Source organism: Bos grunniens, chromosome 27 (assembly GCF_055505025.1).
Source record: "Bos grunniens cultivar Pamir isolate PY7600 chromosome 27, Bosgru_T2T1.0, whole genome shotgun sequence".
NCBI lineage: Eukaryota > Metazoa > Chordata > Mammalia > Artiodactyla > Bovidae > Bos > Bos grunniens.
In genome coordinates this window covers 2,751,382-2,895,560 of record NC_141191.1, presented here as the reverse complement: position 1 = coordinate 2,895,560, position 144,179 = coordinate 2,751,382, and the positions used below count along the sequence as shown (strand labels likewise).

Below are 144,179 nucleotides of genomic sequence, written 5' to 3'. Positions count from 1 at the left end.
CCACGTCCTTATTCCCCAAAGCCGTTTCATGGAGAAGAAATCCGGAAGTTCACCGGGGCCTCTGGAGTTCACAGACGGCAGCTGAGAATTACAAGCGTTGAGGAGAGAGTTTGCAAGAGGGCTGAGGACCGAAGTCGGAAGCCTCACGGAGGACCCTCCACAGCACACGGCCTGGGGCGGGGGGCGGAGCGGGGCCGGGCCTCAGGACCACTGGGTGAGAAGAAGAGCCTCAGCATCAGGGGCACAGGCAGGTCCTCAGGAAGAACAGAAAGCAGGGTTCACTGTCTCCCCCGGCGTGAGGGGCGGCAGAGAGGCAGCGCCACCGCAGTTTCACACCCACCACAGTGGAGCTGATTCTACATCCTGCAGGTGACGGCTGTACCTTTGAAAAGTATAATTTTTAATTTTGATGAATTCAAGGACTATATCTGTTAACGTGCAGCTGCCAAAACGCATCAACGTGATAAAACGTAAAAAACTGGTGCTCAGTAAACTTTGGGAAAGGCTAACATTTTGCAAGTTGTGCTCCTCAATGTTGCTGAAAGTCAGTGCTGACATTTTACGTTTTATTGCAAAGTATACTTAAACCTTTTCTCAAGGACAGAAAATGTCTGCCTCTTTCTCTCTCCACATGGATTTACAAAGGAGAACATAATGTGGCTTCTGGGAAGAGTATGTTCGTATGGGATAGAGCAGGAAGGTATTAGTATTAAGTCAACATTTCAAGTACATCTTGTGGAAAAAGCATGAAAGATGGGTTCTGCGCCATGCTGCTTTAAATGGATGGGTCTGAAGTACTCATTCCTAAGTACGTATCAGATTATAACCACCCCTGATAGCTCAGATGGTTAAGAATCTGCCTGCAATGTGGGAGACCTGAGTTCAATCCCTGGGTCGGGAAGATCCCCTGGAGAAGGGAATGGCAACTCACTTCTGTATTCATGCCTAGAAAGTTCCATAGACAGAGGAGCCTGGTGGGCTGCAGTCCATAGGGTCACAAAGAGTCAGACACGACTGAATGACTAACATTACATTCAGTTCAGTTCAGTTCTGTCACTCAGTCGTGTCCGACTCTTTACAACCCATGAATTGCAGCATGCCAGGCTTCCCTGTCCATCACCAACTCCCGGAGTTCACTCAGATTCATGTCCATTGAGTCAGTGATGCCATCCAGCCATCTCATCCCCTGTCGTCCCCTTCTCCTCCTGCCCCCAATCCCTCCCAGCATCAGAATCTTTTCCAATGAGTCAACTCTTCACATGAGGTGGCCAAAGTACTGGAGTTTCAGCTTTAGCATCATTCCTTCCAAAGAAATCCCAGGGCTGATCTCCTTCAGAATGGACTGGCTGGATCTCCTTGCAGTCCAAGGGACTCTCAAGAGTCTTCTCCAACACCACAGTTCAAAAGCATCAATTCTTTGGTGCTCAGCTTTCTTCACAGTCCAACTCTCACATCCATACATGACCACAGGAAAAACCATAGCCTTGACTAGACGAACCTTTGTTGGCAAAATAATGTCTCTGCTTTTTAATATGCTATCTAGGTTGGTCATAACTTTCCTTCCAAGCAGTAAGCGTCTTTTAATTTCTTGGCTGCAGTCACCATCTGCAGTGATTTTGGAGCCCAAAAAAATAAAGTGTGACACTGTTTCCACTGTCTCCCCATCTATTTCCCATGAAGTGATGGGACCAGATGCCATGATCTTCGTTTTCTGAATGTTGAGCTTTAAGCCAACTTTTTCACTCTCCACTTTCACTTTCATCAAGAGGCATTACATTCACAGTATGTATGTGTATATATATATATATATATATATATAAAACCCACACAGAACTCATACATACATTCAGGTTGATTATTTGCTTCTTCAAAGAAAAAGAAACAATAAAACTGAAAGAATTAATCAGCAAGGAAACTAGATTGTGAATAGTAATATTACTGTTTCTCATTGTGTTATAATAAACAAAGCTTCAAGTTTTACAGAGGTATGCAGATGGAAAGAAAATTCCTGAACCAGAAATAATTTAATGTATCACACAAGAATTATTAAAAAGCATAAGCTAGATCATCTTATAAATTTTTTAAAGTAGACTATGCTTACATAAGTTATAAAGATTTTTCCATGAAAAAGACAAAATCAAACGTGTTCTCTATTGTGGATGTGCTTATTATTGTGGATGTGCTTGTAAGAACTTTCATTGGAAAGAAAAAGCAGTATAGTCAAAAAGTTAAAGAAAAAGGCAAAAGGAAGAATTTTACATAGACTGACACCAGGTAAGAAGAAAAGGAAGATAGATGATATAGAGATATTGAATAAAGCTCACCAAGAAAAGGAGAGGGAAACATGAAAATTGTATTGTCTTGAAAAATAAACATTAAAACAAGCAGAAAAAGATGGTGACAAATAGCAGCTGTGTGTGGGAAACAAGACTGAAGCAAGGTTGGATTTGAAATGTCAGGGAAGAAATAAGTGAAATGCTTAGGATAGAACAGTACAATAAACACCTAAAAAGGGAAATTATTTACTTCTGACATCACAGTGGAAAAAGAAATAAAAAGAAAATGAAGTAGTGTCTGAGAGATCGTCTCCCAAATAACACTCTGTCAGGTGCCCTGGGATTTCCCTGCCCTGTTTTAGCAGAGCCTTAATGCTGTAAAAGGGCAAAAGGGGAAAAGGTGAAATGTCCAGAGAAAGAAAACAAAAAATAATTTCACTAAAGGAAGGCAGGAGAGGTTGTGGTTGGGTGCCATCAGCAAGATGGAGGAAAAGGGTTTCCAGTGCATGTCCCTTTTCAGAATCATCCATCCACACTTGAAATACCTCCTGGGAGCCAAGGGGTCCATCCAGGTGAAGGATCACAGCCCCCGGGGAGCACAGACATGAGAGCAGGTTCCTGAAGAGCCCAGAAAGGCAGGCCCATCACCTGTGTCAGCTGCATCCCCCGGTGGGCCCCACTGGAGGGTGATGCCTGCCTGTGGACAGGAGGGTGAAGCCCCCCGCCCCGGGCCCAGGTCACCCCCAAGAACTCTGCTGCTGGGCTGGCCCCTGCAACCCCTGCCTCCAAGGCCCCCCAGCACTCACAGGCCCTGCAAAGGCCAGGCCACGTCCTCCTCATGGGCCCCAGCCCCACAGTGACTCAGGCACAAGCCCTCCCCAGCACCAGGCTGCTACCAGGGACCAGACAAGGACTGGCGGGGTGGGGAGAAGCTGATCAAAAGGCACGAAGCTGCATTATGTGGGCAGAGTAAGTCTGCAGTTCGTAACACTGCATCCGCTGCTGGAGACGCGCTAGGTTTCAGGACGCCCGCCACAGAGATGGTGACTGTATTAACCATTCCACTGTTAATGTGTGCATCAGACCACCATGCTGGACACCTTCAGTATACCTGTCTACTTAAAAATAATATATAACAAAATTAAAAATTTTTTAATTTAAAAGGAATTTTTTGAAAAACCTAGAAATCATGGCATTACTTAACATTGACTTAGAAGTGGTATAGAAAGGACTCTCCCTACCAAAGAAAAAACAAATGGACAAGAATGATAAAATTCAAAATTAACTTCTTTAAAAGATAAAAAATTATCAAATTAAAATGAGGTGTGTTAAAGAAATTTGCTAAAACCTGATGTGAATCATCCAACATTTGAACTTAAGCAGCTTTTTGAATGCATCAACTTAAGGAAATACAAGGAGTTTTTCCTCTATTTCCAGTTACTGTTATCTTTATTTCACCGGTGAGGGAACAGTGCCTCTAAAAGACTCGCTCTTGTGCGGGCTTGTGCTGCCCCACAGCCAGTCCATGGTGAAGCTTACCTGGGGGTCCTGAGTGTTGGACCCTAAGTCAGTGCTTGTTGCAATAATGCAGGTGCCTTTGCAGTCTCACTGCTGATTTTCCATTTCAGCCCTTTATTTCTTCTCTTAGCATAAGTGTCATTAGCTAAAACTCTTACTGCAAACTTTAAAATGACTTTGTTCTAGGTGGTTGATGGAGCCATTAACATATCTTTCTTGTAACTCTTAGAAAACTACATTTTAAAAAGGAAATACAGTCACGAATGCTGAAAGATAGATCGGTAGAGGTATCTCTATTGAATAAAAAGAGCTGCATGGATTTCTAGAAATTCAAGGTGAATTTCATCCCAGTGATGGATGAAAGATAAACTGTGTTGTAGTCAGCTTCAGGCTACTACAACAAAGTACTATAGACTGAGTGCCTTATAAACAGGCATTTATTTCTCACAGTGCTGGAGGCTGGAAGTCCAAGGGCAAAGTGCCAGCAGATTGGGTATCTGGAGTGGGTCCCCTTCCTGGTTCGAGGTGGCATCTTCTTACGGAGTCCTCACATTACAGAAGGGGCGAGGGAGCTTTCTGGGGTCTCTTATAAGAGCTAATACTATTCTTGAAGGCTCCTTAAGCATGACCTCATCACCTCCCAAAGACTGTCACATTTGAATTAATTCAGGACTTGACATGAATTTGAACAGGAGACCTGGGTTCTATTCCTGGATTGGGAAGATCCCTTGGAGGAGGGAATGGCAACCCACTCCAGTATTCTTGCCTGGAAAATCCGATGGACAGAGGAGCCTGGTGGGCTACAGTCTATGGGGTCACAGAGTTGCACACAACTGAGCAACTAACACAGTTCACAGTTCACACAGTTGAGGGATCACATTCTATGGGTAGCAGCCTACAAAGACACAAGACTCAAAGGAGATGTGCAACAGGGTCGGCCTCTGTGCAGAAGAGGGATTCTGAGTAAGCCCCAGAAGGTACAAAAGGCAAAATGATGATGACTGCTAAGTATCCAGGTGACTACCTGGAGGACAGCGTGTGTCACAGCTGCAGGGACAAGGCATGACTTTATGACGGCCCTTGCCAAATAAAAAATAAATAAATGGAGCCAAAAAATCAAAGAGAGATTTCAAACCATTTCTAGAGAGAACAACTGTGTACTTAAGATCATGATCAGTTCATAAACAGCTCTCTCAACAGCAGGTTGGGACAGGGAAAGAGAATGAAGCAGTGGCTCAGATTTCTGGAAATGATATTCAATCACATTCATCACTTGCTGCACCATGGGTGAAATGAGTTAATTACTCTGCTGGGACCCCCCAGAGCACTCTCCCACAGCCTGATTTGCTAGAAGGTTTTATGTGTCTGAGATGATGTTTTTCACAGCAAAGGTCACAGAATCAATCAACCAAGGAGACAGTGCTTGGGGCCAAGCTCACAGCAAACCTGACTCCAGGATCCAGGTGCTCCCTCCCAGTGGAGTCACATAGGACACAGCTTTCCCAGTGATGGGAAACAACACTGTGAAATGTTAGCAACCAGGGATCTCATGTGAGCACAGCATCCGGGGCTTTTACTGGGGAGTCAGCCATGTAGATGTGCAGCCTCTGTGTGGCTGACACCACTTACTAAAGCTCCAGGGCCCGGGAGGATGGCAGGTATTCACCATCTGTCACATCAACATAAACTGGACAGACTAATACAGTATGGCTCAAGGCCTTGGGTTTACAGAAATATTCTATCAGACAGAATATTCCCAGGAGTTCCGGTCTCGGGGGCTGTTCAAGGTCTGAAGGTGAGGAACTGTCCCATATCTGGGGCTGAAACTGGCTTCTCTAGGGATACACAGGGTTGGCACAGCCCAGACCTGTTGCGTTCACTTTTTCTCACAGAGTGGGTGCAATATATTAATGTGGAGAAAACATCCATGGGAGATTGTTCTAGCTGCAGACAGCAATACAGCAAATGCCAGGCAAGATCCTAGGAGACCAGGAAAGCAATGAGACCTAACTGTAGAGTGCAGATGACTGGAATCAGGAAATACATATACACAGCAAGGAGCGTGGGGATTTAAGAAACGGATCTGAGAGAAAGAAGACTTTGTCATGCATTTGTAACAACTCAAGGAGGCAACAGAGTCTGACACACAAGAAAGAAAACAATGCCTGCAGCCTCCCTACGCCTTGATGGGGAAATGGACATAAATACCAGCCAGGTTAAGGTGAGTATAAGTGAGGAATCTAAGACTGTAAAAGTTGTGATCAAAGGAACGTAATGGAACATTGCATCCGTCTAAACATAAACATAAAGTAAGACAAAACAACTGCAAGATTTATGGCCCTGGTTAAGGCCATGGCTTCCACACTAGAAAAGTTGATTGGTGGCAGTGAATTGAGAATGTTGAATTCCTTGATTCTATAGCAGGTGGTCACGCACAATCTGAAAATGGAAATTTGTAGTCACGAATAAATGCAGCCCACTGCATATTTGTAATAAGCTTGGTGATTTTAAAATACCTTGTAGTAACATGTATCTTAAAGACAATCTTATCTCAATTTCAGTATTTCCTCTATCTCTTTTGATTATTCTTGTAATGAATTCAGTCAAATTGAACTTGACCCTCGAAACATGCTGCATAGTGTTATCCCATATTTATTAAACTATGTGTATTTACCTCTCTTTCTGTGCTTCTGTGTGCTTCTGCCAACATGCCTAGAGAGATTATGATGTTTTATTTCTAAATGGTGAGATCATTGGTAAAGTTTTGCTCTTATCTTTGTATTTCCTTGCACTGCTGAGATATTTTTATAATGCCTGTGTGGATCATTCTCATAGAAATGGAGTGATTAGATTAGAAGGAATTTCCAGATTAGAAGGAATGCTCAAGTCATGAGTGCAGGGGTTGGGGGTGAGGGGAGGTGAGAATCAGTTCAAAACTCTTCCCCTCTGATGGCAGCTGGAGCTCCAGTCCCCCTCTCCTGTTGTGAGGGCTCCTGTGGCCATTAAATATCCCCATTAAATAAATCACCGCTTCGGGAAACGTGACTGTCAGCAGGACTTGCTGTGAATCACAGAATGCTACTGTTGCATATAAGGTTCCATTGTGTCTTTTTATGATAAATGCATCAAAAGTAATTTCATTTGTTGCAGCTCAAACTCAATTTCCTGGGTGAGCTGCAGTGCCCTGTGAGATGTGGGGGTGCCCGCCTCCATTCTGTCCTGCTGATGAAGAACAGAACAGCAACATAACAATTTAAGTGCAACTTTGTCTTTTAATCATATTATGATTGAGCATATAATGAAAAATAACTTATTCCAAGTGGAGTAGCTTTATCAGTTCATGTGCTCACCTCCAGTCTAAAAACAGTATTCCCTGATCAGCAACCTATGTAATGAAAATTGGAGACATCTATGTTTATAATCAGATTACCTCACCAAAGCTCTGAGTTGAAAAGGTTTTATTGGAATATTGTGTATACATGTTGGCTTGCTAGATTTGCATGACTCCTTTTAGTCCCTTTTCTGAAAATAAATACAATCTGTATTTTCACTGTTTATAAACTAGCTTAATTAGTTAATTTTTTCCTATAGCATCTTTAAGGTGATATCATTTTTCTGTTTAATCACTTTATGTATAAAGCCTTGATATAAAATAACCAAACGTGACTTGGCTGAGACTAAATGTATATTAACCTAGAACCAAGCCCTCAATTTTGCTAGTCCCTACTAATGTGATTTCTGATACCAACTGGATTTGTCTGTTCATGTGGCTGCTGTATGCTAATTAAAAGAACAACAGGGCTTTAGGAGAAGAGTCACTCAGGGAAGTGCACCTGCTCTCAGTCATGGTCTGGCCTTATTGGCTCCCCGCTCCTCACTCAGCACAGGTACGGAGCCCCTGGGAGGGGCCCCGGCTACACATAAGCTTAGACTAGACATCTATTCACCTTCTAATTTGGCTTTTGGAAAAGAACAAAAGGGCTTGCCAGCACAATTGTACAGTAGTAATGGTTCTGAGGAACTCTTTTATGAGGAAATAATCTACTCCATTCTTAGGATATTCAAGTTGGCCTCAGACTTATAGTTCATCTACTGGGAGCTGGGTTATTGCCTCATAAAATAGTGGGAAGATTCTATTATCACTTAATTAGAAAGCAGGGCATTTACTGCTCCTTTTTGCTTAGTTTTATTAGATGATTTCTAGGTTTATCTCTCTCAGAAAAAAGTCAGTTCAGTCATAATCAGCTTGCATATCATACGACTAAAAATATGTTTGATTATTTTATGTTACCATGAAATCAGATTTTAAATATGCAGTACAAGAGATGACTAATCATATTAATTCAGACATGTAACACTGGCAATCTCAAGCTTCCAGAGTATAGAAAGAGAAGCACACACTTGTTACTAACACTGGTTACACAACACTCTTCTGTTCCCTTAAAATGTGAGAATTGATGCCTTCTTTGTATGCAAACAGGAACTTGGGGCCAGACAGCAAAGCCCCAGGTGTCCCGGAAGGACCTTTTGTAGCTCAGCTCGGGGCAGGAGCAAGTCCCAGTGCCTCATCGCCCCAGGAACTCACACCCCAGGAGGGTGGACTTCTGCATCCTGTATGGTGGGCTTTGAAGTACAGCCGGCAGAACCCCCAGGCCCTCTTCTGCCATCACAGATTTTTCACATCTGACGGCTGCAATTCGATGAAAGAACAGATCATCCTCTCAACCTTCTACTAGGATTGACTGCCTTCATGGTAGGGATGTACACTACATTCACAGGAGGCCCACTTGCCAGAACTTCTCATATATTGAAATATCTCAGCCACCCAAAGAAGGTAAATACGGTTACAATAAACACCCGTAAAACTTTTTCCAATATCTTGGCAAATGTTATTATTTTACCATATATATTTTTAGATTTAATAATAATAATAAATGTAACAGATATGTCTGGTTTTTCTCTGACAACCTCTTTTTTTTGTTTTCTTCCTACTGCTGAACTCCAGTTATTATTCCCATGAATATTTTTAAATAATTTCCTATACACACAGCCATAGTATATGTATGACTGACTTTAGAATATGCAATAAATGATATATTCATGTAGCTTTCCTCCTCTGGAATAAATGTTTGTGCCTTCCCTCCCTCCAAAATTCATATGTTGAAGCCCAGTACCCTGATAAGGTGGAAACTTTGAGAAGTACTTATGTTGAGATGAGGTATGAGGGTGGGGCTTCCATGGTGGGATCAGCACCCTTGTGAGGAGAGAAGGACAGAGGGCCCTCTCTCCACTGGGGAGGACAGAAGACAGCCACCTGCGGGCCAGAAAGAGGCCCTTCACCAGAAACAGACTGTGCAGGCCCCTCAAGCCTGCCAATCCCCAGAGCCAGGGGGAGGGAGCCCCAGCCTGGGGAGCTCTGTGACGTCGGCCCCAGCTGACTGCAACCCTCAGCAAGCCCAGGTTCCTCCACACACGTGACACTGGGTCTCACACAGTGTATCTTAGACTCTTTTGCTTGAACTGACACACAATGTACTATTATTGACTCGTTATCCTGGTGATAAAAGTATTTGTCTGGTTTTTCACTATTACGGGCTCCGAGTACATCTATCTAAATCCTTTACAGCTTGCATGCATACATTTCTCCAGGGTGCATAGTCCGAGAGGACTGATGTGTCCAGAATGTCTTCAAATAGAGTCGATATTTACCAGTATCCCTCCTGGTTTCTGTCAGCAGGATCTGACTTAATCTAAATGGGTAGATGAGTTCCTTTGGGAAGAAATAGCCTCAGCAAACCTTTTAATTTTTTTGCGATTTGCTGGATGTTGCACTGTATCTCACTACAGTTTGAAGTTGCTATTCCCTGCTTACTAGTCAGGTTGAAGAATTTATCCCTTTGTATACCTAACTAATGGCACCCCACTCCAGTACTCTTGCCTGGAAAATCCCATGGGCAGAGGAGCCTGGTAGGCAGCAATCCATGGGGTTACTAAGAGTCGGACATGACTGAGCAACTTCACTTTCACTTTTCACTTTCATGCATTGGAGAAGGAAATGGCAACCCACTCCAGTGTTCTTGCCTGGAGAATCCCAGGGATGGGGGAGCCTGGTGGGCTGCCGTCTATGGGGTTGCACAAAGTCGGACACGACTGAAGAGACTCAGCAGCAGCATACCTAACTTCCTCTTTCTGAATCTCTTCTTCAATTCCTTTGCCTTTCTTGCATCACATTATTAGCCTTGTTTGTCTGTTCAGTTTCAGATTTGTGTGATTTCTTGTCTAGTCTGGGTCCTAATGTCTAGTCTGGGCCAGTAATGTCAGTGGAAATGATCTTCTTCCACAATGTAGCTTGTATTTTTGCTTTGTTTTATTCCTCAGAAGTTTAAATTTTTAATGGAAATAAATATATTCCTTTTCTTTTTAGATTTTCCATGTAGTGAGGACTTCCTTCTTCCTAAGAGGGACTTCACCCCCACATCTCATGTTCAGACCTCTGTTGGTGTAATTAGCCTTTTGCTTCTCCCCATACCCTTTAAGAATAACCTCAGATTTAGCTAATCTTTCTCTGGTTCTTGTATGATTGGATTCAATCAAAATCAATTTCAGAAGCCTCGGCACCTTTATGAAACTGGTTCTTCCTAGGCATGCGTGATGTGTCTTTATTAGTTCCACATTGATGTCTTCCAATAATTTCTTATAATTTTATTTAAAAAAAACTATGCATTTCACTTTTATGTTATTCATAGACATCGGATTTTTCTTTTGTTGTAATGCTGTCTTTTTACTACTTATCCAGTTACCCAGAAACTGTATCTTTCTGGGCCAACTGTTTTTGAAATCCTGTTTATTTTTTATATTAATTCTGTATTAAGCACATTTACTACACAACTTATTTTTCTAATTTTTGCCTATAGATTTTATCAAGTATGCTGTGTAGAGCATCATTTATTTGTGAAAAAATAGCATTTCCCAGTGCATTCCTCAGAGTGGCCACCAGCTGTCTGGGACCTGGTCCAGATCTAGTTCTAGACTGTGTCCTTAAAGACTTCATGGGAAAGTGGCCCTGCCCTCAAGATGGTCCCCTCAGGGTTGGCTCTCAATTGAGTTCAGGTGCAACAGAAGCACCCCCCTTTTGAGTGCCTCCATGTACCTTGTGAATACTTTTTCTCTAATGAATATGTACTATGTAGCTTAATGAATGGAGAAGGCAATGGCAACCCACTCCAGTGTTCTTGCCTGGAGAATCCTATGGAAAGAGAAGCCTGGTGGGCTGCCGTCTCTGGGGTCGCACAGAGTCGGACACGACTGAAGTGACTTAGCAGTAGCTTAATGAATAGATAGCAGACCTCTGTATACAACAAAGGTCTACACTGTGATAAACTGTTTTTGAAAGCAAGTACAGCAATTTACAATAATTTAAAATGCTTCCACATTTAAGTTTTAGATCTCTGGACAGATATAGATCCCAGTTTACAGTCCATTTACACTTCGGTACTTAGGAGGAAGGCTGTACTTTTAAGGAGTGCAAGCAAACACCCTCTTTTTTGGTGATATACTTTTGAAATACCACCAGTCATTTATTCAAGTTCCTATTGTTTCAGTCCCTACTAGAATGAATTCCTAACAAGAGGATGAATAATATTGTAGGGAAATGAGGAAATTTGGGGTCACACAGCCTCCTGGGGCAGGAAGAAGCTAAGACAAAGACCCGGGGCCTGGGTTTCCAAGGAGAGAAAATAAGGGGTGGAGACCTTGGTCAGTGGCTGAAGGGCAATGCTGCCACTGGTCTGTGGGCCTGGGGATGCACCTGAACCTCCAAAGCATGTCTGAGGGCATTTCAAGTCCAGGAACCTGGAATCCATCTTTTTCCTTCCAAGTACGTCATTGACGCTTATCCTCATGGTCCCACAAGTTGAAGGTGTCAGGTCAGTCAAGCCTTAGCCAAACTGTAGTTTTGTCTTGGAAATTTGTTCTTCATGTTTTTTGCCTTTATGATATTGGCTTTTAGGCAATAGTCAGAAAAGTTGTCAACCTCATGTTTTATTTGTTTACTTGTTTGTCCATTTAAATCACAATACATAGAGATAAAATCCAACCCACACTTTGCATCTGCCCTACGTTCATAAAGTGAGTATCCACGTGGGAGCTATTGTCATCTGATCAAGTGCATTTTGTATTTTTTTAACTTGTGATTAACTATATTTGTCTTAGAAAAATAAAAGGCAGTGAAAGGAAAGGATCCATGAATATTTAGAAACTGAAAGGACCAAGGAACTAGCAGTGCAGTGTTTCGTTTGCTTATTAAAATGGATTCAACATAGGACATTATTTTCCCCAAATGCTAAAGATATATATTTCCACAGAGGTTTAAAGTTCCTAGATCAGCTATAATATAAATTTTTCAACTAAAGCATTAAAAAGAATAAATTTTCCTCTGGCTAGAAATACATTGTTTGGACCTCCTTACACACAAATAGACATGACTTACTTTTCCATATACCATTCTTTTCAGACATCTATTAGTATAAAGTAGTCCAAAATTATCTGTCAGTATAAAATTTAGCCAGTGGTTGTTTTCCAGAAGTTTTATTTTCAGGTTACACCATGGTTTACTAAGCCTTTTTATACATTTGTCTTGGTATTTCTGGATTACTGCATTTATGAAACTTCCTTTTTTTTTTAATGTAATCTTTGCTATAAACAGATGAGGCAGAAATGACTTAACAGTTCAAGCAGAGTGTTTGCTAAGCAGCTAGATGTTAGGCAGTGAGGAATGGTCCCTCTTATCCAGTAACCCCTGGTCCGTGTACAGCATATTCTAAGGCTGTTAGTTCAAAGGTGTTTCTGCATTTGCTGCATCCAATGGAAGAAAGTGCTTATGAAATGTACAAACATTTTTCTGCCAAGTTATGCTAATTTTCTAACTCAGCTAACTGTATTCTTTTATTCCTACATGTATTTGGTACGTTGGTAGCTCTTCTAATAAATAGAAGAGATAATTTACATTAGTGTATTAGCTTTATCTAAAAAGATACTTACAGAATGCTTGCTTTTATTTGAAGCTTTATTACTTCCAAATCAAAACATTTCCCTACATAAGTCTCAGTGCACTTACATTATAATAACATTAACTTCTGACCAGAGCAGAAAAGGGGATTATAAACATGGAGAAACTGGATCTTTCTGGGTCAACGAGGCCCATTGCATTTAAACAGAATCAGCATCTCTCTCTCTCTCTCTCTCTCTCTCTCTCTCTCTCTCTCACACACACACACACACACACACTCTCTTCAATCATGTTGTAATCCCTGGCTTCTCTGAGCACTATTTAGTTTTGAGGTAATTTAGTGTCCTCTTAAAACAGTAATTCTGCTATTGCAAATACGACTTAAACTCAGTTGGACAAATTCACCCCTTTGTTGTTCAGTCACTGAGTTGTGTCCAACTCTTTGCAACCCCATGGACTGCAGCAAGCCAGGCTTCCCTGTTCTTCACTATCTATCCCAGAATTTGCTCAGCTTCATGTCCATTGAGTCAATGATGCCATCTAACTATCTCATCCTCTCCTTCCCTTTTCTCCTTTAGCCATCAATCTTTTCCACCATCTGGGTCTTTTCCAATAAGTCAGCTCTTCCATCAGATATCCAAAGTATTGGAACTTCAGCTTCAGCATCAGTCCTTCCAATGAATAGTCAGGACTGATTTCATTTAGGATTGACTCATTTGATCTCCTTGCAGTCCGAGGGACTCTCAAGAGTCTTCTCCAACACAATTTGAAAGCATCAGTTCTTCTGCACTCAGCCTTCTTTATAGTCCAACTCTCACATCCATACATGACTACTGGAAAAACCATAGCTTTGATTTTATGGACCCTTGTCAGACATGACTGAAGTGACTTAGCAGCAGCAGCAGCGGTCAGTAAAGTGATGTCTTTGCTTTTTAATATACTGTCTAGTTTTGTCATAGTTTTCTTTCCAAGGAGCAAATGTCTTTTAATTTCATGGCTGCCGTCACCATCCACAGTGATTTTGGAGCCCAAGAAAAGAAAATCTATCACTGCTTCCACTTTTTCCCCATCTATTTGCCATGAAGTGATAGGACGGATGCCATAAATCTTAGTTTTTTGAATGTTGAGCTTTAAGCCCACTTTTCACTCTCCTCTTTTACCCTCATCAAGAGACGGTATAGATCCTATTCACCTCTGCCATTAGAGTGGTATCATCTGCATATCTGTGATTGTTGATATTTCTCCTGGCAATCTTGATTCCAGCTTATGATTCATCCACCCCAGCATTTCACATGATGTACTCTGCATAGATGTTAAATTCACCCCTAGTATGCATTGAATAACTTTTGAGACATTGGAAATGTGGTGATGCTGGAGAGGCCACTGGATTTATAAATATTTCTAGTACTGCAATCACCTCCTATCCACGGTTTCAGTTACCTGAGGTCAACCACTGTTAGAAAATGGTAAAAGGAAAATTCCATAGGTAAGCAATTCATAAGTTCCGAATTGTGCACCATTTGAGCATCGTGATGAGATCTTGCTCTGTCTGTCTCATGTCCAGTGCATCCTGCCCGTCAGGCACTTAGCAGCCATCCGAGGGTCAGACAGTCAGACAGACGGCCCTGGTATCAGTGCTTGTGCTCACATGGCCCTTCTTTTACCTCACACTCACCCCAAAATGCAAGAGGAGTGGTGCCAGGAATTTGAATGTTTTCTTACTTATTTAATTTATAAGTTAAATTTGATCACAGGCGATGATCATAGGCAATGTTTGGATGGAAGGAATATTGTGAACTTAGGACCTTTGCTTTCAGGCATCCACCGGGGCTCTTGGATCGAAGACCCTGAGAATAAGAGGGGACAACTCTACACAATCAATGTTGATGCAGATAATGTTACCCTAGGGTCTGGGCAGTGCTGGCAGCAGACAGAGGAAGAGTTGGAAATCTCAGTATTTCCTGCAGCAATTCCCAGAATAAGTTCCTTGTTATAAATAAATGTAGGGAGTTGTGGGCCTCCCCGTTGCCCAGTGGTTATAACTCCTCACTTCCAATAATGAGGGTATGGCTTTGATTCCTGATGGAGGAACTAAGATTTCCCCATGCCATGTGGCCTGGCCAAAAAAAAAAAAAAAAAAAGAAAAAGTGAGAGAAAGAAAAAGAAAGTAGTTTTTCAAATGAGACCCAAAAACCACAAATGATAATCCAAGTCTCGGCCCACTTACTGCCAACTGCCTCCAAAACTTGGCTCTGGGAAGTAGTTTTATTTCTAAATAAAATGAGTTCACATCCTGAGATTACAAATGAAATGCAATCTCTTTTATATCTGCCCATTTATATGTGGAACTTGTTTCTTTGCTTAGATTTTGAGGTCCACAAAATATCTCAATTACAATTCAGGAAAATTTATTATTCCGCAGTAATATATTCAACTGGGGAAAATCAATTTATGCATATGTAAAATCTGAGCCAGTCTTTCTCATAAAGATGTAAGAATTATAACATCTGTGGTATAGACAATTTTTCCAAATAACATTATTAGGTATGCTACAATTGAAGTTGTCAGCATTTTTCTGCCATTGGAGCTGACCGTAATTAACTACATAACTCTTCCTCGCATCTCCTAAATTACCGTTAAGTGTTCTCTCCACGCTATCTCTCTGGAAAACGTTGTGGCTGGAAATCGTGTGAACAAGAGTGTCATTGCTCAGCCTAATTCTACCTGCAGAGGATGTAGGAAATAGAACCCTGGAACCATCAGAACCACAGGCCATCTAGGAGTTCCATTAACCTCGTGCAGTTCTCACAGAATGAAAACCAGACACAATGATTAGTTTCTGAGCACTGCCTCCGTGGCTGACATATGCAGTTGGGTGTAATTTACCCAATGTCATTATACAAAGAAATGTGACTTTTTGTGTGAAGTTATTTGAGGCAGCTTCTCTGTCTTCTGCTTTCACCAGACTCCAAATACCCGGATTATATCCAGTTATATATATATAACTGCAAACATACGAACCGTTTCTTATAACAAGTGTGTCTCTGCTTCTTGGGGAACATGTTGCTCCTCAGAGATGAGGAACTCAAATCCTCGGAGCGAGTGTCCTGGGGCTGCCTCTTGCCAGGAGGAAGGGGGGTCAGGAGAGGAGACATTGTGTTTTCCACATAGACAAGCAACCAGACAGTGGTGGGAACATGAAGGAAGCCTGGCAGAGGAAGAGTTCAGGCCTGACAAAAGCCTTTTCCTGGGGTCTCACTGTCTCCGAAGGTGGGATGACTACAGAATTCTGTGGCGGAGTCTCCGTCCTGTAACTCCAGTTCTTACTCTCCTACCCCAAGCCCCGCCACCCACACCATGTGAAGTGATGCATCTTGGATCTTGGAAATTCATAGCAGTGCACTGAAAAACACCATGCAAACGAATGAGGTCAATAAGGAGAGTAAGGGGCCTTTCTCAAGTATTTATTATTTTTCTTTACTGTTATTACAAAACACCTTACAATTTTTTCTCTTTCCTTCCTTTATATTTTTTCTTTGGCCTTTAAAAAAATTTTTTTTTTAATTTAGAAATAATTGTAGATTCCCAGGAAGTTGCAAAGAAATACACAGGGCTGTGTGCGCTTTCCCCAGTTCCTCTAGTATTAACGTCTTGCGTGACTGTAGGGTAGGACCCAGGGCAGGAGATGAATGTTGGAACAAGCCAGAAGCCTGTGTGGATTCCTCCAGGTATGCAGGCACTCCTGTGGGGGATGTGTCTGGGGTACAGAAAGTGTGAACTGCTGCTGCTAAGTTGCTTCAGTCGTGTCCGACTCTGTGCAACCCCATAAACGGCAGCCCACGAAGCTCCTCCATCCCTGGGATTCTCCAGGCAAGAACACTGGAGTGGGTTGCCATTTCCTTCCCCAAGAAAGTGTGAGAGGGGACACTAAATTATAGATATAAGTTAGTCAGGCTTTCACATACAGTGTGATGTTCAGTTCAGTTCAGTCACTCAGTCGTGTCCGACTCTTTGTGACCCCCTGAGTCACAGCACGCCAGGCCTCCCTGTCCATCACCAACTCCTGGAGTTCACTCAAACTCACGTCCATCGAGTCAGTGATGCCATACAGCCATCTCATCCTCTGTCGTCCCCTTCTCCTCCTGCCCCCAATCCCTCCCAGCATCAGAGTCTTTTCCAATGAGTCAACTCTTCACATGAGGTGGCCAAAGTACTGGAGTTTCAGCTTTAGCATCATTCCTTCCAAAGAAATCCCAGGGCTGATCTCCATTAGGATGGACTGGTTGGATCTCCTTGCAGTCCAAGGGACTGTCAAGAGTCTTCTCCAACACCACAGTTCAAAAGCATCAATTCTTCGGCACTCAGCCTTCTTCACAGTCCAACTCTCACATCCATACATGACCACAGGAAAAACCATAGCCTTGACTAGACGGACATTTGTTGGCAAAGTAATGTCTCTGCTTTTGAATATGCTATCTAGGTTGGTCATAACTTTCCTTCCAAGCACTAAGCGTCTTTTAATTTCTTGGCTGCAGTCACCATCTGCAGTGATTTTGGAGCCCCCAAAAAATAAAGTCTGTCACTATTTCCATTGTTCCCCCATTCTATTTGCCATGAAGTGATGGGACCAGATGCCATGATCTTCATTTTCTGAATGTTGAGCTTTAAGCCAACTTTTTCACTCTCCACTTTCACTATCATCAAGAGGCTTTTGAGTTCCTCTTCACTTTCTGCCATAAGGGTGGTGTCATCTGCATATCTGAGGTTATTGTTAGTTGTAGGTTTTTGTTTTTCTCTTAATCAAATTGAGAAGTCCTCTCTAATTGACTAGGGCATTTTTGTCATGCATGAGTGATGAACTTTGTCAAATACCTTTCTACTTCAAATACTACAATGGTGTGACTTTTTTAGAGGTTGATATGTTGAATTGCATTGATTGATTCTTAAATATGGAAGCAGCCTACATAGGCTGGAATAAATGCCTCACAGTTCAGTCTGATAAAATATAGTTGTGTTTGCTGAGGATTATCACAACCAATGCTATGAGAGCTATTGGTCTGTGGTTGCTTCCTCTCTTTCTGTCTTTCTTCTGTTTTTGTTTTTTTAGTTTTTTGTTTTTGTTTTTAATGGTCTTTATAGTTTTAGGGTAATGCTTGCCTCTTAAGATGAACTGAGACTTATCCATCCATGCCTCTACTATTCTAGAAAAAAATGTTTTAAATTACTGTTACTTCTCCTTGGTTGAGTATTTGGTAATATTTTCTGTGAAATCATCTGAGTTTGAACATTTCTACCAGGTTTTGCCCCTTCCTGGTGAACTGCATACACATCACTACACACTTAGGTGTAGCTTTATATACAAGTGTTGTAGTAAAATGTTGGCATTTGTTTACAGAAAAACAGCCTTAAGAATATCTTTTTTGAGGTAAACACGTATATTGGGGTTTGATCCCACATAATTGATATTTGGGTTTCCCCAGTAGCTCAGCTGGTAAAGAATCTGCCTGCAATGCAGGAGACCCTGGTTCAATTTCTGGGTTGGGAAGTTCCCCTGGAGAAGGGATAGACTACCTACTCCAGCTTTCCTGGGCTTCCCTGGTAGCTCAGATGGTAAAGAATCCACCTGCAATGTGGGAGACCTGGGTTTGATCCCTGGATTGGGAAGATCCCCTAGAGAAGGGAATGGTAACCCACTCCAGCATTCTTGCCTGAAGAATCCCCATGGACAGAGAAGACTGGCGGCTGAAGTCCATGGGGTCACAACGAGTCAGACAGACTGAGCAACTAAGCACAGCACAATTGACATTTACTGAAGGCGTGTGACATTCTAGTAAGATAAAGGAGTGATGCTGGTAATTAAGATATGCCAAAGAGAAGCCCTAAAGAGCTTTTATGTGAAAAGGTGAAAAAAATAAGGAAATATTATTAATTATTAATAAGGAAAGAAAAAAAATGTATACTGAAACTTCCAGGATCTGCAGTGAAAACTTCTTTCAGAAATTTCTGAAATTCTTCCAGAAAGAATTAAGAGACAGAGCCAAAGCAAAAACAACACCCAGTTGTGGATGTGACTGGTGATGGAAGTAAAGTCCAATGCTATGAAGAACAATATTGCATAGGAACCTAGAACGTTAAGTCCATAAATCAAGGTAAATTGGAAGTGGTCGAACAGAAGATGGCAAGAGTAAACATCGACATTTTAGGAATCAGCAAACTAAAATGGACTGGAATGGGTGAATAATTCAGATGACCATTATATCTACTACTGTGGGCAAGAATCCCTTAGAAGAAATGGCGTGGCCATCATAGTAAACAAAAGAGTCCAAAATGCAATACTTGGATGCAATCTCAAAAATCACAGAATGATTTCTGTTTGTTTCCAAGGCAAACCACTCAATATCACAGTAATCCAAGTCTATGCCCCAACCAGTAATTCAGAAGAAGCTGAAGTTGAATGGTTCTATGAAGACCTAAAAGATCTTCTAGAACTAACACCCAAAAAAGATGTCCTTTTCATTATAGGGGACTGGAATGCAGAAGTAGGAAGTCAAGAGATACCTGGAGTAACAGACAAATTTTCCTGGAGTAACAGACAAATTTTCCTTAGAGTGTAAAATGAAGTAACAATTGAACTTCCAGATGTTCAAACTGGATTTAGAAAAGGCAGAGGAACCAGAGATCAAATTGCCAACATTTGCTGGATCATCGAAAAAGCAAGAAAGTTCCAGAAAAACATCTACTTCTGCTTTATTGACTATGCCAAAGCCTTTGACAGTGTGGATCACAACAAATTGTGGAAAATTCTTCAAGAGATGGGAATACCAGACCACTTGACCTGCCTCCTGAGAAGCAACACTTAGAACTGAACATGGAACAACAGACTAGTTCCAAGTTGGGAAAGGAGTAAGTCAAAGCTGTATATTGTCACCCTGCTTATTTAACTTCTATGCAGAGTACATCATGAGAAATGCTGGGCTGGAGGAAGCACAAGCTGGAATCAAGATTTCAAGGAGAAATATCAATAACCTCAGATATGCAGATGACACCACCCTTATAGCAGAAAGCAAAGAAGAACTAAAGAGCCTCTTGATGAAAGTGAAAGAAGAGAGTGAAAAAGTTGGCTTAAAACTCAACATTCAGAAAACTAAGATCATGGCATCTGGTCCCATCACTTCATGGCAAATAGATGGGGAAACAATGGAAACAGTGACAGATTTTATTTTGGGGGGGCTCCAAAATCACTGCAGATGGTGATTGCAGCCATAATATTAAAAGATGCTTGCTCCTTGGAAGAAAAGTTATGATCAACCTAGACCGCATGTTTACAAGCAGAGATATTGCTTTGCCAACAAAGTCTGTCTAATCAAAGCTATGGTTTCTCCAGTGGTCATGTATGGATGTGAGAGTTGGACTATAAAAAAAGCTGAGCACCAAAGAATTCATGTTTTTGAACTGTGGTATTGGAGAAGACTCTTGAAAGTCCCTTAAACTGCAAGGAGATCAAATCAGTCCATTCTACGGAAAATCAGTTCTGAATATTCATTGAAAGGACTGATGCTAAAGCTGAAACTCCAATACTTTTGCCACCTGATGGGAAGAACTGACTCATTTGAAAAGACCCTGATGCTGGGAAAGATTGAAGGCAGGAGGAGAAGGGAACAACAGAGGATGAGATGGTTGGATGGCATCACCAATTTGATGGACATGAGTTTGAGTAAGCTCCGGGAGTTGGTGATGGACAGGGAGGCCTGGTGTGCTGCAGTCCATGGGGTCACAAAGAGTTGAACAAAGAGTTGACTGAGCGACTGAACTGAGCTGAACAGTGAAAACAATTTTTCTGTCCATAGGAAAAAGAAATTCATGCTACTTTTGCTGTCACACCTAAAACTTCAAAAGTCACATCTATAGTACATGATAAGTGTTTAGTTAAGATGGAAAATAAGTTTGTTCAATTAGTTATTTTGAGAGAGGGAGGCCACATTAACATAACTTTCATTACAATATTTTGTTATAATTGTTCTGGTTTATTATTGTTGTTAATCTATTACTGTGACTAACTTTCACATTGGGCTTATCATAGATGTTTGTGTGGAGAACACATATACTAGATTTCAGCCCTACCAGTGGTTTCTGGCATCCTCTAGGGGTCTTGGAACGCATGCCCTGTAGATAAGGGAAAGTGACTGCAATGCCTTTTTGCATTAATGCCAGAGAAGCATGGCATATCAGGTGCCATATCATCTCAGCATAAAGTGCAGTGGAAACCATCATTGTGCCTCCTTGCCAATGTATTTCTCCTTTGAAAACCAAAACTTCCAAATTAACAAAGCCAACGTTGTAACTCTGAAGGTCAGCATGCAATAGATTCTTAGGTTTCAGAGTAGGAGGAGCCACTCTCTCATTCTCACTTCCTCATAACTGGACCTTCATAGTTTGGCTGTGGGGAAAAGTGACCATATGGTTTCCAGTTCGGAGTGTGTGTTAGAGCCCACAGAACTGTGCACCACCTTTCCTGTGTGTTACTGGCCAGCTGTTCCCACAGGTGAATTTTCAGGAGCTCGCCCTCATTCTCTAAAGCCAGCCACTCCTGGGTTATGAATACTGAACAAGATAAATGAATCCCATGATCATCATCCAGCTCCTCTTCTCCAAAGTGAGCTCCAGGCTGGGGAGCATCGTGTGTGTACCATGATGGTGGAAGGGCATTCTACTAATACAAGGGAGCAGCACTGCAAAGGGTAGAACATAGCTATAATGTAAGAAAGCTCTCTATTCCAGTGATGAAAAGGGGTTACCTCTTCACTGAATACCTCCAATGGGATTAACCTGCCACCAGGTGGCTAGGTGATATCCCCAAGCCATGGTGCCACACCCTTGGGCTCTGCTCTTTCTTGTCAGGCACTTGACCATGGCAGTGGTCTGCTTGGTCTTTCTGGGAAGTCTGTGTTGTTTCAGCAGTGTAGACCCCACACCTTCACAGGTATGAGCAGTTTGCACCTGAAGACCATGAGCAAATGCTCTCGTGGCTGGGGAAGCTGAGGGCCAACCTCCGCGGAATGGGCGGGATGAGACCTCTGGTTACATAATGCCTCACTGAAGTGCGTGTCCTTCTTGATTATTTACATGGCACACCATTCCTGCTTTAATACACACCATGTGCCTCTTGGCCATGTTTTTTCACCAGTTCTCCAATTCTGTTTTCCTAAGTTACTGACTGTTTAGCTAAACCACCCAGCATATTCCATGATTCAAACAAGATTCCTATCTCTGGACATGTTTCTGTCTGGGAAAAGGGAAAAACCAGATTTATGGTGACTCAGTCAGTAAAGAATCCGCCTGCAATGCAGAAGACTCCACAATGCAGGATACCCGGGTTCAATCCCTGGGTCAGAAAGATCCCCTGGAATAGGAAATGGCAGCCCACTCCATATTCTTGCCTGGAATTCCATGGATAGAGAGCCTGGTGGACTACAGTTCATAGGGTCACAAAACAGTAGGACACGACTTAGTGACTGCACCACCACCATCTGTGCAATAGGTAGATTTCTGCTCACCACATTGCTTCTTCTTATCAGTGGAATGCTAGTCTTACAGCCTCCGTTTACTTGCTGGTGGCTGCTGTCGAAACAGTGTGAATAATCATTAGTAAAACAAGTCTGAGTATCCCTCCCCCAACTGTTCACAGGGAAGTCCTCATAAATAAGTTCCCATTGAGAAAAACACAGTAAAACAACAGCAATCAGTACCATGGGACTCTAAGCCACCTGTTAATTCAACCTATCTAAAGACTTCAGGAGCTTCCCTGATAGCTCAGCTGGTAAAGAATCCACCTGCAATGCAGGAGAACCTGGTTCGATTCCTGGGTCAGGAAGATCCACTGGAAAAGGGATAGGCTACCCACTCCAGTATTCTTGGGCTTCCCTTGTGGCTCAGCTGGTGAAGAATATTCCCGCAATGTGGGAGACCCAGGTTTGATCCCTGGGTTGGGCAGATCCCCTGGAGAGGGGAATGGCTACCCACTCCAGTATTCTGGCCTGGAGAATTCCATGGACTGTATAGTCCATGGGGTCAAAAAGAGTCAGACATGACTGAGTGATATTCACTTCACTTCAAGACTTCAGGAACTGCTCAAGCATAATTATATATGTAAGCTTATGTAAAGAAAACTGAGCACCAAAGAATTGATGCTTTTGAACTCTGGTGTCGGAAAAGACTCTTGAGAGTCTCTTGGACTGCAAGGAGATCCAACCAGTCCATCCTAAAGGAAATCAGTCCCGTATATTCATTGGAAAGACTGATGCTGAAACTGAAACTCCAATACTTTGGCCACCTGATGCGAAGAGCTAACTCATTTGAAAATATCCTTATGCTGGGAAAGATTAAAGGAGAGAGAAGAAGGGGACAACAGAGGATGAGATGGTTGGTTGGTATTACCGACTCGATGGACATGAGTTTGAGTAAGCTCCTGGAGTTGGTGATGGACAGGGAAGCCTGGCTTGCTGCAGTCCATGGGGTCCCAAAGAGTCAAACACGACTGAGCGACTGAAATGAGCTGAACTGAAGCTAATATATAATACACATGTGTGTACACACACAACATACATATCAGCTGCCTGGGCATCTCTGAGCCCAGTCAAGCTGACACATACATTTAACCATAATACATGGACTGGAAACAATGAGCAGTGCCCTCACAGCATGGATTCAGCGACTTGCTTCGTTATTAGTCACACCTGACTAATTGTTAGTCTGAGAAATGGACATTTTCTTTTTTTATTGTCTTTTTAAATTTTGTGTTTGTGAAGTTTTTTTAATCTCATCCTTGATTTTTAAGTCCATTTAAAAATTTGAATGATGGGCCCACACTTGCCATCAAAATCACCATGCTAGTTTATTTTCAGCATCTGTTTCTCATTCATTTCTAATGTGAATTTTAGTCACAGCATTTCAGTTTTTTAATGGCATTATTTTAACAATATTGGCCATATTGTCATGTATTAGTGTCTCCTCCGTTTTAAAAATGCAGAGAAGTAAACAGAAACTAGACATGTACAGATTTTGTACTCTATTTATCCACCCATCCATTCAACAAATAGCTATCATGTCATGCCCTGCAGATACTAAGATAAATAAAGCGTAATTGCTATACTCAGGCAGCTAAAATATCTACTACAGAGGGAAAAACAATGCTGATGACACTGGTGGTATGAGTTCCTGACCCATGTGTAGAAATAAACAGAAGCCTGATTCTGCACAAACAACAGCTGATTTTATTCCTATTATTATTATTTTATTCCTGTTTATTAATATAGCACAAATTTTTGTGCTATGGAGTAAAAATAGACATTGCTCTCTAAGGGCACCTCTAAATACCACAGAATTGACTGCCTCTTTGAATCCTGTGCCCCAGCCAAGCCTTTTCAATGTCCCATCTACAAGATGTAAACACCCCCAGATTTATGACAACACAGGGTGTCTCGCCATCCTGGTGTTTGTCTGAACTCATGGTTTTGATGCAGTTCAACAGCACTCATGGTAGACTTGTGAGCCCCTATTAGGTCCCAACCACTGTAAGATTCCAGTGACACTAAAGCGCTGTCTACTCTGGATATTTCCATTTGTTTATACGTGAAGCAGTGATAATGCTGCAGGCTGGGAACCGTGGATCAGGAAGAGCAGCGTGAGAGATCCCAGAGCAGGACTCCTGGAATTCAGTCCCAAGTACACTTGGGAAGTTCGTAATGTAACATCATAGGTGATGCTTTTTAAGCGGCCTAGCATATAGCAAGTGCTCAATTAATGCTAACTCACATTTTGTCATGACTTCAGTTAGAATTCTTATAACACATTCATGCCTGACACAAAGGCGTGGCAGCTAATGAATAGTAAATACTTAGTAAAGCAGAACCAGATGACACAAGTGTCATGTCTTCTGTTGTGGCCCACAGGTCCTTAAGGTCCTGTTCTCCTTGCTCAGCTTCTGTTGCCCACACTGGAGATTCTTGTTGGTCCAGACCCAGGCTCACTGATGGCCCTGCTGTCCCTCCCTTCTTTTGCAGAGCCCACCCATTGAGTTTTTTAAAAGTTTTTTGGTTTTTAATATTTTTAGTTCTAAACTTTTTGTTTGGTTCTTGCTCCACCTCTGAGACTTTAGTTTTTCATTTGTTTCCAGTTTGTTTGTAGTCACCCTCTGAAACATTTTGAGGATGGCATAATTAAAGTATGGGATAATTCTAACATTGGTCATCCCACTCTTGACATATTGCCCTTGATTGATCATCCTTTTCATTAGACTTCAGTCTTTCTCTTTCTTATGTGACATGTGACTTTCATGTCAAATCTGGACATGTTTGTGTTGTCTTCAGTCAGTTCAGTCGCTCAGTCATGTCTGACTCTTTACGATCCCATGGACTGCAGCACGCCAGGCCTCCCTGTCCATCACCAACTCCCGGAGTCCACCCAAACTCATCTCCATTGAGTCAGTGATGCCATCCAATCATCTCATTCTCTGTCATTCCCTTCTCCTCCCACGTTCAATCTTTCCCAGAATCAGAGTCTTTTCCAGTGGGTCAGTTCTTCCCATCAGGTGGCCAAAGTATTGAAGTTTCAGCTTTAACATCAGTCCTTCCAATGAATATTCAGGACTGATTTCCTTTAGGATGGACTGGTTGGATCTCCAAACATTCCAAGGAACTCTCAAGAGTCTTTTCCAACACCACAGTTCAAAAGCATCAATTCTTTAGCACTCAGCCTTCTTTATAGACCAACTCTCACATCCATACATGACTACTGGAAAAACCATAGCCTTGACTAGACAGACCTTTGTGTTATGTTATGAGAGTTCAGTCTTATTGGAACCTCTGCTTCAGCTGCCTTTCTCCAACATCATCTAGCTGGAGACTAGGACTGACAAGTGGGACACAGATCTGGGTCCCCAAGCAGCCTCTGTTCACACAGTGGTGTTTGCAGCGGGAGGTCCTCCCTTCTGCAGGTAGCAGGGGGCGCTCTGGCCAGCAGGTGTGCCTCAGAACTGCGCCTTTGTGCCCTGAGGGACCCCACAAGTGTCGGAAGCCTCCAGAGGGTGACTATCTAGAGGGTGACTTGGCCTGTTCTGCTCTGTGTGGCAGCAGGCCCCACTTTTCCTGTGGTGTTGGGCTGGAGTATAGCAGTCATGATCAAAAAACTACCTGTACTGCCCGGCTGCCCTCCCCTATTTCTGAGCCTAGAGAACGCAGCCTTTGATTGGGGTTGCTTTTCTTCATTCCCACTGGTATTTCTTCAACTGTAATTCAGTATTAAATAAGGCAGAAGGTGACCCAGGAAACTCACTACCCCATTATTCCTTGTATCCTCAGCCTCTGACCTACCTAGCAGGGTCTTCTGATATTTGCTTCTTGCTTAAACCCCATGGTTATACTTAGAGGGAGGAGTAGGAAGAGATGTTTCTACTAAACTCTCCTTGAAGTAGAAGTCAAGAGAGAGAAATTTTAAAAGCATGAAAAACTAAATTCAATGCAGTGGCATTGGTGTTTGCATCACCATCCGAGTTTTAAATTGCTGATACAGTTCACATAACTCTGCTGCTGCTGCTAAGTTGCTTCAGTCATATCCGACTCTGTGTGACCCCATAGACGGCAGCCCTCCAGGCTCCCCCATCCCTGGGATTCTCCAGGCAAGAGTACTGGAGTGGGTTGCCATTTCCTTCTCCAATGCATGAAAGTGAAAAGTGATAACTCAACCCAGAATTAATTATCATGTACTTCAGTTCAGTCACTCAGTCATGTCCGACTCTTTGCAACCCCATGAACTGCAGCATGCCAGGCCTTCCTGTCCATCACCAACTCCCGGAGTTCACTCAAACTCACGTCCATTGAGTCGGTGATGCCATCCAGCCATCTCATCCTCTGTCGTCCCCTTCTCCTCCTGCCCCCAATCCCTTCCAGCATCAGAATCTTTTCCAATGAGTCAACTCTTCGCATGAGGTGGCCAAAGTACTGGAGTTTCAGCTTTAGCATCATTCCTTCCAAAGAAATCCCAGGGCTGATCTCCTTCAGAATGGACTGGTTGGATCTCCTTGCAGTCCAAGGGACTGTCAAGAGTCTTCTCCAACACCACAGTTCAAAAGCATCAATTCTTTGGCGCTCAGCTTTCTTCACAGTCCAACTCTCACATCCATACATGACCACAGGAAAAACCATAGCCTTGACTAGACAGACCTTTGTTGGCAAAGTAATGTCTCTGCTTTTGAATATGCTATCTAGGTTGGTCATAACTTTTCTTCCAAGGAGTAAGCGTCTTTTAATTTCATGGCTGCAGTCACCATCTGCAATGATTTTGGAGCCCCAAAAAATAAATTCTGACACTGTTTCCACTGTTTCCCCATCTATTTCCCATGAAGTGGTGGGACCGGATGCCATGATCTTCATTTTCTGAATGTTGAGCTTTAAGCCAACTTTTTCACTCTCCACTTTCACTTTCATCAAGAGGCTTTTGAGTTCCTCTTCACTTTCTGCCATAAGGGTGGTGTCATCTGCATATCTGAGGTTATTGATATTTCTCCCGGCTATCTTGATTCCAGCTTGTGCTTCTTCCAGCCCAGCGTTTTTCATGTACCTAGGGAATGCAAACTCACTTAAATATTAGCTTTGATAAAAGGTAATTAATCAGGCAAATTTAGCAGCACAACAGAATGGATTTATTTCAAATTCAAATGGTGATGATTTAAGGATTATCAGCTATTTGGGATTAGATGAATAATCAGAAACTGAAAATTCCCTCTAACATTCACAATTGTCATTAGTTTTCAAGTCTCACCCTGTTAGATATGATTAAAGGGGAAAATTAAGGTAAAGCTAATGTCCTAGAAAGGTTACTGATTGTAATAAACAAACAAAAATGTTTGCTCTAGAGAGTGAGCCACACTCTGAGGCCAGGGTGGGCCCAGGGTGGGGGCCGTGCCGAGGGCCCTGGTCTGCTGACCAGGCTGGAGATGGCTCTCCCTCAGTCCTGCACTGCAGACACCTGGTGGCAGCTGTGCGGCGTGCCAGGCTGCTAGACAAACACCCACAGAGTCTCAGGAATGAGTAAGAAATCACACTGTCCCCCGCTAGCTGGCCTTCCAAGGAGGCAGGAAGGAGATGGAGCAAAACGCAACCAACCAGCTACTATTTTGGCAAGAAGAAGGGACAGGAAATAGTGTTCACTGGAAAAGTAAAGAGTCCACCCAAATTAGGAGCCATCCATGTTCAAGAATCATTCTAGTGTGAGGTAAAATTTTACACGCCTTTATTTCATTATGATCTGGGTTTTAAGCACATTAGACAGTGGCAGTGTGGAAGCCATATTTTGTGATGGGGGGTCATGTATAAACATCATAATTGTAGTTTCTTCCTGTGCTGTCGCAAGGCTCCCCAGACACCAAGATCTCTAGGTCCTGGATTTGTCTGGCGGCCTTCTGACATTCCAGAGGGCTAAACCCAGGACTGCATGTGGTCACCCTTACTTAACAGATGCATAGCAATGAAATAAAACTTGTGATTTGGCCATCCTCAAAACCATAAATTAAATTAACTTTTCTAATAGCTGTTGTTTACCTTTCAAATTCTGCCAAGAACATGAAAGAGAAAATTAGTGACATTTTATTTTGATAGATACCAATTCTGAAAGAGATGGGAATACCAGACCACCTGATCTGCCTCTTGAGAAATTTGTATGCAGGTCAGGAAGCAACAGTTAGAACTGGACATGGAACAACAGACTGGTTCCAAATAGGAAAAGGAGTTCGTCAAGGCTGTATATTGTCACCCTGCTTATTTAACTTATATGCAGAGTACATCATGAGAAATGCTGGACTGGAAGAAACACAAGCTGGAATCAAGATTGCCAGGAGAAATATCAATAACCTCAGATATGCAGATGACACCACCCTTATGGCAGAAAGTGAAGAGGAACTCAAAAGCCTCTTGATGAAAGTGAAAGTGGAGAGTGAAAAAGTTGGCTTAAAGCTCAACATTCAGAAAATGAAGATCATGGCATCCAGTCCCATCACTTTATGGGAAATAGATGGGGAAACAGAGTCAGACTTTATTTTTTGGGGCTCCAAAATGACTGCAGATGGTGACTGCAGCCATGAAATTAAAAGACGCTTACTCCTTGGAAGGAAAGTTATGACCAACCTAGATAGCATATTCAAAAGCAGAGACATTACTTTGCCAACAAAGGTCTGTCTAGTCAAGGCTATGGTTTTTCCTGTGGTCATGTATGGATGTGAGAGTTGGACTGTGAAGAAGGCTGAGCGCCAAAGAATTGATGCTTTTGAACTGTGGTGTTGGAGAAGACTCTTGACAGTCCCTTGGACTGCAAGGAGATCCGACCAGTCCATTCTGAAGGAGATCAGCCCTGGGATTTCTTTGGAAGGAATGATGCTAAAGCTGAAACTCCAGTACTTTGGCCACCTCATGCGAAGAGTTGACTCATTGGAAAAGATTCTGATGCTGGGAGGGATTGGGGGCAGGAGGAGAAGGGGACGACAGAGGATGAGATGGCTGGATGGCATCACTGACTCAATGGATGTGAGTCTGAGTGAACTCCGGGAGTTGGTGATGGACAGGGAGGCCTGGCGTGCTGTGATTCATGGGGTAGCAAAGAGTCGGACATGACTGAGTGACTGATCTGATCCGATCTGATAGCAGGCATTTTAGTAAAATCGTGTAACTAATTCATAGACTGACAATAAAATGTCCCCGACAAGTGTATTTTGTCTCAAAATATAACAGAACTTGTTCATTTGCAGATGGACAGGCAGACCACCCATCTGTACCCACAGCTTACTGCTTCTTTCCTCTCAAGACCATCAGTCATTCTTTCTCTGCAAGAAGTTTAGTTCAGTTTTATAACCAGAGAGGAATTGAATAATTCTGTTCAAAGCTGTTGTTCAAAAGAGAATAAAACTTGAGGACAGCGCCCCGAACCTGCCCTTCCTGGGACAGCAGGTGGAGAAGCCATACCTGTGACCTGACCCTTGAGTCCCAAAAGCGTGACAGTCACAGAGCTGCAGCCCTCTCCGCACCCGACCTGCCAGGCCCGAGGCTGCTCGGGGGACGAGGGGCCAGCTGCGTTCACACCGCCTTTCACTGGCTGACCTGTAGCCTTGGTCCAGTCACATCACTTTCCGAGGACTCACACACTGTCTCTGTTCCAAGGGAGAAAAGGATGACATCACTCGCAGTGTTCCCTCCAGTATGGAAACTTTATAATTTCATTAGCAATTCTACACCCACATATTGCACTGTCTAAATTGTTCAATGCAAGTAAATAGACCCTCGTGTATTATGAATACTCAGGCTTGTTTATCAAATACTCCAGCTTTCCCAATCATATATGTCCTGGTGTTAAACAGAAGAAGGTAATTTTTCTGATGTAACTGTTTTGGTGATTGACCATCCCCATTTTCAACAAGTTCAGAAGATTTTTTACCCTTGCCTTTTTTATCCTCCCTATGGAGGTAAGACTGTACAGGCCACATTGTAAAGGCAAAAATGTCTGTGTGACACAGGAGAACGGCCTTACAGGAAACAGCACTTGCCTGTGGAAGAACAGTCTCCCTTGTTTCCTCTGTCTTACTGAGCTATGAGGTTGTTTACCGCTGGACCATGGAATTTAGGGAATCAAAGCCGAAGGCCGGGAATGTGCTGTTCAGTGGCACAGGAGTCGCAGTGGGTGCCGAGGGAGGCTTTGCTTGTGGGCCCCTCCGTCATTTCTCCTCTGGTTCCGGGTGCAGAGAGGAAGCTTCCCCCTTAGGTCGTGAAGTTGGGCACAGCAGTCACTACCAAGCCATAATCTCTGCTGGTGGACCCTCTCTTCCTTTGGGCAGCCCAGATGACATGAGGTACCCTTGCTCTCCTCCCTGGTTCACGTGTCGCCTATCATCAGTCATCTCCTGTTCCTACCCTCCTCCCTCTGAATTCCCAAGCTCCACCACCAGCCCCAAGCTCTGCATCACAGCGTTTTGCACTGAGCAGCCGTCCTGACTCTGGGAGAAGGTATTCTTCCTCTAGTGTTGGATACTGCTTTCCAAATCCATGTGAATCCTATAAAAGCACATAAGATACTTCCTTCAACTTCAACTCAATCATCTGACCATAAAGAGTGAAAATCACCATCGACCAATTAGAACTCGAAATAAAATGAATGTGAAGCTAACTGCAGGGCATTTGACACTCAGGTTTTTATTTTCAGAGCATGCAGGAGCAGTGCCTTTGTATCTTTGTATAAAGATACGTGACCATGGAATCAAAGAGGCACACAAAACAAGGTTTCCTATTTCAGTCTGGAGATGAGTCAGCAGAATTCCCTGACAGGCAGAAGCGTTCTGAATAATGAGGAGTGCTTCAGCATCGTGCCGGACATTTCTCTGCTTCCACATTTCAGGACTCTTCTGGACACTTTAGATCCATTCATAGAAATGCAGAGTAGTCTTGCCACTGGATGTCAGTTGGAAATAAACAAAAGGGAAACTTGGCTGGTATGTGAAGTGCAACTGAAATGTTTATAATTTGAAATATAAGTACAAAAGGATGGTGTTCAAACTGATATAGAAACACACATTTTACTAAAGGATTTCTTCAAGTATGCTGGATGTAGGTCTGAGTTGTTTTTTTTGTTTTTTTGTTTTTTTTTTTTCACTGCAAGTTTGAGAATCTTTGCTTTTAAAGTTTCCTATACATCAAAATCAAAATAAAACTTACCCCAGAGTTGAGCGTGAATTAACAAGAAGAGATCTTTGGGGTAACGTGGAAATCTCTCCAGGTGAGAGAGGCAGGTGTGGAAGGTGAAGTTTTATAAAGTGAGGTGATGTATTGATTAACTACATGGGGGAATCCTTACACAATGTACATAGATGTCAGATCACCACGACGCACTTTGTCATCACATTTCAATAAAGTTGAAATAAAGCAGAATCACTGGTTTACAGGTTGATTTACAGTCAGTGTCAGCGCCCCCACTCGTGCCTGCACTTTAGGCACTGTGTGTACCCGTGAACAGTGGGTCCTGAACAGTGCAGATGTTCACACGCCTGGGTCCAGTCAGCCCCACAATCAGAAGCACTGTTAGTACACCACCTGTACATACCTCAGTGCATCACCCCAGGACATATCCTTCTCTGCTGTTGATTTTCATCATCTGTAAAACAAGGAGCATAGTCATCTCACTAGAGAGATCTTCGTTTCTACGAATCTCACCTTTGATAAGAGATACAACCATTCCATGTGTGTGTTACAATTATTACTTAAAAAAAATTCAAATCTCTTTCCTTTACGCTAATTATACCTTCTGTGTTTAATTTACCAGATGACTTTAACACTCCCTTGTTCTGAGTTGTGCAGTGTTTTGAAATCGAATTTTAAAACTTACTTTTGCTTACTTTAATAAATTACTTGTATTGTTAGTTTGGGCTTCCCAGATGGCTCAGTGGTAAAGAACCTGCCTGCCAATGCAGGGGCTGCAGGAGGCCTGGGTTCGATCCCTGGGTCAGGAAGATCCCCTGGAGGAGGAAATGGCAACCCACACCAGTATTCTTGCCTGGAGAATTCCATAGAGAGAGGAGCCTGGTAGGCGGCAGTCCATGGAGTCTCAGAGAGTCAGACACAACTGAGTGAGCACGCATGCACACGTTGTTTATCCAGCGAGTAAGGATGGCAAGAACATCAGAAGTCATAGAATCACCACCGCACTCTCTTGTCTCCTTACCTTGTTCAGGTGGTGAGACTGAGCCCCACAGGTGGAGTGAATTCCCAAATCCACGCCCGGCGTGTACCTGGATGGGGCTTAACCCCAGTTAAACACATCGATGTGGAAACAGAGAGGAGACTGAGAGAAGAGTGGTTGCCTGACTGCAACACCACCGATACCCGACTCTTCCATGTTGCCAAGGTGGTGAGTGGCTTGCACTTTACATTTTGAACTTGAAATGATAGTCTGCTCTCCAATAACTGAAATTCAGGGAAAAGTCAGGAAGGTGCTTTGTTGTACCTGAAGTTGTAATCAGTTTGCTTTGGGGAGATATTTTTTCTTACCACAGAGAGGAAACATTTTGTGAAATAGTTATTTAACCTTGTTGCACATAGCCTGTATTTATTTTTATCAAGCTCAAAACATGAACAAGTTTTAAAGTTTTTCCATTCGTGATATTACAGTTAACAGTCACGGCACTTATTAAATGATTTGTGGTCACCATCTTTTCTCAATCCGGTAACTTTCAGGGTTGTGTGGGAGGGAAATGTCTGTTTCTCTAGCGTTGGAACTTAAGAAACATAGAAAACAGGTTTACAAAAATATGAAACTCTAAAATAGATGAAGAAAGTAAATCTTGTGACCAGATTATGTGTAGACAAACTGTGTCAGGCGTGCACTTTGCTCAGCTGTTTTGCTTTATTGATCATGAAACAGCTTTGCTGTTGAGATCAACTCTTTAGTCCACTTATTTATTTGTTTTGGAAAAACACTAAATCACTTCATATATTCATTGCACACAAAGCTAGGTGTTCTAAGAGAACCATTGTACGGTGGAGCAGATGCAGGCAAAGAAGAACGTTAGCGTTGCCTTAATCAGGGTGGTGGGACAAACTGAGGCTTCATAAATGACAGATCCCATTAGCTCCATGGGAAAGAGCCGATTTTCAGGAGAATGGTGAGCGCACTGCTCATAAGCATTGATGTGCAAAAGGAGCAATGTGTTTGAAGTATGACAGTGGATTTGATAAACTGTGAATGTTGCCCATGAGTTTGAAGGTGGGAATCTGTAAGTGTAAGTCTCAGTCACGGCAGACATCTGAGGGCTGGTGTGTGAGGATGAGGAGTTTGGTCTTCTTCCCCCAGCTTCTGTGGGGTCCATGGGGTGGGTTACCTGTGGCGGTGGCTGGCTGAGCACCGACTCAGGGAGAAGTAAGCGATAATTGAACCCCAGGCTGGGAGTCACAACCATCCTCTTAGAAGCATCTTCAGTACCTGTCTAGTACTTGACTTGTACTCACTAGCTGAACAAAAAAAGGCAACTGTAAAGAGTTAGAAATTCAGGAGTTAGAAACTTCTTATTGCAAAATTCAGACTTAAATTCAAGAAAGTAGGGAAACCACTAGACCATTCAGGTATGACCTAAATCAAATCCCTTACGAATATACAGTGGAAGCGACAAATAGATTCAAGGGATTAGATCTGATAGACAGAGTGCCTGAAAAACTATGGACAGAGGTTCGTGACATTATTCTGGACGCAGTGATCAAGACCATCCCCAAGAAAAAGAAACACAAAAAGGCAAAATGGTTGTTTGAGGAGGCCTTACAAATAGCTGTGAAAAGAAGAGAAGTGAAAGACAAAGGAGAAAAGGAAAGATACACCCATCTGAATGCAGAGTTCCAAAGAATAGCAAGGAGAGATAAGAAAGCCTTCCTCAGCAATCAATGCAAAGAAATAGAGGAAAACAATAGAATGGGAAAGACTAGAGATCTCTTCAAGAAACTTAGAGATACCAAGGGAACATTTCACGCAAAGATGGGCTCAATAAAGGACAGAAATGGTATGGATGTAACAGAAGCAGAAGATATTAAGAAAAGGTGGCAAGAATACACAGAAGAACCCTACAAAAAAGATCTTCATGACCCAGATAATCACGATGGTGTGATCACTCCAAGAGCCAGATATCCTGGAATACAAAGTCAAGTGGGCCTTAGGAAGCATCATGACGAACAAAGCTACTGGAGGTGATGGAATTCCAGTTGAGCTATTTCAAATCCTAAAAGATGATGCTGTGAAAATGCTGCACTCAATATGCCAGCAAATTTGGAAAACTCAGCAGTGGCCACAGGACTGGAAAAGGTCAGTTTTCATTCCGATTCCAAAGAAAGGCAATGCCAGAGAATGTTCAAACTACCACACAATTGTACTCACTTCACTTGTTAGCAAGAAATGTCTCAAATCCTCCAAGCTAGGCTTCAATGGTACATGAACTAAGAAATCCCAGATGTACAAACTGGATTTGGCAAAGGCAGAGGAACCAGAAATAAAACTGCCAACATCAGCTGGACCATAGAAAAAGCAAGAGAATTCCAGAGACACATCTACTGCTTCATTGACTACACCAAAGCCTTTGACTGTGTGGATCATAACAAACTGGTAAATTCTAAAAGAGATGAGAATAAATACCAGACCACCTGACCTGCCTCCTGAGAAATCTGTATGCAGGTCAAGAAGCAACATTTAGAACCGGACATGGAACAACGGGCTGGTTCCAAGTTGATAAAGGAGTACATCAAGGCTGTACATCGTCACCCTGCTTATTTAACTTATATGCAGAGTACACCATGAGAAACACTGGGCTGGAAGAGGTACAAGCTGGAATCAAGATTGCCAGGAGAAATATCAATAACCTCAGGTATGCAGATGACACCACCCTTATGGCAGAAAGTGAAGAGGAACTAAAGAGCCTCTTGAAGGTGAAAGAGAAGAGTGAAAAAGCTGGCTCAAAACTCAACATTCAAAAACCTAGGATCATGGCATCCAGTCCCATCACTTCATGGCAAATAGATGGGGAAACAATGGAAACAGTGTCAGACTATATTTTTGGGGTTCCAAAATAACTGCAGATGGTGACTATAGCCATGAAATTAAAAGATGCTTGCTCCTTGGAATAAAAGCTATGACCAACCTAGATAGCATATGAAAAAGCAGAGACATTATTTTGCCAACAAAGGTCTGTCTAGTCAAAGCTATGGTTTTTCCAGTAGTCATGTGTGGATGTGAGAGTTGGACCATAAAGGAAGCTGAGCGCTGAGGAAGTGATGCTTTTGGACTGTGGTGCTGGAGAAGGCTCTTGAGAGTCCCTTGATAGTTGTTGTTGCTGCTGCTAAGTCATTTCAGTCGTGTCCAACTCTGTGCGACCCCATAGGTGGCAGCCCACCAGGCTCCCCCATCTCTGGGATTCTCCAGGCAAGAACACTGGAGTGGGTTGCCATTTCCTTCTCCAATGCATGAAAGTGAAAAGTGAAAGTGAAGTCACTCAGTCATGTCTGACCCTCAGTGACCCCATGGACTGCAGCCTTCCAGGCTCCTCCATCCATGGGATTTTCCAGGCAAGAGTACTGGAGTGGGGTGCCATTGCCTTCTCCGATAGTTATTGTTGTTCACCCCCTAAATTGTGAGTGACTCTTTGTGACACCATGGACTGCAGCAGTCCAGGCTCCCCTGTCCTTCACTGTCTTCTAGACTTTATCTAATTACATCAGGTCACCCCAAAGCTGCCTGTTTGAACCACAATAGTTGAGTCTCATCTAAAATTAGCTGTGCTTTGACATATCAATAAGTTACAGTGGTGAGCAGTTGAAAACACTGCAACAAAGCACCTTATTGTCCTCATATAGGGGTGTGATTGAGGATGATATAGAGATATTTTTAAACCCATTTTTTAAAATGAGGTAGCAAAATGAAAATGACTCGTCTGTTGGCTTTTAGTTTCAGGTAAAGAAATAAATTGAATCTTAGTCATAAATGTGGTTTATTGCGAAGACAATATAATCACCTAGGTAGGCATGCTTTCTGCTTTCCCTGGGGATTAGGAAGCTCTCAGTCACGTCGATAGTCCATTATTAGTAAACGAGAAAGCTAAAGCTTATAGAATGAATCATTATGCTCACTTGCTTACCTCTCCTTAGTTTTATTTGTGCTGCATTTATGTTTTGAAAGCCACCTGAATAATATTTGGAATGAGATTGGATGTAATTAATTTAATAATTGATTTGGTAGTTGGGAAATTATATAATTTAGTTAGTGCTCAACAAGTACATGTTTTTGTATGTACTAATTTAACACACATGTACTTTTTACTTACCATATACAGGGTAAAGGCTAATTTTGAAACATTTTTTAGAAATAAACTCAGGGTTTCAGTTGATATGCAAATGATTTCTGAGCTATTGAGCTGCACTCATTAAAATTGGCAAGAACTGGTGAGATTCATTATATATCATTATTTTGCACATCTGTGAATATAGTCTACAAAAGAAACATGAGATATATTCTGTATTACATAAGCTTACTTCAGGCTTGAGTACTCAAAGAAAAAGAAAGTTAGTCACTTAGTCGAGTCCGACTGTTTGTAACCCCATGGACTGTAGCCCACCAGGCTCATCTGTGGGATTCTCCAGGCAAGAATACTGGAGTGGGTTGCCATTTCCTTCTCTAGGGGATCTTACCAACCCAGGAATGAAACCCAGGTCTCCCACATTGCAGGCAGACTCTTTACTCACTGAGCCACCAGGGAAGCAAGTCATGTGTAAAAATCTATGATCTGTAAGCTGGGAAAAAAAGATATCATAAAATAAGTCCGTGCAAAATGGCAATGTGACGCAAATGGTAAGAAAAGTTGCATATCAGGTGATTCTCAAATTGGTGGTGATATCGGATAATGGAAGGATCTAGAGTCACAGACAGAGCATCTCTTCAGTGCCTTCTTCCTGAGATGAGGTAAGTGGTGAGACAGTGCACTTCTTATGATGAAGTCAGATAAAAACCTCTGCTTCCACCAGGAGCAGCCTTCTTCATGCTCCCAAGCTGGTTCCATCCACCCTCCCCAACCCATAAATCCCACTGACTCCTCTGGCATGCGATGTGATATGTAATTATGTGTGTGCTCTTTGACTGATTCCCCACAGCGTGATGTGTGTGAATTGCATCCATGATTCATACATGGATTTATGCACACATTCCCTTGTGGGACACTCAGGTGGCTTACCTGTGGGATGTTATAAACAGTGAAGTGCTGGACAGCCCAACACCTGTCTTTTAGTAAACACATTAATTTTCTGAGTTTGAATTAATTCCCACACAATGTCAGAATTCAGATATCTTGTGGGGAAAATGAGCAAACGCCTTGGAGACCCTTAACATCTCAGACCGTGTCCTTCTGGCCCCTTAGGACCACTGAGGAGCTTCTCAGCTCTGCACTGTTGCCGTGTCAAGTACAGAACATGGTGCTGGGTTCCTTTCTCCCCAGCTGGGGTCCTTAGGATGGCACGGCAGCCCACATGCAGAGCCGAGCAGACGCCCAGGAAGTGCTGGCTGCTGAGCTGCTAGTCACCTTCACTGAAGGTCTGTCAGAAATACTGCTGAAGGTTAGGTCACTGAGGCCACCTAACAGTGGCTGCCATTGAAGGACAGTGCATTTTCAGGTCTCTAATAAACTAGTGTAAACATTAGCTCCATGAAACTTCAATTAACTACAATAATATGTTAGTGATTCTTTATGCATTATCTTAGAAGTAATGCTCATTTATTTCAAATATACATATGAACATATACACATGCAGACATGCATGTATACTGCATACCTATTTATATTTTATATAAACCTGGTCTTTTGGGGGCTCTCATCTTGATAGTATGTATCACTGTAACCAGTGCCATAGATTTATGATATATATATATATATATATATATATGATATATATGGCACCGTTTTCTCAGTTTATATATCAGACAACTATAGCTTACTGCTACTGCTGCTGCTAAGTCACTTCAGTCGTGTCCGACTCTGTACGACTCCATAGACGGCAGCCCACCAGGCTCCCCCATCCCTGGGATTCTCCAGGCAAGAACACTGGAGTGGGTTGCCATTTCCTTCTCCAATGCATGAAAGTGAGAAGTGAAAGTGAAGTCGCTCAGTTGTGTCCGACTCCCAGAGACCCCATGGACTGCAGCCTACCAGGCCCCTCCGTCCATGGGATTTTCCAGGCAAGAGTACTGGAGTGGGGTGCCATCGCCTTCTCCACTGAAGCTTAAACATCATGCCTTCGTTACTTGCTAGTAGTGACGTGATATAAAGCTCTTTTTTCACAACTGTCAGGGAAATATAGAGAATTTTTCTGGTTCTGGGATTGTTTTTGTATTTTTAACAGAAAAAAAAAGGAGATGCAGCGTTAAACACCCAGTAAGTGATGAAACAACAGGACGATCACTGTTCGACAGTGCATTCCATCTTCAGTAATGAAATGATCTCAGACCTTCATTTACTCCAAGATTGTACAAACTGATGAAGTAAATGACTTTAATTAAGTACTCTAAAGTATTTTACATAGCCTACTTCATATGTTTCCCATTTCTTTCTCCGACATGAAAAAGAGATAGATTATGGGAAAATGAATTGATGATGAAAGGTGACCACCCATAGCTTTCCATGGGAAAAGGATCACACACATACACAAGAAGGCTTAGAAGTGAAAGCGTTCTGTTGACTGCTCTTCAGGTGATACTGGAGAGTGTTCACAGCCAACCACCTGACCCAGACTCATCTTCTGGGAAATGTCAGGGTTAAGATAATGGTCATTTTTATATTACAGAAAATGGTGACCGAAACTTGGGGTTCTAGCAAAGCTGTGGGTCAGCATCCTGAGCGCCTGTTCCGTCTGCAGTTGGCAAAGTCACGGGTGCTGTTACAGCACTGTCTCCTCAGCGCGCTCCTGTGGTGAGATCAAGGGGATGGAGGGCATTCCATCACATAGTGTATTCTCACCCTCTGTTCTTCCCACACGAAAGAAGCGGGGTGGGGACAGGGAGGTAGGCCACGTAATATTCCTAATCCTGTCCCAATTCTGACATCAGATTCTGCAGTGCAGTTCACTATGGTTTCAAAATTGTTTCTTCTGGAAAAACAAAGGACAACAAATTTTCATTACATTTGTGTTTTTTGTTTGCAAAACAAAGAGACTGAGTTAAGTCTCACTGTGCATGTTGTCTCGACAGTCTGGTTTCTTACCATCAATAAAAGCATCCTTATATTCCTCTAGAGAGATAAACCCTTTATGGCAACACCCAAAAGGATTTTTAAAAATGATCCCAAAATATGCAGTGTTGTTTTTAGGCTTTGTGGGCAGAGGCATTTCCAAAGTGGGATCATTTCTGATAACTATGTTTCTCTCCTCCCAGTAAGCGTCAATAACAGGATGCCAGGTCCACCCATCCTGTGGACTCTGCTTCCTGTTACAAGTAGGGTCCTCAGAGTCCCCAGGTGCACATTACAAGTATAAAAGTAAACGTCTGTTATAATATGTGTGCACTTATCATAGAATAGTAATTATGAGGCAGGCATATCAATCAGTTCAGTCACTCAGTCGTGTCCGACTGAATCCCATGAAGTTGTGTCCCATGAATCGCAGCACGCCAGGCCTCCCTGTCCATCACCAACTCCCGGAGTTCACTCAGACTCATATCCATCGAGTCGGTGATGCCATCCAGCCATCTCATCCTCTGTCGTTCCCTTCTCCTCCTGCCCCCAATCCCTCCCAGCATCAGAGTATTTTCCAATGTGTCAACTCTTCTCATGAGGTGGCCAAAGCGCTGGATCAGGGAAAAAGCAAGAGTTCCAGAAAAACATCTATTTCTGCTTTATTGACTATGCCAAAGCCTTTGACTTTGTGGATCACAAGAAACTGTGGGAAATTCTGAAAGAGATGGTAATACCAGACCACCTGACCAGCCTCTTGAGAAACCTGTATGCAGGTCAGGAAGCAACAGTTAGAACTGGACATGGAACAATAGACTGGTTCCAAATAGGAAAAGGAGTACGTTAAGGCTGTATATTGTCACCCTGCTTATTTAACTTATATGCACAGTACATCATGAGAAATGCTGAGCTGGAAGAAACACAAGCTGGAATCAAGATTGCCGGGAGAAATATCAATAACCTTAGATAAGCAGATGACACCACCCTTATGGCAGAAAGTGAAGAGGAACTATAAAGCCTCTTGATGAAGGTGAAAGAGGAGAGTGAAAAAGTTGGCTTAAAGCTCAACATTCAGAAAACGAAGATCATGGCATCTGGTCCCATCACTTCATGGGAAATAAATGGGGAAACAGTGGAAACAGTATCAGACTTTATTTTGGGGGGCTCCAAAATCACTGCAGATGGTGACTGCAGCCATGAAATTAAAAGACGCTTACTCCTTGGAAGAAAAGCTATGACCAACCTAGATAGCATATTGAAAAGCAGAGACTATTTTGGCAAAAAAGGTCCATCTAGTGAAGGCTATGGTTTTTCCAGTGGTCACGTATGGATGTGAGAGTTAGACTGTGAAAAAAGCTGAGTGCTGAAGAATTGATGCTTTTGAACTGTGGTGTTGGAGAAGACTCTTGAGAGTCCCTTGGCATATCAATATATACAACCAATTTTCAGGAATTGTAAAAGTATTCATTTCGTCAAGGATCAGAGTCCACACAGCACGCATGCGCACACACGCGCGCGCGCACACAAACACACACACACACACACAGATAGTTTTATAGCACTATTGTTTCATGTATCCGTTAGTGTTTTAAGTGGCTACTTGTTCCTGAGAGCTCTGCTGAGCGCAGAACACAGGAGTGATAACGGTACTCTCTCCCAGATAAAGCACTTTCTGAGGACAGGAACCACGTTTCAGGTGATGGGATCGCTCCACAGTGTGGGAGGAAGGTAGCAGCATCATTGGAGCTGGGGCGAGAGGTGAACCATTTTAGGGAACACAGGACCACCCGCGGTGACTCTGAACAAGTGTTCGCAGGCACACTGGCCACTTTCTCTTCCTCAGCCAGAGGCTGTCTCTGCTCCCACGGACAGAGGGGATGGAGCACAGATAACACACAGTGAGTGTCGAAAGGGAGATATCAATACAAGTAACCCTTCCCTGAGAGCATTTACTTTAGAAAACCTGTAATCACATTCTCTGTCTTCTGAAGTGTGTGTAAATCTTTTTAAAATCTAAGTCTACCAACATCAGATCCAGGAATACGCTTCTCAAGGACAAAGGAGTTAACACGTTGAAATGTCACCATCAGGGACATGACACCCTGTCTCCTAGGTTCTTTGGGTCAAAGTTCCCACTGAGCCCAGCTCTCCTGCTTCCCCACCAAATAGCTAGACACAACCTGGAGCCGAGGAGGGCCTCCAAAGGAGCAGACTTCGGAAGTTAGTTCATCTGAAGCTTCAGGTGGGGCTTCCCTGGTGCCTCAGTCAGTTAAGAATCTGCCTGTAATGCAAGAGACCTGGATTTGATCCCTGGGTGGGTTGGAGAAGGGAATGGCTACCCACTCCAGTATTCTTGCCTGGTAAATCCTATGAAGTTGCAGAGTCGGACATGACTGAGCAACTAATGCTTTTCTTCAGGTGGGTGGCTATGGAAGTCAGAAACAAATGTAAAATGAGTTTGAGATGCACTGTCTGTGGGTGGGTCATGCAGGTGGAGCTGGTTTTATGAGGAAGGATTTGCAGGGTGTGAAGTTCACGGAGGGAGCCTGGCTGGGTCTGGAAAGGGGAGAATTTGTCACTTCTTGTTGTTTGAGTCTTTGAAGACTGGCAGCCTGTTTCTAAGAGCTAAATGAACCTACCTTTCTCCTGTTGAACATTGGTTTCATGATCTTTAGGTTTGAACCGAATTATAATTAGCATTGGCTCATTCAACAGCAACTGTAAATATAAATAATCGAAAGTGGTTTAAAATGGCTGGGAGAAATAGCAATAACCTCAGATATGTAGATGACACCACCCTTATGGCATAAAGTGAAGAAGAAGTAAAGAGCCTCTTGATGAAAGTGAAAGAGGAGAGTGAAATAGTCGGCTTAAAGCTCAACATTCAGAAAACTAAGATTATGGCATGTGTTCCCATAACTTCATGACAAATAGATGGGGAAAGAATGGAAACAGAGACAGACTTTATTTTGAGGGGCTCCAAAATCACTGCAGATGGTGACTTCAGTCATGAAATTAAAAGACACTTGCTCCTTGGAAGAAAAGTTATGACCAACCTAGACAGTATATTAAAAAGCACAGACATTACTTTGCCAACAAGTGTCCCTCTAGTCAAAGCTATGGTTTTCCAGTAGTCATGTATGGATGTGAGAGTTGGACTATAAAGAAAGCTGGATGCTTTTGAACTATGGTATTGGAGAAGACTCTTGAGAGTCCCTTGGACTGCAAGGAGATCCAACCAGTCCATCCTGAAGGAAATCAGTCCTGAATATTCATTGGAAGGACTGATGCTGAAGCTGAAACTCCAATACTTTGGCCACCTGATGCAAAGAACTGACTCATTTGAAAAGATCCTGATACTGGGAAAGATTGAAGGCAGGAGGAGAAGGGGACAACAGGATGAGATGGTTGGATGGCATCACTGACTCGACAGACATAGTTTGAGTAAACTCCGGGAATTGGTGATGGGCAGGGAGAGGCCTGGCATGCTGTAGTCCATGGGGTCACAAAGAGTCAGATACAACTGAGTGAATGAACTGAACTGAACTGAGGGGCATCATATGTAGCACATATTAAAAAAAACAATGCTGATAGCTGTTTCCTATACAAACCTTTTTTCAGGTCTCAAATTTTCTAACTGCCAGTGCATTTTGCAGTTGGTGTTTATATTTAATTAGTGTCTCTTGTCTATCCCTCCACAAAAGCTAGTGTGAACCTAATTATGTGCCTTATAACAGATTCAATTTTAGAATTATGGTAATATTGTACCTTAATGTCAACTGTGAAAAATTTTGTTTAAAGACCCACAAGGAAGGAAACAGTATCCTCATACTATTAAATACAAAATGTTTTTAACCACAAAACAAAATGAACCAGGTAGCAAAGCTCAGGCTGGAAAACATAATATGAAAAGAATGCTGCTTCCATCCTGTAGCATTTAGTACATTTTAAAGCAGAAAGAAAACACCAGATTTACATTTAATTAACCCAGCCTAGCTCAGGGCTGGTTAGATCTTTAAAGCCCACACGACTCTGGCACATACTGGTGTCCGAGTTTCTTTTATGACTTTGCCATTGTCATTATGTAAGAAAATGAACCTGAGCTGTGCTTGCAATGAGTATCTCTGACACTGGCCTGGGCTTGTGAGCTCACTGAGAGGTCACATGGGAAACCCTGCAGCCTGCCAGCCTTGGAAGAGCAGGCCCATGTAGATGCTCCTGCGGGATGGCCTGCATAGCCTGGGCCTGAAGTTTACTGGTCATTAACTGCTGCTTCCAGCAGCCTGTTCCTCTTTGAAATCCATAGTTGTGTTATGCGTTCCATAGTCCGCAATGAGTTTGCAAAATATTTTCACTTAAAACTTTGCAAATGATGGGAGAATTATATTCTAGAGGCTTTAGAGTGAATGACTGTTTTATGAGTACTCATTAAATACTTAGTATGTTTTAGAAATATCAAATAAGGGGGTTTTTTGAGTACCTCAAAGTTCCAAACCCATATTATAAAACTAGAATGAATTTTAACTAAAATTAACAGAAAATGGCCAAAACAGTTATGTAGTTGTTAACATTTAGAGTGTGCTTTGGTCTTCATAGAAAATTAATAATAGAGATTTTAGGGCGTCCCTGATGGCTCAATGGTAAAGAATACCTGCCAATGCAGGAGATGCCAGATCGATCCCTGGGTTGGGAAGATCCTCTGGAGAAGGAAATGGCAACCCACTTCAGTATTCTTGCCTGGGAAACTCCATGGACAGGCGAGCCTGGTGGGCTATAGTCCATGGGGTTGCAAAGAGTCGGACATGACTTAGTGACTAAACAACAATATAATTTGACTGGATCAACTCGTTTTTTTCCTGCCTTTCTCATTTTAATTCATAACAAAGTAATTAAATAATAAAACTTCCTCTAGTAAACTAATCAGTTTCAGTTTTTTATTCATAATCTTTTTAATTCAATAATATATGATTTTTGTCCACTAACCTACTTATTAAAATTAAATGGAATTTCTGGATGTAAAGTATACATATATTTGCATTATTAAATTGGTTCTTAGAAAAACATTACCATGGAAATAAAATAACAGTAGATCTAGTTGATTGATTATACTTTTATTTTTTTAATTCTTCAAAATAAATAACAGTTGAATTATTCAAATGTAAGGAGTTTCATGTAAATTGGAGGACTAAAATATTAAGCAAAATGGCAAAATGACACTTATAATATTTATAGACTGCATGCTATTAGAATAAAATCAAAACAAAGATATACAAACACAAATACACTGAATGTCTCTTTTGAACATATGTATATACATTATGAAGTTAAAAGGATTAGAGTAGCAACATATAATTTCTGAATTTTTAACTTCTTTTTTTTTTAATTTTTTTTTTTATAAGACTGGTAACTGTAGAATTTCCCAAGTATTTTTCAAGATGAAATCAATCAGACAGCCTCAACACCATGTTCTGTTGGCTATGAATTCTGTCACGCCCAGGACCAGGGCAAACCTCGCCTCTCTGAAAAGACTAGGAAGGTATGGAGAAGGACATGGCAACCCACTGCAGTATTCTTGCCTGGAGAATCCCATGGACAGAGGAGCCGGGCAGGCTACAGTTTATAGGGTCAGTCAGACACAGCTGAAGCGACTTAGCGCACACCTACACAGGGCCACTGACCACACTGTGCCTGTCCCTTTGTTCTCTGTGCGGCTCCAGTCTCTGAGACTCTGTATCCTGGGGAGGAAGGAAGGTGTGGGAAGGGGCAGTTTGGTCAATTCTAAGAGACATCCAGCTCCTCCAAGACAGGCCTCCAGTCTCCCTGCCCGCCAGCACTGCCTCAACTTCCTCCTCCCCAGCTCACCTGTCTCAGTAACCCCTGGAGCCGCTGTGCACTTGGAGCCGGGCCTCAGCTTCACGAGAAAAAGTCCCGCAATGCACTGCTGAGTGGCTGAGACTGAGCCTTTCCTGCCCCAGCTCCCCGCAGACAGGCACTACCTGGCGCAGAAACTCATTTATAGCTTAGCGGGAGTCTCTTCCGCTAACAGCAGGGGGGGATTTTGTTTCTAACATGTTTAAAGATGCTTAAAAAGTGTTTGAAAAGTGCAGGCATGGCCTTAAGAATTTTGTTCCTGACAGAGAGCCTGGTGCCTGGCAGCAGAGGCAGAGCTGGTAGGAGAGGAACAAGAGAGAGAGGGGATGTTTGCTTTCGCTGCCCTGAAGCAGGGCCCCCACTCTCCCGCCGCCCCTTCAGGGCAGACTGTGAAGGCTGGTTCTGTGTGACCGCGGCGTCACTGAGGGTGTCTGGAGAGCTGGTGGCATGGGTTTCCAGACGGGGTGCGAGGGAGTCTCTGAAAGAGATCAGTATTTGAACCTGTAGACCCGAGCAAGGCAGACCCTCAGCACAGGGCAGCACTTCCACCCCAGGGCCTGTGCGGAGCATAAGGACAGACGGGCAGGGCACTCTCCGCCTGCACGGGACAGACCCAGGACCAGGGAACAGCAGCATGGGGTCAAGGAAGGCAGAAAAGCGAGGGAGCCCATGCATTGTGCCGTGTTCAGGGAGAATATTTTAAACCTATTATCCATGTTTTTAAAATTTAATGTCTTATTTTTATATTTACCCTGATGGCTACAAAATAAGCTGCTTTCATTACTTCCCATGCTGCCCTTTAATCTGTGCCGAGGGCACTGTGTAATACTGGGACGAGGCAATGAGGCGGCGGCTCCTCCTGGCTTCTCAGGAGAACTTAAGCTCTTGGAGAACCTACTTACAGGATTAGCGGAGAACTTTCGAATCCAGGTCAGCGTGAGCAATAAGCTCTGTCTTCATAGTGAAGGGCTGCAGATTCGCCATCAGCAGCAGCTGGAGAAGGAGGGGCAGTTCTGAGTTCATATCAGGAGGGTAGGGGGGACCAAGTTTTGGAAATTGGCTGTTAGCACTTCCCAGATCCCCTCAGCTGATGCACTCAGAAGCCATGTGTCCAGCAGAGGAAACTCATTTCCAGACAGCTGACCCCAAGGACCCAACGGAAGCTATAAAAATGGCCCCTCGTTATAAAGCATTTTTCTGCCAACAGCATAAAGTAATTGCCAGCAGGTGATTCTGTTAAATGACCAGTACATCTCTGTGAAGCCTGACCCTTCAAAGGAACAGCTTATAAGAGATGTCGTTTATGCTCTGAGCATCTTGTGCTAGATGCCCCTCTGGCAGCAGGACTGCAGTCACCCTGCCTTTGCACAGTGTGCACCTTCTTGAGGCTTCCAGGCCATCCCAACCACCCCGACAGACAGACGTGACAACTTCCCCCAGCAAGCAGTGACTGATTAATTTAAGATGCAGAGAGGGTCCATGCAGAGCAGAGACAGCAAGAGCAGGCAGATTAGTGCCAGGGCGCCTTAGTAAGCAGAAAGGGACGTCCATCTGAAAATTCATTTGCCTATGCAGGTTAAGTAGGTTTGAGCATCTCTTTTGTACCAGTCTTAGGTTAAACTCTGAGATACAAAAATGACCCCAAGATCACAGAGATCGTCAACACACTAGAAAGTAGGCAGAAAGCAAAGGTGAGGCACACAGAGAACTGATGATAAAGCTAGTCCTGTCACTGAGCTCACTTGCAGAGAGGGCTTCTAGGAACTTGAGATGATACAGAGCCATGGAAGGCACTTATACATGAGTTTTGAGTCACATTCTACAGATTCTGTGAGTTGAAAGACACACAAAAAGCATTTAGAGTGAAGTATGAACAAAGAAATACCTCCATAAATATTTCCAGTAGTAAGGGAAAGGAGAATATTCACAGGATATCAAAGACTGTCTCTGGGCAGTCTGAAAGGTGCTCTATATAAGTGTACAGAGACATATTTTAGAAGACATGCCAGCACATGCTCTTCAGGATCGGTGTTAATGCCTGTGTTAAACAGTGATGTGCCTTTAGCTTTCCAGCCAAAAGCAGAACTTAGTTGACCACAGAGATTACTCTTAAATTTCAGTCACAAGTAGCATTAACATATTTTAATACATTTATTTCTCAGATATTCTTAAAGCTGGCATAGGCATTAAATTTGCTGAAATTCATGATCAAGAATGATCTCAATGACAAATAATCAGGAAAGGCTAACATCACAGCTAACATGAACCTGGAGTACTGGTTGAAATAAGTGACAGACCTCCCAGAAATTTAACAGATCTGGGAAATGGCAGAGTAGAAGGACATGCACTCAGTTTCTTCTGCAAGAACACCAAAATTGCAACCAGCCATCTACAGAAGGATATTGGAACCCACCAAAAAAAGAAACCCCATGCACAAGGACAAAGGTGAAGCTGCAAGAAGACTGTAGGAGGGACACAGTCAAGTTTAAAATCAAATCTCCTACCCACCAGAAACTCTTGGAGGGCACAAGCCAAACCTTGTGTGTACCAGGACCCAGGAAAAGAAGCAGTGAGCCCCACAAGAGACTGGGCCAGACCTGCTGTGAGTGTTTGAGGGTCTTCTGTGGAGGCATGGGTCAGCAGTGGCCTGCCTCAGGGACAGGGGCACTGGCAGCAGCAGTTCTGGAAGGCGTGGCATGTGGCATAAGTTCTGTTGGAGGAGGTAGCCATTAGCCCCACCATGGAGTCATCCGGTGGGCGATCCACAAACTGGAAGACAGTTATACAGAAAAAGTCCTCAATCTGTTGTGAAAGTTCTACCCCCACAACAGACTTCCCAACCTGGGGGTCTGGCAAAGGAACTGGAAATCCCCAGGGAAATTGACTTTGAAGGGCAGCAGGATTTCATTATAGAATGTCTACAAAACTGGGGAAACAGAGATTCTTGGAGGGCACAAACAAGACCTATGCAAGGGACCCAGGATAAAGGAGTAGTGATCCCTATGCCTCTATAACCTGCCATAGAGACTACAGACTCTAGGACTGGACAGCCTCAGGCCAAACTATAGGGAGGGAACACAGCCCCGCCCATCAGGAGAAAATTGGGTTAAAGATTTACTGAGCACAGTCCATCAGAACAAGACTAGCAATTTCCCCCTCAGTCAGTCTCTCCCATCAGGACACTTCCATAAGCCTCTCATCCATCTCCATCAGAGAGCAGACAATGAAAACCACAATCATAGAAAACTAACCAATCTAATCGCATGGACCACAGCCTTGTCTAACTCAATGAAACTATAAGCCATGCTGTGTAGGGCCACTCAAGACGGATGGGTCATGGTAAAGAATTCTGACAAAATGTGGTCCACTGGAGAAGGGAAGGGCAAACTGCTTCAGTATTCTTGCCTTGAAAACCCCATGAACAGTATGAAAAGGCAAAAAGATAGGACACTGAAAAATGAACTCTCCAGGTTGGTAGGTGCCCAATATGCTACTGGAAATCAGTGGAGAAATAACTCCAGAAAGAATGAAGAGATGGAGCCAAAGCAAAAACAAAACACCCAGTTGTGGATGTGACTGGTGATGGAAATAAAATCCAATGATCTAAAGAGCAGTATTGCATAGGAACCTGGAATGTTAGGTCCATGAATCAAGGCAAATTGGAAGTGGTCAAATAGGAGATGGAAAGAGTGAACATCGACATTTTAGGAATCAGCAAACTAAAATGGACTGGAATGGGTGAATTTAACTCAGATTACCATTATATCTACTACTGTGTGCAAGAATCCCTTAGAAGAAATGGAGTAGCCATCATAGTCAACAAGAGAGTCCAAAATGCAGTACTTGGATGCAATCTCAAAAATGACAGAACAATCTCTTTTCATTTCCAAGACAAACCATCCAATATCACAGTAATCCAGGTTTATGCCCTGACCAGTAATGCTGAAGAACGGTTGTTGAATGACTGAATGGTTGTTGAAAGTTGAATGGTTCTATGAAGACCTACAAGACCTTCTAGAACTAATACTCAAAAAAGATGTCCTTTTCATCATAGGGGACTGGAATGCAAAAGTAGGAAGTCAAGAGATAACTGGAGTAAATTTAGCAAATTTGGCCTTGGAGTACAAAACGAAGCAGGTCAAAGGCTAACAGAGTTTTGCCAAGAGAACACACTGGTCACAACAAACATGGTCTTCCAACAATACAAGAGAAGACTCTACACATGGACATCACCAGATGATAAATACTGAAATAAGATTGATTATATTCTTTGGAGTCAAAGATGGAGAAGGTTTATCAGTTCAGTTCAGTTTAGTTGCTCAGTCGTGTCTGACTCTTTGTGACCCCATTGACCACAGCACACCAGGCCTTCCTGTCCATCACCAACTCCCAGTGTTTACTCAAACTCGTGTCCATTGAGTCAGTGATGCCATCCAATCATCTCATCCTCTGTCATCTCCTTCTCCTCCTGCCTTCAATCTTTCCCAGCATCAGGGTCTTTTCAAATGAGTCAGTTTTTCGCATCAGGTGGCCAAAATATTGGAGTTTCAGCTTCAGCATCAGTCCTTCTAATGAATATTGAGGGCTGATTTCCTTTAGGATTGACTGGTTGGATCTTTTTGCTGACCAAGGGACTCTCAAGAGTCTTCTCCAACACCACAGTTCAAAAGCATCAATTCTTCAGTGCTCAGCTTTCTTTATAGTCCAACTCTCACATTCATACATGGCTACTGGAAAAACCAAAGCTTTGACTAGATGGACATAAATACAGATTGCCGACTGTAGGAAATGAAAGACATCTTCATGGAGGGAGGTGCCCCTGGCACCACTTATATCCAACACCCGTGATCTGACTTCTCAACGTCTCATGCCACTGTCATCAGCATAACGACTATAATCACCTGTTTAAACAATTTTGGGTTTAAACTCTGTTAAGTATCCCCTCGATAGTATTACTTTCTGTGATTGTTTCATCACTCAGGCAATTGAATTGTATGTTTGAAATATTTAGGTGATATGCCTGCAAACATGAAGAAATCCAAACATCTAGTAGATGGAGGATTGTTCATTCTTCAAATTTTTAAGAATTTAGCATGCTTATAGGTTTTCAATAATTTCTGAAAAACTTCAGCAATCCCCAAACACTTATTTGTAAATTCAATAAATAATTGCTATGTTCATTTCACATGCTGAGCAAAAAATGAATAGAGATTCTGAAGAGCCAAGAGATGGGGAGGGAAGGCAGAGCAGGTAACATCCTTGAAACAAAGGTAAACAAAACTTCTTATCAAAATACACTGTTTGCAGTTGCTAATTCTCAATTTTGATTGCTCTATTTCCATCTCCAGTTGTGTTGAATGTGTGTGCGATCAAATGTGTTTCTGTTCTTATGCACATATTTTGTATTTTATCATAATAACTGAATACTAAATGTTTCATTTACTTTGCAAAAATTATCATATACTTGAAGAACTGTGCTTAAAGGTAAATACCACCCACAGTTATTCTAGGTCTTACTCAGGCCCTGAGAATTTCTCCATAAAAGTCTTGTCAAAAACAGTGATTTGCTTTGCATTTGTTGGCATTTTGTTGAAAGCAGCTGCAGATGATGCCCCTTTTGATGGCAGGAGATGAATGTGTTTTAGAGAATGAAACCATTTCTCATAAGGGACCCTTTGGGAGCAGATCTGTATTTGAATAGGTGCTGAGCACTTCCACAGAGCTTTGTAGCCTGTGATGTCTTCAGAGCACTGGCAGCTCGAGAGAGGGGTTCTGGGAGCTCACAATCTCCAAGGAAACATATTTAAAGTTCGTTCAGAGTTAGAAAATGCTTTAACTCTTTTCCTGATCCCATTCTTATTTTATAATTTTGTCAAGGCATTTAAAAGTTATAAATATTGAAAATGATCTTGGTATTGGAAATATAGTTTTTTCCCATGCCTTACAAGAGATCTAAAACGCCGGATGATAACACTTTTTTTTTAATTTCTAAAGTCACTCTCAAAACAAGAATTCTTCCATCGCAACCTCAAGAAACTCCAGAATCTCACATGTTTAATTGCATTGCTGGTCTTAACACTTAAACTTCGGAACTGCTTAATCATTTTTTGGTGACTTGAAGCTACTGATACCAAACCAGGTTAAATCACATTAGAGGGTTTTCTGCTTATCCAATAACTCCGTAAAGTCATTAGATTTGACTGTGAATAGCCCCCTGGCTGACTATAACAATAAAAGGTTAAATAGGAACATTATTTTTTTTATCCTCCAGGAGTTTATAAATTCAATTTGATGTCAATAGTTGAAGAAGATGACAAAGACCACTAGGGCAGCATGTTTCCCTACAAGGATGAGAGCCAACCTCTTATGGGGAGGAAAATTAATTCATATGAAATAGGAGTAAACGGAAAACATAAAATGTAGACATGTGCACACACAAAGAGAGTCACTTCAATACTGTAAACTTATCTGTCCAATATGGAAATTTCTGATAAGGGACAGGCATAGTTAAGGAAAACATTCAGAACCTTGGGTAATGAGAATTTAGTGATTTCTCTTTTTTAACTTGATATTTTATATTATAGTAAAGCAGATTAACAGTGTTGTGATAGTGTCAGGTGTACAGCAGAGGCACTCAGCCATACATACACATGTGTTCATTCTCCCCCAAACGCCCCTCACATCCAGGCTACTACGTAACAGTGAGCAGAGTTCCCTATGCTGTACAGTAGGTCCTTGTTGGTTATCCATTTTCAATTTCAATTTCATTGCACACTCAAAAATTCCTCAAGACCTTTTGTGACAAGGAGCATCCTCCTGCTGTCCCTCTGTCAGGATGCTGTCAAAGTGCCTCAGAAAACAATAAAAATGACACCAGTAGCCCCGCCCAGGGAACACACGGACAGCTCCTGTAGGACAGGAGGTTGTTAATGGTAGCAAGGCTGATCCCACCAGCTCATGCTTAGCCCAGAGCAGGGGTTTTCCTGTCTTCTGAGGAAAGTGGACGCAGCCCAGCCCACAAGCTGTTTCATACAGAAACTTATCCCCACCCACTGCACCCTCCTGATGACAAGGAAAACACGGTGTCTTAGGCCACTTGGGCTGCTGTAACAAAAATGCCACAGCAAGGAAGGGACCATGTCACAGGGTTTATGAATCTTCAGAGGTTTCTTATTTTTGCTTTCATCTCTGTGTATCCATTTGAAATATTCTGACTGTGTGTTAATATGGAGGAAGTCTTAAAAACTCTCTTGACAGGACAAAAACTATTGAAAATTCCAACATATGGAGGCTGAACAACACACTGATGAATAACCAACAAATCACAGAAGAAATCAAAAAAGAAATCAAAATATGCACAGAAATGAATGAAAATGAAAACACAACAACCTAAAACCTATGGGACACTGTAAAAGTAGTGCTAAGGGGAAGGTTCATAGCAATACAGGCTTACCTCAAGAAACAAGAAAAAAGTCAAATAAATAACCTAACTCTATACCTAAAGCAAGTAGAAAAGGAAGAAATGAAGACCCCCAGGGTTAGTAGAAGGAAAGAAATCTTAAAAATTAGGGCAGAGATAAATCCAAAAGAAACAAGAGACCATAGCAAAAATCAACAAAGCTAAAAGCTGGTTCTTTGAGAAGATAAATAACATTGACAAACCATTAGCCAGACTCATCAAGAAACAAAGGGAGAAGAATCAAATCAACAAAATTATAAATGAAAGTGGAGAAATCACAACAGACAACACAGAAATACAAAGGATCATAAGAGACTACTATCAGAAATTATATGCCAATAAAATGGACAACGTGGAAGAAATGGACAAATTCTTAGAAAAGTACAACTTTCCAAAACTGAACCAGGAAGAAATAGAAAATCTCACCAGACCTGTCACAATCACAGAAATTGAAACTGTAATCAGAAATCTTCCAGCAAACAGAAGCCCAGGACCAGACTGCTTCACAGCTGAATTCTACCAAAAATTTAGAGAAGAGCTAACACCTATCCTACTCAAACTCTTCCAGAAAATTGCAAAGGAAGGTACACTTCCAAACTCATTCTATGAGGCCACCATCACCCTAATACCAAAACCAGACAAAGATGCCACAAAAAAAGAAAACTACAGGCCAATATCACTGATAAACATAGATGCAAAAATCCTTTTAAAAATTCTAGCAAAGAGAATCCAACAACATATTAAAAAGATCATACATAATGACCAAGTGGGCTTTATCCCAAGGTTGCAAGGATTCTTCAATATCCACAAATAAATCAACATAATACACTACATTAACAAATTGAAAGATAAAAACTATGATTGTCTCAATAGATGCACAGAAAGCCTTTGACAAAATTAAACATCCATTTATGATACAAACCCTCCAGAAAGCAGGAATAGAAGGAACATACCTCAACATAATAAAAGCTATGTATGACAAACCTGCAGCAAACATTATCCTCAATGGTGAAAAATTGAAAGCATTTCCTCTAAAGTCAGGAACAAGACAAGGGTGCCCACTCTCACCACTATTCAACATAGTTTTGGAAGTTTTGGCCACAGCAATCAGATAAGAAAAAGAAATAAAAGGAATCCAGATTGGAAAAGAAGAAGTAAAACTCTCACTGCAGATGACATGATCCTCTACATAGAAAACCCTAAAGACTCCACCAGAAAATTACTAGAGCTAATCCATGAATATAGTAAAGTTGCAGGATATAAAATCAACACACAGAAATCCCTTGTATTCCTATACACTAACAATGAGAAAACAGAAAGAGAAATCAAAGAAACAATTCCATTCACCATTGCAATGAAAAGAATAAAATACATAGGAATGTATCTACCTAAAGAAACAAAGACCGATATATAGAAAACCATAAAACACTAGTGAAAGAAATCAAAGAGGACACTAATAGATGGAGAAATATACTGTGTTCATGGATCGGAAGAATCAATACAGTGAAAATGAGTATACTACCCAAAGCAATTTATAGATTCAATGCAATCCCTATCAAGCTACCAACTGTATTTTTCAGAGAACTAGAACAAATAATTTCACAATTTGTATGGAAATACAAAAAACCTCAAATAGCCAAAACAATCTTGAGAAAGAAGAATGGAACTGGAAGAATCAACCTGCTTGACTTCAGGCTGTACTACAAAGCCACAGTCATCAAGACAGTATGGTACTGGTACAAAGACAAAAATATAGATCAATGGAACAAAATAGAAAGCCCAGAGATAAATCCACGCACCTATGGACACCTTATCTTTGATAATGGAGGCAAGAATATACAATGGAGAAAAGACAATCTCTTTAACAAGTGGTGCTGGGAAAACTGGTCAACCACTTGTAAAAGACTGAAACTAGAACACTTTCTAACACCATACACAAAAATAAACTCAAAATGGATTAAAGATCTAAATGTAAGACCAGAAACTATAAAACTCCTAGAGGAAAACATAGGCAAAACACTTTCTGTCATAAACCACAGCAGGATCCTCTATGACCCACCTCCCAGAATATTGAACATAAAAGCAAAAACAAACAAATAGGACCTAATTAAAATTAAAAACTTCTGCACAACAAAGGAAACTATAAGCAAGGTGAAAAGACAGCCTTCAGAATGGGAGAAAATAATAGCAAATGAAGCAACGGACAAAGAATTAATCTCAAAAATATACAAGCAACTCCTGCAGCTCAATTCCAAAAAATAAATGACCCAATCAAAAGGTGGGCCAAAGAACTAAACAGATATTTCTCCAAAGAAGACATACAGATGGCTAACAAACATATGAAAAGATGCTCAGCATCACTCACTATCAGAGAAATGCAAATCAAAACCACATTGAGGTACCATTTCACGCCAGTCAGAATGGCTGTGATCCAAAAGTCAACAAGCAATAAATGGTGGAGAGGGTGTGGATAAGAGGGAACCGTCTTACATTGTTGGTGGGAATGCAAACTAGTACAGCCACCATGGAGAACAGTGTGGAGATTCCTTAAAAAAACTGGAAATAGAACTGCTATATGACACAGCAATCCCACTGCTGGGCATACACACCAAGGAAACCAGAATTAAAAGAGACACATGTACCCCAGTGTTCATTGCAGCACTGTTTATAATAGCCAGGACATGGAAGCAACCTAGATGTCCATCAGCAGACAAATGGATAAGAAAGCTGTGGTACATATACACAATGGAATATTCAGTTCAGTTCAGTCGCTCAGTCATGTCCAACTCTTTGCGGCCCCATGAATCGCAGCACACCAGGCCTCCTTGTCCATCACCAACTCCCAGAGTTTACCCAAACTCATGTCCATTGAGTCGCTGATGCCATCAAGCCATCTCCTCCTCTGTCATCCCCTTCTCCTCCTGCCCCCAATCCCTCCCAGCATCAGAGTCTTTTCCAATGAGTCAACTCTTCACATGAGGTGGCCAAAGTATTGGAGTTTTAGCTTCAGCATCAGTCCTTCCAATGAACACCCAGGACTGATCTCCTTTACGATGGACTGGTGGATCTCCTTGCAGTCTGAGGGACGGACTCTCAAGAGTCTTCTCCAACACCACAGTTCAAAAGCATCAATTCTTCGGCTCTCAGCTTTCTTCACAGTCCAACTCTCACATCTATACATGACCACTGGAAAAACCATAGCCTTGACTAGACGGACCTTTGTTGGCAAAGTAATGTCTCTGCTTTTGAATATGCTATCTAGATTGGTCATAACTTTTCTTCCAAGGAGTAAGCGTCTTTTAATTTCATGGCGAAATCACCATCTGCAGTGATTATGGAACCCAAAAAAATAAAGTCAGCCACTGTTTCCACTGTTTCCCCATCTATTTCCCATGAAGTGATGGGACCAGATGCCATGATCCTAGTTTTCTGAATGTTGAGTTTTAAGCCAACTTTTTCACTCTCCTCTTTCACTTTCATCAAGAGGCTTTTGAGTTCCTCTTCACTTTCTGCCATAAGGGTGGTGTCATCTGCATATCTGAGGTTATTGATATTTCTCCCGGCAATCTTCATTCCAGCTTGTGCTTCTTCCAGCCCAGCGTTTCTCATGATGTATTCTGCATATAAGTTAAATAAGCAGGGTGACAATATACAGCCTTGACGTACTCTTTTTCCTATTTGGAACCAGTCTGTTGTTTCATGTCTAGTTCTAACTGCTGCTTCCTGACCTGCATATAGGTTTCTCAAGAGGCTGGTCAGGTGGTCTGGTATTCCCATCTCTTTCAGAATTTTCCACAGTTTATTGGAATATTACTCAGCCATTAAAAAGAATACATTTCAATCAGTTCTAATGAGGTGGATGTAACTGAAGCCTATTATACAGAGTGAAGTAAGCCAGAAAGAAAAACACCAATACAGTATACTAACACATATATATGGAATTTAGAAAGACGGTAATGATAACCCTGTATGCGAGACAGCAAAAGAGACACAGATGTATAGAACAGTCTTTTGGACTCTGTGGGAAAGGGTGAGGGCAGGATGATATGGGAGAATGGCATTGAAACATGTAAATTATCGCATGTGAAACAAATCACCAGTCGAGGTTCGATGCATGATACAAGGTGCTCAGGACTGGTGCACTGGGATGACCCAGAGGGATGAGATGAGGAAGGAGGTGGAGGGGGTTTCAGGATGGGGAACACATGTACACCCATGGCGGATTTATGTCAATGTATGGCAAAACCACTACAATATTGTAAAGTAATTAGCCTCCAATTAAAATAAATTTAAATAAATAATAAAATAAAACAAACAAACAAACAAAAGAGTCATCTGCTCAGTTTCCTGGCTATCTCCCTGCCCTGTTGCAGTGACTTCCTCCTGGACACCTGCACGTGTGCCGTGTCTGTGATGCCCATGAGCTCTGAGCCCCTTGAGGACAGGAAGCCTTTTCCTCCTGCTCCAAATCCCACTGCTGGGCATCTAACTACCCAGTGAGCAATCCTTGAATTAATGGTTTTGTTTATTGCTCATCAGTGAGTTCTGAAGTGACAGCATAGGGTTGGGGGGCAGCATGGGCTGGACAGCGCCATTTTTCCTCAAGTGTTCTTTCTCTCCCAAGACGTCCATGGCCTGTCCTGGTTCTACTTTTCTTTGCTGCTTCTCCGCAGGTTCCTCTGCAGTGTTCTCTTTCCTCTAGTCCTAGGACCTCAAGCAAATGTCCAGAGACCCTGCTTCCAGAAATGTCTATCCAAAATCAAGGATGGATCTCTTGTTAGTGTAACTTCCCATGTATAAAGAAAACTCATCTCCTTGGTTATCCTTTCAGGTTTCCATTCAAAGTAACCTAAACTTGTTAAACATTCTCAATCAGTATGACCCAATTATTTTAGTTCTTCGTGGATATTTAGAAGTTTCAAGAACACCATCATTATTGATGGAAAGACAGTGTGATTAGACAGAAGTAATTTTGATTTAATCACTAAACCTGAAATTTTCTAGCCATGTGACCCAGGTCTCAGTTTCATGATCTTACTTGAAAACCCTTACAGCAGAAAGAGAAGAAGAACTAAAGAGCCTCTTGATGAAAGTGAAAGAGGAGAGTGAAAAAGTTGGCTTAAAGCTCAACATTCAAAAAACAAAGATCATGGCTCTGGTCCCACCACTTCATGGCAAACAGATGGGGAAACACTGGCTGACTTTATTTTGAGGGGCTCCATAATCACTGCAGATGGTGACTGCAGCCATGAAATTAAAAGACGCTTACTCCTTGGAAGAAAAGTTATGACCAACCTAGATAGCATATTCAAAAGCAGAGACATTACTTTGCCAACAGAGGTCCATCTAGTCAAAGCTATGGTTTTTCCAGTAGTCAGGTATGGATGTGAGAGTTACACTATAAAGAAAGCTTAATGCCTAAGAATTGATGCCTTTGAACTGTGGTGTTGGAGAAAACTCTTGAGGGTCCCTTGGACTGCAAGGAGATCCAACCAGTCCATCCTAAAGGAAATCAGTCCTGAATATTCATTGGAAGGACTGATGTTCAAGCTGAAACTCCAATACTTTGGCCACCTGATGCAAAGAACTGACTCCTTGGAAAAGACCCTGGTGGTGGGAAAGATTGAAGGCAGGAGGAGAAGGGGACAACAGAGGATGAGATTACTGAATGGCATCACTGATCCAATGGACATGAATTTGAGTAAACTTGGGGAGTTGGTGATGGACAGGGAGGCCTGGCATGCTGCAGTCCATGGGGTCGCGAAGAGTCAGACATGACTAAGTGACTGCACTCAACCTGAAAACATTGGACTAGATGATTTCCTGGGTTCTTCTGGTACAAAAGTCCTATGATTGGTTGGAATATATTTCTAAAAGATAACCAAAGGTATTATTTTTCAAACACACATAAATCATATGTGCTACAGCAATTAGATCAGTATATGTAAAAATGTGGTCTAACTGATTTGTTGATGATACTTTATTCAAGTATTTTACAAATAATAGAATAAGGTTTACTGGTGTTGCTTATTTATATTACTTTTAAAATTACTGTTGTAAATAAAAGTCACTATTCTGCCACAACTTAAGTATCCATTATAAAAAGACCCGATGATTTTATTCCTTAAGCAGCTAAACATAAGGAGCAGCTCACATACAGAGCGTCTCTGCTCTGCTGTTTTCACAAATAACAACACGTCCTGTGTCATCCCCTCATCTGTGGGGGGCACCTCCCCATGGCTAGAAATCAGCCCAAGACTCCTCATCTGTGAATCTTCTTTGCCAAGCAAAATATCTGGGGATTTCTTCCTCACTATGTGTGCTTTCCATAGAAAATTATTTTTCTGTTAGAAAGCAAAATTTCCCATTAAGAGGAAAGTCAATTTTTTAAAATATGATAAGCAATGCAAAAAATGGTTCAGTCATCCATAAACTCTGAATGTCTGACTGTTAACAAAATTGGAACTCAATGTTAATTTACAAAGCAAAGAGAGAACTCACACTCAAAGAGGCAAAAATTGGGAGACACTAATAGCCATGGTGTTCTGAGAGGCCTGAGAAAGCTTGTGTGATTCCAAAAGTCCTGCCTGTAGCTTGAAAAATCCCCTAAACGCATGGTGGTGGGTGGGTTTCTCCTGCCAGCCCAGGAATTTTCTCCAAGTGTTAAGTGTCCTCTGCAGACAACCTCCTGGTAGAGAGGGCCCCACTACAGGGAGAAGCCTGAAAGCATCAGCTCCATATCCCCTGCGAATGTCCCTCTTGTCAGGATGGGACTACAGAGTCTGCACAGCATCCTGGCACCCAGTGGGGCCTGGCTGACACTCACAGATGCAGACCTCCTGGGTCAGGCCATAGGACAGGCTTGTGATGGGGAGGCGGGCTCCAGCTCCCAGGGCAGGTACCACTGCATCCTACAGCCTCACCCCTCAGGATGAAAAGCTGAATGGCTTAGGCCATGTCTCAGGTCAACATTCTTTCAAAACTAGAAGATTTCTTTCAAAAACACATCCATTAATGAGCCTTTCTTGAATAGACCTGATCAATATTTTTAAAGCCTATAGTAGGACTTAGCAGCTAAAGACAAAACATTCTTTAGTGATAATTTACATTTTATCACGTAATTGCTGCCTCTGTAAAACTTGAAATATTGTGTGCGTATATATTTATTGATATGCCATTAGATATTTATATTTTCATTATTCTCTTAAAATGGTAGATATGCATAAAGGCCAGTTTATTTCACACAAACGTGTGGTGAAAATTAAAAAGGGTGAAATCACAGAAAAGCCGATTTTTAAAATTATTTTATAGAAGCTGCAGGCATAGTGAGTTCCTCAGTGAGGTTTTGAGAAAATATATGCTTTCAAATTCTTTCTTTATTCTTTTGGAAAGTAATTTCTATCTAGGTAGGCGCCTCTTAGGCAATTCCAGAGAAATTCCAATTTACAATCTTGGAAGAAATCTTTCCAGATCCAGCACCTGACCAGAACAGACCATCCCAAAGTATGTTTATGTCTTGGGAATGTGAGCAAAGAGCAAATAAAAATGTTAGCATTGAAACATCAGAAATCTGAGTGTCGTCCTGAGATTATGTCTATAAATGAAGACTTCATCAACTAAGTAACATGAGATTTGAGCTACAGCTTAAGAAACTAGGGAGAAAAAAAACCTTGAGACCGGCTAGTGTTCTTTTAAAGGGTCACCTTGCATGGTCAAAATATCATCCAATTTGTTCCTTGAATGCAGAAATATACTCAAGCACTTTATAAGCAACTAAAAATATATTCCAGCTATGAGACTGTGTCAATTTAAATTTGCAGAAGAAACAAGGAAGATAATTTGACACTCAGGGACACTGGCCAAGCTCTCACTGTGACAGAAGATGTGATGTTCGCCAGTCCTTCCCCACAGCTCACTCCATTGTGAAAAGCTTCCTGCCTCCTCAGTGCTCACAAACCTCAGCCTCTGCTTAGCCGCCACCCACATGCTGCCACATGGGCCAGTGAGCATCCCTAGTGCCAGGCCCCTCTGCCTTCCGAGCTCATGGCATCTGACCCTTCATGTCCAAGTGCCACCTACAATGGACACTTGAACACATGGCCCTGTTCCCCATGAGGCCCTTGAAGATGCAGCTTCCTATATGAGAATGCTGCCCGCTTGATTCCATCTGGTACTTCAGAGCTCACAGATGAGGTCCCATCATCTCCAGAGGGATGCTCTGCTTGCTCAGACCATGTCACCGCCCCCCTCCCCAACCCCACCAGAACTTGCTTTTATCGCAAAGTCTCTCATGTCAGTACTGGAGCAGGAAATAACACAGCAGCAGTAGTGTGGAAGCTTCACACCAACTCCAAGAGCAGAGCCCTTGTCCCTCCTGTGCAGCTAAGGAACCCACGGCATTGACGCCAGCGTCACACAGCTGGGGGGGTGACCAGGGTCTCAGCGAGGCCCTTCTGCCCCGTGCCTGCATGCTCCACTGACAGACATGCTTGCTTGACCTGGAACCCAGGGCCCTCTTTCTTTCCCAGGCTGCAAATTAATTGCCTTATGCTGTTAATGTCCAGCATGTGACCAGTAGTTTCTGAGATGGCCCCAACTGGGCAGGATCTTCACATGCGGACTCAATCAGGTGATGAGTTTCTCAGCCTGGAGCAGCATGGACTGGCTGGAGCAGGCTTTTCTTCTCCAGGAGAGCCAGGCAGACTTAGGGCAGCCTCACAGTAAACAGTGCATACCCCTCTCATGTGTTCATCCCTCAAGAAGCTGAAGGAGATGAGGCAAGAGAAGGTTTCCATTCTTCTAAAGCTGATACAAGCAGGGAAAGCTACCTGGATAAAATAGACTGAATTATGTGGGGGGGGGGCGGGTTGTAGAGGGGGTAGATGCTTTAGCTAGATACGGATATAAAACAGAAAATGAAGATAGATTAAATGGCAGGGATGATACTTCCAGAGACAGAGGATGTGGACAGAGATGTAGATGTAGGTAGGTGTAGGTATGTATAAGGATGGAGATATGCTCCATATATAAATGATAGAGGTGATGCTGAGGGTAAGATGGTAGAGAAGGGGACAGATATGGAGATCTGGTGACCTCCCCATGAGTGCCTGACCAGGCACCAGGTCAGCCCAGCCTCTATGAGCCTCTCCCCTAAACACTCCCTCAGAGTGGGGTCTGATTTGAGTTGTGAAGACCTATTGAGCCTCCTCTTACCTAAGGCAGATTATTACAGGAATTACAGCAAATTATCCTGGACACAACTGTCATTCTTGGGTTTTGCAGATTGTGTCCTGGGAGAAATTTCAGATTTCATGAGGTCTCTGTTTTCTCCGATTGTCTTCCTGCTGATATTCTCATTTAAAGCCTCCATGTTGCTAAACTCAATGGCCAGGTGTACTTGGGGCAGTCATTCCAGGCATTCAAATATCCACTGACCCCCAGACCTGACCAGTACTCACCGAACTCCTGGCGTAGACTCACAGTGTCTACCACACCTCGACCAGTGCAGAGGTCCCTAGGATGAGACGTGCGACATCACCTTTCTTTACCTGCTCAATTCCCCCATGAGAATGGCCCACCTGTCACATGGCATTTATTCCAGACACAAGGGTGCCAGCCTCCTTGGACTGACTTTTTTTGAGATGTAAAATCTTGTTTAGTGCATGGTGATCAGTGCTGCTATACTTTGGGGAAGTAATTCTTTTGCATGTCTATGTGTATATTCTTCTAATTTCACTACAATTCAGTCTTGCTTCCTCTGAAACAAAATTACTATATATTTCTTTTATTTCTATAATTCATCTCTAAACATTTCTTGGGATTCTTTTTTCTCAAATGAACTCCTCAAATCTATATTCCCACAGCAGATTTAATCCATTTTCACTTAAAATATGGGTAACAGTCATGTGTCTCAAAAGACTTTTTGCAATATTCCCACATTAGAATATATATAAGATATTCATTAGATCTAGTCCACACTAACAAGAGAAGTTCAGTGATTTGAAACCCACGTTGGTGTTTTCCTTTGAATTATGGATGATTTTATCAAAAAAGTATCTTATTACATGACTTTGAACATAATTTAGGTCAAGAAAGTAGAGAGGAGAGCTAATGTGTGTTGAATGCTTACTAAACCCATGTATGATCTGTCTTAATCCTCCCCATGGCTCTCTGGGTCCCTTAGGAACCATTAACCTCACTTTACAGTTTTTACAGATGAAGAAACAAGCTCTGAAATGGGGCCCAGCTGGGCTGGGTTTGGAGGGCTCTCAGTAACTAGCAGGTGCTGATTGCATGTCAGAGATCTTTTTCACTTCACCATATCCTGTATCCAGTCCCATTTACGAAACATAAAAATTCACTCAGGAAAGAATTGATCAGAAGTTGGGTTTCAGTCCTGCTTCCATTCACCCACATACTAAGGGTATTTCATTATATAATTGAATTCAGTAGTTTAGTCATAGACACTGATGCGCATTTGTAATAGAAATTTATAAGCATCACAGAAGGTATGAAGCTAGGAGGCAAAGTAATGATCTGATTGATAGGCTAGAAATATGGGTTATATATATTAACTATGATTGTTGTTGTTCAGTGGCTAAGTTGTGTCCAACTCTTTGCAACCCCATGAACTGTAGCACACCAGGCTTCCCTGTCCTTCACTGTCTCCCAGAGTTTGCTCAAACTCGTGTCCACTGAGTCAGCGATGCTGTCTAGCCAACTCATTCTCTGCTGGCCCCTTCACCTCTTATTAATATAAATAATGTATATATGATTTCAAATACTAATAACAATAGCCCAAGATCAGGGAGACCAAGTTAGATGCAGAACATGGCAGAATACTTGACTAACAGCTTGCTGTCATCAGGAGTGGGTAAATGATGGCTTGAAACAGCTCAGATTGCATTAATAAAAATTAACAATGAGATACAAAGAAGTAGCAACACATTTAGAGGAAAATAATGGGAAGGAAAGAGTATTTGGCAGAAGGCTGTGGCTACAGAGAATTTTAAGTATACGACTAGGATGATCAACCCACAGAAACCAGAAACGGAGGAGTAGAAACTAGGGAAGTGGTGGAGGAACAAATGAAATGGAAAAATCGAAAAAACTTGATGCCTTTATGAAAGGAAAGGGCAGATAACTTGTGAGTCAAATGCAGGGAGAGATGGAAATACAGACCCTGGGGTCAAGGAGTGGAGCTTAGGCTTGAGGGCCGGGGCTGTGGGTCAGGGGAGTGGCTGTGTGGGTGAGTCCTCTAGGTGAGTGAAGGTGGACTTGACATGCAGGAGCATTAGAACTCTTACTGCCATGCCCACTCTTCTGCAGTGGTTCTCCAGCACCTATGATTATTCATCATCTCCTATTAATTATAACAGTAACTTGCATCCATAACATATTGTTATTAGAGGTTTATATATGCACTTTCCACCTGATGTTTCCTTTAGGATTCATTAGTTCATTTGCTTTCCAACCCTTATTGAGACGCTGCTCTATGTCACATGCTATTTCATGTGCTGGGAACACAAAGAGAAAAGATAGACAAAGCTAATGCTTCCATGAGCCCATATATTCTCCTGTGGAAACACAAACCAGCCCTAAATAAGTAGGTAAATACATATTTTCATATACTGGAAAGGTATTATAAAATGAAGCAGTGGTAGTGTTTTTCGGTCTACTAATAATGACCCATTTTGTTTTATGAAAGTGACTTACTGGGTCCCAGGCAACAGGTTTTTAAATAAAATGTTACAGTAGATTCAGATGTGATAGGATACAATGCATTGTGTACAGAACCATCAAAGTGTAACCCATATGTTATATAAGCTTTCTTTCCTGTATACACACACATGTATACATTTCATCTGCAGCTGCACTCAGCGGGGTGTGTGTGTCTGTGTCTGTGCGGGGAAGAGCAGGCATGGGTGCAACCCCGGCCCTGGCTTCATCTTCCCTGAGGGCACTCCCGTCTCCTTGCCTGAGCAACTGCGCTCCTTCTCTGTAGACGCCCAGGGCTCCAAGAAGCAGAGAAGAGCTCCGCACTGGGAGGCGGGCTCTAAGGAATCAGCTCAAGGACCTAGAGGCTGAGGGGCCGTGACTTGCCAGCTGGAGACCCTGCAGCGCTGGTGTGTATTTCAGTCTGTGTCCAAAGGCTACTGACATGAACCCCGGTCAGAGGGCGGGAGAGAGAGATCCCGGCTCAGCACTGAGAGGCGGGGGGGACATTGTTCCTGCCTCCGGCTTTTCTTCTCAGATCTTCAGTTGACAAGATGGAGCCCCACACTGGGGAGGGTGACCACTGAGCCCACCGATTAGGTGCTGACCCCATCCAGAGACACCTCATACAGGCCCAGAGAGGATGTTTTAGCTAGTCAAGTTGACACACAAATTAACTGCCGCCTGCTCCCCCACCAGACCGCCAGGCTAGCTCCGTGACTGCCCCTGAGAATTGATATGTACACACAAACACACAGTTTTATCGTTTGGATCAGAAAAAGTAACATGAATTAGATTCTCCCATTTTAATTAAATTTAAAGACGTGTTTACCATTCTTTCTAAAGAAAAAAGTGGCCATGATCCGAAATTTTCTACTTTCAACAAAGCACAGGGGAAAATTAATGCCTATTATACTAAGTTCTGGAGAAGGCAATGGCACTCCACTCCAGTACTCTTGCCTGGAAAATCCCATGGACAGAGGAGCCTGGTAGGCTGCAGTCCATGCGGTCGCTACCAGTCGGGCACGACTGAGTGACTTCACTTTCACTTTTCACGTTCATGCATTGGAGAAGGAAATGGCAACCCACTCCAGTGTTCTTGCCTGGAGAATCCCAGGAATGGGGGAGCCTGGTGAGCTGCCGTCTATGGGGTCGCACAGACTCGGACACGACTGAAGCGACTTAGCAGCAGCAGCAGCATACTAAGTTCTGGATGTAAGTTAAATAAGCAGTGTGACAGTATACAGCCTTGACATACTCTTTTGCCAATTTGGAACCAGTCCATTGTTCCATATCTGGTTCTAGCTGTTGCTTCTTGACCGGTGTATAAGTGTCTTAAGAGGCAGGTAAGGTGTTCTGGTATTCCACAGTTTGTTGTGATTCACACAGTCAAAGGCTTTAGCATAGTCAGTGTAGCAGAAGTAGATTTTTTCTGGAATTCTCTTGCTTTTTCTATGATCCAGCTGATGTTGGCAGTTTGCTCTCTGGTTCCTCTGCCTTTTCTAAATCCATCTTGTACATCTTGAAGTTCTCAGTTCACACACTGTTGAAGCCTAGCTTGGAGGATTTGGGGCATTTCTTGCTAACATGTGAAATGAGTGCAATTGTGCAATAGTTTGAACATTCTTAGGCATTTTCCTTCTTTGGATTGGAAAGAAAATTGACCTTTTCCATTGTGGCCGCTGCTGAGTTTTCCAAATTTGCTGGCATATTGAGTGCAGCACTTTCACAGCATCATCTTTTAGGCTTTGAAGTAGTTCAGCTGAAATTCCATCACCCCCCTCTAACTTTTTTTCTGGTGATGCTTCCTAAGACCCACTTGACTTTGCCCTTCAGGATGTCTGCCTCTAGGTGAGTGATCACACCATCATGGTTATCCAGGTCATTAAAACTTTTTTGCTTAGTTCTTCTGTGTATTCTTGCCAAGTCTTCTTAATATCCTCTGCTTCTGTTACATCCATACCATTTCTGTCCTTAATTGTGCCCATCTTTGCATGAAAAGTTCCCTTTGTATCTCTAATTTTCTTGAAGAGATCTCTAGTCTTTCCCATTCTATTGTTTTCCTCTGTTTCTTTGCATCATTCACTTAGGAAGGCTTTCTTATCTTTCCTTGTTATTCTTTGGAACTCTGCATTCAGATGGGTATATCTTTCCTCTCTCCTTTGCCTTTCACTTCTCTTCTCAGCTATTTGTAAGGCCTCCTCAGACAACCATTTTGCCTTTTTTGCATTTCTTTTTCTTGGGGATGGTCTTGATCATTGCCTCCTGTACAATATTCTGAACCTCTATCCATAGTTCTTCATCCACTCATTCAGATCTAATCTCTTGATCTATTTGTCACTTCCACTGTATAATCATAAAGGATTTGATTTAGGTCACATCTGAATGGTCTAGTGGTTTTCCCTACTTTCTTCAATTTAAGTCAGAATTTTTCATAAGGAGTTCATGATCTGAGCCACAGTCAGCTCCTGGTCTTGTTTTTGCTGACTGTATAGAACTTTTTCATCTTCAGCTCCAAAGAATATAATCAATCTGATTTCAGTATTGACCATCTGGTATGTCCATGTGTAGAGGCATCTCTTCTGTTGTTGGAAGAGGGTGTTTGCTGTGACCAGGGCATTCTCTTGACAAAGCTCTGTTAGCCTTTGCCCTGCTTAATTCTGTACTCCAAGACCAAACTTGCCTGTTACTCCAGATATCTTTTGAATTCCTACTTTTGCAGACTACATTATGAGAAATGCTGGGCTGGAGGAAGCACAAACTAGAATCAAGATTGCCAGGAGAAATAGAAATAACCTCAGATATGCAGATGACACCACCATTATGGCAGAAAGTGAAGAGGAACTAAAGAGCCTCTTGATGAAAGTGAAAGAGGAGGGTGAAAAGGCTGGCTTAAAATTCAACATTCAAAAACCTAAGGTCATGGCATGCAGTCCCATCACTTCATGGCAAATAGATGGGGAAACAATGGAAATAGTGAGAGAATTTATTTTGAGGGGCTCCAAAATCACTGCAGTTGATTACCACAGCCATGAAATTAAAAAACACTTTCTCCTTGGAAGAAACAATGTGACCAACCTAGAGAGCATATTAAAAAGCAGAGACATTATTTTGCCAACAAATATTTGTATAGTCAAAGCTATGGTTTTTCCAGTAGTCATGTATGAATGTGAGAGTTGGCCCACAAAGAAGGCTGAGTGAAGAAGAATTGATGCTTTTGAACTGTGGTGCTGGAGAAGATTCTTGAGAGTCCCTTGAACTGCAAGAAGATCAAACCAGTCAATCCTAAAGAAAATCAACCCTGAATATTCATTGGAAGGACTAATGCTGAAGTTGAATCTCCAATACTTTGGCCACCTGATGGGAAGAACCGACTCATTAGAAAAGACCCTGATGCTCAGAAAGATTGAGGGCAGGAGGAGAAGGGGATGACAGAGGATGGGATGGTTGGATGGCATCACCAACTCAATGGACATGAGTTTAAGCAAGATCCGGGAAATAGCAAAGGATAGGGAAGCCTAGCATGCTGCAGTCCATGGAGTCACAAAGAGTTGGACACACCTGAGCGACTAAGCTGAACTGATACTAAGTTCTAATGATTTCCAAGAAAAATCATTACAACAGGTGCCTCAGTAACCCTCATTTAGCAAGACCTCCCAAGAAGCAGCTGCAGAGAAATTTACTGAACATGGAATGCTGGACCTTGTCTCTTCTTATAAAGGTCAATCCATTAATTCTCAGAGTGCTTTAATCCAAGGTGTACTACAAGATAATTTAACTAGAGCTGAAGTAGTTAAGCAGGCTTCACAGTGGAGAGACATTGGGTGGCCTCCCTGTTAGGTCCCTGGACTGGTTTTTCTATGTGATGGTGGCCCCGTGGCAGGGGCTGGGGGCAGGAAGGAAGCCTGTGGGCAGGGAGCCACTGACGCTGTAAGTCCTGGTTAAAGGCCTAATATAGGCCGGGAGGAGAAGGAACAGACCTTTTAACACTGACAAATCTTTAACACCTACGCGATCTTTTCTGAGCTGGTAAGCTTTTGAGATCAAGTGTTTGAAGCAAAGAGGAGGGAACCTGCTGAGAAATTGCACAATACTTTTTAGTTCCAAGTTAAATACCATGACTTACTGCCTCTTTTTAAGGTCAGAAAAAGTTTATTAATTTTTTTTTAAAAGTCCTTTGCAATCACTTCCAAGCTTTACTAATATAAGACAACCACCCTCAGCCCAGGCACACTGCTGCAGCTCACACCATTCCCCTCACCCCCGTGGCCTGGGCCTGCCTCATATGCTAGGTGACAAGGCATTTAAGGTGAAGAAAAACTTACCTGTCTTTGAACTTTCCCACCAACACAAGTTTAAAACAGAGTACAAACTCAATAAATGTCTACTGAACATAGATAAACTAGAAATTTAAATCTAAATTTAAATTTAAATGGACTCAAAAATTAAGCTGTTTGATGTGTCATATGGATTAAAGATCTCAACGTAAGACCAGAAACTATAAAACTCCTAGAGGAGAATATAGGCAAAACACTCTCCGACATACATCACAGCAGGATCCTCTATGACCCACCTCCCAGAATATTGGAAATAAAAGCAAAAATAAACAAATGGGACCTAATTAAACTTAAAAGCTTCTGCACAACAAAGGAAACTATTAGCAAGGTGAAAAGACAGCCTTCAGAATGGGAGAAAATAATAGCAAATGAAGCAACGGACAAACAACTAATCTCAAAAATATACAAGCAACTCCTACAGCTCAACTCCAGAAAAATAAATGACCCAATCAAAAAATGGGCCAAAGAACTAAATAGACATTTCTCCAAAGAAGACATACAGATGGCTAACAAACACATGAAAGGATGCTCAACATCACTCATTATCAGAGAAATGCAAATCAAAACCACTATGAGGTACCATTTCACGCCAGTCAGAATGGCTGCGATCCAAAAGTCTACAAATAATAAATGGTGGAGAGGGTGTGGAGAAAAGGGAACCCTCTTACACTGTTGGTAGGAATGCAAACTAGTACAGCCACTATGGAGAACAGTGTGGAGATTCCTTAAAAAACTGGAAATAGAACTGCCTTATGACCCAGCAATCCCACTGCTGGGCATACACACTGAAGAAACCAGAAGGGAAAGAGACATGTGTACCCCAATGTTCATCACAGCACTGTTTATAATAGCCAGGACATGGAAGCAACCTAGATGCCCATCAGCAGATGAATGGATAAGAAAGCTGTGGTACATATACACAATGGAGTATTACTCAGCCATTAAAAAGAATACATTTGAATCAGTTCTAATGAGGTGGATGAAACTGGAACCTATTATACAGAGTGAAGTAAGCCAGAAAGAAAAACACCAATACAGTATACTAACGCATATATATGGAATTTAGAAAGATGGTAACAATAACCCTGTATACGAGACAGCAAAAGAGACACTGATGTATAGAACAGTCTTATGGACTCTGTGGGAGAGGGAGAGGGTGGGGAGATTTGGGAGAATGGCATTGAAACATGTATAATATCATGTATGAAACGAGTCACCAATCCAGGTTCGATGCACGATACTGGATGCTTGGGGCTGGTGCACTGGGACGACCCAGAGGGAGGGTATGGGGAGGGAGGAGGGAGGAGGGTTCAGGATGGGGAACACAGGTATACCTGTGGCGGATTCATTTTGATATTTGGCAAAACTAATACAATATTGTAAAGTTTAAAAATAAAATAAAATTTAAAAATAAATAAACAAAATGTTTCAAATATTTAATACTTTATTAACGTTTTTCAGTGAAAATGCTGACGATCAATCTAATTAAACCATTCCTAGAAAGCCAGGCTATTAAAAATGAACTCCCCCTCACTGCTTTCCCAACTTTGTATGCCCATAATTTAATGTCAATGCCTGTTTCTTAACCATCATAATTTAAATGTTGCCCTATCTGTGACATCTTTAAAATTACCCCACCCTTCTTATTAGGCACAAAATATATTCAAAATCTATTAAAAGAAAATGATAATTTCTTTTTTTATAGTTTTTACTTTCTTTTTCTTTTTTTAATGTAAATTTATTTATTTTAATTAGAGGCTAATTACTTTACAATATTGTATTGGTTTTGCCATACATCAACATGAATCCGCCACAGGTGTACACGTGTTTCCAATCCTGAACCCCCCTCCCACTTCCCTCCCCAAACCATCCCTCTGGGTCATCCCAGTGCACCAGCCCCAAGCTTCCTGTATCCTGCATCAAACCTGGACTGGCGATTCATTTCTTATATGATATTATACATGTTTCAATGCCATTCTCCCAAATCATCCCCCCCTTCCCTCTCCCACAGAGTCCAAAAGACTGTTCTATACATCTGTGTCTCTTTTGCTGTCTCGCATACAGGGTTATCATTACCATCTTTCTAAATTCCATATATATGCATTAGTATACTGTATTGGTGTTTTTCTTTCTGGCTTACTTCACTCTGTATAGTCGGCTCCAGTTTCATCCACTTCATTAGAACTGATTCAAATGTATTTTTTTAATGGCTAAGTAATACTCCATTGTGTATATGTACCACAGCTTTCTTATCCATTCATCTGCTGATGCACATCTAGGTTGCTTTCATGTCCTGGCTATTATAAACAGTGCTGCAATGAACATTGGGGTACACATGTCTCTTTCAATTCTGGCTTCCTCAGTGTGTATGCCCAGCAGTGGGATTGCTGGGTCGTGATAATTTCTTAATAAATTACAATTGAGTCTAAGTTGTCATATTCAGGTATTAGAGACAGTCCTTTTAATATCTGGTCAAGTTTTAACAATTGCAGATCTGGCAACCTAATCATAAAGCTTGGTTGTAGAACTAGCTCTCAAATATATCACCATTCTCTGCTGTCATTAAAACATTAATATATTTTTTCCATTTTAAGTATTTTCAATATTCTGCTTAGAAGGCTTTTCTTTATTAACAATGACATTCATCATGAATTCTGCATTTCTGTGATGCTACAATTTCCCTGCAGGTGTCAACATTCATGTAATTATCAGCTTAAGGCAGCACTTTAAAAGTGCAAACTTGTAAAACACAAGTCCTCTGTGTTTGAGGCTGAAAGCGTGCCCTAAAATATTTATGTGTCGATAATAATACCAGTTTTATTTTGCCCTGGGGACTTCCAGGAACCCAGTGATGGTTTCTCTTCTGATTCAGTGGTTCTTGGTATGAAAACTACCCGCTGGTGGTACTGAATATGGTGAATCTACAACGTCGGCCACCGTGAGTGCGAATGCATTGTTACCAGTCTTGCCGCTGCTGCTGCTGCTGCTAAGTCGCTTCAGTCGTGTCTGACTCTGTGCGACCCCATAGACGGCAGCCCACCAGGCTCCCCCGCCCCTGGGATTCTCCAGGCAAGAACACTGGAGTGGGCTGCCATTTCCTTCTCCAGTTACCAGTCTTGAGGTGGGCAGAATTCTGGGGAAGATGCTCCCACAGGCCACATCGCCGAGGGTCCGCACAGCACGCCTCCCCCAGCCCTGTAACCAGGACCAGGACCCCCGTGGTGGCTGCCTCTCCCACAGTGTGGAGCTGGCTGCATTGTCGGCACAGTTTAAGGTTTCTTTTCCTGACACTGTCACAATAATTATAGCCTTATTTTCTAACTCTCACCAGGTGACATTTTTAAAAATTACCTCAGATGGCATCATGAAATCCCTGTGCTGTTTATTACCTGACGTCTGGAATCAATTTATTTGTCTCCCATCTCACAGGGCAGAGCTTTTTCTAGGGTTGATGCAATTACCTGGTGGATATGTAGGAAACAGAAATTCCATTGCAGCTAGATTGCTTTTCTCTTTGAAAATTAAGTCTGATAGCTTCATCTTGAGTGAGGAAGCTAAGACCCATTTTTAAATAATGAAGATTTTATGAACAATGACTGAAATGGTCGCTTCTCATCTGCTCAAAAATGAGTAACAGAAAATTAGCAGACCTATGTCTTTTATCGTATTACTTTAAATGTGAACTTAGTATGAATTGGCTTCATGTTTATTTAATTAAATGGGATACTATAAAGGAAGCATGGAGATTCTGGCACATAATGAGAACACAAAAGGTTGTATATATTTTACAACACTTGTCTATGTAACCTTATATGAATTTTATATTTACTTGCATTTTATGGGAAACTTGAGCAGCACATTTTTTTCTTTTAAAAATAGTTAATTTCAATGTATTAGTTTCAGATATACAGCAAAGTGATATAGTTTTATATACACACACACACACACACACACATATTCAATGTATCCCCCTCTTCCCCTTTGGTAACTGTAAGTTTGTTTCTAGGTGAGCAGCACTTTTCTGCAGCATAAAAATAAACTTGCTTCTGAAATATAAAGCAATAGTTCTATTTGAAATAAAAATTTCTAAACTTAAAGTCTTAAATATGGTGATTTCTGTAAGGAAAGTGTTTGCCTTGGTTGTACTGACTTCATTAAATGCCGTAAGGAAAATAAGATGGTCTTTGGTCAGCTTCCTTCAGATTGGTTTTACAAGAATGTCTGTGTGCAGCGACACAGCTGAGCGTCTAACCTGGAAATCTCTCTCTTTAGTAGGGTAGGGGGCTTTTCCAGGGTCACAGGGACCTTCACTGTCCCTCACACTCATCACCTCTTCCTCCGTCATGGACATTCTGGTGGCATCTGTTCATTTAGATTGTTTAAAAACTCCTGTGAAGCATGCCTTCCCAAGACTATGCCGCAGTATGGCCTGCTTGTGATAGAAGCATGAATGGTAAAGGCAAGAGGTGTGTGACCTATAATTATGGTGACCACAGACTGTCTGACCCTGTGGAGTACAGGCTGTAGAGAAACACACAAAAGGGGGCAATAACAGTGAGTTCAGGCATTCCGTACTTAAAACATTCCTGTAAGGTTGTGTTCATCTCGGAAGTTAACCAGTTGGCTGAGAAGCTCCCCAAAGAGCCCAAAATCCTGGCCACACCTACTCAGATCTGGGAAGAAGCAGCACCATCCCCAAAGCCCCGAATCCCACACTCAAGGTCCAGCCCAGGCTTTACAGGAAAGAGCCTCCACCCCTCAAGTCCACTTACCAGGCTGTGGGGCTCCTTCAAATGTGAACATGTACTGGGCTTTCTTTTTTTTTTTTTTTTAATTTAACTTTACAATATTCTATTGGTTTTGCCATATATCAAAATGAATCTGCCACAGGTATACATGTGTTCCCCATCCTGAACCCTCCTCGCTCCTCCCTCCCCATACCCTCCCTCTGGGTCGTCCCAGTGCACCAGCCCCAAGCATCCAGTATCATGCATCGAACCTGGACTGATGACTCGTTTCATATATGATATTATACATATTTCAATGCCATTCTCCCAAATCATCCCACCCTCTCCCTCTCCCACAGAGTCCAAAAGACTGTTCTATACATCAGTGTCTCTTTTGCTGTCTCGTATACAGGGTTATTGTTACCATCTTTCTAAATTCCATATATATGTATTAGTATACTGTATTGGTGTTTTTCTTTCTAGCTTACTTCACTCTGTATAATAAGCTCCAGTTTCATCCACCTCATTAGAACTGATTCAAATGTATTCTTTTTAATGGCTGAGTAATACTCCATTGTGTATATGTACCACAGCTTTCTTATCCATTCATCTGCTGATGGGCATCTAGGTTGCTTCCATGTCCTGGCTATTATAAACAGTGCTGTGATGAACATTGGGGTACACGTGTCTCTTTCCCTTCTGGTTTCTTCAGTGTGTATGCCCAGCAGTGGGATTGCTGGATCATAAGGCAGTTCTATTTCCAGTTTTTTAAGGAATCTCCACACTGTTCTCCATAGTGGCTGTACTAGTTTGCATTCCCACCAACAGTGTAAGAGGGTTCCCTTTTCTCCACACCCTCTCCACCATTTATTGCTTGTAGACTTTTGGATTGCAGCCATTCTGACTGGCGTGAAATGGTACCTCATGGTGGTTTAGATTTGCATTTCTCTGATAATGAGTGATGTTGAGCATCCTTTCATGTGTTTGTTAGCCATCTGTATGTCTTCTTTGGAGAAATGTCTATTTAGTTCTTTGGCCCATTTTTTGATTGGGTCATTTATTTTTCTGGAGTTGAGCTGTAGGAGTTGCTTGTATATTTTTGAGATTAGTTGTTTGTCCGTTGCTTCATTTGCTATTATTTTCTCCCATTCTGAAGGCTGTCTTTTCACCTTGCTAATAGTTTCCTTTGTTGTGCAGAAGCTTTTAAGTTTAATTAGGTCCCATTTGTTTATTTTTGCTTTTATTTCCAATATTCTGGGAGGTGGGTCATAGAGGATCCTGCTGTGATGTATGTCGGAGAGTGTTTTGCCTATGTTCTCCTCTAAGAGTTTTATAGTTTCTGGTCTTACGTTTAGATCTTTAATCCATTTTGAGTTTATTTTTGTGTATGGTGTTAGAAAGTGGTCTAGTTTCATTCTTTTACAAGTGGTTGACCAGTTTTCCCAGCACCACTTGTTAAAGAGATTGTCTTTAATCCATTGTATATTCTTGCCTCCTTTGTCCAAGATAAGGTGTCCATATGTTTGTGGATTTATCTCTGGGCTTTCTATTTTGTTCCACTGATCAATATTTCTGTCTTTGTGCCAGTACCATACTGTCTTGATGACTGTGGCTTTGTAGTAGAACCTGAAGTCAGGCAGGTTGATTCCTCCAGTTCCATTCTTCTTTCTCAAAATAGCTTTGGCTATTCGAGGTTTTTTGTATTTCCATACAAATTGTGAAATTATTTGTTCTAGCTCTGTGAAGAATAACGTTGGTAGCTTGATTGGGATTGCATTGAATCTATAAATTGCTTTGGGTAGTATACTCATTTTCACTATATTGATTCTTCTGATCCATGAACATGGTATATTTCTCCATCTATTAGTGTCCTTTTTGATTTCTTTCACCAGTGTTTTATAGTTTTCTATATATAGGTCTTTAGTTTCTTTAGGTAGATATATTCCTAAGTATTTTATTCTTTCCGTTGCAATGGTGAATTGAATTGTTTCCTTAATTTCTCTTTCTATTTTCTCATTATTAGTGTATAGGAATGCAAGGGATTTCTGTGTGTTGATTTTATATCCTGCAACTTTACTATAGTCATTGATTAGTTTTAGTAATTTTCTGGTGGAGTCTTTAGGGTTTTCTATGTAGAGGATCATGTCATCTGCAAACAGTGAGAGTTTTACTTCTTCTTTTCCAATGTGGATTCCTTTTATTTCTTTTTCTGCTCTGATTGCTGTGGCCAAAACTTCCAAAACTATGTTGAATAGTAATGGCAAAAGTGGGCACCCTTGTCTTGTTCCTGACTTTAGAGGAAATGCTTTCAATTTTTCACCATTGAGGATAATGTTTGCTGTGGGCTTGTCATATATAGCTTTTATCATGTTGAGGTATGTTCCTTCTATTCCTGCTTTCTGGAGAGTTTTTATCATAAATGGATGTTGAATTTTGTCAAAGGCTTTCTCAGGTAATCATGTGGTTTTTATTTTTCAATTTGTTAATGTGGTGTATTACACTGATTTGCGGATATTGAAGAATCCTTGCATCCCTGGGATAAAGCCCACTTGGTCATGGTGTATGATCTTTTTAATGTGTTGTTGGATTCTGATTGCTAGAATTTTGTTAAGGATTTTTGCATCTATGTTCATCAGTGATATTGGCCTGTAGTTTTCTTTTTTTGTGGCATCTTTGTCAGGTTTTGATATTAGGGTGATGGTGGCCTCATAGAATGAGTTTGGAAGTTGACCTTCCTCTGCAATTTTCTGGAAGAGTTTGAGCAGGATAGGTGTTAGCTCTTCTCTAAATTTTTGGTAGAATTCAGCTGTGAAGCCGTCTGGACCTGGGCTTTTGTTTGCTGGAAGATTTCTGATTACAGTTTCAATTTCCATGCTTGTGATGGGTCTGTTAAGATTTTCTATTTCTTCCTGGTTCAGTTTTGGAAAGTTGTACTTTTCTAAGAATTTGTCCATTTCTTCCACGTTGTCCATTTTCTTGGCATATAATTGCTGATAGTAGTCTCTTATGATCCTTTGTATTTCTGTGTTGTCTGTTGTGATCTCTCCATTTTCATTTCTAATTTTATTGATTTGACTTTTCTCCCTTTGTTTCTTGATGAGTCTGGCTAACGGCTTGTCAATTTCATTTTCCTTTCAAACAACCAGCTTTTGGCTTTGTTGATTTTTGCTATGGTCTCCTTTGTTTCTTTTGCATTTATCTCTGCCCTAACTTTTAAGATTTCTTTCCTTCTACTAACCCTGGGGTTCTTCATTTCTTCCTTTTCTAGTTGCTTTAGGTGTAGAGTTAGGTTATTTATTTGCCTTTTTTCTTGTTTCTTGAGGTGCCTATATTGCTATGAACTTTCCCCTTAGCACTCCTTTTACAGTGTCCCACAGGTTTTGGGTTGTTGTGTTTTCATTTTCATTCATTTCTATGCAACTTTTGATTTCTTTTTTGATTTCTTCTGTGATTTGTTGGTTATTCAGCAGGGTGTTGTTCAGCCTCCATATGTTGAAATTTTTAATAGTTTTTCTCCTGTTATTGAGATCTAATCTTACTGCATTGTGGTCAGAAAAGATGCTTGGAATGATTTCAATTTTTCTGAATTTACCAAGGCTAGATTTATGGCCCAGGATGTGATCTATCCTGGAGAAGGTTCCGTGTGCGCTTGAGAAAAAGGTGAAATTCATTGTTTTGGGATGAAATGTCCTATAGATATCAATTAGGTCTAACTGGTCTATTGTATTGTTTAAAGCTTGTGTTTCTTTGTTAATTTTCTGTTTAGTTGATCTATCCATAGGTGTGAGTGGGGTATTAAAGTCTCCCACTATTATTGTGTTATTGTTAATTTCTCCTTTCATACTTGTTAGTATTTGTCTTACATATTGCTGTGCTCCTATGTTGGGTGCATATATATTTATAATTGTTATATCTTCTTCTTGGATTTATCCTTTGATCATTATGTAGTGACCTTCTTTGTCTCTTTTCACAGCCTTTGTTTTAAAGTCTATTTTATCTGATACAAGTATTGCTACTCCTGCTTTCTTTTGGTCCCTATTTGCATGGAAAATCTTTTTCCAGCCCTTCACTTTCAGTCTGTATGTGTCCCCTGTTTTGAGGTGGGTCTCTTGTAGACAACATATGTAGGGGTCTTGTTTTTGTATCCATTCAGCCAGTCTTTGTCTTTTGGTTGGGGCATTCAACCCATTTACGTTTAAGGTAATTATTGATAAGTGTGATCCCGTTGCCATTTACTTTATTGTTTTGGGTTCGAATTTATACACCGTTTTTGTGTTTCCTGTCTAGAGAATATCCTTTAGTATTTGTTGGAGAGCTGGTTTGGTGGTACTGAATTCTCTCAGTTTTTGCTTGTCTGTAAAGCTTTTGATTTCTCCTTCATATGTGAATGAGATCCTTGCTGGGCACAGTAATCTGGGCTGTAGGTTATTTTCTTTCATCACTTTAAGTATGTCTTGTCATTCCCTCCTGGCTTGGAGAGTTTCTATTGAAAGATCAGCTGTTATCCTTATGGGAATTCCCTTGTGTGTTATTTGTTGTTTTTCCCTTGCTGCTTTTAATATTTTTCTTTGTGTTTGACCTTTGTTAATTTGATTAATATGTGTCTTGGGGTGTTTTCTGAAGCAGAAATCTTTAGAGTGGCCAGTCTTGGGAAGGAAATTGTCAGTGTCTTCCCAGGAGGAGCCTGTGATTAACCACAAAATATTCCCTCCTTTCTAGGAATGCACCTCTTAAAAGCTGGCTAATTGTTTACATTAATTAATACGACCAACCTACACATCATATTAAAAGGTAGAGATATTACTTTGCCAACAAAGGTCCATCTGGCCAAAACTATGGTTTTTCCAGTAGTCATCTATAGATGTAGGAATTGGACAATAAATAAAGCTGAGCACCAAAGAATTCATGTTTTTGAACTGTGGTGTTGGAGAAGACTCTTGAAAGTCCCTTAAACTGCAAGGAGCTCAAACCAGTCCATCCTAAGGAAAATCAGTCCTGAATATTCATTGGAAGGACTGATGCTAAAGATGAAACTCCAATACTTTGGCCATCTAATGCAAAGAACTGACTCCTTGGAAAAGACCCTGATGCTGGGAAGGATTGAAGGCAGGAGAAGAAGAGGATGACAGAGGATGAAATGGTTGGATGGCATCACCAACTTGATGGACATGAGTTTGAGCAAGCTGCAGGAGTTGGTGATGGACAGGGAGGCCTGCCGTGCTGCAGTCCATGGGGTCACAAAGAATTGGACACGACTGAGTGACTGACCTGAACTGAGTTCGTTTGAAAATACATTTGTAGAGGTAAGATAGCTGGCTCATGAGTACACCAGACAGAGTGGAAACAGAGGAGATGTAGATGGGTTGCTGATGCCCAGGGTCACTTTTGAAAGAGGTGTAAGGATAACACGGTCCTGCCCCTGAGTTTACAAGTGAGGATGTTGAGACCATACATTTGAACTAACTTGCAGCAGTCACCTGCCTTGTTAAGGAAAGTGTGAGTGCTGGAAGCCAGATTGTGTGATTACAGTCTCACTCTTTTTCAGGAGCCATGAATGTCTTCCTTTAGACCATATCAAAACTGGGTAAATAAACAAAGGAATGAATGCATTCAGACTAGGAATGCAAATTATGTTCTATACAGTTAATTTCTCTTTGGTATTCTTTAAATGTTTTCTTATTTTTAAACCACTTGAAAAACCAGTTCACAGATACAATTCCTTTTTTTTATTTGTTTACATTGCCCTAACCTGGATCCAGTGGATCTTAGGATAGATTCTGACAAGACTCCACAAACAGGCATTTTCAATGAAGCCTTGCAGCTTCATTTGACAAGAAGCTCACTTCCTCTTTGCCTTTAGACCCCTGATCTGGGGCCACAGGGGACTCCTCTTCACTCTCTGCCCCACAGACTCCTGTGCAGACATCCCAGATGGGCGACAGTTGGGCCACCCCCTCCCCTTGAAACAGAGCAGGACCCTATGGTTCTTGCCCACCTCCCCAGCCATGTCCTCAGCCTGCCTTCTGTCTGTAGAAAGACTTTAGACAAAGAAAAAGTTTAATCAAAGAACTGAGAAAAATGCAGAAACAAACGAAAAGAGACCAGTCATTAAGCATAGTTAAGGACCTTTAGTTCCTCTTCAAAGGCTGTTGTATAACATTCTGAGACATGTCCTGTGAGCTGTCTTACGGCTACTGAAACCTCCACCAGGTGGAAAAGTTAACTACATGATGACCAGACTGTAGCCATGACATAAGCTGGCACAGTTCCAAGAACTAGCCTCAAAGAAATGGGAACAAACCCACCCTGGAACTGAAGACTAACTGTACTTTAAATAATCACGATGACGCTGATTGGGCCACCAATGACAGATGTGCAGTTTCTGCATGTAGCCTCCTCCCCATTTATAAAAGCTCTTGCCCCTTGACTCGACAGTGATGGGGAGCTGACCTTTGGACAGGCATCTGCCCTCCCTCTCCCCCCAGGTTGCTGGCCTCTGAAATAAAGCAAATTTTCCTTTACAGCATCCTTGCCTCTTTATTGGCTTTTGAGCATTGAACAGGAGGACTGCCACTTCCAGTTACAACCTGAGAGACTTGGTATAAAGATTTGGACTTCAGTTCAGTCAGTCAGTTCAGTCGCTCAGTTGTGTCCAACTCTTTGCGACCCCATGAACCGCAGCACGCCAGGCCTCCCTGTCCATCACCAACTCCTGGAGTACACCCAAACCCATGTCCATTGAGTCAGTGATGCCATCCAACCATCTCATCCTCTGTCATCCCCTTCTCCTCCTGCCCTCAATCTTTCCCAGCATCAGGATCTTTTCCAATGAGATTTGGACTTGACCTGCTACGAAACTACAAAAGCACCTTCCTAAAATCAAAAATTAGCTTAAAAAGATAAGCATAAGGAAAGATACTAAATTAGGATGATCAGGCAATAATAATCTCTTTTTAAATTACTGTAAGAAGCTTTAAAAAGTGTTGGATATTTTGATGGACATATGATAAGGAACTTTCACCATGGAAATTTTTTTAATTTCTTCCTCTTATTTTGTTTTTAATTTTAAATGAAATCTAAGATAAAAATGTTGTGCTATAAGATTTGTTTAAATTATGGTAATCATTTGATTAATTAAATTACTGCTTGTATGATAAGATCCTCATTAATCCATGCGCTAACATCTCCTTAAAAGACTTTCCACAACCAATTGTGAAGTTAGTCAAAATGCTATAAATATTAGGTCAGATATTTGCAATAACTATGTCATTCTCTGTGTTTGAAATTGCTTAAGGGATCCATACCGAGTTAATAACAATTTAATATGTTTCAATCACCATGTTTGAAGAAGTGATCAAGAGAATTCATTCTAGTACACAAAACTTGTGTTTTTTGTTTTTTAAACTTGTGATTTAAAACAGTAAAAAAAGAAAAACATCCAATCTTTCAAAAATATGTCAGAGGATAAAAGGATCAGAAACTACTGGAGACAAAGAACAAGAGAAAACTTGAATTCAGGGTCTATGCAACCCCGGAGGCAATGCTTACCTGTAGGTTGAGGACGTGTGTCTTGATGAGCTCATCCTGCCCTGGAGACAGAAAACCAGCTCCCTGAGAGCTCTGGGAAGGCTAGTAGGTTACATGACAGCCCCCATGTAAAGCCGGCTTTCCATAATGGTGACAGCATCAGTGGGTAGGCCAAGAGAATTAAGTAAACTCTGTCACAGGTGGAGGCAAGGAACGCTTTATAAGGCAGGCTTGCCTCAGGTTGAAGCAGCAGAATGAAAGAAAACACCCTGCTGTGTATCGTCGTGATCATAATCCTGTACTCAGGAGTTTAGTAACACATTTACAGTCCCAAAATTATAGCCCCAAGTCTACCCACTACTTTTTTATTTTAGACTTCACTGGGTTTTTTTAGTGCAATTTTAAGTTCACAGCAATTTTGAGTGGAAAGTATAGAGATTTCCCACACACCCTCTGGTCCCACCTACTCTCAGCCTCCTCCATTATCAGCGTCCTCACTGGATGGGACACTTGTAACTGTTGATTAACCTGCAGTGACATGTCATGATCACCTAGAGTCCACACTTCAAGCTCGGGTGACTCCTGCTATTGTGCATTTTGAGAGTTTGTTTCTTTTCTTTTATATTCCCCAGTTTGTTTTATTTTATAGATTCTGCATGTAAGTGATGCCATAAGCACTTGTCTTTCTCTGTCTGACATATTTAACTAAATAGGATGCCCCCCCAGGTCTCCCATGTTGTTGTAAATGGCAAAATTTTATTCTTTTTAATGGCTGAGTAGTATTTCATTGCATGTATATGTGTGTGTATATATTTATGTATGTATATGTATACACACACACACACACACACACACATCTTCTTTATCCATCCATCTGTTGATGGACATTTAGGTAGTTTCTGTATCTTGACTATTGTAAATAGTGCCGCTGTGAATGCATGGGCAGTGGGGTACATGTGTCTTTTCAAATTAGAGTTTTCACTTTCAGACGCATACCCAACAGTGGAGTTGCTGGATGGTGTGCTGGTTCTATTTTTAGTTTTCTGAGAGACCTCCATACTCTTCGTGACAGTGGCTGCACCAATTTACATTTCCCCAACAGTGTGAGAGGGTTCGCTTTTATCCGCACCCTCCCCAGCATTTACTATTTGTCAACATTTTACTGATGGCTGTTCTAAGTGGTGTGAGGTGGTACCTCATTCTGGTTTTGATTCTCATTTCTCTTAACTGGTGATCATGAGCATCTTTTCATGGGGCACCTCTGTCTTGACTTGTCCTGTGACTCCAGCCTTTACTTGGCATCACTGGAACAGCTGCCAACACAGTGAAAAAACAAATGACATACAAATAAGAGTTTTAAATAGTTTTCACCATGTAAGGATTTGGGATACAACCTAGGATCTGTGGGCCATACTTTAGAATCTCTAAAATATGCTATTGTCTAAATATCACCACCAAAATTTATTATACAGATAATAGGATTATGGAAACATTTCCATAAACAGTGAAACCATATCTGTTGAATCATTACTGTCATTTACTGCAGAATACTCAAACCTTCTGAAAAGTCATTTGCTATCTGACTCCATTGTCTATTTTTATTCTATATTGCTTTATATTCTTGTTGAGAGAGCTGGTATGGACCAACTGAAAACCAGTGATACATCTATATCAAGTGAATTAATACTTGTCTTATTTAATTCCTGAACTAAAATGGGCTCATCAAAAAACACTGCCATTTACTTTGAGTTTTAAAACCAAAGACTGATGTTTTGGTAACACGTTTTCTTGTTGGATTGTGACTATGTTTGGTTAACCTCACGATCATCATCAAGAGAAACCTTCAGGTCTGGCTTGCCATCAGTGCTTAATGTACTCCAAACCAACAGAAAGGAAACCTTGCTGCCATGCACGTAATTATTTGCCACTGAATTTGTTCAGTACGTCTGTCCAGAAATAACAGAGAGATCTTTGTTTAAATGGTTATTAACCAGACCCCCCAGGTAGCTAGTGTGTACCATGATTTCCCCAAATAGCTGCAAGTAAGGTACATTTTATATCTTTACTTTTTTAACTCCATGACAGTTGTGCTTTTTCTGTTGCTGAAATCAGTTAAGGAAAGTTGTTATTGCAACAGCACAGTTAATGAGTTAGGCAGATTTTCAATAATAATAAAATCTGCCATCAGGTGAATGATAATGTAAGCATCATCCATCAGCTTCCTTGGATATAAAAAACAAAAGAGATATAAATCTAGGGGTGAGATACAATATAGTCCACATATACATCATATTTATGACCATATATAAAGTCAACAGATGATTGTAAATATGGTCTTCACCCCCTGATCTGAATAATTCATGCATTTAAATGTTTATGTTAGCTTCCCTGGATCTTAAAACTCATATTTCAAACTATTTTAGTTCACCTTTAAAGAAAACAATACAGAACATGCAGAAAAGTAAGTTTTATGTTAATCTTTGCCCAGAAAGATCAGATTAACCCTTCGCTTCCATCACCTAAAATTCTCCACTTCCGCTTGTTCACAGCTGTCTCCCTTCAGGCCTTTTTCCCTTAGAGTCTTTGTGCTGCCTTGTCCAGCCCCACAGGCTCTGAAGTAAGAATTCTCAATTCACTCCAGTTCCACTATTGCCACAGTTCCTCCTAAATTTAGTAGGAAACCGCTTTTTACCTACAAAATGATGACTTTTTAATCCAAACCCAAAATAACCTTGTAAAGTTTTTAAAGAAGCCCTTTCACCAGCACCGTTAGTCGCTATTCAAAGATCAGTCTTCCTGAAATCACTCAGTGGTTCGCAGAGGACATAGCTGCTTATGTTGTGTAACTGGGCCATCTGTCCTACAACAGCAACGTGAGAAAGGCCCTCAGTGCCATGTTGCAAGACCGCTTTACATGCAGAGTTTGCAACAAAGTCCTTCAAACGTGACCACCCCAAATCCCACAGAGATGATAAACTCACAAAAACTCACGGGCCATTAAGAATGCATCCTTCTATGTCACACACTGCAATCGCTCTGTAACACACATGCTCTGGCGCCAGGAACCTCTCTTGAGTGGTGGGTATCTCTGACAATAAATGTGGGGTCACTTTGGCTTTTTCTGAAGCCAGGTCATGCATCTGGCTCCTTTTGATCCTGGGGTGGCAGAGACCCCTCTGTGATCTCTCACTCTGCCTTGCTTCTTTTAACTTATAATCGTTATTTTGTTTTTTGTACAAGTAGGAAGTTCACATATATCTCTATATAATAGCATCACCACATTCTGAACCACTTATTCTGGGCCTCTGGAATATAAATGACAGCCTCATCTTTGAACATATTCCCTCATATCATCACGCAATTCATCACCCATGAATTATATGAAACTACAAAACTGAGGAAACATCACTTACATTTGTGTCCACCAGAAGGTGATTGGAAAGCTTCACCTTCGCGTAGTTTTATACGTGCTCACCAGCACAGCAGATGCAAACCATTAGCACACATCGTTCCATAAATAAGTTTGATGGGAGCGTCCGCCAGTCCCCAGTCAGCGCCGAGACGTGGAACAGTGAGGAAAGGCGAGCAGGACAACCCGAGCATGATTTCTGAGTTCCTTTCCATTCAGCCGACAGTTCTTTGAGAGTGACCTGCTGCAAACCTGGGCCTGGATCATCTTTGAGCGTCTTTCTGGGCAGTGGCCAACTCACCAAGTGCCATCAGGGGTTGATCTCATGGTCCTGACCCAGCTTCCAGGTCCCACAGTGCAGGGTTGTCCCCATAATGAAAGCCTGGCTGTGACCCCAAGGACCCCAGTCATCACCTGTCGAGTGAAGCAGCCACCTGGGGAATCTGGCTGTGAGCTCACTACTGATAGCACACTCCCCAGACATGCTTCATGAGACTTGATGCCACAGTGACGTGAACACCGATCCCACATCTGCAGGCCGAGTCTGGCTTTCAGAACACCTGTTCTGTTAAATTATGGTCATAACTAGACTTTCCGTTTTATCTGACTCTGGACCCACTTCCCATCCCCCAAAGATAGAGCCTATGAAACCCTTAAACAAGGCACTTTGCTGAATCACAAAATGTTATTTGCTTCTAGGTTGTTTTTTTTTTAATTTCACCACATTAAAATTTTATTTTCAGTTTTATGATTGGACATTAAGCATTTTCCAAAGCCTAATAAATGATTTTATCTTGTTTTTGATGCACAATTCACTAGAGAATATTTTATGAAAATTTTTCAAAACCCATTCTTGTCTTTTGTCTACTTTATAACTGTCTGAATTTAATGTGGTTAATTTAAAAACCATGAAGTGAAACTATGGTGCAGGCCATAATTCCTTGAATTTCATGGTTCTCTTGGATTCTTTTAAATGGTGCAAAGTTTTATTCAGCTCAATAAACACATAATGAAGTTCTCCCTTTGTAAAGTCCTACTCTGGGCTGCGGACACAAAGATGGACATGATGGATTCTTGCCTCCAGACGAAGCCAATATGATTCAGGACTCCCCATTCTCATAACCAGAAGCCAGTTACTAATAATTATAACTAATAATTATTAGTAATTCAAGATGCTCTCCCTGCTGAGGTGCTGCAGGGGCTGCAAAAGCGATTCTTAGACTCTGCTTGGAGGGCTCAGAGCCACTGGCACAGCGAGGAACCACAGATCCGGAGCCCAGGGGAGGAAGGAGCCCCACGCTGATGGCTGCTTCACTCTGAACTCATGTACCAGTTCTGGGCAGGAAAGTGTGAAGGTGCAGTTCTGCTTCTGAAGGTCAAGAAGAGGGATACAGGCCTGCAGGACTGGGGTCAGAGGTGACTTCCACCCCACACAGATTGGGTACCAGAAAGTTGCACCCTGAAAACAAAAATGAACTGAAAGAACATGTATTTGCAGGGCTTAGAGTTCAGCATTAAAATAGCTCAGATTTTGAAATTAGATCCCAGGTGACTGCTGCTTCCAGGAGTCTGGCTGGATCAATCGTAAAGATCCTTTGATGGGAAAAAGCAGCCGAGTCTTTCATTTGTTTATTCAAACACTTTTGTCTGTGAAACGTGAGTAGTGTTGCAGTGGACATAAGGGCTAGTATGTCCTCAAGATCCTGATGTCATCTTTTGCATAAACACCCAGAAATGGAACTGCTGGGTCATATGGTAGTGTTTTGAATATTTTGAAGAATTACAAAATAAAAGTTAAAGAAACACATTCCAGGCTTTTTTGAAATTCTCTGATAAATATCTATCAGAAGGTTGATTATCTTTTTAAAAATCCTTGTCAAGTTATCTCAAAAATTCATCAACATTTTGATTCAATTAGCATATCATGAGAGGAAAGCAATTTGAGCACCTCTTTTGACTTCCCTGGTGGCTCAGACAGTAAAGCATCTGCCTGCAATGCGGAAGATCCGGGTTCAATCCCTGGGTCAGGAAGATCTCCTGGAGAAGGAAATGGCAACCCACTCCAGTATTCTTGCCTGGAGAATCCCATGGATGGAGAAGCCTGGTAGGCTACAGTCCATGGGGTCGCAAAGAGTCGGACGCGACTGAGCAACTTCACTTTGAAGGGCTTCCCTGGTGGTGCTGTGGTAAAGAATCTGCCTGCCAATTCAGGAAATGTAGGTTCAATCCCTGGGTTGGGAAGGTTCTCTGGAGAAGGAAATGGCAACACATTCTAGTTTTCTTGCCTGGGAAATTCCATGAACAGAGGAACCTGGCGGGCTACAGTCCACGGGGTGGCAGAGTCAAACACAACTGGGTGACAGCATGACAACAATGCACTTAAGTTAATAATAGTGTGTGTGTTAACGACGCATCAAGATTGGTTCATCAGTCATAACAACCTCATCTCATCAATGTGAGATGCTAGTAAGAGGAGGAACAGGGTGGGGTGAGGTGAGGGGGTCTATGGAAACTGCACTTTCTGCTCAGCTTTTCCACAAACCTAAAACCGCTCTAAGAAATGAAGTTTATTCATTAAAAATAGGCTTTAAGGACACAAGCAAGGCATATTTTACACATGTGTAAAGAAAACCAAGTGAACAAAGAGCTCACAGGTCAAATGAAACATCTCAGAGCTGAGCAGGCATCTCTCCAGTCTGCAGGTTCACAACTTGAAAGTGAGATTCAAAAGCTCCAGCCAAAACTTCAAATACAGCCTGAGCTACATGAGGAATGCATAATGCAACGTTGCAGAAAATCCACCAAGAAGGAGAATAGAGGAATAGAGGAGAAACTTGGGAATAGAGGAGAAACTTCCCAGAGAGTGTGGGAGTGTCAGCCCTGCCCATCCCCAGGAAGATGTCGGAGACCTGGAGGAGCCAGGGTCCTACTGCTCTCCACCGAAGCCAGTGTATCCCGGGAGAAAGGGGCTTCAGCAGGTTGCTTGGCAGCCTGGGGACTGAGAGGAACCCCAGAAAGCTAAGAAAGCTGTCATGACATGGGGAGCATGGGCTCTAGCCACGGTGACATTCCCTTTTCCCCAAGCTACTTCCGGTTTGGCGACTGAGGGAGCACACCCATAAGGGTGATGGTCACGGGGTCATCAGGGCAGGAGGAGGCAGGCTGAGCCCGCCCACCTGCAGCGGGGCACCTCCCAGACTTTCTCTCCCTAGAAGGAACCTTGACTGACCTCTTTATATTTTAACTGCTGCCAGTTCATGGATGCCCCATTGGCTCTTAGGATAATAGATCATAATTCCTCAGAGAGTGTTTTTCAAATGCAGATGATATTTATTAACTTCTTACAAATATGTCAATTCCACTTGATTGGACTCCCTTGAATTAGTGTGAGTATCAGATAAAAGGTTGACTCTTATGTAAACCATGACTGAAGTTTGGCCTGATCAGGTGGAGATATTTGTGTGCTACAGAACATTTTAGAAATCTGTAACCTTGATATTTATGTCACTAAATTCTGGTGGGTTAAAAACAAATCAAGACATCACCCCCAGCTAGGCTTAGTAATATTTTATTGGTTTTGTACTGAATTCATACATTGATTTGGTGGCATTGGAAATATTTCTTTCCTGTTTGGTAGTTTTGTTTTGTTGTTGTTGTTTAGTCCCCAAGTCATATCCAACTCTTTGTGACACCATGGACCGCAGCACACAGACATCCCTGTCCTTCACTATGTCCTGGAGTTTGCTCAAACTCATGTCCATTGGGTCGGTGATGCCATCCAGCCATCTCATCTTCTGTCTTCCCTTCTGCTCCTGCCTTCAGTCTTTCTCAGCACCAGGATCTTTTCCAGTGAGTCTACTCTTCGTATCAGGTGGCCAAAGTATAAGAGCTTCAGCATCAGTCTTTCTAATGAATATTCATTAGAATATTGATTTCCTTTAGAATTGACTGGTTTGATCTCTTTGTTGTCCAAGGGACTCTCAAGAGTCTTCTCCAGCACCACAGTTCAAAAGCATCAATTCTTCTGCACTCAGCCTTCTTTATGGTCCAACTCTCACATCCATACATGACTACTAGAAAAACCATAGCCTTGACCAGACAGACCTTTGTCAGCAAAGTCTGCTTTTTAATATGCTGTCTAGTTTTGTCATACCTTTCCTTCTAAGGAGCAAGTGTCTTTGAATTTCTTGGCTGCACTCACCATCTGCAGTGATTTTGGAGTCCAAGAAAAGACTGTCACTGTTTCCACTTTTTCCCCATCTATTTGCCATGAAGTGGATTGAGACTGGAAGCCATGATCTTAGTTTTCTGAGTGTTGAGTTTTAAGCCAGCATTTTCACTCTCCTCTTCACCTTCACAAGTGGCTATTTAGATCCTCTTCACTTTCTGCCATTATTATATGCAGAGTGGTATCATCTGCATATCTGCTGCTGCTGCTAAGTCACTTCAGTCATGTCCGACTCTGTGCAACCCCATAGACGGCAGCCCACCAGGCTTCCCTGTCCCTGGGATTCTCCAGCCAAGAACACTGGAGTGGGTTGCCATTTCCTTCTCCAGTGCATGAAAGTAAAAAGTGAAAGTGAAAGTGAAGTCATGTCTGACTCTTAGCGACCCCATGGACTGCAGCCTACCAGGCTCATCCATCCATGGATTTTCTAGGCAAGAATACTGGAGTGGGGTGCCATTTGATATTTCTCCTGGCAATCTTGATTCCAACTTTTGAGTCATCCAGCCCAACATTTCTCATGATGTACTCTGCACATAAGTTAAATAAGTAGGGTGACAATATACAGCCTTGACGTACTCCTTTTCCTATTTGGAACCAGTGTGTTGTTCCATGTCCAGTTCTAACTGTTGCTTCCTGACCTGCATACAGATTTCTCAAGAGGCAGATCAGGTGGTCTGGTATTCCCATCTCTTGAAGAATTTTCCACAGTTTATTGTGATCCACACAAAGGCTTTGGCATAGTCAATAAAGCAGAAATAGATGTTTTTCTGGAACTCTCTTGCTTTATTGATGATCCAACAGACGTTAGCAATTTGATCTCTGGTTCCTCTGCCTTTTCCAAATCCAGCTTGTTCATCTGGAAGTTCTCGATTCACATACTGCTGAAGTCTAGCTTGAAGGATTTTGAGCACTACCTTGTTAGCATGTAAAATGTGCACAATTTTATGTTGTTGAGCGTTGCCTTTCTTTGGGATTATAACTAGTTGTTGTTATTTCATGTTGGATAGACTTCTTATGTAGTCAAAATAAGAGTGTTTGCCTTATGGGGAAAATGGAAGAAAAAAAGGAAGGAGAAGACAATGTGTAATTCATGGCATGTCTATATTTGTGGTCATGAACTGAGGCTCTAGAAGGATTTATATCAAAGATGAGCTGTGCTCAACTCTGAATGTTGGAATGCCATTTCATCATTTTATTTTTATTGCTCATCTTAATGTCCTAACATTTTTAAGGTTGAAGCATTGAAAAAATTAGGTAACTATTTTATTCAAACTTCTCCTTGTCTGTTTTCCTTAATATCTATACTCTTAACTGAGTTTCCAAATCATAAATGTAAGACATGAAGGAAGAACAGAATGTATATGACAGAAATTGAGTATTTTGGAGTGTGGGGGCAAAGTCGAGCTGTCTTCCAGCCCATCTCTCAGGAGGTCTGAGTCCACATCAAGGGCATCAGCATAAGTCTATGGACACCGGGGACCACCAGCTGATCTGTGCCCTAGAAATATGCCTTTTTTGTACTTGTTAATTGTTTTTGGAACAATCAAGAGGAAGAAGACAATTTGGTGTGTTGAATCTACATTTATGCAACAAAAAATAGTTTGTCATTATCTCTTGAGAAGTGTGTTAGTCAAATTGAATGCCAGGCTCATACGATAATCAACAAGGACTTAAATTAGCCACATAATTTAGATCATTGTTGTTTTAATGAAAATAATATAATTCCCACATATAACAATGCTTCATTTAACTGATTTTGGTAACTGAAAGAGTTCCACAAAAGTGAAATCTCTAGGTAACTAAAATGTGTGCTTTAACAGCAAAATCTGTGTCACTTTAACCATTTCGTATCTGCTTTCTGTTCTGTTATAAGCTTCCCTGTTGTACCATTTAAATCAATAAGCATAAACATGATTCCAGTGTTTCGGGATGACTGAGAACCATTGATGTTAGTATGAAAATGTCTAATGAACTTCAAACAATTCTGACATCCACAATAAGAATATAGAGGACACAGCTCAAAATGGTTGTGCTGCTTTACAAATTTCTATGACCCTGTTCTGATTAAGACCCTGTTAAGACCCTGTCCCTGTTCTTAACTGTTTCCTCCCCAGGTTTTAACATTTCTTAGTATGCATACCTAAGGACATGATTTCCAACAGCCTGATCCCAGTGCCCTTGCTCCGGAGCCACATGCAGCGTGGGTATCTCCTTGGCTGAGTTACAGCCAATTCTAAAGTGACATAGAGGCACCTTACTGAAACCTAAGGACATGATTTCTGAATGCACGCAGCCCCTCCCAGTGGCTCCTCCCCACCGTGCTCCTCTCCCGGGCGTGCTCCTCTCCCCACCATGCTCCTCTCCCGGGCGTCCTGACTCTGCTGTCCATCAGAAGAGGTGCCGTCATGCGCCGGCAACTCCACCTCCCTCCTGCTGTATTTCAGGGACACACGAGTCCTCGCTTGACCAGTTGACTGACCTGGCTGAACGCACTGAAAGATATGCTTTATCTTTCTCAAGATTTTGTTAATCTTTACGTAACTGTTCACCACATTGCTGCATGTCTGTCCTGCCTTTTTGGGCTACTCATCCTGGGAGGGTCCCTTTGACCTTCCCATTGGTGAGTTTCTTCATGAGTAAAATCTCCTGACTTTTCACCAGCATCCCCAAGCCCTGAGTCATTTGGCTTCCCAACCAGTGTTGATGTCTTTGATTTTAAAGCTCAGACTCAGAGACCAGGATTTGAAGATCCCCAAATACACTGGAATCACCATTTCCAGAAAGTGACCCTCAGCTCTTTGACCTTGGAAATAAGCAAGAAACCTCACCCAGCCTTGAAGTCCAGGCCATGAAGACCCACTGTCTGGGGTCAAAGCATCCCTTCCTCCCTTCCTTCCCTCCTCCCTTCCTCTCACCACCATAAAAGGGAGGACACAGGACAACTGCACATACTGTTATGGGGCCCCCTGTTCTCATCCTTCCACCATCAATGGAGGGGTCATCGTTTGCTTCCCTGGTGGTTCAGTGGTAAAGAACCCGGTGCCAGTGCAGGAGACACAGGAAATGCGGGTTCAATCTCAAGGTCTGGAAGATCCCCTGGAGGAGGAAATGGCTACCCACTCCAGTACTCTTGTCTGGGAAATCCCATGGACAGAGGAGCCTGGCGGGCTACATTCCATGGGGTTGCAAAGAGTCAGACACAACTAAGCAACTAACACTTTTTCTTTTCTTTAGCTTCTGAAGGCTCAGCCAGCTTGTGCTGCAGCAACAGTGCTGAGTTGTTTGGGAGCAAAAGAGGTTAAGAATCAACTCCTATAAAACACATTAAACCTAAAGCCTAGAGCCCTGAGGGGTTGCTGACTGCCAGGAGTGGGGATTAGGGTTGGGTCTCAGGGACACCGTGCAAATTAGGTTCACAGTGATCAACTGGGACATCCTGGAATTTATGGCTATTTAGTATATTAGCATCTAACAGTCCCCTTGCTGCACCACAGAAAAGTATTTCCCCTAGAGAAGTAATTATGAGAAATTGTAACCATAGCTGTACAAGCACAAAAACATTCAAGTATGAATTTAAAAAGCAGCACAGGTCACCTTCACATGGTGTCATCATTAAAACTGAAACAGCCAGGTACATTTTTTTAAACATAATGAGTCATTCAGTTAGGCAGGATGTATAAATTCTGGAAATCTGCTCTAGAAAGTAGTACCTATAGTTAACGGTGCTGTACTGTACGGGCTTCTGAGGTGGTGAAGTGGTAAAGAACCCGCCTGCAGTACAGGAGGCACAGGTTTGATCCCTGGGTCGGAACAGCCCCCTGCAGGAGGAATGGCAGTCCACTCCAGTATGCTGACCTGGAGAGTTCCATGCACGGAGGAGCCTGGGGTTGCAGAGTGGGGCACAACTGATGGAGCATGCACGCACACACTTTGATGCACTCGCTGTACATTTACTTGGTTGTTAAAAGGTGGTGAGAGTGAGTGTGAAGTCGCTCAGTCGTGTCCGACTCTTTGCAACCCCGTGGACTGTAGCCCGCCAGGCTCCTCTGTCCATGGGATTCTCCAAGCAAGAATACTGGAGTGGGTTGCCATTTCCTTCTCCAGGGGATCTTCCCAACCCAGGGATCAAACCCGGGTCTTCTGCATTGCAGGCAGACGCTTTATCCTCTGAGCCACCAGGGAAACCTAAAGTTAAAAGGTGGACCTCATGTTAAATGTTCTTATTACATAAATCAAAACAAAGTGAAACCAAAACAAAGAAAACCCACTAACTCCGCTGGCCAAGTTTTGGTTTCAGTGTTGCTCATAAAAGTTCCTTCATTCACTCAAGTATTTGTTGAGAACCTCTACTTTATATAATTCCCTAAGCTTTTGTGCTTTCATTTGCTTTTCATTCTTATTTCAAGTTGTCAGAAAACATTTATTCTATTCATTCATCCAGCAAATATTTATTAAAATATTTCCTAGTTGCATGCAACTAACCTAATTGGTCATATGCTCTTGTATTTTTTTCATTTCAAATACATTCATTCGGCAAATACTTTTTGAGCCATACTCCATAATATATTGTGTTATAGGGTACAAAAAGCAAAGATAAATCAAACCCTTTCTCTGTTCTAAAGGCTGACTAGTGTAGGAGGGTGACATTTACGTGAAGACCTATGAAGAACATTTGTCTCTGCAAAGTTTTATAGATGCACTGAAGCCAGGAGGAACCTGCTCAGGCGTGGTTGTGGGCTGTGATCTGCTTGCTCACAGAGCTGAGGGCATTGAGTGATGGGAGATAAGACTGGGTTTGTAAAGGGGTTTACAATGGAAACAGCCCTGTCCCCATAGACAGGGAGCACTGCTGGGTGTCTTTATCAGAAAGGGACAGAGTGAGCATTATGCTTTTGCCGCATGATGTCTGTCCCATTGGAGCAGGCTGAGCTCTGGGAGCTGGTCGGGAGGCTGTTGACGCAGCCCTGGTGGGAAGAGACAGAGCCTAACCTGGGAGGAGAAAGTGGGGGATGGGGCGGGGCACACAGAGACCCAGATCCTCGGCACAAGTGCCCACCTGTGCTGCTTTGGGGTAGAAAATCTGGGTGAGTAACCTATGGGGAGGACGATCAATCTAGTTCTGAACATACCAAGACTGTGGCAGGTTAACATGCACACAATACCATATATAAAATAGATAACCAGCAAGGACCTACTGTGTAACACAGGGAATTCTACTCAATGTCTCATAGTAACCTATAGAGGAAGAGAATGTAAAATAAAACTATATGTGTGTGTGCATCTATATATATATACATACGTGTGTGTGTGTGTGTGTGTGTATACATATATATAGTTGAATCACTTTGCTATACACCTGAAACTTAACACTGTAAATCAACTCTAGTTCACAAATAATATATATATATATATGTATATGAAATTTATATACATATGTATGTATGTATGTATATAAAGACTGTAACAGTTGTGAGTCAGCCAGGCAGATGCAGCTCACATGTCTTGCTGTGCGCAGGAGATAGATGTCGATCGGATGCAGTGGGAAAGATGGAAACCATGTCACTAAATTCTGTGGAAAATCTTTGCATTGGTGTGACTCTAGTTCAGACAGTCCACAGTATCCCTTACGGCCAACGTACTAGCTCTAGACCTACAGGCACCTGCCAACGGTGTGTTCCTATAAACCAAAGCTTCTTGAATCCCCCACACCTGTTTCTGAATCTTCTCAAACTCACCACCCAATTGTCGGGACCAGTGTTTAGATGCCACCCCTTCCTTTCCTGCACTCAGCAGACCCAATCCATTCAGAGAAATTTTCTGTTAGTTTTATTGCAGATGTGTGTCATCTCCACCCAGCTGACTTCGCAAACGCAGTCCCATCTGCCTCTGCACTCTTCCCTGCCGGGCTCACCGCACTCCTGGCAGCTAGTGATGTTTCCCCTCCTGACATCCGCCCTGAACACAGAAGCCAGGGGTGCCAACTCGTCCTTCAGACCTTCCATCAATGTGGTGCCACGCCCCTGCTGAAACTCGTTCACTGTGGGTTTTCCTCACTCTTGGAATAAAATTACCTCCTCTCAGCTCAGGCTCCTCTCCCCCTGCCCCATCCCCAGCTCCCAACTTCCCTCCTTCCCCCGTGTGTCAAGGTCATGTCTCCGTGGCAGTGTCATGGCTGGTCTATTATCCACTCTGGTCTCAGTGAGAATGAGTGTTTAGAGAGATTCTCCTCGGGTGCCCTGTTGGCGATCACACCCCATGCCCTCCCCAGGACCCCTGTTTGTCATCCTCCTGTTCCTTTAGAGGACACGCACCGCTGCCAGCTTCTGCTGGAGATGCCCTTCCCCCTCCCTTGTTCGTTCCTGAGCACAGACTCTGGGCATCTAGAAAAATGAGTGAACTCTAGCCTCCACATGAGTCCTCACCTGTATGCCTGAGCATACAGAAGTCTGTTTTATACCATACTATATATTATACTTTTGCTAGAAATCAACCTAACAAGCAAATAAAGTAACAGGAACAAATAAGCTGACTGCTAGATTTGAGTGTTGAATGTTAAACAGTATTAAATATTAAGTAGCAGATTATATAAAAGTGTATGAATATATATATATACACAAGTGATCAATCTTAAATATACAACTACTTAACTATTCTAGCATCAGAACTAGCTTGCACTCAGAACAACAGGCCATCACAGCTTCAGCCCAGCATCTGGGCAGGTGAGGGATAGACCTGGAGCTTTGGAGTGTGACTTCCACCCACTGTGGGATTCTGGGCACAAGGTGGGCTTCTCGGGGGTCACACGCCATGTGGTGTGGATGACACCAGGAGGACTTCGTTAGTGTGCCCTCCCAGCGTGGGCCCACCCGGCGTTCAGTCAGAGCGCTAGTCTGTCTTCATCCCTTTGCCACTGCTCTTCTTTCTCCATGTAACTTAATAAGACTCTCCTTTATATTATCAGGTCACCAACTCTAGATTTAAATATTTAAAATATTATGGTAGAGAAAGCACAATTAAAGAAGGGTGTGACACGGGAACTGAGTTTTTGTCCTTCCTTACAGACAGAGACAAAACCACTCTTCTTGAGCTTTCCTTTGAAACTGTATCCTGTATTTATGTTTTTTGCCTCATCATTTGTGCCTCATCTAGCACACAAAAAAATTTATAAATCCACTCTGTTATGTTGCTTAGTGGCTCATTCGGAGAAGGAAATGGCAACCCACTCCAGTGTTCTTCCCTGGAGAATCCCAGGGACGGGGGAGCCTGATGGGTTGCCATCTATGGGGTCGCAGAGAGTCAGACACAACTGAAGCAACTTAGCAGCAGCAGCAGCAACAGCAGTGGCTCATTAAGTGACTGCATCAATATTTCCCCTTGGAAAAGGAAAAGTATTTTTAAAAACTTAAGCCCACCATTGTACTCCATTGGCCAAAAAGTCCATTGGGGGTTTTTTTGTAAGCCATTTTCGTGGTGTGAAGGCCACAAAATCCCAGAATCTGCCTTCTACACGCTGGAGTCAGGAAAGCCAGGGGTGCTATTCAGTCCAAGTTCAAAGGCCTGAGAATCAGGGGCCAGTGGTGTAGGTCATAGCCCAAGTCCAGGAGCCCCCAAACCAGAGATTGGGTGTCTGAGGGCAGGAGACGGATGGTGCAGCTCATGCAGAGGGAGGGAGTTCTCCTCCTTCCTCCACTTTCTGGCTCTGTGCAGCCCTTAGTGGGCCGGGTGATGCCCAAACACATTGGGGAGGATCATCTTCATTAAGTCTACAGATTTAAAGGCTAATCTATTCTGAAAACATCTTCACAGACCCACCCCAAAATAATATTTTCCCAGCTATTTGGGCATCCCAGTCAAATTGACACATAAAATCAACCTTCACACCATCAAAGCACATGAACTTGATCCGGGTAGCTTCTGCCTGGAGCACTACAGCACAAGGGAAAGTGAGATTATGAGGAGTGCAGTCCTCCTGGGGGCCTCATGCAAAGATTGGGGTCAAGAAGAGTCAATGGGCTACAGTTCCGCTTACAAAGCAGAGAATCTGAAGATGTGGTCTGGGTGTGTGAACTTCCCCACAGCGCCCAGTTCTGCCTGGGGACCAGGACTGGCGGCCCCTGTGAGGCTCCAGGAAGCAGCAGCTCTGATGGCTCTCGTGTGTCTTCCGGGACAAGGCCAGACCTCAGAGGAGTGGGTGAAGCTCAGAACGTGAACGTAAAACCAGATCAACTGGAAAAGAAACAGAACCTCCCTGCTCCAGGCCCTCAGGTTCTGAGCAAAGGAGATGCAGGAAGGAGGCGGATTAATCCAGCCAAGGAGCAAACACTTTCTTATAGCCAGTTGTCCTGTGAGCTTGTGTGAGGCCTCTCAGCACACAGAATGTCTCTCTTGTCAGTCATACTCTCGTCTCTTCAGTTTTTCAGTTTCTGCCACTGAACATTACAATTTTTTTCAATATTTTTCTATAGAAATTCTTTGTGTGATTCTAGTACTTGTTGTTCAGTCACTAAGTCATGTCCAACTCTTTGCGACACGATGGACTGCAGCTCACCAGGCTTCCCTGTCCTTCATTGTCTCCTGGAGTTTGCTCAAACTCATGTCCATTGGGGCGGGGATGCTATCTAACCATCTTATCCTCTGCTTCCCCCTTCTCCTTTTGCCTTCAAACTTGCCAGCATCGGGGTCTTTTCCAGTGAGTCGGTTCATCACGTCAGGTGGCCAAAGTAACGGAGCTTTAGCTTCAGCATCAGTTCTTCCAATGAATATTCAGGGTTGATTTCCTTTAGGATTGACTGGTTTGATCTCCTAGAGAGGCCAAGGGACTCTCTAGAGTCTTCTCCAAAACCACAATTCAAAAGCATATTTTTCTGTAGAAATTCTTTGTGCAAGTCCAGTACTTATGTCTACAGGTTTATTTGAAGAAGTCAGAGTACTTTTAGTTTCTAGCCTTTTGTATAAGATATACAAAATATACATTACAATATATAATTTGTACATTGAAAAGGGTAGATCTGATGATCACTCAGATTCTTTCACCTCTAAAATTCTGATTAGGGTATTGGAATTATGGGCTGAAAGAATGGAATAAAAAAGAATAGGACATAGAAAACAGATATTCACAAAGTTTTCTGTCATTTTCCATGCCATATAGTAATTTATATGCTGTCAGGGTAGCTTTGTTGGAAGAATTGTCTTGAGTCTGCACCATAAATCACCTTTTGGAGATATTTATACCCCCATCATAAATCTCTAAAAACCACCATAATTGACAGCTATTAAAGATACATTATTCATGGAAATTGTCAGACACAGGGAAATGTTTTCTTTCACTAAATTATCCTTAAATTGACTTGACCAGTTTGATTTTGAGCTACTAAAAGCCAGGAAAATTACAATTCCATCAAGTTTTAAGATGCAAAGTAAAAATTGCTTGATTCTGACAAATGAAATACATCACAACCATTAAATTTTGATATTTCAAAGGAAAACAAAGATATAAAGGTTAGCACAATGTGTTTTGCAAATAGCGATTCTGTAGGAACAGAAATATTTTTCCAAGTGATACAGAAACCCTGTTTTGGCCTCCGCCCTCGCCCATCAGCCAAGGGTCTGGCCTCCACGTGGAGTGAAAGGGAGAAGGGGCACCATCTCTTTTTTTTCCATTTATGCAGCACCTTATTTGTCCCAAGTATGGCCAGGAACCAGAAAACAGATCACCTTAGAATGTTCTGGAGGTGTTGCTTTCTTTTTCACGTTTTTCCTGCAGTTCGGAGAGAATTCATATGCCTTCACTGCCCACTCAGTTTGACTCCTTAGCAAAATTAAGCCTCATAAATCCTATTGCAATCGCTGTGTACAGATGTTTCCCAGTCCTGGGTAAAATACAATCCCTTACTGAAGGGAAAAAAAAAAAAATCCAAACCACTGGGAATATTTCTAGACCCCCGCCTAGAGAAATACTGACTTCTAAAACTAAGACTTGGTTCCCCAAGTTGGAATTGTTGCCCCAGTAGAATTTTTATTATTTTTGGTCATCATAAAAATAATTGGACTCTGTGGGAGAGGGAGAGGGTGGGATGATTTGGGAGAATGGCATTGAAACATGTATAATATCATGTATGAAACGAGTCGCCAGTCCAGGTTCGATGCACGATACTGGATGCTTGGGGCTGGTGCACTGGGATGACCCAGAGGGATGGTATGGGGAGGGAGGAGGGAGGAGGGTTCAGGATGGGAAACACATGTATACCTGTGGCAGATTCATTTTGATATATGGCAAAACCAATACAATATTGTAAAGTTAAAAAATTAAATTAAATTAAATTAAAAAAAAACATCTCTGGAAATGTCACTAGCTGGGGAAAAAAACAAACAAACAAACAAAAATCCTTGCAAAAATAAATAAATAAATAAATAAACACCACATCATTGCTAATGAATGCTAGGAACCCAGGGTGAAAAGGCAGTTCCTTCCTCAATGAGTTCACAGATTTCTCAAGTAACTAAAAGCAAAATTTGTCCTTCGCAGGTACTAAGATGCTTTTTATCGTGATTTCATTAAGCTTACGCCTGATACTCCAGTACTGTCTGAGGTTGAATGGGGTGAGAGGGTCCCTGCATCCCCTCCTGCATGCTGCCCAGCCTTCAGTGTGTACTGCTCAGAATGGCTTTCTATCCTTGACGATGTGTGAGCCTGAACCTTTCATGCACTGTTATCTGTGCACTTTAAGTCCAGTCTTTAAGATAATGTTCAGCTGAAAGTTCTATTTGTGGTTTCTCAAAGTTCCACTCCAAGTCGATTACAATTACCTGAGGACATTGTGTTGGTGGTGGTGGTGGTGTTTAATTGCTCAGTCATGTCTGATTCTTTTAAGACTACCATGGACTGCAGCCTAGCAGGCTTCTTTGTCCATGGGATTCCCCAGGCAAGATACTGGAGTGGGTTGCCATTTCCTTCTCCGGGGGATCTTCCCAAACCAGGGATCAGATAGAAACCGTATTTCCTTCTTGCCAGGCAGATTCTTTACCACTGAGCCACCTGGACATTTGGAAAACTACAAATTCTCAGACCCATCATCAAAACTGATTCATGGGCCTGGGGTGGAGCCATCTCAATAACCAGTTTCATTCTCTAAGCAATAATCACATATTTGTTCATTTTTACCACTTCACATGCTTGTGAAAACACTAAAATTAATAGAGGCTTGAATCAATTGATGCTGCATGTGGCTACAAATGAGCAGAATCCTGAATGACAGTGGCTTAAACGTGCACGGAATGGTTCATTTCCTCACAGATGGTGAAGTCAAGTGACGAGGTGGTTAAGGCTGCAGATGTTATGTAATATCATCCACTCTCAGACTTCCTTTTGTCCTGTCTACACTGCCTTCTTTAACATAAAGATTTCATCCTCACAGTCCCAAGATGGTTGCTGTACTTCCATCAGATCAGATTAGATCAGTCGCTCAGTCATGTCCGACTCTTTGCAACCCCATGAATCGCAGCACGCCAGGCCTCCCTGTCCATCATCAACTCCCGGAGTTCACTGAGACTCACGTCCATTGAGTCGGTGATGCCATCCAGCCATCTCATCTTCTGTCATCCCCTTCTCCTCTTGCCCCCAATCCCTCCCAGCATCTGAGTCTTTTCCAATGAGTCAACTCTTCGCATGAGGTGGCCAAAGTACTGGAGTTTCAGCTTTAGCATCATTTTTTCCAAAGAAATCCCAGGGCTGATCTCCTTCAGAATGGACTGGTTGAATCTCCTTGCAGTCCAAGGGACTCTCAAGAGTCTTCTCCAACACCACAGTTCAAAAGCATCAATTCTTCGGCGCTCAGCGTTCTCCCCATGCATCAAGCCTATGTCCCAGGCAGGAGGGAGAGATGGGACTAAGAGCAAAGATAATACATCATCTATATGTGGTATTTTTTAAAGTTTTTCCAGAAAATTCACAAAGTGGTTTATACTCATGTCTCATTGGCCAAGAATTTGTCAAATTGTTACCACTGGAGAAGGGAATAGCTACCCACCCCAATATTCTTGCCTGGAGAATCCCATAGACAGAGGAGCCTGGCAGGTTACAGTCCATGGGGTCACAAAGAGACACAACTGAGCGACTAACACTCACACTTTCACGTCTTGATAAGAAAGAAGTTAGGAAATAATGGTGTTTGAACTGGGAACATTGGAAACCAGAAGAAAAATTGAGTTTCTGTAGTTAAGATATAAAGGGAGAATGATTGTCAGGTGGACAAATTCCTTCCCAAAGGGATACAAGTTCTTAAAATGTCCAGGCTAAATCCACATGGGAGCAAAAGGCATGTGCCTGCCTTTCAGTGGGAGGGCTCGAGAGCCATGAGCTTCATGGAGCCAAAAAATATCTTCTTCTCTGGACACTGTCTGCAGACCTTCCCAAAATACATAGAAGACCTTCTCTTTGTAGTTATGGCCTGCCTCCCACCATAAAATATGCCCTAGATAAGGCATCCGGAGTTAAAATCATCCCATCCTTAGAGCCGGGCAGGGAGGGAGCAGACAGGCCAACGCTGACTTGCTCGGAGGATGGAGGTTTATGGGTGAAAAAGCAGCTGTTAATGAGCATTGCACTGCTCATCTGATGTAAGCAAAGACTGTGAAAAGTGAGAAGAACCCATGGTGAAAAACAGTAAAAAGACTTGATTATATAAACTGTTATAGAAACGTTCCCATGTACCTTTCGTCATATTAATAGTAATTAAATCCCCATTGGGGTTAATATGAACAGGAAATGTTATAAAACCACATTGACAACTTGCCATATTCTGACTGATGGTTATTCTAAATAATAGGCTGGATTATTTTTGTAACTTTAACCTCACAGCACCTTTAAATAGCTCCATGATTATGTGTTGACACACCTTTTCTTTTCTAGGACTCTTTCTGAAATTGTAGGTGTGAAAATATGAACTATAATCAATAGTCACATTGTCGGGGGCTTGGCTGCTTCTCCAACCAGGCTTGTAGAGAAGAGAAAATTCTTTTTCCTGCTTGTAATCCTTTCAGGTAATCCTTTAACACTTAAGGGAAGACAAGGGGTTGGAAAAGTTAGTTTGAAAATCTTCCTATACTCAAAAAAATGTTAAACAATAAAAGAGACTTGGCACCCTCCTCTTCATATAAAGTTATTTCTCAGAGGAGCAAAGCTCATGCAGGCAGGGCAGTTATGGTGATCAAAAGGAAACATAACAAATCTGAAAAATAAATTCAAAAAGGGAAATAGACAAGACCACTTATTTACCAATTTTCCTTCCTGTTGGCAGAAGTAAAAAGCTTTTCATTTGTCATTGTTTGCATTCCTCAGAAAGCTCTTGCCAAATGAAGTTAAGTGATCAGCCAAGTCATAGATTCTATTTTGATTCTAAACAACCCACCTGAAGCTTCAAATCCAGTCCCGTGGAAATCAAACTATGATTCCATGTTGTACAGTGCTCTTCAGGAGCTGCTGGTGGTTTAGGGCCCCTTCTTTCTTGCAGCTGATTATTCTGCAGTAGTTTGTGTCTGAGGATGCCAAGCCTTGCAGGTTTCTGTCTCAAAAAATTTAGCAGCCAGAGTGCCTGGCGAGGCCTGAGGACTCGGACTCCTGGCCTTGCACGCAGTGGATTTTAACACCTGAAGGAGGGTGACCAAGGAGACTAAGGAGCTGCTGTGGATTAGCCCCCAGAAACCTAGTGCATACAAATATGAGCTCCTTGTTATGATTATAAATGCAATGCTCTCCAACTTACAAGGTAGCTACAAACTTTGCAAACAGTTTATCCAATCTGGGGCTTTGTTTGCATTTTGACTTTCTTTTGTCACAAAGTGTGTGAAGTTTAGATATAGAAAACACGTCACTTTATCTTTCATCCTTTTTCTCTTTTGCATCTGCACTGTTTTTTGATGGTCTCACCTGGGACTATGACTTTAATGCCTTCTGAAAACCGGTGACACCCCCACCAAGGTTATGTCTCTAAGCTCCGACTGCCTGTAAATTTCCTAGGCTTTCAGACCTCTTGTCCCTCGCATTTTTACTGCAGAATCCTATGTCCAACTGCTTCTTTGACATTTTGCTTGGATATCTGATAAGGACCAAAAATTAATACCTGGCAAGCTGATCTTTTCCCCCGACCCTGGTTCTCCCACAGTTCTTTCTCAGCACAGTGTTCAACAGGAATCCTTCTGCCCTTCAAAAGTGACATTTTTGTTCATTTTAAAGGATCTCTATAGCTGTTTCTAACAAAGTTGCTTTGAGAAGTTAGAAATCTCATTTAAGATTAAAGAATATTGGAATCTCATGACTATTACCCCATTTATTTTGTGAATAATGCCTCCTTAAAATTAAGATGCTGTTTTTCTTGGGCTTCATGTTTGATACAACCATTTGGTCTCCAGCATCCCTGAGCCTCAAGGGATATTTATTTGAAACTCAGCAGCAGACTAGACCAAGGAGAGCTTTAAGCACTTCATAGAAAATGATGTATAAAGCAGAAATAAGACAGTTGTTTTCTGAAAATAGAGAGTTAGCCAACTGGGTAAGTTTCCAAACTTCTTTAGTAAAAGAAAAGCAATTCCCTGTATCATTCTTCTTAAAAATGAAGAGAAACCAGGCAAAGCTTTGTTCTAATTCCCAGATTTCTTTCACTTGTTAACTCAAATGCACAACAGACTTCGTATTTAGGCTTCATTAGAGAACTCTTCCTTTGTTGAGTCCCAGGTGCGAGCTTTTAAAAAGAGTCTTGAGTTGGAAGAACTGCTAAAGTTCTCTGTTATACAGTATTAGAAAATTTTTCAGCGGGTGAGATACTTTTTCTAACTGCCTTCAAAGTGGGAGTGTAATAATTTACTCATACATTGAGGGAACAGGGTCGTGATAGCATTTGATAAAGCTGAGCTAATTAGCTTCCTCAGAAAGGTCAAAATATGAATACCTTTGTCATGTTTCTCTGACCTCCCTGAGATCCTGGCCTTTTTCAACAATCAAATGATAACCATAGCAATTAAAACTGATAATTAAGTCATAATTCCTTTTGATTGGACAGATCTCATGTTTACTCATTTTATCTACATGGTCTCCTTTAAAGCCATCATTTTAAGTGAAAACCAGTGCAAATGAAAAACCACTTTGTTTGGGGAATTTATTTCCTCATTATCATAAAAACTATGAGAGTGACATCACTGTTGATTTAATTTCTAAACAGCAACCTGCTGGTTCACATACTTGTACAGGATTCAAATATTTGAGGATTAACCAGTGTGACCCAAAACCTACTTGACAATTTTGCACATATATTTTAATTGTATGTTTAAGACTTTCAATCTTTATTCACATCCAGGTCTTCCTCTGTTGAAAGGTTGGGGCTGGAATCATTGACCTAAATAGTAGGAGAGGCCACAGGGCAGGGGCAGGTCAGCAGCAGTATAATTCCTGGGAAACAGAGTCTTCCTCTCTAAGTGTCTCATTATGGGGCTGGCCTTTCCTACCAAGGAGCTATTTCTTAGCCAAAAGGTCTCCTGTAAGCTTGGGGAGGGGTCCTGCTTGAGTGGGTTAAAAACCCCTGACAGAGCTTACTTGGGGATGCTGGCTGAGATGGACCTGCGGGAACACAAGAAGGACAGGATGGTAGGAATGGGCCACAGGGGAATATTGCCTGGAAGGGATGGGTCAGGAGGGAGGCCCTGCGGCTGAAGGGCCTCTCACTGTAACTCTGCTGACAGCCACTCACCAGTCACTTCTGGGAGAAGCAGTTGGTGCACAGCATTCTCAACCCAAACACAAATCTGTGGCTGTCGAGGCATTTGTGGACAATGACTCCTCTCTTCCCTGGATGCCTGTGATAGTTGCCGCACAGGGTGACTGTCACCTGGCTCAGCCCTTCGAAGATGACCCTCCTTAGGGTGCCAGACTCACCAGGTGTCTGACAGCCAAGATGGAGCTGTGTCCGTAGTTTCCATTTGGGACTTACTGCTCTGACAAGGAGGAAGAATGTTGGAAAAAATCTAACACAACTGGTGATTAAAGTCTCAAAGTTTTTAAAAAAAGAAAATTACTTCAACTTGATAAACAGCTTCTATTTTAAAAAGAAACACAAAATCAGCTAAGATCATACATCATGATAAAAGGCTAAATATTTTCTCTCTAATGTTGGGAACAAGGCAATAATATCTGCTCATACCATTCATATTCAACATAGTACTAGAAGTCCTAGTCATTGCAATAAAGCAAGAAAAGTCCTTAGATTAAAAAAGAATGCCTAAAGCTATCTCTATGTGTAGATGTCATGATTTACATAGAAAATTTCATGGAATCTAAAAAAGAAAAAGAAAAAATCCTAGAACTAATAAGTGAGGTCAATAAGGCTGCAGGATATAAGTTCAACATATAAAAATAAATTGCATTTTTATCTACAAGAAATACGTAGAAGCTGAAATGAAAAAACAGTACAATTTATAATTACTCGAAGAATTGATGCTTTTGAACTGTGTTGTTGAGAAGACTCTTGAGAGTGCCTTGGACTGCAAGGAGATCCAACCAGTCCATCTTAAAGGAGATCAGTCCTGGATGTTCACTGCAAGGACTGATGCTGAAGCTGAAACTCCAATACTTTGGCCACCTGATGTGAAGAGCTGACTCATTTGAAAAGACCCTGGGAAAGACTGAGGGCAGGAGGAGAAGGGGATGACAGAGGGTGAGATGGTTGGATGGCATCACTGACTCAATGGACATGGGTTTGGGTGGACTCTGGGAGTTGGTGATGGACAGGGAGGCCTGGCATGCTGTGGTTCATGGGGTCTCAAAGAGCTGGACATGACTGAGCAACTGCACTGAATTGAAACAAATTATTAGGTAAAAACTTAAAACATGTAGAGCATCTTATGCTTGAAACTGAAAACAAAATCCCTACTAGAAAAATTAATAAATTGGACCCCATAAAAGTTAAAAACTTTTGCTCACAAAAGACATAGAAAAGGAAAGAAATAACAGACTACAGAAAATATTCACAAACCACTTATGCTACAAAGAACCTGAATACAGATGGCAAACAAGCACACGAAAAGATGTTCCGCATCAACTCAAGTGGATTTAATTCTCTTCATTCATAAGCAGATCTCGTCAATGTATCTCATAAATGCATTTTCAATATGTGTCTTTATGTAGTAAAATGTCTGAAACTGTCAGTGCAAAAACATTTATTGCATTCCCACATTTTTGTAACCATCTGTTAGATAAAATTTAAACTCCAAGTCGTACATCTTCATATTTAGAAATATTCTTACTGGCCTCTTCCCCCCAGTGTTACTGTTAAAGACGCTGTCGTCAATCTGTTTCATGTCTGCCCACACCTGTTTTCACAAAGCCTCCACCTGGGGAGGGCTTTTGCTGCCCTGGTATCAACCCCAGCTCCACAGACTCTGTAACCACCTCTGAGGTTTCTCTGCTGCTGCTGCTGCTGCTGCTAAGTCACTTCAGTCGTGTCCGACTCTATTCGACCCCAGAGACGGCAGCCCACCAGGCTCCCCCATCCCTGGGATTCTCCAGGCAAGAACACTGGGATGGGTTGCCATTTCATTCTCCAATGCATGAAAGGGAAAAGTGGAAGTGAAGTCGCTCAGTCGTGTCTGACTCTTAGCGACCCCATGGACTGTAGCCTACCAGGCTCCTCCATCCATGGGATTTTCCAGGCAAGAGTACTGGAGTAGGATGCCATTGCCTTCTCCTCTGAGGTTGCTCTTTCTTCCACAAAGGAGCAGACGGTCGCTTGTCTCAATGCAGCTCAGAAGAGGGAAGCATAAACAAAAAGTTTCTCCTCCAGACTCCCTCAGCTCAATGAGCAACAAAATAGGCTCCAAAATACCCAGAGGTTTCTCACTGTAATTTTTTGGTAACTTGCCAGCATCCCCAAGCTTTCCTTTCTCACCTATTACTACTACTTCTTAACTTTATTTTGAGGAGAATGAAGCCAGCACCTCAAGCTAGCTTGCCATTTTCACAAAGTCTAGAAGCTCCTGATTTTCTTTATTTTGTGTTAAATTATTATGGAGAGAGGTTATTTCAATTCTGAATAGCTGAGAGCAATCTTTGCATTTCACAGGTATAGTTGGGTAGGAGACTGTTTTGTTTTCAGTTATCATCAATCTAGGCAGTTCTTCTGACTTAAAAATGGTCAGTAACTCCTTATAAGCCCTGTACTTCTTTGCATGAGGAGTACCTTGATTAGATGTAGAAGAATGTAGACAAATGAATTAGAATATAGAATTAACACCTCTGGATTATTGACTTCCCCCATCTTTGGGATATGGTAGCTTTAACAGTTTAATAAATTTTATTTATAATAATGAAATTTAATCTCTCTGAGAATAAAGACACTTATGTATAATACATTCCATCTTTACTCTGAAATTCCCAGCAGTGTTATTGACAAGGGTAATACATTTCTTTCTAGTTAACATTCACATTTATAAAAAATGAGGTTGATAAACAATTAGGCAAATTAGTTTTTATGTGTTGATGTCAGTAGGTGACATGTTGTAGTGATTTAGTTAACATTCCCCTCAAATTATGGAAGTTTCAGACATTTCCTCAGGATAATAGAAAGAAGTAAATGCTGTTCAGCACAAGTGTCATTTTGTGGAATTCAGGTGATAATAGGAGTTTCCCAGGTGGCTCAGCAGTAAAGAATCCGCCTGCCAATGCAGGAGACACAGGTTCAATCCCTGACTCAGGAAGATCCCCTGGAGGAGGAGATGGCAACCCACTCTAGTATTCTTGCCTGGGAAATCCCATGGATGGAGGAGCCTGGGGGCTATAGTCTATGGGGGTCTCAAAAGAGTCAGACACAATTTAGTGAATAAATAGCAAGTGATAATAACCACATTGTATTAATAGTAGAAACCAATCTGGAATATTGGCCAAGTTTGAAAGTTTTTAGGGTTTTGAGGTGGATGAATAGGGACCACTGGGAACACCTGCCTCTTCTCTGGGCTCAGTCCTCACACAGGCTGGGATGCTGGGCAAATAAACTGGCCTTTCCACACTCCAGATTCCACACACATTCTCACACAGCTTGACACCACTGGTATGAATAGGAACCTCAAAACTATCTGAGACTTTGCATTCCTAAAGGTGGCCCACTTCTGCCTTCTTGGCTTCATATGCTTTCTTGTCAAGGAACGGCATGAAGCTTTCCCAGCATCAGGGTCTTTTCAAATGAGTCAGCTCTTCACTTCAGGTGGCCAAAGTATTGGAATTCCAGCTTCAGCATCAGTCATTCGAGTGAACACCCGGGACTGATCTTCTTTAGAATGGACTGGTTGGATCTCCTTGCAGTCCAAGGGACTCTCAAGAGTTTTCTCCAACACCACAGTTCAAAAGTATCAATTCTTTGGCATTGCCTTTCTTTGGGATCAGAATGAAAACTGACATTTTCCAGTCCTGTGGCCCATTGCTGAGTTTTCCAAATTTGCTTGCATATTGAGTGCAGCACTTTAATAACATAATCTTTCAGGATTTGAAATAGCTCAACTGGAATTCCATCATCTCCACTAGCTTTGTTTGTAGTGATGCTTCCTAAGGCTCACTTGACTTCACATTCCAGGATGTCTGGCTCTAGGTCAGTGATCACACCATCGTGATTATCTGGGTCATGAAGTTCTTTCTTGTACAGTTCTTCTGTGTATTCTTGCCACCTCTTCTTCATATCTTCTGCTTCTGTTAGGTCCATACCATTTCTGTCTTTTATTGAGCCCATCTTTGCATGAAATGTTCCATTGGTATCTCTAATTTTCTTGAAGAGATATCTAGTCTTTCCCATTCTGTTGTTTTCCTCTGTTTCTTTGCACTGATTACTGAGGAAGGCTTTCTTATCTCTCCTTGCTATTCTTTGGAACTCTGCGTTCAAATGGGTATACCTTTCCTTTTCTCCTTTGCTTTTTGCTTCTCTTATTTTCACAGCTATTTGTAAGACCTCCTCAGACAATCATTTTACTTTTTTGCATTTCTTTTCCTTACTGCTGCTAAGTCGCTTCAGTCGTGTCCGACTCTGTGCAACCCCATGGACTGCAGCCTACCAAGCTTCTCCGTCCATGGGATTCTCCAAGCAAGAACACTGGAGTGGGTTGCCATTTCCTTCTCCAATGCATGAAAGTGAAAAGTGAAAATGAAGTCCCTCAGTCATGTCTGACTCTTAGCGACCCCATGGATTGCAGCCCACCAGGCTCTTCTGTCCATGGGATTTTCCAGGCAACAGTACTGGAGTGTGGTGCCATTGCCTTCTCCCTTGGGGATGGTCTTAATCCCTGTCTCCTGTGCAATGTCACAAACCTCTGTCCATAGTTCATCAAGCACTCTGTCTATCAGATCTGGTTCCTTAAATCTATTTGTCACTTCCACTGTATAATCATAAGGAATTTGATTTAAGTCATACCTGAACGGTCTAATGGTTTTCCCCACTTTCTTCAATTTAAGTCTGAATTTGGCAATAAGGAGTTCATGATCTGAGCCCCAGTCAGCTCCTGGTCTTGTTTTTGCTGGCTGTATAGAGCTTCTCCATCTTTGGCTGCAAAGAATATAATCAATCTGATTTCAGTGTTGGCCATCTGGTGATGTCCATGTGTGCCGGGAGCCAGCGTGAGCCAGCGTGAGGAACTCCGCCCATGGCAAAGGTCATGAGAAAGGAGGCTCGGCATACGCAGAGGTGGAATCGAGCCTCAGGAGTCACCCTGGAAATTCTCAAGCATCTACCCCCAAAACCAGAGTCTGCCTACTTTCTGCTTTGTGCTCTCACCTACACCTCTGACTTTACGGGGGGCTGTCCCCCACTACCTCTCTCTGAAAAAAGAGTTAACTTACAGCTCCAGTTAATAATTCCTGGGTGTGACAGTGTTTCAACCTACAAACTCCTTTGGAAGTCCTCTAGCCTGCCTGAATAGGTTTTTCCGGCCACATGTGATTGTTCACAGCCTCCCAACTGTGAGAGGCATGAGATGTTCTAAACTGTCTAAATACAGATTCCTTTGAGCAGTTAAAAGATTGATTAGAAATTGCATTGGTGAAGGGTTTTTCACTTGTTGGGCCAATGTTTGCTGCTAAGTCTCCATATCCCTTACCTGCTGTGTCCCTGGCAGTGTATTGATTAATGTAATTGGTGTAAGTAGTAGCTTTAATGTTTGTAACCTTGGACCCTTGAGTTAATTCTTTTTCTTGTTGTAGCCCACCACACCTTTGCCCTATAGGAATGCAACTTTATCTAATGCTTTTGGAGGGTGGCGCCTGACTAATCACCTTTAGAGAAAAATAAGTTTTCTGAAGAAAGGGTCTTAAAATGTTAACAGGCCTCCGGGCCAGAAGATGATGCAAATCACCTAAACTTTTGCATATGATAAGTTTGCAGGAAGAAAGCCTGGCTTACTGCACGACTCTACCTCTTCCCCCATTATCCTCTATGGATATCTTAAGGTATAAAAACTACTTTGGAAAATAAAGTGCGGGCCTTGTTCACCGAAGCTTGGTCTCCCCATGTCGTTCTTTCACCTTCTGGCTGAATTATTCAGCCTCTTTTCTCCACTGAATTTCCTCACTGAGCTATCCTTATTTAACCACTCTTTATATCCTTAATTAACGTTTAATTAAGCAATTGTTTCCCGATCCTCGCCGACGCCATCCCTGCTTCGAATTCCCTGGATCCACCGGGGCTGGACCCCGGCACATGTGTAGAGTCTTCTTTTGTGTTGTTGGAAGAGGGTGTTTGCTATGACAGTGCGTTCTCTTGGCAAAACTCTATTAGCCTTTGCCCTACTTCATTCTGTATGCCAAGGCCAAACTTGCCTGTTACACAGGTGTTTCTTGACTTCCTACTTTTGCGTTCCAGTCCCCTATAGTGAAGAAGACATCCTTTTGGGGCGTTAGTCCTAAAAGGTCTTGTAAGTCTTCATAGAACCATTCAACTTCAGCTTCTTCAGCATTACTGGTCAGGGCATAGACTTGGATTACCGTGATATTGAATGGTTTGCCTTGGAAACAAACAGAGATCATTCCGGGTTCACCCAACAGGATATCAAATATCCAAATCTTTTTTCTTTTTTTTAGTAGAGATTTGCAGCAATTTCATCCAGTGTTTTATGGTGATTTGGCTTAAATATCTTCAAAAGTCAGGTTCTTTCTAATTAAAGAGATAATGCTGGCTTTCATACAAGAGACATTCTTAATGAGCAAACTAATTTAAAAATTCACTCTGTTTGTGGGTCTGTCTTCCTAGATAAAAGTAATTACAAGGTCCTTTTTACCTGTCAGAGGCTGCTTGTCTTTTTCTAATTTACAGTTCATTTTCCATATAATTTATTATTGAATGTTGCTTTGTCTAGCAGAAATATTTTTAAAGAACTTGTATTGATTACCTTGCTTCTCTGATAAGCAAACCTTAATTTGATTCCAGAATAATAAGAGGAAAAAAACCCATCTTAGAATTGCTTTTTTAAAAATAATTTCTGTCTCTCAGATGGGCCCCAGATAAGATCCTCTGATGGGGCAGGGGACAGGACTGGGTCTTCCTAGGCTGCCCCTCAGGATGACCCAAAATCCAGAGGGTCAGCTGCCTAATTCTTATCTCTTCATGCAGACACAGAGACCACTTCACAGAGAGGCCACTTGGACTCGTCAGAGTGGGATGTGAACAAAGAATATCTAAGTGGAGGCTTTATTAAAAGCCTTGACTTCAGGGAGTGGATGGAGGGGAGGTGAGGGCTGCAGGTGTGGAAGGCCTGAGTCAGGTCTTCAGCTGGTAAATGGAGCAGTAAAAACGAGAACTAGAATCTGCTTGTAAAAACACATACATAGGTGTGTGTAGATATGTGACATGGACTTCCCCACCTGCCATTGCAAGAGGCCTGGGTTCAATCCCTAGGTTGGGAAGATGCCCTGGAGAAGGGAAACGTCAACCCACTCCAGTATTCTTACCTAAGAAATCCCATGGACAGAGGAGTTTGCAAAACAGGCAGACTCAACTTAGCAACTAAACAACAATAACATATATGTAACATAGATACTGTATGTTATATATAACTGTATAGTATATATAGTGTGTGTCTGTGTATGTGTGTGTTCAGTCGCTTTGGTGGTGTCCCCATGTCTTCTCAAGACTATAGACTGTAACCTGTCGGGCTCCTCTGTCCATGGGATTCTCCAGGCAAGAATACTGGAGTAGGTTTCCATTTCCTTCTCCAGGGAATCTTCCTGACCCAATTATTGAATTCTCATCTCCAGGGTTTCCTGCATTGCAAATGGATTCATTACCCACTGAGCCAGCTGGGAAGCCCATATATAAAGTGTGTGTGTGTGAATATAATATTTAGGACTGTCCTTCTACAGATATGGGTTTCCCTGGTGGCTCAGATGGTAAAGAATCTGCCTGCAATGTGGTAAACCTGGGTTCTATCCCTGGGTTGGGAAGATCCCTTGCAGAAGGGAATGGCAACCCACTCCAGTATTCTTGCCTGGAGAATTCCATGGACATAGGAGCCTGGCAGGCTACAGTCCATGGGGTCACAAAGAGTCAGACATGACTGAGCGACTTTCACTTCCACAGATATAAAACTTGAGAAAAGACAATTTACATATTAAAGAAGATAAAATCCTATAATGTCAAATCAGCACATATCTTCCATTACCTTTTGTACATTCTGAGGTGATTTGGAAATTTGCACCATCCCCGAGAAAAGAAATCCAATTGTTTTGCATTCTTGAGTCAGGATTCTGCTGATTTTAGTTGCAGTAGCCACAAAAATGAGTATAAAAATATTTTATTTCCTTTGCTTCTTTAGCAAATCAACCCAGCTAATATTTCTTAACGAAGCCACCATGATGAGCCTCTAGTGATAGGTCACAGCAGGAGAAACCGCGAAATGGAAATCACAGTCAATACCCTTTGGATGGAAAACAGGAGAAAATAAACTCTCCAAGCAGAGGACTGCACCACCAGGCAGACCCGCTGGCACAGCTCAGGCCCCGGCGTTGGGGCTGATGAGGAGAACTGACGTGCCGGAGCCTGAGCCACGGATGAGCCGCGGGGCTGATGAGGAGAACTGACGTGCCGGAGCCTGAGCCACGGATGAGCCGCGGTGGGTGTCAGCAGGCCTGTGTCGTCATCATTTCAGGAGAGAAGAGAATCAGGCGGTCCCACCACCCAACTTAGGCCTGAGCAGTCACGCCTGTCAATTAAATAAGAAGAAAACTCAGAGAAAGTTGCAAGCAGGAAGCTGAGCGATAATTGCTACAAACCAGGCAGGAGTGGCCACAGCTTTTTAAAAATTGATTTTTAATTGGCCAGTGGTCACATCTAGATGAGTTGGGTCAGGTACCGTTTTTGTTTTTTTTTTTTTTGAGATGGTAAATGCCTTTTATTTTCTTTTCCATGTTTTACATTAGATCCTCAGACTTTATTCATCTTTTTTTTTTTACTTTACAATATTATATTGGTTTTGCCATACATCAGTTTAAAGACAAAAGGCTGAAGCAAAAATTATACATTAGCTTAGCTTACAAAAATAAGAAAGACAAAGACCTAAAGAAAGAAGGAAGGGAGGGAGGAGAGGAGGAATCTCACTGTGGGTTAAGGGAGAAATGACCAGGACACCACGTTGCCCCCTCTCAGATGTAATCACTGGCCGTGTCTATTGGTGTGGATCAGAGACGTCCAGTGCAGCTTCCGTCAGTACCAAGGGAAAATAAAATTCTGCCTCAGGGCTTTGGAGCTTACACTCATGGTTAATTGTTTCTGAGACAACAATTAATTTTTTTATTGCCTTTATTCTCTGACTTTAACCAGAACATCTTCTTAACTCTCGGCCGCTGAGATTTCTGCACTGTTTCTGGAGATTTCTCCTCATCTTGTATGAAAGCCAGACCTAATCTCACCACTGTCTTTAGGGTTTGGAGAGCAGAGCTGCAGGAGAGAAGCGACAAGATCCAGTATCTTCTGGAACACTGTCACCTCCAGGCACAGAGCACGCTGCTCTTAGGGACAGCAGACCCTGGGCTGGTTTCCTGCAGGGGCAGCAGTGGAAACCAGAGAGTGATCAAAGAGCAGAGGGCCCCAGCCCTGCCCTGCTCCTTGCTGTGGGATTTCGTCAGACAAAGCAGAGTCCCCTAGGCACCAAGGCAGAGGCTCAGAACTGGATTTAAGTGGGTTTGGGACAATAAATAATTAAATACAATATATTTTGCAGATTAGGTGCTATTGAATTTGCAGACTAGAATTGCATCTCCCTGTATGTTTCCAATAATGAAGACAGTGTCTGTCCAGATTAACAATAACCCAAAAAGTTTCACCTACAACTCAAGCTCTGTCTCTACCCCCTTCAAATAGAAACAATCCAGGATCAGTTGAAAGCTTTTCAGGTGGAACCATATAAGGTGACCAACTGATTTAAAGTGACAGGAAAGAAATAGGCTGAATTAAAGAGTGTCCGTCAGGATGAGCTCTCTGACAGTGACTTGCCTGAGGACAGAATATTTTTTTAATTACACAAATAGGTATAGTTTGATATTTTGTTACTGATATCAGACTCTGAGCTGTTCTTCCCGCGTCCCCACCTTCATTGGACAGCCATGTATTATTTGGCTCAACAGAGAGTGGAAAGGTGATGGAGACAGATGGGATGGATGGATAGATAGATGGATAATTGTAGAGATAACAGATGATACAGATAGGTAAGCACATAAAGGGAGATCCTCTACTATCTCAAGAGACCCTTGAAGTCGGCGATAAATCAGACTTATCTCTGTGGCCCCACCCCCGTGCACAGTGCCTGACCTACCCAGCTACTTCTCTTGAATAGACGCAGAAACCACGTAATCCTGGTCACCTTAGGAAAATCATTTAGCCTTTCATTGCCCCAATCTCCTTAGCCATCTAATGAGGATTTTAAATTTTCTGAGCTCTCTGCATTCTAAAATCACTTTCAAGCCTGAAATAAGGGTACTGTAAGCTATTCTTCTTGAAGTGTCTCTTCATGGGAAATAGATGGGGAAACAGTGGAAACAGTGTCAGACTTTATTTTGGAGGGCTCTGAAATCACTGCAAATGGTGATCGCAGCCAGGAAATTAAAAGACACTTACTCCTTGGGAGGAAAGTTATGACCAATCTAGATAGCATATTCAAAAGCAGAGACATTACTTTGCCAACAAAAGTCCATCTAGTCAAGGCTATGGTTTTTCCAGTAGTCATGTATGGATGTGAGAGTTGGACTGTGAAGGAAACTGAGCGCTGAAGAATCGATGCTTTCGAACTGTGGTGTTGAAGAAGACTCTTGAGAGTCCCTTGGACTACAAGGAGATCCAACCAGTCCATTCTAAAAGAGATCAGTCCTGGGATTTCTTTGGAAGGAATGATGCTAAAGCTGAAACTCCAGTACTTTGGCCACCTCATGCGAAGAGTTGACTCAATGGAAAAGACTCTGATGCTGGGAGGGATGGGGGGCAGGAGGAGAAGGGGACAACAGAGGATTAGTTGGCTGGATGGCATGACCGACTCAATGGACGTGAGTTTGAATGAACTCCAGGAGTTGGTGATAGACAGGGAGGCCTGGCATGCTGCAATTCATGGGGTTGCAAAGAGTTGGACATGACTGAGCGACTGAACTGAACTGAACTGAAGCTATTCTTCTTGAAGTGTATCCCAAGCCTACACGCCCCTTTCCCACCCTCACCCACCACACAGGAATGCTGTTGTAGCCACTCCCTGTGGAGTGTCCTGAGTGGCCAGACCACATTGGTCCTCTTGACTAAGGTGGGGTACCTGGCTCCTGTCTCCCACAAATACATGATAGGGAGGGAGAGAGGAGGAGAGACGGAGGGACCAGAACCCTCAAAGGCAGTGCTCAGTGTAAGGTTGCTGCTGCTGCTAAGTCGCTTCAGTTGTGTCCGACTCTGTGCGACCCCAGAGACGGCAGCCCACCAGGCTCTCCTGTCCCTGGGATTCTCCAGGCAAGAACACTGGAGTGGGTTGCCATTTCCTTCTCCACAGTGTAAGGTTAGGGGTCATCCTTCCCCACAGTGTGGGCTGGAAGCTTGGAGGCTTCGTCTGCCAGCCAAGGCCAGAATGGGGCAGACAGACTGGGAGAGCAGGGAGAGGTGTGGGGACCCAGACACTACCTGCACTTTCCCCTCTCTGCAGCCAGGAGCTGACTGCAGCCCAGACACATCCCCAGCTACCGATTAAAGCATTCTTTCAGGTTTGATTATCTCCAGCCTGAAATGTCCCAAACTGCCATCAATCCCCATTGCATTATTTATTATGTATCAGCATTTATTAAATTAACTTATGAAATGAGAAGGGGATGTTAGATTTTTAAAGAGGTAATTAAGTGCAGTGGGTAGAATTTTCACACATTTCCATTTGAGTCTCTGACGGTTCTTTGGAGCTCGTGACTGCACTACAGTCTCCGTCTGCCAGCAGCGCCTCTGGGTGCCCTCTACCATCTTCGCCCATCCTGGCCACAAGATGGTGGGGTGAACCGTGCCTCCTGAAAGCTGCACAGAGACAATCCATCTCACTCAGAAACACCAAAGTGCTGACAATGAAAGTGATGAAATGCATTCAGGGCTTCTCTGGCACCCATAAATAGAAGAGGGTCCCAAAAAATTACAAAGAAAAGCACCGGAGCAGAGACCTTGTTCTATATATCCATGTGTTGGTAACATTAGAGGTGCACAGTATGATTTGCAAAGAGGCAAAAATTATGTGTAAAAATGAAACATGCCTCAAAGATATAAGTAGGGAATTATTCTTTCACGACATTATTTATACCAATAACCTAGCTCCTCATGCACTTCCCAAGGTAGCAATCTCTAATCCCAAATGACACGCCCTAGCGATTCCAGTTTCCCCAGGATACAGCCTGTAGTACTAAAGACGTTCACAATGTATTTTTTTTATTTATTTTTTTATTGAAGGATAATTGCTTTACAGAACTTTATTGTTTTCTGTCAAACCTCAACATGAATCAGCCGTAGGTATACATATAGCTCCTCCCTTTTGAGCCTCCCTCCCATCTGCCTCTCCATCCCACCCCTCTAGGTTGATACAAAGCCCCTGTTTGAGTTTCCTGAGCCATACAGCAAATTCCCGTTGGGCATCTATTTTACATATGGTAATGTAAGTTTCCATGTTACTCTTTCCATACATCTCATCCTCTCCTCCCCTCTCCCCATGTCCATAAGTCTATTCTCTATGTCTGTTTCTCCACTGCTGCCCTGTAAATAAAGTCTTCAGAACCATTTTTCTAGATTCCATATATGTGCGGTAGAATATGATATTTATCTTTCTCTTTCTGTAGTGAAGTGAAGACTCACTTCACTCTTTATAATAGGTTCTAGATTCATCCACCTCATCAGAACTGACTCACATGTGTTCCAACTTATGGCTGAGTAATATTCCTTTGTGTATATGCACCACAACTTCTTTATCCATTCATCTGTCGGGCATCTAGGTGGCTTCCATGCTCTACCTATTGTAAATAGTGCTGCAATAAACAGTGGGGTACATGTGTCTTTTTCAACCCTGGTTTTCTGAGTGTTTATACTAGGAGTGGGATTGCTGGGTCATATGGTGGTTTTATTCCCAGTTTTTTAAGGAATCTCCATACCATCTTCCATAGTGGCCCTATCAATTTACATTCCCAAAAACAGTGCAACAGCATTCCCTTTTCTCCACACCCTCTTGAGCACTTATTGTTTCTAGACTTCTGATGATGGCCGTTCTGATCGGTGTGAGGTGCTCTCTCTTTGGGGTCTTGATTTGCAGTTCTCTAATAATGAGCAATGCTGAGCGTCCATTCATGTGTTTTGTTAGCCATCTGTATGTCTTCTTTGGAGAAATGTCTGTTTAGGTATTTTCCCCACTTTTTGATTGGGTTATTTTCCTGGTATTGAGTTGTATGAGTTGCCTATATATTTTGGAAATTAATCCTTTGTCTGTTGTTTCATTTGCTATTGTTTTCTCCCATTCTGAGGGTTGTCTTTTCACCTTGCTTATAGTTTCCTTTGCTTTTAAGTTTGAAAGTGAAAGTGAAGTCGCTTAGTCGTGTCCGACTCTTTGCGACCCCATGGACTGTAGCCCACCAGGCTCCTCCGTCCATGGGATTTTCCAGACAAGAATACTGGAGTGGGTTGCCATTTCCTCCTCCAGAGGATCTTCCTGACCCAGGGATCGAACCCAGGTCTCCCACATTGCAGGCAGATGCTTTAACCTCTGAGCCACCAGGGAAGCTTTTAAGTTTAACTGGGCCCCACTTGTTTACTTTTGTTTTTGTTTCCATTACTCTGGGGGGGGGTGGTCACAGAGGATCTTGCTTTGATTTATGTCATCAAGTGTTCTGCCTATGTTTTCCTCTAAGAGTTTTATAGTCTCTGGGCTTACATTTAGGTCTTTAATCCATTTTGAGTTTATCTTTGTGTATGGTGTTAGGAAGTGTGCTAATTTCATTCTTTTACACGTAGCTCTCCAGTTTTCCCAGCACCATTTATTGAAGAAACTGTCTTTGCCCCATTGTATATTCTTGCCTCCTTTGTCAGAATAAGGTACTCATAGGTGCATGGGTTTATTTCTTGGCTTTCTATCTTGTTCCATTGGTCAATATTTCTGTTTTTGTGCCAGAACCATATTGTCTTGATGACTGTAGCTTTGTAGTATAATTTGAAGTCAGGAAGGTTGATTCCTCCAGCTTTATTCTTCTTTCTCAAGATTGCTTTGGCTATTCAGGGTCTTTTGTGTTTCCATATGATTTGTGAAATTTTTGGTTCTAGTTCTGTGAAAAATGCCATTGCCAATTTGATAGGAATCGCATTGAATCCATAGGTTACATTTGATAGCATAGTCATCTTCACAATATTGATTCTTCCTACCCAGGAACGTGGAATATCTCTCCATCTGTTTATGAAATTTTTATTTCTTTCATCAATGTCTTATAATTTTCTGTGTACAGTTCTTTTGTCTCCTTAGGTAAGTTTATTCCTAGATATTTAATTCTTTTTGTTGTAATGGTGAATGGGATTGATTCCTTAATTTCTTTTTCTGATTTTTCATTGTTAGTATGTAGAAATGCAAGTGATTTATGTGTATTGATTTTGTGTACCACAACTTTGCTAAATTCACTGATTAGCTCCAGTAATTTTCTGATAGTATCTTTAGGGTTTTCTATGTACAGTATCATGTAATTTGCAAACTGTGAGAGCTTTACTTCTTCTTTTCTGATTTGGTTGCCTTCTCTGATTGCTGTAGCTAGGACTACCAGAACTATGTTGAGTAATAGCGGTGAAAGAGGACACCCTTGTCTTGTTCCTGATCTAATGGGGAATGCTTTCAGTTTTTCCCCATTGAGAATAATGTTTGCTGTAGGCTTATTATATGTGGCCTTTACTATGTTGAGGTAGGTTCCTTCTATGCCCATTTTTTGAAGAGTTTTAATCATAAATGGGTGCTGAATTTTGTCAAAGGCTTTTTCTGGATTTATTGAAAGTATCATGTGGTTTTTGTTTTTCAATTTGTTAATATGGTGTATCACATTGGTTGATTTGTGTATACTGAAGAATCCTTGCATTCCTAGAATAAACCCAACTTGATCATGGTGTATGAGCTTTTTGATGTGTTGCTGAATTCTGTTTGCTAAAATTTTGTTGAGGATTTTTAAATCTGTGTTCGTCAGTAATATTGGCCTGTAGTTTTCTTTCCTTGTCTTGTCTTTGTCTGATTTTGGTATCAGGGTGATGATGGCCTTATAGAATGAGTTTGGAAGTGTTCCTTCCTCTGCAATTTTTGAAAAGTTTTAGAAAGATAGGCATTAACTCTTTGCTAAATATTTGGTAGAATTCTCCTATGAAGCCATCTGGTCCTGGGCTTTTGTTTTTTGGGAGAGTTTTGCTCACAGCTTCAATTTCAGTGCTAGTAATTGGGTTGTTCATAATTGCTGTTTCTTCCTGGTTCAGTCTTGGAAGATTGAACTTTTCTATGAATCTGTCCATTTCTTCCAGGTTATCCATTTTATTGCCATATAATTGTTCATAATAGTTTCTTATAATCCTTTGTATTTCTGCATCACCTGTTGTAACCTCTCCTTTTTCATTTCTAATTTTGTTGATTTGATTCTTCTTTCTTTTTTTCTTGATGAGTTTGGCTAAAAGTTTGTCAGTTTTGTTTATCTTCTCAAAGAAACAGCTTTTAGTTTTATTAATCTTTACTAGTTTATTTCTTTTTCATTGATTTCTGCTCAGATCTTTATGATTTCTTTCCTTCTACTAATTTTGGGGCATTTTTGTCCTTCTTTTTCCAGTTGTCTTAGGTGTCAAGTTATGTTGTCTATTTGATGTTTTTCTTGTTTCTTGAGGTAGGATTGTATTGTCATAAACTTCCCTCTTAGAGCTGCTTTTGCTGCATCCCATAGGTTTTGAGTTCTCGTGTTTTCATTATCATTTGTTTCTAGAAATTTTTTTATTTCCCTTTTGATTTCTTCAGTCACCTATTGGTTATTTAGAAAGGTGTTGTTGAATCTCCATGTGTTTGTGTTTCTCACAGTTTTTTTCCTTGTAATTGATACTTACTCTCATAGTGTTGTGGTCTGAGAAGGTGCTTGATACAATTTCAATTTTCTTACATTTACTGAGGTTTGATTTGTGACCCAAGATGTGGTCTACCCTGGAGAATGTTCCATGTGCACTTGAGAAGAAGGTGTATTCTTCTGCATTTGAATGGAATGTCCTGAATATATCAATGACATCCATCTCATCTAATGTATCATTTAAGATTTGTGTTTCCCTATTAATTTTCTGCTTTGATGATCTATCCATTGGTGTGAGTGGGACGTTAAAGTCTCCTACTGTTATTGTGTTACTGTTGATATATCCTTTTATGTCTGTTAGTGTTTGTCTTATGTATTGAGGTGCTCCTATGTTGGGTGACTAGATATTTACAATTGCTAAATCTTCCTCTTGGATTGATCCCTTGATCATTATGTAGTATCCCTCCTTATCTCTTATAATCTTCTTTATTTTAATGTCTATTTTGTCTGATATGAGGATTGCTACTCCAGCTTTCTTTTGCTTCCCATTTGCATGGAATATATTTTTCCATCCTCTCTCTTTCAGTCTATATGTGTCTTGAGGTCTTAGATGGGTTTCTTGTAGACAGCATATACATGGGTCTTGTTTTTGTATAAATGGACTATATAAGTCCATTTAACATTTGTTGTAAAGCCAGTTTGGTGATACTGAATTATCTTAACTTTTGCTTGTCTGAAAAGCTTTTGATTTCTCCATCGGTTTTGAATGAGATCCTTGCCAGGTAAAGTAATCTTCATTGTAGATTGTTGCCTTTTAGCACTTTAAATATACCTTGCCATTCCCTATGGCCTGCAATGTTTCTGCTGAAAGATCAGCTGTTAAGCGTATAGGGTTTCCCTTGTATGTTACTTGTTGCTTCTCCCTTGCTGCTTTTAATTTTCTTTTTTTGTGTTTAGTCTTTGTTAGTTTGTTTAGTATGTGGCCTGGCATGTTTCTCCTTGGATTTATTCTGTATGGGACTCTTTGTGCCTCCTGGACTTGATTGACTATTTCCTTTTCCATGTTGAGGAAATTTTCAACTATAATCTCTTCAAAAATTTTCTCATGTCCTTCCATTTCCTCTTCTTCTTCTGGGACCCCTATAATTCAAATGTTGGTGCATTTGATATTGTCTCTGAGGTATCTGAGACTATCTTCCATTCTTTTCATTCTTTTTACTTTATTCTGCTTTTCAGAAGTTATTTCCACCATTTTATCTTCCAGCTCACTGATTAGTTCTTTTGCTTCAGATATTCTGCTATTGATTCATTCTAGAGCATTTTTAATTTCAGTAATTGTGTTGTTTGTCTCTGCATGTTTATTCTTTAATTCTTCTTAGTTTATTAATTGAGTCTTGCATTTTCTCCATTTTGCTTTCAAGGTTTTTGATCATCTTTATTATCATGATTCTGAATTATTTTTCAGGTAGTTTGCCTATTTCCTCTTCATTTATTTGGACTTCTGTGTTTCTAGTTTGTTCCTCTATTTCTGTAGTATTTCTCTGCCTTTTTGCTATTTTTTTAAACTTATTGTGTTTGAGGTCTCCTTTTCCCAGGCTTCAATGTTGAATTCTTTCTTCCTTTCGGTTTCTGCCCTCTAAGGTTGGTCCAGTGGTTTGTATAAGTGTCTTAGAGGGTGAAAGTTGTGCTGAGTTTTTGTCTGTTTGTTTGTTTTTCCTCTGATGGGCAGGACTGAGTGAGATGGTAGTCCTGTCTGATGGATTGGGTTTGTGTTTTTGTTTTGTTTGTTGTTTAGATGAGCTGTCCTGCACAGGGTGCTATTGGTGGTTGGGTGATGTGGGGTCTTGTATTACAGTGGTTTCCTGTATGTGAGTTTTCACTATTTGATACCTGCTAGAGTTAGTTCTCTGGTAGTCTAGGGTCTTGGCGTCAGTGCTCCCACTCCAAAGGCTCCAGGCTGGATCTCTCGGCCTCTAGGTTCAGCAGAGCTTCTGGCTGCAGCTTTGCCTCCTTCCCTCCTTCCCTCACAATGTATTTTTATGCTCTTTTGCAAAAGTATGTATTTCCCTGTCATGGTATCATACAAGATGCACAAAACAAAGAGATAATTGCCACAGCGGCGGCAGAGGCTAAGTCGCTTTAGTCATGTCTGACTCTGTGCAACCCCGTAGACGGCAGCCCACCAGGCTCCTCCATCCCTGGGATTCTTCAGGCAAGAACACTGGAGTGGGTTGTCATTTCCTTCTCCAATGCATGAAAGTGAAAAGTGAAAATGAAGTCACTCAGTTGTGTCTGACTCTTCGCCACCCTATGGACGGCAGCCTACCAGGCTCCTCTGTCCATGGGATTCTTCAGGCAAGAGTACTAACGTGGGTTGCCATTGCCTTCTCTGATAATTGCCACATTTCTGTCTAAAACATCTAGAGGATAGAACCTAAAACCTACAAAGAAAGAGTTAAAGTAAGTATGCTTGACCTACGTAAGATAGTGAATAAACAGCATAACTTCAATGGCAAGACTGAAAAAACTCTCAAATTTGCTGCACTCAGAAGAGAACACTGTCCTGTTTCCTTGGCTTTGTGTCTAGTCAGGTGTACTTGGTGTAGAAACAGAGCATCTGGTGCAGACATGAGTGCTTCACTCATTAACTCATTTTGTTCAATCAGTGATCACTCCCTGCCCTCCAGATCTGTATGGGCTCTAGCGGGGGAAGGGCACATGGTAGCAAGCTGACATTGACATTTTAGGAATCAGTGAACTAAAATGGACTAGAATCAGATCAGATCAGATCAGTCACTCAGTCATGTCCAACTCTTTGCAACCCCATGAATCGCAGCACACCAGGCCTCCCTGTCGATCACCAACTCCCGGAGTTCACTGAGACTCATGTCCATCAAGTCAGTGATGCCATCCAGCCATCTCATCCTCTGTCATCCCCTTCTCCTCCTGCTCCCAATCCCTCCCAGCATCAGGGTCTTTTCCAATGAGTCAACTCTTCACATGAGGTGGCCAAAGTACTGGAGTTTCAGCTTTAGCATCATTCCTTCCAAAGAAATCCCAGGGCTGGTCTTCTTCAGAATGGACTGGAATGGGTGAATTTAATTCAGATGACCATTATATCTACTACTGTGGGCAAGAATACCCTAGACAAAATGGAGTAGCCCTCACAGTCAACAAGAGAGTCTGAAACACAGTACTTGGGTGCAGTCTCAAAAATGACGGAATGATCTCTGTTTCTTTCCAAGGCAAACCACTCAATATCATAGTAATCCAAGTCCATGCCCCAACCACTAATACCGAAGAAGCTGAAGTTGAATGGTTCTAGAAAGACCTACAAGACCTTCTGGAACTAACACCAAAAAAAATATATATATATATATGTCCTTTCCATCATAGGGGACTGGAAATCAAAGCAAGAAGTCAAGAGATACCTGAAGTAGTAGGCAAGTTTGGTCTCGGGGTACAAAATGAAGCAAGGCAGAGGCTAACAGAGCTTTGCCAAGAGAACACACTGGTCATAGCAAACACCCTCTTCCAACAACACAAGAGAAGACTCTAAACATAGACATCACCAAATGGTAAATACCGAAATCAGATTGATTGTATTCTTGGCAGCCAAAGATGGAGAAGCTCTATACAGTCTGCAAAAACAAGACCGAGAGCTGACTGTGGCTCAGATCATGAGCTCCTTATTGGAAAATTCTGATTTAAATTGAAGAAAGTGGGGAAAACCACTAGACCATTCAGGTATGACCTAAATCAAATCACTTACAATCATATAGTACAAGTGACAAATAGATTCAAGGGATTAGACTTGACAGACAGAGTGCCTGAAGAACTATGGACAGAGATTCATGACATTGTATAGAAGGCAGTGATCAAGACTGTCCCCAAGGAAAAGAAAGGCAAAATGGTTGTCTGAGGAGGCCTTACAAATAGCTGAGAAAAGAAGAGAAACTAAAGGCAAAGGAGGAAAGGAAAGATATACTCATCTGCTATTCCAAAGAATAAAAAAGAGAGATAAGAAAGCCTTCCTAAGTGACCAATGCAAAGAAATAGAGGAAAACAATAGAATGGGAAAGACTAGAGATCTCTTCAAGAAAATTAGAGCTACCAAGGGAACATTCATACAGAGATGGGCATAATAAAGGACAGAAACAGTATGGACCTAACAGAAGCAGAAGATATTAAGAACAGGTGGCAAGAATACACAGAAAAAATTTACAAAAAAGGTCTTAATGACCCAGATAACCACGATGGTGTGATCACTCACCTAGAGCCAGACATCCTGAAGTCAAGTGGGCCTTAGGAAGCATCACTACAAACAAAGCTAGTGGAGGTGATGGAATTCCAGTTGAGCTATTCAAATCCTAAAAGATGATGGTGTGAAAGTGCTGCACTCAATATGTCAGCAAATTTGGAAAACTCAGCAGTGGCCACAGAACTGGGAAAGGTCAATTTTCATTCCAATCCCAAAGAAAGGCAATGCCAAAGAATGTTCAAACTACTGCACAATTGCACTCATCTCACATGCTAGCAAAGTAATGCTCAAAATTCTCCAAGCCAGGTTTCAACACTGCATGAACCAAGAACTTCCAGATGTTCAAGCTGGATTTAGGAAAGGCAGAGGAACTAGAGATCAAATTGCCAACATCCGTTGGATCATAGAAAAAGCAAGAGAGTTTCAGAAAAACATATACTTCTGATTTATTGATCATGCCAAAGACTTTGACTGTGTGGATCACAACAAACTGAAAAATTCTTCAAGAGATTGGAATACCAGACAACCTGACCTGTCTCCTGAGAAATCTGTATGCAGGTCAAGAAGCAACAGTTAGAACAGGACATGGAACAACGGACTGGTTCCAAATTGGGAAAGGAGTACGACAAGACTGTATATTGTCACCCTGCTTATTTAATTTATATGCAGAGTACATCATGTGAAACGCTGAGCTGGATGATGCACAAGCTGGAATCAAGATTGCCAGGAGAAATATCAATAACCTCAGATATTCAGATGACACCACCTTTATGGCAGAAAGTGAAGAACTAAAGAGCCTCTTGATGAAAGTGAAAGAGAGAGTGAAAAAGCTGGCTTAGAACTCAGCAGTGAAAAAGCTGGCTTAAAACTCAACAGTGAAAAAGCTGGCTTAAAACTCAATAGTGAAAAAGCTGGCTTATAACTCAGCAGTGAAAAATCAAAAATCATGGCATCTGGTCCCATCACTTAATGGCAAATAGATGGGGAAACAATGGAAACAGTGACAGACTTTATTTTCCTGGGCTCTAAGATCACTGCAGATGGTGACTGCAGCCATGAAATTAAAGACGCTTGATCCTTGGAAGAAAAGCTATGACCAACCTAGACAGCATATTAAAAAGCAGAGACATAACTTTGCCAACAAAGGTCCATCTAGTCAAGGCTATGGTTTTCCAGTAACTGTGTATGGATGTGAGAGTTGGACTATAAAGAAAGCTGAGCACTGAAAAATTGATTCTTTTGAACTGTGGTGTTGGAGAAGACTCTTGAGAGTCCCTTGGACTGCAAGGAAGTGAAACCAGTCAATCCTAAAGGATATCAGTCCTGAATATTCACTGGAAGGACTGATGCTGAAGCTGAAGTTTCAATACTTTGGCTATCTGATGTGAAGAACTGACTCATTGGAAAAGACCCTGATGCTGGGAAAGATTGAAGGCAGGAGGAGAAGTTGACGACAGGGGATGAGATGGTTGGATGGCATCACTGACTCAATGGACATGAGTTTGAGCATGCTCTGAGTGTCGGTGATGGACAGGGAAACCTGGCATGCTCTAGTCCATGAGGTCGCAAAGAGTCAGACGTGACTGAGCAACTGAACTGAGCAAGCTGACCACTCACATCTTCTTGGGGCTGAGTGACTGAAACAGGAAACAGGTGTCCTTCAAATCCCCCCATAAGTACAAGGACAGGTCTCGAAAGAAAATTGTAGTTAGTTAGAGAAGAGTATCGGAGAAGGCAATGGCAACTCACTCCAGTACGCTTGCCTGGAAAATCCAATGGACGGAGGAGCCTGGTAGGCTGCAGTCCATGGAGTCACGAAGAGTCGGACATGACTGAACGACTTCACTTTGACTTTTCACTTTCATGCATTGGAGAAGGAAATGGCAACCCACTCCAGTGTTCTTGCCTGGAGAATCCCAGGGACGAGGGAGCCTGGTGAGCTGCCGTTTATGGGGTTGTACAGAGTTGGACATGACTGAAGCGACTTAGCAGCAGCAGCAGAGAAGAGTATGTTCCAGAACGGAATGTTGAAAAGTCTCCTGGGAGCAAACCCCACTTGAGTAGACCAGTCAGTGTTGCACAGAACCTAGTGGGAACGGCGTGTGATGAGAGAGAACGCCTGGATAACCACTGGTACAGAGGACCTGAGGCGGGAGTGGCCTGGTGCCATGATGGCAAGTGGTCGTTGGTGTTAGCAGAATTTTTTTATCATGTTCAGGGTAGGGGCCCCCACAGCTTGGGGATTTGTGAGGAAGCACTAGAAGTGGCACCATAGCTGCCCTTCAGATTAGAGTATAAAAAATAAGGGAATAATTATGTAAAATGTAAAGCTTCCTAGAAGTGCTAAATACTTCATCAAATACCTCCCATATGCTCCCCCACTGATGGATTCTCAGAACCTTAACATCCACCCCCATCCATGCACCCAGCTCATCTACTGTGCTGGCCTCCTGCCCACAGATCTGCCACGACTGCTGCTGAGTTCCTCCCCACACACCTGAGGAGGCGATCCCAGAGATAAAGCCTCCACGTCACTCCTCTGCTCAAAGCCCCAATGCCCTTCCATCATGTACAGAGTTACAAAGAATAGAACAGTGGTTAAGCTGACCTACAAAGCCCAGAGCAGGGTCACCCACAGAAACAGTCAAACAGCAACTCAGTGTCTCCTAGAAGACATGCAAACCATGTAGACAGAAGGAGGTAAAGGTGATTTTTAAAATATATCTGCCAGTACTTTTGCCTAGAAAATCCCGTGGACGGAGGAGTCTGGTAGGCTTCAGTCCATGGGGTTGCTAGAGTCGGACACGACTGAGCGACTTCACTTTCACTTTTCACTTCCATGCATTGGAGGAGGAAATGGCAACCCACTCCAGTGTTCTTGCCTGGAGAATCCCAGGGACAGGGAAACCTGGTGGGCTGCCGTCTATGGGGTCACACAGAGTCAGACACGACTAAAGTGACTTAGCAGTAGCAGTAGCAGTAGCTAATATGTCCAAAATATTATTTCATTGTGTATTCAACCTAAAAATTTATGAGATATTTTACATTAAATTTGATATTAAATCTTCTTAATCCAGTGTACATTTTACACATACATCAAAAAATGAAGAACACCACTTTCACCATGGCAGGTGAATTGTTTTTTAATTATGCATCAGCAACAAGGAAGGAAGTCAGGTGTCATATTTCTAGAAATAAAATGCTCCACCATTCTGGATGATTAAAATATTAAAGAGGCATTTGTGTGCTTTTACTACTTAAAATACTGCTTTCTTTGACTTATAATAATAATGCCTAATTGTGTGTAAAGGCATCTGTGTAACATCTCGCAGATGTTTATGTAAAACAGTAAAATAAAATCAGGAATCATTACTTTTGGAAAAGGTTATTCTATTTAAAAGGACAACTTCAAATTGGAAAAAAATAGAAACAAGAGAGACACATTAAATTTTAAATGTGATGGGAAAATAGATGATCAATCTAGATCTAACTAGATAGCTGTATGTGGGTATTTTCTAGGTGTAGATAGATCTGCATGCATGAGTGCATGCTCAGTCCTGTCCATTTCTCTGTGACCCCATGGACTGCAGTCCACAAGGCTCCTCTTTCCATGGGATTTTCCAGGCAAGAATACTGGAGTGGGTAGACATCGCCTTCTCTAGGGGATTTTCCCGATCCAAGGATCAAACTCGAGTCTCCTGTGTCTCCTGCATTGGCAGGCAGATTCTTTACCACTGCACCACCTGGGAAGCAATAGATAAATCTAGATATAGATAAATATAGGTGGATGTAGATCTAGGTAGATGTATTGCTGCTAAGTTGCTAAATTGCTTCAGTCATGTCCGACTCTGTGTGACCCCATAGACGGCAGCCCACCAGGCTCCCCCATCCCTGGGATTCTCCAGGCAAGAACACTGGAGTGGGTTGCCATTTCCTTCTCCAATGCATGAAAGTGGAAAGTGAAAGTGAAGTCACTCAGTCGTGTCTGACTCTTTGCGACCCCATGGACTGCAGCCTACCAGGCTCCTCCATCCGTGGGATTTTCTGGGCAACGGTACTGGAGTGGGGTGCCATTGCCTTCTCCCAAATAGAAACTAGATAGGTGTAAATACAAATAGATCTAATCTGTATCCACCATGTGGATAGCAAAAGAGATAATAGGTAGGTGGTAGATGATAAGTGATGGATAGAAAGGGAGAAAGAAAGGAAGCAAGAACATGAACTCCATTAACAAAAGCCTCCTGCCCCAAGGAGGAGCCCCCACCCCATGGAGGAAGGACAACCTGCCTCCAACAAGCAGAGGAAAGGGGAGGGAACCCCACATGTCAGCAGAAGGCAGGCCCACTGTTGACTTAGGAGGAGCGCAGTCAGGGAGCGGAACTTAGAGAGACTCTAGGTCAAGCTGTGCGCTGTGGCCTCAGAATAGGCTGGAAGCCCACCTCCTGGTCCTACAGCCACTGTGATGGGGGTCAGGGATGCTAAGTCCTGGGACACTATAGGGCAGGGGGAGAAGAGGGGCTTCCCCCAGAGGGGATGTGCAACCACCCCCGATTCCTGGCCATGGGAGTCTCTGCTGGGACCTTCTATGGTTTTGTTTTGGTCTCTGTTTTTAAAACAATGTGACAAGTGATTTAATCAATGGTTATATACATATATATGTGTTTATGTGATATATATAATTCTAATTTCAGATTCTAATCCTAATTATAATTATAGTTATTATATATTATATAATATTCATATATTATATAATATAATTTTATATAAATATATAATTTATATAATTATTATAATTATTATTCTAATTATAATTCTAATTTCTAAGATACATATAAACAGATACCAATCTCAGTGATTCTCCAATTTATCCTACCCCATATATCCTTTTTATAGTAAATATTTCATCCAGTCTTCTCTTTAATCCTCTATGGAAATTCACTGATGATTTAATCTATGTACACACGTAATTAAAAGAAAAAGGTAAACTCAGTATAAATCCTTAATACAACATAGATATAAAAGAAAAGAAAAAATGACAATTTATCTCAGAACTGATATGCATCTTCCTTGTAACTGATCACTGAAAGTGAAAGTCGCTCAGTCGTGTCCAACTCTTTGCAACCCCGGGGCCTGTAGCCTGCCAAGCTCCTTCGTCCACGTAATGCTCCAGGCCAGAATACTGGAGTGGGTAGCTGTTCCCTTCTCCAGGGGATCTTCCCAACCCAGGGATCAAATCTAGGTCTCCCACATTGCAGGCGGATTCTTTACCATCTGAGCCACCAGGGAAACCCAACTGATCGCTGTGGTCTACATTAAAAATAAAAGACAAAAATATCAGGAAAGGGACTGACAGTGATGCCGCCTACAGGGATGGGTTTTGACAAATAAAATACTACAGCCTTGTTCAAATTGGAGGCATGACTTCTGCAAAACATTATCAACATGCACTAAAGTTCTCAATAAAACAGTGTGACGTGTTTTCTCAGATTACAGAGTAGATTCATTGTATGTTAAAACCAGGTGAAATTTACCCATCTCATATGAAAAAAAAAAAAAATGGAGCTAAGCTCTGGGCTCAGGGGGTTCCAAGAAGGCTTCCCGTGTTCAGTGTACTCGGGGATCCAGGCCAGGTGTTCAGCGCTGAATGCCTCCCACACCTTGTAGGTTGTCCTGCATCCCAGCTTATTTCCCATTCAATCGTGCAAAAACCACAACTTGCCCACCAAGTTCCAAAATGTCCTGTAGGAGACAGCATGGCCTCCACTACAAAGCACTAATTTATGGAAAATCATATTTTCCTGTAAGTCAATATCCCTGTGGATGCATGTGTAGGTAAGACCTCTCTCTATGTCAGCAGTGTTGAAGGAACCATCTTTCTCACGGTCATAACCAACTTTCCATGGTTCTCTGCCCAACCTGGGAAACCTCACAGAAAGCCTGTTCCTTCCTTGCTGCTGCTGCTGCTAAGGCACTTCAGTCGTGTCCGACTCTGTGCGACCCCATAGACAGCAGCCTACCAGGCTCCCCGTCCCTGGGATTCTCCAGGCAAGAACACTGGAGTGGGTTGCCATTTCCTTCTCCAATGTGAGAAAGTGAAAAGTACAAGTGAAGTCACTCAGTCGTGTCCACTCATAGCGACCCCATGGACTGCAGCCTACCAGGCTCCTCTGTCCATGGGATTTTCTAGGCAAGAAGAGTACTGGAGTGGGGTGCCATCGCCTTCTCCAGTTCCTTCCTTACTCCTACTCAGATTCAGTCTGTCTATTCAAGGGGGCTGTCCAAGTCACATGCATTCCTACAAGTCAGTCCCGGCTTTTTGTTCCAAGAACTCTGTGTCCCCCTCTGCATTCTGGAAGGTACCTTACACCCACTTTTTTCCCTTATAGCACAAACGTCTACTTTTCCAGTCATGTTAGTCTTGGCTCTTCAGATGAAGTGTGAGCTTCTTGAGGAGGGGACTGACTCTTCCCTGCCACCCACAAAGCCCTGAAGTATGATAACACGAAGGGTGGACACCTGTCTCCACTTAATGCTTTTCTTTCCCACATAGGCTGTGTGAGATCTGTCTTTCTGCTGGTGGCCGTCCTGCAGAACGCACGCCTGGTCAACATCCATGTCAGGCGGGTTTGAAAATGAAAGAAATACACGGCATCAGTTAAGAGGTAAGAAAGTCATGGAAACGGTCTTTTATTTTCAGATCAATAATAATGCAGCTCAGACACAGCAGCAAATTCCAGAAGCAATTAGACTCAAATGCTTTGGATGATTTATGTGCTTAATTAAAGGCTTATGAGAATTCATTAAGAAGTTACATAAATTGTCTTTATTCCTTACATCTGGATTATTTACACATACAGACTCATATTTATGGAAGAAAATGAAGGCGCTCTTTCACATTTTTAACTACAATCAAAATAAATGCTTGGAAGCCTGCTGATATGAAAATTACACTTTATTTCTAAGTTAACTTTAGGAAATCAGCTGTTTGTTTTCCATTTATATGTTACTTTTTTACCAGAACTTTATTTTAACATCATAGTTTGATTCTCAAAATGTGGAACCTTTGCTCACTAAAGGTGGTTGCTATAGATTAAATGTCTGTGTCCCCTCAGAATTCATACCTTGAATCCTAACCCCCAAGGTGATGGCATCAGGAGGGAGAGGGGGCCTTTGGGAGGTGAGAGTCACAAGAGTGGGGCCCCCATGATGGGATCAGTGCCCTGACAACAAGCCCCACAGAGCCCCCAACCCACAGAGGACACAGTGAGAAGATGAGAAGATGCCATCTGTGAACCAGGAAAGTCCGAGCCAGACAGTGAATTTTCCAGGCCTTCATCTTGACTCCCAGCCTCTGGAGCTGGGGGAAAGTAACGTCCATTGTTCCTAAACCACTCAGCCTCTGGAATTCTGTTAGAGCATCCCCAAAAGAGAGTTGTCAGCACTCACATTTAGTCCATTTTGTGAAAAGTAAATTTGACATTTTCATTGAAGTATAGTTGATTTACAATCTTTTAGTTGTTTCAGGTGTACAACATAGTGGTTCAAAAATTTTACAGGTTATACTCCATTTAAAGTAATCATAAAACATTGGTTATATTCTCCATGCTGCGCTCATACATCCTTACAGCTTATTTATACGTAGCAGCTTTGTCTCCTATTCCCCCTCCCTTTCTTCTCCTCACTAGTAACCACTGGTTTGTTCTCTATTTCTGTGACTATGTTTCTGCGTTACTATATACATTCATTTGTTTTGTTTTTTAGATTCCAGATGTAAGTGATAACATAAAATATTTGTCTTTTGAATAAAAGCAAAGTTTTGTCAGGCACTTAATGACATAAAAGACTCTCAACTGCCTCAAAAAGTCACCCTCTCTTTCTCTAAACTGACTGTGGTCCATTGGGTGTGCAGTTACTGATGCCTACAAAGAGCGAGGTCTGGGTCTCTGCAGACCCCACAGCACCTGTGGGGAACAGTACGGTGTCCTGTTCAAGAAACTAAGACAGGGTGGATCTCAAGGTTAAAAATAAAGCCCCAACAAACGAACAAGGCACCCACGGGAACATGCGAGATCTTTGGAGGTGCGGGGCATTGTGTAGCTTCTTGGCTGTGGTGCTGGCTGCTGACAAGTGTTTGTGTATTTCCAAACTCATCAGAATGTATACATTGCATATGTGTAGTTTTTTGTAAATCTCAATAAAACTGAGAAGAAAAAAATAAATGAAATTTACAATTGGATTTCTTCTTCCTTTTGACTTTTTCAAAATTATGGACCTCCTTTTCCTATTGAAATTAACCAAGAAGGGCATCCATTTAAATGCCACTTGTTATACCTCCGTGCTTTTCAGCTAGGTGTTTGTATGTCTGTGTTTCTCACAGGTACACACACGTGATCACCCACACGAGCACCATTAATTACTAGATTTATTAAGTTTACTTTTCCTCCAGAAACCAGTTAGCGCCCTGTGTTGATGAGAAAGCACGTCGACACAGCTTAGCTTCTGCACAGGTTCTGCGATCCCAGGTGCGCCGTGCTCAGCCAGCACGAGAGCTCCGCACTGAGCAGCTCAGGAGGCGAGACTGCTCCACTCAGGACTTTGCACACATGCATTTCTGAACACTCCCAAGCTACACAGAGTCTTTCTTAATCCTAAACGTCCTATTCAAATGTGTGTTCTGTCTAATACAAGCAAGGGTAAGGGACCAAACACTGAAAGAAATGTCTGGCTAAGTTGAAGCAGAGAAGAGAGCACAGAAGCAAATTCTGAAAAATGCAGATGTGGAAGGGAAAGGGAGGAAGATTAAGGAAAAGATGAGTCCAAAAGATAGTATACACATTGTGTGTGTGTGAATACAAAACCACAAAAGCAACAATTGTATTTTCCTGTTAGCAAACATGGATACACTTCCATGTAGTTTAATCTCCACTGAAAGAATAAAGCAACATGTGAAGCAATGTGCAATACAGCAAAGAAATGGAAATCAGTTTGCCTTTTACAAATTAAGGAGATGTCCCTCTTCCTTTGGGAAGCTGAGACGTGTCAGTAGGGATGACAAGGTCCACCCGCTCAGTCCTGCTGGGACTCTGGAAATCTAGATGGGAGTTGCCTGGTTAGTCAAGCCTCATTGTAAAACCAGGCTGAGATTAGCAAGTTACTCTACTTTCTGGTTCCGTGGATCTTACACAATCACTGGGCTGTAGGCCATATTAGATGTTTCCAGACAGCTCAGTGGCCCAGCTCATTTCTTGGTTACTGATTTTATTTTAAATATGATTTTAGGGCATGTGATGTATCTAGAATAAGGTCTTCCCCATCAAGTGGGAAACAATGCAGCCATGGCTCCAGATTCTGTCTCCAGAAGAGTCTTGTGACCTTAACAGGAGGGGATAGTGGCTCATGGAGAGAGCTTAAGGGTAGCCCTGCTCTGGATCTGCAGGATCAGCAGCCCAGGGGGGTGCCTGGAATCTAGGACACAAACTTCCAGGTGACTCGCCTATGCTGTGAGTCCAAGAGCCACCAGTCTAAGGAAACCTCCCAGCTCGGGGACCCCAAGCACCTGCTTTGGTCACTGAGGCCTCTCCCAGGCAACCAGCATCTTGAGCTGGTCCTGACTCACCCCTGGGTCCTTCCTCTACTTGGGCTTCGCCAAGAAGAGAGCCCATCCCCTGGCTCGCACTGCTGAGGATGCAGCGCTGATGGGGGAGTGTGAGGCTGGTGCAGCGAGTGATCACACCTCCAGGCATCACGGGAGGCTGCCCTGCTCAAGGAAGAGGGTGACCACACACCCCTGCTGGAGGTGTGTGCCCAGAACCTTAATGCTGACCTCCGACACACGAGGAACACAAGATTCTATATCTGTGCTAACGATTTCAAGCTTGATCCTTCTTAACCACCCGGCATTCACTGGGAAACTGCTCCTGCCTCACAGTGACGGCTCTTAACTCACATACTAGGATGTACAGCCTTTTATAAATGCTCCACAATGGAGCACGTGCCTGGCATGTCACATTTTACAACAGATGTCAATACCCAAACTCCATCCCAGCTTCAGGACAATGACATCGCTTGTTCTCACAATCACCTTCTCAGCTCCCTGCTTTGCAGGGGAAGGCCAGACCCCAGGATGGACGATAACCCCTCCTTCCCAGGAGGAGGGCAAGGCTCCTAGCCACGTGATGTGAGCTTGGCTGGTCTGGGGTGTAGCAGTCCCAGAAGAGATTGGAGTGAAACATTACTGACCTTTTGTAAGCGAAACAGTGGAAAGCAAGAATGGATTATAAAACAGATCTTTCAAAAACAATTTTCTCAGTAGATGAGCTGTCTTTATTCTTCTTTATGGATTTTATGACTTTGTTAACAATACTGTATACTTAAAATTTGCCAAGAGTATATCTTAAGTGTTTTCATTTAAAAAAAAAATCCTAACATTGGTGAAGTGAGAGTGCTTATTGGCTTGACTGTGGCAATAATCTCACATTATCTATGTATATCAAATTGTCGTGATATACACCTTGCTGCTGCTAAGTCACTTCAGTCATGTCCGACTCTGTGTGACCCCATAGATGGCAGCCCACCAGGCTCCCCTGTCCCTGGGATTCTCCAGGCAAGAACACTGGAGTGGGTTGCCATTTCCTTCTCCAATGCATGAAATTGAAAAGTGAAAGTGAAGTCACTCAGTCGTGTCCGACCCTCAGCAACCCCATGGACTGCAGCCCACCAGGCTCCTCCGTCCATGGGATTTTCCAGGCAAGAGTACTGGAGTGGGGTGCCATTGCCTTGCAATTTTACTGGTCAATTATATCTCAATAAAGTTGGGGGAAAGTTGTCTACAAAGAGACATCTATAAGAATAACTTTGCTAATTTTATGGTTAATTGCAACAAAGAGAAAACATTTTGCTCTGCTAAACCATTTAATACTAATTTCTAAATCATCATCCCTTAGGGACATGTTTTTTACCCTTCTGTGTCTGAGTTATATATGTGGATAGGATACTTAATTCTGACTGAAGGAATGTTATGTAGTGTCCTTGGAAAGTCAAGCTATCTAGGAAAATTATAGCCAAGAACATCATCTACTCAGAAATTTATTTAATGGAGCACTAAAAATTACTTTTAGTGCAAATATGAGTTAATATTTCTTTTAGCGAAAATTGTACGTATTTTATGTTACAGAAAGAAATGTGCTCTGTTGAAGTGTCTACCAGTACAGCAATGACAAGAACCAGAAGCTATGGACACAGCAGTTGGGTAACGCATGGTGAGTAGAGAGACTGTGCTACCCAGGGAGACACAGGGACCTTGACACATGGAGAGGAACACCACGTGCTCAGTGCCTGTCCCTCAAACCCCAGGTGATGGTACCAGGGGGAGGGGCCTCTGGGAGGTGACGGTTTGGGGGCATGAGGTCATGAGGGTGGAGCCCCGGGACGGGGGTGGTGCCCTAATGAGAAGAGGCAGAGACCGGGGCACTCCGTCCGCCCCTCCTGTAGGGGCCCAGCGAGAGAGCCTCGCCGACCCCACTGGCACTCTCGTCCTGGACTTCCAGACTCCAGAGCCCTGAGAAGTGAGCTTCTGTTGCATAAGTCTCCGTCTGGGCATTCTGTTTCGGCTGCCGAGCAGAGTGATGCGTCGCGTTTAAGACAGAAGGTGCCAGAGCAAGTTCCGATAGTCCCCAGAAGGAGTTTGTCTCCGCGGCGTGTTGTAAAGGTGCCTAGAGAGGTGGTGCCGGCTTAGGCAGACAAGCTGGATACTGGCTGGAGGCCCTTGGCCGCTGGATACCGGATCTCAGTTCACAGGCTGAGTGCGCGTTCAGGCGCGAGACCCCGCCTTCCCACAAGTGGCCCGTGCGGGGCAGTGCTGGCAGGTTATGTGTTTCCTGATGTTCTCTGGCTGCTTGAGCCCTTGCTCACTGTAGGTGTCTTTTCTGAAACTAGATGTCTGGGACAACTTGAGCTATAGCCTTCGCATACTCTCTGCTTTTGTTCTAGTTGCTACTTGATGGAAGTTGTCTGCATAAAAACGTATTTTCTCTCATGTGAGAAAAGCACAGTAATTACATGTTAAATGAGGTCTTTTAAATACAGGAGCTTGGGAGAAGCAACTGACAATGGAGTAGTGTTTCAGAAAATTGTGTTCTCCTTTTTCTTTCTATAAATGGCACTGCGTGTTTTAAGTACTTAGGAAGCATATCTGATTTCATATGTGATATAATATCTGGGCTAAATTTTTGAAGGAAGGCTTAATTGTGCTGTCCTACCATATCTGTTCTAAGACTGAGTTTGGGTCATTGGTCACTGGTAGCGGTAAACTGAGAGCTATTCTTAAGGTAGAAATAGACCTATATATCAGAAGTGAAGTTTGTGTCACTCCAACCAGAAGGGAATTTGGAATTAAATCCGAGTATTAAGTGATTTATTTACCGGGACCCATCATGTTACTATCAAGATTACATACCGCATAATGCGAGAGCAGCGCGCCTTCACCTCGGCAGCCAGAGGCTTAGCGGCAGCGTCTCCGGGGTCAGCATGAGTTATTGGAGGACAGACGTCACGTTCCAAGTGTCAGTTTGAAAGATTTAATAATAAACTGAGAGCTTAGCAGAGGAAGGAGCAAAATAATACTGACTGAAGGGACAAAGAAGAACCGTACTTGACTTTTGAGAATCCACTTATTTAAGGGGGAATTGAGCAATAAGTCTGATTAACAAACCTCGCATTATCTCGGTGAGAGGAGCCGTGGGGCCCTGAGACCCCAGCGCTGTTCACAGGACGAAATCTCGGTGGGTTTCAGACCTGTGGGCGGTCGCAACGCCCTGAACAAAGCACAGAGACTCCATTTCACTTGCATTCAGTCTACAAATTGCTTTAAAATTTTTTGAATGTAGAATCCCAAAGAAACCTTTGCTCTAATACGCTGAGTAAGAGGGCACTTCCGTGTCCTCCTCTAAGTAAGTAACAGTGAGCGATTGTTACATCCTCCCCAGTAGCGTGATTCCATCGACTTCCTCGACAGTAAAGGTCAGTGTGTCTGACGCTCGGGCTGTAACAGGCATGCGTGTCCCAGCGCCTCACATGCGATGTTCAGCGACAGGGTCACAAGGAGGAGCAGGTGGGGAGGTTGACAAGGGCTCGTTCAGGCTCTGCCAGCCACTGTCACTGGCACCTCGATTCTGCCGGGGCATCCAGGCCCCGCGCTGCCGGAGGCTACACGGGAAATTAGCACCACACCTTGACTCGGATGGTCCGTAAGTAGCATCTGCAACCACGGCTTCTTTAACAACACCGCTTTGTTGTTTATTAAGTGTCAGAGCCAGAGCTAAAGCTGACAATAAACGCAGTATTGGTAAACCAGGTCACCACCCCAACACCTAACAAATTCCATTGCTTATTGTGAAATAAGAATGATGGCTGATTCAAATAGAATCTGCTCCTGAAATAAATGAGGTTTAGTTAAAAAAAAAAAAATTGAATAGGTTTCTTGGCAAACGTTGACTTTAAAGTGCAGTATTACAAAAAGCCTCTTGGATTGAATTTGATTTTTCTGCTTTATATGGAAATTTGCGTTACTTTATATGAATATTTCAAGGCAGGCTTCTTAAAATATTAAATTTTACTTCATAAAAAGCGAAGAAAATAGGAAAAGACCATGAGTCATTTTGCTTAGTCCTCTCCTCTAGTTTAGGAAGAATCACATGAAATAGGTTCTCTACAAAATAAACCCAATTTATTCAAATCAGGCCGTAACAGACCTAGATCAGCCAGCTACTCAAATATTTTTAAACATCCACTTCACTCTCTGTGGTTGGGGGTTGGTCTTGAGTAGTTGAGCAACTGAAGTAGTGACAGGAGGGAGGGGAGGGTGCCAGGGTTGGGGGGTTGGTCCCCCCAGGAGCTCCAGGAGAAATAAGCGAAGGGCGTGGTGTGCCTGCTGGACTTCAGATCAAGTGCCCTTCAGCGGGAGATTCTAAATCTCTCAGAACAGCTGGCAACCAGCTGAGATTAGTACAGACAGTCTGTGGAAAAGAGAGAAACGTGAAAATCCAAGATTCTCAGACACACATTCCCCTGTCCCAGGTTCCCTGTTACGTCTCGGTGCCTATTCTGGAGAAGGAAATGGCACCCCACTCCAGTACTCTTGCCTGGAAAACCCCATGGACAGAGGAGCCCGGGAGGCTGCAGTCCATGGGGTCGCATAAGTTGGACACGACTGAGCGACTTCACTTTATTCTGTTCATTGTTTACGGTAGCCAAGTTGCAGCTGACAATATCTAGAATCTAGAATTCAGAATCACGTTTTACAGGGCTCTAAACGTAGAAGACGGCTTCCAAACTGTCTCTCCACTGAAATGTGGGGCATCTGATGTCACCGGTACTTCATGTGGTCACAGTCAGTGTGGGTCGGTCATCAGTCAGTCAGGGCCAGAAGCTATGTTCTGTCCCTTTGCCAGGGCCCTGGGGCTCCTGTCCTGAGCACGTAGGGGGAAAGCAAGGAAACAGGGCTTAGGAGACAAAGCAGCAAGGGGAGCTGGGGAAGCAGGGATGGGAAATCTGAACAAACGGTTGGCTGTTTTCCTGCCGAGTTGAGGTATAATTGACAAATAAAAATTGGATATGTTCAAAGTATACAACTTGGTGCTTTGATATATGAATACATTATGAAGTAATCACCACAGTCAATTTAAAATGATCAAACTCATTGAGCAGAGAGCAGAGTGGTGGTCGTGGGCGGTGGGGTAGGGAGATGGAAATCCAGGATGTTGGTCCAAGGGTGCAGACCCTCAGGTGCTGGAGGCGGGAGATGAGTGGGTTCTGGAGATCGGACCGACAGCCTGTGACAGGGCTGACAGCACTGTGCTGTACACTGGAAATGCTGAGTGTTCTCAGACAAACCTCAGCTGGCCTCTGGGCAGGTCCGCGAGGAATGATGCGGCCAGCGCACATGCATGGCTTCAGACAGAGTCACAGGTGTGAAGTGCTGGGTGTGAGGCTTGCACCGCAGAGTGGACACAGGCTCCTCAAGCCGCTGGGGCTTCCTCACGTACGAGGTCTTTGTTTGCGTTTTAGAACATGTGGACTTGACTTTAGTTTCATGGAAAGCATCCTCAGACTTCTGGAGAAGGATGGTGAAAAGGTCCGAGAGGAGGGGAGGAAGATGTGAGAGGCTTCAGCCAGATGACAGGCTGGCAGGACGGTCAGTGGGAGGTGATCCCAGGATGACAGGAGGGGTCGTGGTGGGAGAGGAAGCCACTCAGAGTGAATCAGCAGGCTTTCGGTGCCGGCAGGGATCTTTGCTGCATCATACAGGATCTTCCGTGGTGGTGTGGGCTCTCTAGTTGCAGTGCGACAGCTGAGTTGCCCAGCAACACATAGGACTTAGTTCCCTGACCAGGGATCAAACCCGCACCCCCTGCATGTTGGAAGGCGGATTTTTAACCACCAGGGTATTCCCTAATTAAGATATTCTGCATTATCTTAATTTAGATAATTTAGAGATTAACATATTCTGCATTATCTTAATTGCTCCTCCAAAGTAGCATTGAATTGCTAGACTAGTGAATTCACACCTGAGGAAGGTAAGAACTCCAGTTTCCTGACTAAGGTCACAGAGCTGGAAAATTCTGAGCCAGGCCTGGACCCAGTTCTGGTGATTGCAAATCCATGGCCTGTTCACACTGCACAATATTCTCTGATGTGGATGTGTGACTTGCTGGTGGTCAAACCAACGCAGGGAGGAGGGAAGGTGCTGGGAGGGAGAATCTTGTGAAAATGCCGTCTGAACAGCCATGTCCTATGGGACAGGAAATCGTCGGGATCAGAACCAGGTAAACGAACAAGGTAAGGTTAGGAAATCTTCAACGTGAAGTCCTCGAGGGCTGTGGATGTCCCAGATGTGGTTGGAAGGACCCGCCTGCCCAGGATATGCAGACGTTGTCATTATGTAAGCTGGTGACCCTGGGGGAGTAAAACACGGTGTGTGATTTAAACAGCACACCTGTCAGGACGGCCGGTGCCCAGGCCTGACGGCAGTGAATGCAGACAAGGAGGTGGAGCAGCGGGAGCACGTATTCCCTGCTGGTGCAGATGGAGAGTGCTCCCATCACTGTGCACGTCAGTGTGGTGGTTTCTTACAAAACTAAATGTACTCTCACCAGACCGTTCAGCAGTCATGCTCTTTGGTATTTACCCAAAGAAGTTGAGAACTTATGTCCACACAAAAACCTGCACAAGGGTGTTTTCAGAGCTTTATTCATTATTGCCCAAAGTTGGAAGGAACCCACTTGTCCTTTAGTAAGTGAATAGAAAAACAAACCGTGGTCCAGTCATACAATGGGCTAAAGTAGAAGAGCTGTCAAGTGAAAAGGCCCAGAGAAGCTTCAGTACATCCTGCCCAGTGTACAAAAACTAAATACTGTGTGATCCCAGCCATACGACCTTCTGGAAAAATCAAAACTGTAGACACAGTATAGAAATAAGTGGTTGCCGGGGGTGCCCTCAGTGAGAGGGCAGGTGAGGTGAGGAGGAGGAGTCCCGGGGGTTTTCAGGGCTGTGAAACCATCTGTGTGCTGCAGTAATGGTGAATGCATGTCCTGTTGTTATATTAAATACATTTGTCCAGGCCCATACGATGTATAACACAAGAGTGAACCCAGTGTACTTAATAATGTGTCAGCCATGACCAATAAATTTAACACCGTCATGCAAGATGTTCACAGGAGAGGTGACTGTGAGGGAGGATGGAGGTGGTATGTGGGAACTCTGTTACTCTCTCCTCAATATTTTATATAAACTTCAAACTGCTATAAAAATCAGTCGATCATATTTTTTAATGTGTGTGGAAACAGTGGATGATGATACTTGGAAAACATCAGCAGTTAAGAACTGGCTGGAGGAGGAGGAGGTGATTTTTTTTTAAAGGAGAATAAACACTGAGCTGCTGAGCTGGCCATCACGCCCAACGTGTGCTCAGTGTTACTGCAGCTGTTTCACGGGTGACAGTCCTGGCAGTCCTCGCTCCTGTAAGATAGGGTGTTTCCAACGTCGATTTACAACTGTACACAAGCAGATCTGCTTCTTACGCACACACATGTGCACACGCACACACACGCGCACATGCACACACGCACACACGCACACACATACACACATGTGCGTGTGCATACACACATATACACACGTGCATGCACAGACACACACGCACGCACACGGCATTTCCTGCTCATCCATCTCCATCCTCTGAGAGAGTCCTTCCTCACAGCCGCACAGCTCCCACACACTCCATCATCCTCCTGCCCCTGGAGGTGGGGGTCAGGACCACTCGATGCTGCCTGGGGACTTTCCAGAAGCTTCCACCACTGTCCCCGACCTCCTCAAACCACCCCCACCCTGCAGCCCCACCACCCACAACTCCTGTTCTCCTGCTGCTGGCTGCATCCTGTCTCTGTAATAACCAATGCCTCTGCAGCCTGTGTGCTTGGGGCTTATTTGTTGGTCATCTCCCTCATGACTGCCTTTTCTATTTTGTTTTGTTTTCAGAAAAATGCATAAGACAAAACTTACCAATGTAATGATAATCATGCTATTTTCTTGTCAAATTGATAGTGAATTATTTTTAATGAAATTTGAATTTAAAATTGAAATATAGGCATGTTGTGTACTACTGATAATAAAACTCCCCCCAAAGAAAATATCACATTTCATATACATATATACACTCACTGAGCCATAAAATATTCCTAATGGAGGAACAAAATGGTGCAAGAGTAGATGAACATGGAGTACATGTCTCTCCACGGATACATCAGGAATACACCTTCAGACACAGAAGTGCTTGCAGGACACCAACTGACAGGAGTACCTGACCACCAGAAAAGAACATATAGAACCACGAAAAACTCAGGAAGATGAAAGAACTCGGGGGGGAAACAGGAGTGTTAGTAGGCCTGGACCTGCCCTCAGCGGGTGGGGGAACTGAAGCAGGGGGTCCCATCCCCACATCGGGGCAATTGTCTGGGTCAGAGGAGAAACATTTAAGGCTGAGAGTGAAACAGCTGATCTGGGGAAGCCTCAATGGGTTGAGAATCAGACAGCCCTTGCTGCAGCCATACATACCCTCAACAGGGATGCAGGTCCCCTAGAAGGCACAGCAGCTGGGAGCTGGAGTTTAGGGGTTGTGGAGCAATCCCAGGGTGAGGGCTGGTGTTGACTGCAGAGAGACTGATCTAGGGGAGGTGAGGGAGGAGATTGTGGTGGGAAATGCCGGTGGAGGAAAGGCAGGCAGCCGTGGAAGCAAGGCAGTACTTCTGAGTCACATGTAGCGGGTGGAGCCATCACCATAGCCTCTCTCCCCAGACATGACAGCATCAGCTGAACAATAGAGAGGCTGGCCCATCAAACGCCTGACGCACTGAACTACAGAGTAGGACCCCACCCAGGTGCCCTTTTAAGTACCTGATGCACCGATCTACAGAGTAGGACCCCAGCCAGCGAAGCCCCTCTATATGCCTGACAAGCAGAACAACAGAGAAGGACCCCAGGCAAGGGAGCCCTCTAAGTGCCTGAATGGGCAGAGCTAAGGAAAAGACTGGCCAAACAGGCTTTCTGATTACCAGCTACCAGAAGCTGAAAAAAAAGACTCTGAGAGGGCCATAACTTCTGTGGTGGAGTCAGTCCGTGTCCCTGCACCCTTGACACCATCAGGGTCCCCACGACCCAAGCAGCTGCGTCTCCTTCACGCTGAACCCTCACTGGGGTGGAGCTGCCACAGGGAAAAAAGTCTTGCGTCTGTGCACATAGGGTTGCCTCCGCTGTGTTCAACTGTTTGTGACCCTGTGGACTGTGGCCTGCCAGGCTCCTCTGTCAGGGAGGGCAGTTCTCCAGGCAAGAACATCAGAGCGAATTGGCCCATACTGGTTGCCGTACCCTTCTAGAGCGCTACATTTCCTTCTGCCCTAGCCGCCAACCCCCCTGAGTACCTGGTGCTGCCAGAGCTCCTGCAACCCAAGCAGCTGCACCACCTGCACACCTGACCCTCACAGGGGCAAACCCAAGTTCTCCAGAGCAGCCTCAGGAGCAAACCCAAGTGGATGCCCCATATGCAGAAGTGTGGTTCAATTTCAACCACAATTGAAACCCAGGGGCAGTGTGGCTAAGGAAGAAGACCCAAAACCTTCCCACCAGCTGTACAAGTTGCAGATTAAATCCACACGATCAACTAGGCAGACTCTGTGTCTATGGAATATACATATAAGGCCATTGAGAGCTCCCACAAAACAAAATGCACCAGTTCTGATAGCTATGGACATTGGAGGCAAGAATACACAGGAGTAGGACCAGATTAGAGTCTGAGCTGCTCCCAAAGCAGGTCCAGAGACCAGCACAGTGTTGGAGGGCATCCTAGGGAGGTGAGGTGGACTGTGACTCCCAGCAAGGGAAAGGACTCTGACAGCAGTGACTCAAGAAAAACATTTATTATTCCTAAGTTCTGACTTGTTCTATGGTTCCTTTGGATTTTTTTTCT

The 144,179-nt window shown here is 42.5% G+C and overlaps 1 long non-coding RNA gene across 1 annotated transcript; it reads left to right on the top strand.

Annotated features, from left to right (window-relative positions):
- Nucleotides 1-32,559: 32,559 nt before the first annotated feature.
- Nucleotides 32,560-95,368, top strand: LOC147343407 (uncharacterized). The gene is made up of 2 exons (XR_015156492.1): nt 32,560-32,736; nt 94,669-95,368. It is a non-coding gene; the product is annotated as an uncharacterized LOC147343407 (long non-coding RNA).
- The last annotated feature ends 48,811 nt before the right edge of the window (nt 95,369-144,179 follow it).